At 40.1% G+C, this 144,179-nt stretch overlaps 1 protein-coding gene across 1 annotated transcript; it reads left to right on the top strand.

Annotated features, from left to right (window-relative positions):
* The first annotated feature begins 60,119 nt into the window (after window positions 1–60,119).
* On the top strand, window positions 60,120–141,652 carry LOC137273963 (heat shock protein 75 kDa, mitochondrial-like). The gene is made up of 18 exons (XM_067806890.1): window positions 60,120–60,686; window positions 64,992–65,144; window positions 90,475–90,557; window positions 96,021–96,170; window positions 96,734–96,805; window positions 102,765–102,925; window positions 103,446–103,555; window positions 104,141–104,214; window positions 104,411–104,573; window positions 104,847–104,960; window positions 105,468–105,537; window positions 106,214–106,361; window positions 106,883–107,010; window positions 107,536–107,726; window positions 108,187–108,272; window positions 108,877–109,022; window positions 110,027–110,099; window positions 140,094–141,652. The coding sequence occupies exons 1-18, from the start codon at window positions 60,551–60,553 to the stop codon at window positions 140,193–140,195; spliced, it is 2,160 nt and encodes a 719-aa protein (XP_067662991.1). The 5' UTR covers window positions 60,120–60,550; the 3' UTR covers window positions 140,196–141,652.
* The last annotated feature ends 2,527 nt before the right edge of the window (window positions 141,653–144,179 follow it).

The raw sequence follows: 144,179 nt of genomic DNA, 5'->3' as shown, positions 1-144,179 counted from the left end.
CATACTGGTATCACAGATATAGCTTTTTCGAAGTTCTGACATTTAGTGCATACATACACGTGCGGAAAAAAAACAGCTAAATAACCGACCTTCCATATTTCCGATTTACTTCAGTATCTCTTATAAACATCTGCGATATTGGTATTGTTTTCCAAAATGTCTAACGAACTTCCGATATCTGATGAAAAGTTTATGAACAGGTTGTGTGGTGGAGCTCATATTTCGTGCGTCCCTGCGTTGATATTAAGTGCTTCCTGGAGCCTCCGGTTGATCGTTAGGTCCGACAAGAATCAGATCAGACAAAGATCTTTGATGTTTGACGCCGATCACAGTGATATTCCAGCTATATGACACGTGTCTGTAGATTACTGACTGTGGACCAGACAATCAAGCGGTTAACATTAGGTGCATCGATGTGCGCATATACGACACGGTGAAAACAAAACAGCCAGCCTGACCATCCGATCCCGACAGTCGCCTCTCAAGACAAGCACGTGTAGGTTGTAAACGATCAGTTCTCGTGTGGATCTGCACTGCCCCACGTGTATACCATCACCATCCCGAGTGGCACCTCATCCTATAGCCAACCCCCGTGACCCTACTGAAATTTCAAACCCCCAAAAGGAAAGGGAGTGAAAGGAAAACAAGAATGAACTGACTGAATTGATAGTGAGTGAGTGAGTTTAGTTTTACGCCGCACTAAGCAAAATTCCAGCGTTCAGTAAATAGTCGAGTCTGGAACAGACAACCCAGCGATCAACAGCATGCTCATCGATCTAGGCAGTTGGGATACACTGACGTGTTCCAACCAAGTGAGCGAGTCTGACCATCCGATCCCATTAGTCGCCTTCATCAACAAGCATGGGTTGGGGAAGATCAGTTCTAATCCTGATCTTCAAGGGGCCACTGAATTCATAACCAATCTGTTGTAACACCACTAAATCCATAGCAACATCAAAACCGTTTCTACCCAGCACTACCCCGAAAGTGTAAATGTAATATATTTTTTACCCCTACTTATTACCCCTCTCTAGCCTCTTCAAGCCACCCGTACCTCAATCTAAATCCACCTCTCCCCTCTTCCATCAAGTGACCGGTAGACGCACCTCCACGGTGTTTACGAAACATGCTGAATCGGGCTTAGCAGTGGGGTTTAAATCCTTAAGAACAGCCCAATTTGCGTGGATGGGGCGACAACAATACACCTCGTGAGCTGATACCTCGGCTACACACCCGGATGTACAAATAGCTGTGTGGGGTATCATTTTCTCTCTTGACCTGTTTGTCACGAAAGTGCAATATTGACATTGAAAAGAACATCACTATAGATAGCAGAGACAATTGACGCAATACTGTGAAAAACTTGTTTTCCGCCTACCGATGTCTCGAACCCCGAGTGTTGGCATAAGGAGGAATGTTTTACTGCAAAGCTCCGTGCACTGATTTGTGAGCTCCATATATCCTTGAAATGCTGTATTTTACTCACGTGAAGTGATTAACGTTTAAATCTCTTTGATGCGGGGAGTGAGTTTACGTTAACGTCACTTTTAAGCAATATTTCAGGGTTATCATGGGCTGCACACATTGTATCCATGTGGGGAATCGAATCCGGGTGTTTGGTGTGACGAGTGAACGCTTTAACCACTAGCCTACTCCACCGCCCCTAAAACTCTTTAAACAGTATTTCATCTGTATAACAGTTAGATATTGGATAAATGATAAAAATAAACGTGTGTTAGCTTCTGTACGCCACAATCGACAGTCATGATCCACACCAGGAAAGACTAAAACCATGGATTGAATTCGGATCCTGTCACTACAAAGGGACGCAACTGTGTATGTTAGATTGTGTCACTGCAATGAAAGGCTCAGTCAAAGACAGTCACCCAATGGACACATGAAGATATTCAGCCAATCAGAATGGCTGCATTATAGATGTCCTTGTGTTTTGGAATGAAGGATCGTGGTGCATTTCAATCTGAAGTTGGTACTTAAATAAGACTATTATGTCTCCAATTATAAACTGAGAATGACAGGACAAGTTATGATTGTCCCAGTTTGAAAAACGCATTGGTCTTGGTTCCATTCAGATGTTCGGGTTTTGTATTTATAAATATTTGTGTTTACATTTCATGAATAGTACGGGACTCAATGCAGTGTTATTCGGGGCCATCATCCATCTGAAGTGATTCAGCTGCAAAAAAATATTGGAATATAAACATCACGCATCGCCGTCCATTACGAGGAGGACGGTTAATGTTTTCACTTATTTTTTCCATGGGGACATCGAAACTAAATTAAGCTGTATCGTTCACCCTACTGCAAAGAGTCACGGACAGCCGCGTAGAGGAGTGACGTCATTCAACTAGTTCCTGCTGTTAAGAGCGCAGGTCAGGTTTCAGGCCTTCTCTGTTTCCGGTGTACATCGAATCCCGTTCAGATCGAATGTTTCCGCCGACGCTGTGATCGATTTAAGACCAACATTCCGCCTTTCGGTGGTTTTTTTGTTCTTCACAGTCGTAGAATGTCTTCTGGATATTCCGTGAGATGCCGTCTTGTCTTCCGCCCGAAGCATGTCGGACGCCAGAAACGGATGTGAAATGCGGCAGGTTGCCATTTAGCTAAAGTGTAACACTACCCTCCGGATCCACACGTAAAGTCGAACTTTTATTACGCTCACTTCAACAGTGGTCGTCACAGGCTGAAATCAGAGGTATTCTTTCAAAACTAAACGCAAACATTTTCATAAATATGAATAGTTCATGAATGTTGCGCTTGGTGCGGGCAGTAAATCTTTGTCCAAACATATGTAAAGTGCAATTCATCAATCTGTTTGTGTCATGTAGTCATGTAGAATGTATGTCCCATGCAACCTGCACGTACTCTATAAGTTGTATGTACCATGTACTCATTCTGTATATATTGTGCAGTTTGTATGGTCCATGTAAATTGTACGTACTCTACAAGTTATATGTCCCATGTACTCATTCTATATGTTTTGTGCAGTCTGTATGTTCCATGAAAATTGTACGCACTCTACAACTTGTATGTACCATGTAATCATTCTATATGTTTTGTGCAGTCTGTATGTTCCATGCAATCTGTACGCACTCTACAAGTTGCATGTACCATGTAGTCATTCTGTATGTATCGTGCCGTCTGTGTTTACCGCGCAAGTTGTGCCATGCGGTCTGTAGTCATTCTGTATGTATTGTGCCGTCTGTATTTACCGTGCAAGTTGTGCCATGCGGTCTGTATCTACCATGTAGTCATTCTGTATGTATCGTGCCGTCTGTATTTACCGTGCAAGTTGTGCCATGCGGTCTGTATCTACCATGTAGTCACTCTGTATGTATTGTGCAGTCTGTATGTTCCAAGAAAATTGTACGTACTCTACAAGTTGTATGTACCATGTAATCATTCTGTATGTATTGTGCAATCTGTATGTACCATGCAGTCTGTATGTACGCTCTGCAATGTGTATGAACAATGTTACATACTTTCTGTATATATCGTGTGGAAAGTGAGTGAGTGTAATTTTACGCCACTTTCGCAATATCACAGCGGGGACTCCAAAAATTGAGCTTCTCACAATCGAACCGGGTCCTCGGCGTGACGAGCGAACGCTTGGAGCACTAGGCTAACCCATTGCCCCTAATCTGGGACGAGAAGGCGAAGGTAAGCAGATCTCAGACGTCGACATTTTGGTTAAACCCACGAGCAGGGGTGTGTTGCCATGCAGCCTAGAAACCAAATTTGATTGAACAAGGGATTCTAACTCCAAAGGCTTCATATATTATACCCATGTGGTGAATCGAACCCAGGTCTTCGGCATCACGAGCGAACGCTTTAACCGCAGGGCTACCCAACTGCCGCCGCCACAAGACGAAAGCGTCATAATACTTCCACATAAAAAGGCTGACTCACTTTTACTGTTGAACCTTCATTAACTAGAGGCGCGTTCAGCGTGAAACGGAGATTACGTTATATGAGCAGGTCGTCCAATGTTGGACTCGCTGCATGCAACAATCGTGCCAGGGAACAACGCCACGTGTAAAGGCTTCTTTCAACACTTCATAAAGAATTCAATTTATTTCGAGGATTTTATTTGTGATGTGTAATATTTCATCTCATAATTCCCGAGCTTTGACAAGATCCCAGCTCGTTTTTCACACATCCAATTTGTAACCACCCATATTGATTGATATCATGTAGTGCTCTCTGCTCCCCCTCCCCTCATCCCTCGCACGACGGCCTCTCCTCGCAGGGAGTTACCGTCAGAACCGCCTCTCTCTGTATAACCGGTAGTTTTCCACCCAGTCAATGGCATACCAGGTCAATGAGCTACACTGTCAACGCACTACCCTGTTAACGCGCTAACTTGCCAATGGCATACCAGGTCAGTGAGCTACCCTGTCAACGCACACCCTGTTAACGAGCTAACTTGCCAATGGCTTACCAGGTCAATGAGTTACCCAGTCAGTACGCTAACCTGCCACTGAGATACATTGTCAATGAGCTACCCTGTCACTGAACTATCCTGTCAATGTACTACTCTGCGAATGAACTACCTTGTCAATGCACCACTCTGTCAATGAGCTACCCTGTCAATGTACTACTCTTTCAACGAGCTACCCTGTCAATGCACCACTCTGCCAATGAGCTACCCTGTCAATGTACTACTCTGCCAATGAGCTACCCTGTCAATGCACCACTCTGCCAATGAGCTACCCTGTCAATGCACCACTCTGCCAATGAGCTACCCTGTCAATGCACCACTCTGCCAATGAACTACCTTGTCAATGCACCACTCTGTCAATGAGCTACCCTGTCAATGCACCACTCTGCCAATGAGCTACCCTGTCAATGTACTACTCTGCCAATGAGCTACCCTGTCAATGCACTACTCTGCGAATGAACTACCTTGTCAATGCACCACTCTGCCAATGAAATACCCTGTCAATGCACTACTCTGCGAATGAACTACCTTGTCAATGCACCACTCTGCCAATGAAATACCCTGTCAATGCACTACTCTGCGAATGAACTACCTTGTCAATGCACTACTCTGCGAATGAACTACCTTGTCAATGCACCACTCTGCCAATGAGCTATCCTGTCAATGTACTACTCTTTCAACGAGCTACCCAGTCAACGAGCTACTTTAGCAATGAGCTACCCCGTCAGTGAACCTCAATGATTTCTTATAAATGTGGGGAGGGTTTTGTCTCTTCTGTTTCTACCATGTCAGTGATCACACCCAACGCAGAGTACAACCAGGGTACTTCTCTCGCATATCCCCCTTCCCCTACCCTCGAGGGCACTTCTGTCTTTACTCGAACGCCACACTTCAGTTTTACCCCTTCTTCCAGCGTGTGCCCCTCTCCTCCTCCCCAGTGAGTACATGCATCACCTGAACACCCACCCCCACTCGGTACAGCACAACGCCACCCCCCACTATCTCCCCTCCACACCACCACTGCCTTCCTTCAGTTTGACAGACGAGTTTTATTGTCCCTAGTTTAACGTCTCCCATCCATTCACGCTGATTGATGACGTTTCATTCTCGATATTTTCACATCCCATTTTTTAAACGTATGAATTTAAGCCCCAAACCGAACATTTTCCATTCCTAATTTTCAAGAATCATCCTTCACTTGATAAATGCCCTTATACCCAAATCTTTCAAATGTTTCTTTACAAATCTAAATTCAATATTTGAAATGGTTAGCTTTTCGTCACAGACCTTCACGGTCTTGGGTCTTGTATCTCTCATAATTGACTGATGCATTAGATTGATCTGACCGAAGAAAAAACTTCCTGTGAGTTATGTTTAAATCGTTACCTCTTCATCAAGTAGTATGGCACTCATAGCTCAACGCCGGATGACGTTGACAGATGACCACACGTCGACATCGACGATGGCAGGAGGCAATTAACAACTAGATTGATATGTTATGGTAGTTCTTTCTCTAAATCAAATATGAAATCGACACGTTGCTACTGGCTGAGGATTACGCCACTGAAATTGATAAGTGTCAATGAAGAATCACCGGATTGTTCCATTAGGAGGAGCCATTAATTTCAGATTAACGACGACACGGATTTGTTTGAGTGTATGTGTCCTGATGACAATGGGAATATGGTGACAGTAATCGGAGAAGAGGTGTGAGCTCGACCGTGAAGGTTTGCAATTAAGCTGTCTACTGGCTATCTCGTGAAGCAGGTTTCATTGAACGAGAAATGCCGGTATTTGTTTACGATACACGTTCCAGACAAACAAAAGGTATGGTTGAGTCTGATTTTACGCCGTTTTCAGTGAAAACCCAGCACTATCACGACAAGGGACGTCGGAAATGGACCCTATTGTATGGTGGCCTAGTGGTTAAAGTGTTCGATGGTCATGCCGACGGCATGGTTTGGATTCCACATATGTAGGAACGTTGCGCTAAACCAATTTCTGTTATCCCCGGCTCATGCTTCTATTATATGTGTGTGTCTGTGTGTGTGTGTGTGTGTGTGTTACACCAATATATATTGGTCTCACGCAGCGTTCCTATATTTTTTCACTAGAGTACAGAAGCGACGAAGCCCTTTCCACATCTGTTAGGTTAGTGTATCATTGTTCCAGCAATATTACATCTGTACGTGGTAGTTTGTAAAGTTTGGACCAGACAATGCAGTGATTGTCACCATGCGATGTGATGACACGGCATGTGTTCATGGATCACTATGAAATAGTGATGTTCCCGAAAAGGAACCAGGTGTTCCCGAAAAGGTGAATGTATCCTGCCCCATCGGTGCCACCGGTCAAAACATGTGCTAAGTTCAAGTAGGTATGGTATAAGTTAAAATAGCTAATTGCATCGGCCATCATTTTTGTCACAGATGCATGAAATTTGCAAATTTCCTCCACATGTATGCCATAAAAGTTTCGAACAAAGTATTTAAATACGGAATTCTTTACCCGTCGAAGGCGACACACAACCCGAGGGGACTAATTATGAACAACAATTGATGTCCTTTATTGGCATTTAGAAGCTGGCACAAGATGAAGAGATGACACTCTCATGACACTTTGTGTTTATGACACGTCGCTGCCACTTCTTAAAAGCCTCTTCACAAGACGTGGAAGTAAGGGCTAGGTTTAAAACGGCTGGCTGGGTTAAGAAACAGAAGCTAGAGGGGACGAGACGAGATGTTGGGAACGGCTTGCTTTAAAACAACCAGATGAATCAAGAGTTAGATGGAGACGGGAAGTGGAGAAGGGCTATGTTTAAAACGGCTAGGTGAAAAAGCTGGAGGGGAACGAGACTAGAGATGTGGGAAAGGGCTAGCTTTAAAACGACTAGATGAAACAAGAGTTAGATGGAGTAGGGAAGTGGAGAGGGCAAGGTTTACAGCGGCTATGTGAGGATCGAAGCTAGAGGGAAAGAGATCAGAGATGCGGGAAAGGGCTAGCTTTAAAACGACTAGAAGAAGGAAGGGTGAGTGAGTGAGTGAGTTTAGTTTTACGCCGCACTCAGCAGTATTCCAGCTATATGGCGGCGGTCTGTAAATAATCGAGTCAGTGACCAACAGCATGAGCATCGATCTGCGCAATTGGGAACCGGTGACATGTGTCAACCAAGTCAGCGAGCCTGACCACACGATCCCGTTAGTCGCCTCTTACGACAAGCATAGTCACCTTTCATGGCAAGCATGGGTTGCTGAAGGCCTTTTCTAGCCCGGGACCTTCATGGGTCAAACAGGGGAAGAACAACTTGAGGGAGAAGGGGTCGGAGGAAGATAAGCGAAGAGCGATAGTATATAGTGGAGGAAGTTGGGGAGGAATAAATCATTCCATGACCCGACTAGATCGTTAGAAGAGAATGGGTCCACAAGGGACGAGTGGAAGCTTTAGAGGGAGAATGTGAGGAGATCTGAAGGGGAAGGACAAAAATAAGAAGCACTGGAACTGGATCACGAATACCTTCAGCATTTGTTTGACATATATTGACATGTTGGGGTTTTTTTTATTTTGAAACAATTCCTAAAACTAGTAAATGATAAATTTAACATCAATTTCTGCTTGAAGGACGGATTAATAAATAGGTTATTTAACACGCTTCTGTATTTCATTAAAAGTTTCATTTTTAGTGAAATCTGCAAGATCTGTAGATCCATGTTTGAACATATTGTCCCGTCTTGCAGTGAAATTGTTTGGTTCGTTATAACGACCGTAGTTTAAAAAAATATATACCGTCAATGCAAATGAATACTTAGTCAAGTTTCATGTGTTGTAAAGGACACTGAAAAATACATGACAGTTAAATTAGTGGTGAGACCAGGTGTTCACGAAATGGGAAAGTATGCCCTGCCTTAGAGGTAGCACCCACTATTCAAAAACATTTACTTACAAACCAGACATCCAGGTGAAACACAGACCTTAAAATACAATGGGTATTTGTAATTACCAGCAGTATCTTTCATTCCAGAAATGTATTAAAGGAAATATACTTGAAAAATGTGATTAACTTCACAATATGACCCAATCATTCAACATTCATAATCAAAATAGGTCCAGAAGTCCTAAGTTGCACATTAACAATAAATTTGATGTTGTGAAAAATGCAGGTATTGCTCTCTTTAAATACATAAATGAGTATTAGTATTTTGCAACACCCGTCTTTAAAGTTTCCGCACTGACTTCGGAAGCATAGAACGAACAAGAAAAACGCTTTTCTCCTGTGTTATTTTGATGTACGTAATGTTTATATTCATGCTGGAGCTTTACCTCCTGAACCAAATTGAGTTTCTGTCCCATGTTTTAGATACTTTGATCGCCAGCATTGTTGGGAACTAACAACACAGATAGGACGAAATGTTTCCATCACTCAACCTACTCACACGCGTATTGATTTGTGAAAGTAGTCCCTTGTCTTACGGCGGAGAGGAAGCGGTATTGAAAGGTGATGATGCGGAATTACTGTAGAAGTGATCGAGAGACGCTCGGGATATCTATAGATTAGAAATGAATTTATTACAGTCAGTGTACAGCTAACAAAAGCCACTAACATGTTTTTGAGGATATAAATCCCATTTATCTGTCTAGCGTTTGGGATATGGGCGATCATACGAACATGATTTAATCATAAAGCACTGTTCGGAGTATGACATGACGTTGCGCTGAATGTAATGGTACTTACTCGTCGATAACATCGGTTACTCTAAGCCGCTGAGATCCAAACTTATTGCATTGTTCCCGCTGTACTTTACATTTTCTACTTTTATCATCACATGCGTGCCACTGAAGAGAAAATAAAATACATAATTCATGTGTAGAATTACTTTTTAATCAAACTACGGACATTAAGTCTGGAGATGAGATTTCCATTTTTCATAACTCTAGGTATGTAGGTTTTATTACTAATAAAAATATTTATAGTTTTTGAAGCAGACTGTTGAGGATAGGTTAATGTTGGTTCACTACCATGTAAACAGTTCATTAGATATACGCGTATATTTCACTCAACCCTAACGTTCATTACATCGATGGTGACAGAGGTAGTTTTGTTGCATCTCGTTTGAAATGTGTGAGTCTTTATTAAACCGGTTTGTATGCAGGCCCCCGAAAAAGCAGCAAATGTTTTGAGACATAGTACTCCTAGGGGAATCAAACCCCAACCATGACTTTAATCCCTTAAACATCTCGATAGCTGCAACTCTCCGAAAACCATAATCTGCTGGCCCGGGGTTCGAATCTATGTTTGTCTGGGGTTATCATCTACAAGCAGCAACACAGTGTTCGCATATGTCTCTGAAATGTGTTACATCAGGGACATGAGACAAGGTGAAATATATTCAAAAACGGCATTAAATCCAATCATTCATTCACTTCTGTAGCAAGCGCTCAGCAGGCCCACGACATCAAATCTTGGCCTGAAGGGCGATTTTATCATGGCGGCCAAGTCAGCCACCCTGGAAAGGGATTGACTGAACCAGAGTGAATGTTTTCCTTGACTTTCTGCGTGACCCAGAACACGCTGTGTTTGAGCCTCATGATCGAGGACTGGCGAGTTTGTGGTATCAGAGATGCCCTGATGCTCCAGACAATCTCAAAATCAATTTGAAATTAAGTTTAAAACTATCAAAATGCTACGGCTTACTCAACTTACACTTTGAGACGAATTGGGGTTCTCTACTATCCGGGGTTAACGGCAAAACATGGAACTTAAGCCCATATTGCAGCGATGGTGATGAATTTGGATGAACCTTGTGAAACGCAACGCCGTTCTTAAGTCTTTTTCTATTCGTGTAGATCGATTACTTTAAAGCGTCAAACAATATTCACACACTAAGGCGTCCTGGTACATCGACTGTTGATGATGATGACGCCTTCAAAATGTCGACGACTTGACACATCTGTGTCACTGTGACCTCGCATCAACCCTCTCAATAAGGAGTGATATTTAACACGTGCAGAAGGAAGCTTTTTTCACCCATGGAACCTGGCATCTGGGTGGGGATTACGTTGAAACTATTCAGATCAGTCGGTACATCACTCGTGTGACAGATACTCTCAGAGGGTCTTGCCAAAACAGAATTTCTTGGGGAAAAAACTTATATATACGCGAATATTAGGAATTGCCGACGCAGGACATCTCAATATAAAGCGACAGCACATTGGAAGAAATTGCAACATGAAGCAACATCACCACAGACGAAACTGCAACATGTAGCAACATCACAGCAGACGAAACTGCAACATGTAGCAACACCACAGCAGACGAAACTGCAACATGTAGCAACATCACAGCAGACGAAAGGGCAACAGTAGTAACGTCATAACACGCGAAACTGCAACATGTAGCAACATCACAGCAGACGAAAGGGCAACAGTAGTAACGCCAAACACGCGAAACTGCAACATGTAGCAACATCACAGCAGACGAAAGGGCAACAGTAGTAACGTCATAACACGCGAAACTGTGGTATGTAGCAACATCACAGCAGACGAAAGGGCAACAGTAGTAACGCCATAACACGCGAAACTGCAACATGTAGCAACATCACAGCAGACGAAAGGGCAACAGTAGTAACGTCATAACACGCGAAACTGTGGTATGTAGCAACATGAAGAATACTACAGCATGGAGAAAACGTCCGCAAAAACGGATATTTACTTGTGGGTTTTTTTTGTGGCCTGGCTACTCTAAAGTCAGTTATTGTCTTCAACGTAGTTTTTCTTCTCATCAGGCACCTTTGTGTTACTAATGCTTACCATGTATGTCACGACCACGTTGCTGATCGAGTTAGCCGTCCCAGATGGGAACCGTCGAGAATTAACCGTCTGTCAATCACATGTCAGGATGAGGGTCTAGCAGCAAATGTGATTAACAAGAAGATCTGTCGGCCAGTTGGCATGTTTGCCTAATTACACTGTCATCTGCATTATATATTGTCCCGACCTTGTTGTGTAGGGAACACAGTATTACTGCTGCATTATCAACGTTATCAGTTTAATATCGACTCAGTACAACACTGGTGTCACATTTGTAACATGTAACAGCATGAAGTATTTCAACGTCAGACTAATCATGCTGCACGTGCTGCCAGCGGAAACGCTGCTCGTGCAACCACCTGCATGACCCATATAACGTTTTTTATCAAAAGCAACAATCTGCTTAGACGTATTAGCGTTGATTTCTGACATTTCGACATAATAATATATCCCTGTGTTTGTGTGTGTGCTTGCGTGTGGAGGAATGTGGCTGTGAGTAGATGGTGGTGGCTAAAAATGCTTCTCGTAAGTCTCCTCATTGACCCTTCTCTTTTTGACGCATTTGAATGAGAACTTGCTTTTTGTTGGAGGCAGCACGATCGGACTACAATCAACAAGATACACAGCAATATTTCTGCAGTATGACGGCCTGTAAACAATAGTGCCTGGGTCAGATAATCCTGTGATTGACGTCCAGTCTGCGAGACTGGAATATCGAGAGATGACCAATAACTTCACTCTTGCCTCTGGTGAGAGGTGAATTTACAAAATGTTGGTAATCCATATATGAAATAACAAGGGAGGAAAGACAGTCTAGAACAGGCAATCGACGTGTCTACAGGTGTGACTTACCGCTGATTTCCTACGTAACTAAGAGGTATCTCCACCATTTTGCAGTGCCGTAGCTCGGTTGAGGCAAAACATACCTTGCCACGTATGAAAGCCCTTCCTGATGTCCCCCGTCGTGATATTGTAGTAATATTGCTACAAGCGGCGCAAAGCCATATTTACTCACTCATTCACAGACCAATTCGTAAGGCTAAATGAAAAAATGAAACGTTTCTCACTTGTATGCCATAGTTGCCATGCGTTAACATTAATTTACGACAACCTTAGCGCTAAGAGAGCTTCGAAAATCTAGGCCAGATTATGCCCAGGGAAGGATGGGTGAAATTTATTCATGGTAAGTCTTAAGCTACAACAATACATTATAATTCTAAATAAAAAGGTGAAATGTTTCCCTGGCATTGGTGAGTCACTTTGTTGTGCCCGCCACAATGTTTTATTGCAATTATTTTAAAAAAATAATTTTAACTTTGTCGCGTCCCAATCATCCATCTTCCCTCCTCATTTTTTTCTATGAAAAAAGCCCTACCTGAAAAAAATCGCTTCTTAGCGTGTCCCACAAGAAGACTCTTACCTGGGTGGAGCGCCATTATTGCTAAGAATCGTGGCAAACCAGTCAGATGGTGTGTCGTTCGAAGCATGAAAATGGCGGCTCTGTCGAATTTGAAACTTCGCTAAACTATGCAAAGCACAATCCAACACTGAAAAATCTTTACGAAGGGAATGACTATGGTTTGCCAAAAGGATATGATATGTTCTAGGAGTTCCTTGGAAATAGTTCGAGACTATTTTTAGATCATCGCATTTCTTTACTGTCCTTGTTTTTTTTCTTTGAATCAATCCATTTCAGAGGCAGTATGTAAGTCTGTGAAGAAAACAATTGACTTGGAAACTGGACCCCTCCTTTCGTGGTTGGATTAAGGTAGTAACAGAGATTATCAAGAAACCGACACAATAGTGTTATTGTTTTCATTTCTTTTGCTTTTTATAATAACATGCATGTTTGTTGTGTCTGGGATAACACTTTTCCAATACAGATTCTAATACTTTTGTTGGGTTGAGTCCGATTCGGGATTCGAGCCAACACACTCAGAGTCAGGCATCTGTATCGCCAGCACACCAGATCAACCGTCTAACCCGCTTAGCCATGGCGACTTACTGAGAAAGTGTAATCCCAATTATACCCAATATAACATTTGACCTCTTTCTAAATCGGATTGAGTAATCTATCTGCCTCTTAAATGTTTACGATATCTGATTCAGTAATCTCAGTTCTGATGAGAAAATAGCTAATTTAGCGACACTGTACTAACAGTTAAACGCATTCGAAGACTGGCCAACCTTGCTGTTACAAAAACATGTCAAATCTCAACCTGAAACCATCTCAATGAGAAAAAACGGGACTCGTGATTGTTTCATTTGATTTGCAAAGACTGACAGAATGCTGATGCGCGCACGAGATTTACGTGTCGCCGTGACGCTTAATCAAGATCAATTATGCAAGTTAATTGAACTTTTTCCCCAAATCTCGTTCGACTTCTCGCGCAGAGCTCACTGTCCGTTCCCAATAACGGCGCTTTTTGTGTTCTTTCGCCGTTTTGTGGTGGACAGCGGGAGGCTGAATGGCCGTGACACGAAGTGCCCGGATGTTATTCCCATCTTGACAAACGCTATCAAGCCTGGAGGAATACATGAATACAAATATTCCTGTAATCTGGTTTCACTCGGTGTTAGTCCGGTTTATGACGCCATGGATGTTAGCACGCGCCTTTTCCCGCCGCCAGGCGGCTGGGGGATTTGGTGTACAACACTAATATGTATTCATGTGGCCTGTAGTTATATTAAATCTTCTCCATTTAAAGGGGCGTAAAAAAACAAACGTCAGATTTTGTGACATGTGTGTCAAACATTTACTGGTGTGTAAAACTGCCGAAGGGAATATGAATATTTGTCTCATTGTTCATGTATGTACCGGGACTCTTATGTCCCAGTGCTCGAAGTCGCTGTATGTATCTCTTTTGGAAGGATTTCGTCCCTTTGTCGAACCGGGATCTGCTGAACTTTCATCATCATCATAAACATCATCAAATTATGTTTTAACGAAGCTTTCGGGTTCATGAATAGCAACCAACTGTTCACCTCTTATAGCGAAGTTTAGCTTGATAATGGCGTAAGAATCCGCTCTGTTCAATAAATAAAATTGGTGTCCAGGAAGTCGAATGTTTCGGTATTGATTCACCAAGTTCTTGAAAGCCGACCAAACAGTTATATCACTGGCTGCGGTTATCATATCTCCTCCTCCGTCCATCACTGTCATTTATCCTAGTTCCTAGTTACGTAGTCTCGTTGTAGCGTTGTGTCATGGCCGCCGCCACCCAGCTGGACAAAGCTGCAGCGTTAAACAACAATCAAACAGGTAGGAACAGAAAGGATTTACATCTTAGAAAAAGTTGTTATGTATGATGGTTAAGCTGTTTGCTTAACGTCGAATTAAGCAAATGTTCCAACTATATGTCTTTGACTTAAAAATCAAATCTGGGCTAGACACTCCAACGACTGACATCCTGAGCACCGTTCTGCGTGACTGGGATCGTCAGCGAGTCTGACCCCCCGACCCCACTTGTCGCATTATACAGCTCCGGACAGGATCTTCGCCTGCCGATCTTTTGTGTGCCGGCCATTGTCCTTACATACTACATCAAACAAATTCCCATTTCCCAGTTTCGATGGAAGATCATTTGCTGTAATACGTCAACGAATCTTTGTCAGATTGTTGACGTTCAGCCTCGGCAACAGAACATCCGTGATTGTTCTTACGCAGAGGGACAAAGAAATCCTTATTCCGGAACACGGATATCCTGCTCACCAGCAGGTTCGTTGAAAGCCGCCGATTGTATAGGGTAAGCAAATTAATCGGTCAGCTGGGATCTGCAACAGCTCGAAGCGCTTGCGCTACCAAAATGGAGACACGACCGTCACTTGCCTGGCATAAGAACCAAACAGAAGAGATTCGAGGAATCGATGGTTTGTTTTTCTGAGTCACAGACTAAGGGTGCCGTAATATTAGCTACCTTTGTCCAGTTTTCAGCAGATTAAGTCCAGAGTGTCTTGCTCCGCTGTCAAGGTCAAACCTCCGTCAGTCTCACATTTTGGTGTGAGAGACAACGAACGTACCTGAGACAATAATTGTCGTGATTGTAAGCTAGGGTAGTTACACTGTTTCCGATGCACACAAGGTCCACCACGGTTTAACCGTTTTAATTGCATAACGCACACTGACCAATAATCCCACGGACAGTTATAGTCCTCCATGTAAAGTATACTCACCAAGTGTAAAGTGTACTCATCTACGTATGTGCCCCCAATTAAACTGTACTTATCTAAGTGTCGGACACCCCTTAAAGTGTACTCATCTACGTATGTGCCCCCAATTAAACTGTACTTATCTAAGTGTCGGACACCCCTTAAAGGGTACTCATCTACGTATGTGCCCCCAATTAAACTGTACTTATCTATGTATCAGTTACCACTTAGGGTGCATTCATCTACGTATCGGACACCCCTTACAGGGTACTCATCTACGTGTCGGACACCCCTTACAGGGTACTCATCTACGTGTCGGACACCCCTTACAGGGTACTCATCTACGTGTCGGACACCACTTAAAGGGCACTCATCTACGTGTCGGACACCCCTTAAAGGGTACTCATCGGAGTTCAGCATGGCAGTGTGACAGTTTTCGTGAACAGTTCGCCTTGACAGGGTGCCGCCATTTTGTTGAAAGTAAAAAGAAAGGCTGGGTCTGATTGGTCAATAGGCTGTACATAGACGTAGATCGACCAGGTGTTCACACTAACATATAATCTCTGAAATCAGTATATTTCACAAAGAAAAAAGCGGTCCTAAATTACACACATTAAGTGTACAGCGACATTCATTTTCAGACAAAACAAAGCTGCAGGAACTCAGTTGCTTGGAATCTCGCATCAAAAGTAAAATTTCTTATCATCCATCACAGCCATACACAAATATGCACACACATGCACAGACATGCACAGATATACTTTTCTGTGTGACAGGACCAACCAAGTCTCCCCAAACACACACCCATTAAGGGCTCATCAAGGTTGCTGTTCATTTTCACCTTCAAACTTAAGAAATCCCACTCTCTTCTTATCGGAGTAACGGTGAAACAACTCCAGAAAAGTGTTTGCCCTTAAACCTGAAAAGCTGCAAGCCCTAAGGAATCAGAACCATATAACGTTAAAGGTCCTAATCAGAATGAGTAGGTCCTATATTTTAATATGGAAATATTTCTCTTAGTTTCAGGGGCTGAAAAATGCTGTCGGCAATAAGGACCTGCAGAAAACACAAGTTGTGGGTCCGAATGGTTCTCAGTCCTAGTCACTAGGTATTCCGTGCAATCAAAAATCACGAAGACCGTCGAATCATTTCAAAGCTTTTGCTGCTAATTAAACACAACTTTATCATATTTGTAGACACAAACAAGTGTGATTTCAGATGTAAGGTCTACCATTGTTAAGGAATAATCTAGAAGTGTAAGACTTTTAACGGATGTAACACGTACATGCGTACTAAGTGAGCTTCGTCAAGTATTCAGTGCATGTAAAAGAACAATAATAGAGTTTTCTGTTGTCAGTAAGGCAGCACGGTATTACCGGTATACCGGTATATCGCAATACTCCTTTTATACGATACGTATTGCAATATTCTTTCTGAGAACCGGTATGAGTAACCTGTATATTAGGTAAAGAATATATAAGACGTTTGTGTGATAATTTTCAGTTATAGTCTACACATATTTTTATTCACAACAAATGGTTCCCTTCGTTATTCAATGACAAAACTACATACTGTGTGTACTCTACAGTGTTGGCGATGGCAGTAAGTGCTCGTACTTTCGGGAAACGACTGAAAATGTGTATAAATGCTAGCTGCTGTGTTTTGAGGACACACATTCGGATATTGCCTGGAGTTACATTGCCAACGCTTTATCTGTCAACGCCTGATCTACTGCTGTCAGAACGCTCACTGTTTTCATTGTACATAACTGTTTCTTTCTCGTACTAAGAATTTGGTGAGTTTGCTATACTATATATTTTGTGATCCATTGCCTTAGATTTTGCCGCATTTGTATTGTATTTGAAATCGATATTGTGACTTTTGAACTGTGACTTTGTATACCTTGCTCTCGTTGCTAAATAATAATATCTGAATATTTTAAACTTGTCTTTGTTCTGTTTTGCTGGTTCACAGGGGATTTCTTGCATAGTTTGTCACCGTAAATTCTTAACCGTAACAGCTGTAATACTATAAATTGTACAGAAAGGAAAATAGTATCCTTGACCATGAAACCTAATTTTGAGATTACTGATACCAGAACAATAATATAAATGTTTAGGGACTTATAATGTAGAAAATAGGACTGACAAGCACAATTAGTGCCACTCACTGTCAAAAACTTGCGGTATCAATATATCGCAATACGCATCACAATATGGGTACCTATATCGCAATATATTGCGATTTTGTTGCTAATACACAGCCCTTGTTGTCAGCGACTCACTCTCCTTTCTTAAATGGTTACGTCAGGTGTGCACCATAACTGCAAACCTTGGAACAATGGGTCTCGCGAGATTCCACGTGATATTGCGAGATTGACAGACTTAGGCGTCCCAGGAGCCAAGCACGCACATAATTGGAATTGTACGATCATTTTGTTCGAGTCCGATTTCAAATTTTGCAGGAAATAACTCGACAGTCCCTTAGTGCCGGCCTAAGTGGGGTTTCATAGCGCCAATCTGATTTATGACATCAAAGAGACATGCGGTAAGCCCCGGCATCAAATTGCTGCTCTCAGAGACAGGTGTCGACAATGTTTACCTAGAGCGGAAGTGCAGTGCGCGCGTGGAATCCCTCCGGGGGCAGATGTCCGCCATTACCTTATTATCTCTGCTATTAAATGTCTAAATTGCCAAAATTTCACTGAAATTATCACTCTCGTGATGTTATAATTGGATTGATTCGTGCGAAAATGAAGTCGCATAGTCGGTGGAAGTTGCGTGATCGGTGGAGCTGGTATCCATGGCCAGCGTAGTGATCGCCGCGCGATCATACTTGACATTTCAATCTGGGGCGGAAAAAGCCGACCCCTGGTTCAATCAATGGACTCGTCTTTTGTCTATTTGTGATGGCTGATTAGAAACAAAAGTGGCCGAGTTGCACGGAATCGCTGCAACTATCACAGGATTTACAAACACCAGTGGTGGCAGATGACCTCCATGAAGAGAAATGTGGATGCTAGACCAGACAATGCTCATTCCGGTGTCGAAATGTGTTTAGATGTGTTCGATTGACGTCTGCGACTTGTTAATGATGTTGTTTAACCATGGCCAGATGGTCTCTGATCGAAGACGTCAGGTACATCATCTGGACAATATGTAACTAATGTGCTTACTCCGAGTCATGTAACACATTACGCATGGATTACCCAGTAGTGCTCAAGGCGAACAGACACGCCCATTACTTACCATGCTTTCATACTTACAGTCAAAAGTGACTGTCCTTGTATTCTTGTTTTAATAAGTGTTTTACAGACTCCTAGAACTCAGACTTACTTATTGTCCTTTCAGATGACTAAATGAGTGGGTTTAATGTTTTTGTCACTTTGTCAGTATTTCGGCCACATCGTGGCAAGCTCAAGCTCGTCATTAATTACAAATAAAACCTTCATGGTTGACAGTATTATAACTAGATTATGAACAATTTGCATTTAAAATTATCATTATGGGAACATTAACAAGTCATTCTATTTCAGTGAACTGGTTTTCTTAAGTATATTTTTATCAAATACAAATTTAAACCTAAATCAATATCCTTGCTGTATTTTAATAAATATCATCTGGATGGGTTGTATTCCGTCAGCAACATTACCCCTATTTCACTCTGTCAAACTAGTGGTCGATAAAGTGAACATTCGGGCGCTATCCTCCTCGCTTTCAGGCTAGTTCACGTGTACCCAGACACGATATGAATGAGTCTGCCTGTGATTTATATGCCCCCTCAAAGCCGAGGACTGGGCAGGGAAACAAAAGTAGCATATATTAAACTATTTTGATATGGCTCAGCGGGATCAAACCGCGACCTTCCGCTCCCCTTGCAGACGCTCTATCCACAACACCGTGGAGTCGGTCCTGTGTGGAAACAATCATACGAACAAGACTTTGGTACTCTCAGCGTAATCTGTAAAAGTCATTTCGTCTAGTACGTCGCAAACGTCCATTCATCGGAGCGCAATTACCACGGTTGTCGTGAATCGAAATATATAATTGTAGAGAACTACGTTGTATATCATTGTCCAACGATGCCAGCTTCCTGGAATAGTCCATGGGTGGTAAGTCCATGGGTTAGCATGCAAGTCGTCTTGTAGTTGCTTTGTGAAACCGGTTAGGTTTACAACTACTTTGTGAAACCGACGATGTTTACGAGAACTGATTTGTGAAACCGATGATCTTTACAACTGCTTTGTGAAAACGACGATCATTGTAGCTGTTTTGTGAAACCAACGATGTTTACGATACTGTTTTATGAAACGACAACTGTAAAGTAACGCCTTCGTTGACTTAAGATCATTTTGTGAAAATGGTCCCCAGCGCACGCTGCACACAGATAATCGTTAATCTGTGGTACAAGACTGGAAGTTCCGTCCATAAGGTTCGCGTTGCTTTGTGAAACGAGATCGCTAAAGAGCCTTCACTGATCAATGCTTTCATCCAATATCTCTTGCAGGAATGGACACAGGCCCGTCAATCACGGGGTCATTTAGTACATGCACATGAGAGTGTTGTATTTCCAATACATCATACAGCCAGGGACACTGCAGCAGTGTTGTGTTACAACATAACAAGCGGGATAAGTCGTACATCATTTACAAGAGCCAGAAAGACTACAGATATCCTCGTTGTCGTTTAGCGTCGTAATTCGTGTCCTCTCGTGTCATTCCGACACAAGCCTGCTTCTGGTTACGGAATATGCGAGTGGGGAACTCATAGAAATAGTACCTCGCAGATAGAAGATCCTCTTGTCAAATTAGGGCCTTGTTTCACGGAATGTGAATTTATCTGACGATGGCACGAAAACTAGAGTGAGTCGATTAATTTCAAAGATTTCCTCAAACAGCATTTATATATTCACCGGAAGACGTACATTGTATTCCACCATTAAAATCTGTTGTTTCCTTACATGAGGGTGACTTCGAGTGAGTACTGAAAACATGCTTTTCGACCTTGTACAAGTGAGTGAGTATGGTTTTTAGACCTCTTTTACAAATATTGCAGCAACATCACGGCGGAAGACAGCTAAAATGGGCTTCACATATTGAAACCATGATGGGAATCGAACCCAGGTCCACGATGTGCGAGCGCCCCTACCTTTGTACCAAAGTAGGTCTATGTTAATACGCCCCCAGGTCAGGAAAGTGGGCTTTACTGTACAAATAACGCATTTTGCTCAGCAAATAGGTTTTCCCCAAACCTAGCAAAAACTACTTTCTCACGACCATTCCCCAATTGTGACTGAATATCAATCAAAGCCCCCGACAACCCCCATTCCCCCACCTTCTCCCTTCCCCCCCTACCATTGTTGTAGGCCTGCTTTGTCTATGTGACGAACGCTCCCTTCACCGAAACAATGTGACCAGTGATTGTTCTCTTGAGAGCAATAATATGAAAACAATCAAATTGACGGTGTTGAACTATGAGCCCGTTTGTCAGCAAACGCCGTGACCCACTGCCCCAGATCAAGCGGATCTCCTAACGCGCTCGTGCAAATACGTCACATGATGTATAAATGCTGCGATCCCTATAGCTGCCCGGCTAACGACGGGGTCAGCTGGCTGGAGAGGGGGGCATCATGCGCAGCGATACATCGATATGTTTTAAAATCGATGTGGACTCTCACGGAGATGGAATTGGATTTAGTCTGACGCCTCACTAGATTTCTCAAAGATGAAGAAGTAATGTGTTTGTTTCAGTTGTTTTGTGTGTTTTTGTTTTGGGGTTTTTTATTATTAGTTTTTCATTTCGTGTGTGTGTGTGCGTATGTATATGTAGGGTGCGACCTGTTGGGTAGTGTGTTTCTTCAGTGTGACATATAGACTGTGTATAATTATTCATACAGTGGCTTAGATATGACATGTGGTGACTTTGGTCCGTATGATATTGATATATGATATAGGAAACACCTACCGTCTCCTCCGTACAAGGCAAAGCCACTTGTGGATACAGGCACATAAATAGGTCACACCCAGGTATTCAACTCATTGTAGTGTTATATGTGAGACGCATGCCGACAGAGGTGCATTCCTCTTCAAATAAGCCAAAGCCCTTAAAAATAGTAAATGGTAATTACTTGCTTATTTGCTAAATACTCAGTGACAACTTAATCATGAAACTCCAGATGACCAATGCTTTGATGTTGTACATGTCGTCCATTTTACCGGAAGCATATTTAACAGTTGATCAAACCTAAGGGTCTAGGATTTTACCGAAAAAATAATTTTGTCCCAGAATACGCTTTGCACAAAAAGATGTGCTTCAGAAAACTGGAAAAAATAGAGTGTGTGCCAGAAAGCCTACCCTGCATCAAAATGTTTCTGACTGAATTGTCTTTTCGTTAGATTTGTTTGTTTGTTTTAAAATATTAAGGTTGATAGTGTGTGTGTGTTTTTAAACCTTGTTTTCCTGCCGTATACGCACCTGAAGAATGTCTCCACACAAAATCCGAGAGCCCTACCAATGGTACAATCTGGCCACCGGCACAGACCATGATTACACCGTTAGACAAATGTCGTATCTTTGGCGTCAGTCTGCCTCGTCCAAGGGCCCTGGCCACTTACTCCGTGCGTTTACTATCTCCTTATGCAAAACACCTTCTCTTCGATAATCGCTGTGTCAGATATCTGATCACCCACCATTGTACCAACACAAGTAACCATTCACCATCAAGCGGATGTTAGCAAACTGTTGGCAAGCATTATGGGTAATTAATTAACACAATCAAAGCTACAGCAAGTGAACATCGCCAATGCCGCCTCGCTTCATTAATTTAAAGGCATAGCTGTCTCCTGGTGTGAAATTGTAATTGTATAATAACTTCTATCACTGGATTTTGACTGATTTTCGTCTTAGTTTACATGCAGGATTAGGACCTCATCCTTTGCGCTAAATATTTTTAAATGTTCATCCACCCTTGGGGTAAGTACGTGCCTTTAATGATGTTGTTGTTACGAAGGTATTCAGGTGCATCGAGGTCAACGTCATCCATTGCAGTAAAGACAGACCACATATGGCCATCAATGATGTCAACAAAGAACTAATACTCTCCATATTCCAGTCTACACCTAGATCACCTTGTCAGAGAGTGCATTTATTCTTATTTGTGAAGTAGTACTACTCATCATTTTGCAATATTACAGATTTCCCAGTAGGTGACAACGAGCCTGACCATCAAGCGTGTGGGATTCGAACCGGACCACGAACGTAACGAGCCCACTTACAATCCGACCCCGTCCAAGTGATAATAATATAACATCCTCGCCGACAATGGTCCACTTAGGTTTCGCTACCAGGGATGGGAGCAGATTACAGTGGATGACAGCAGGTGCTCGTTACAAGGATGACAGTATCGTACGATTCTGACAACAGCGTTGGTTACGTCTCTGAATGAAACCATTACTATGTATGTATAGATGGCCATTGTGAAGTCTCGGATCCGTCGAAACAATTTGGTTGCGACTCTCCCAGAGAATGGTAACATGACAGCTGTATCCTTGATTCGAGGTTTGCGAGTCTACGCGTCTCCACATACCCGGATGTTTATCATCGATTGCGTCCCTTATTTATGCACGCGAAACAAACGACTTGGGTTATTCATTGCTCTTTCACAATGAACGTATCTGTCTTTTCGTTTGATATGCAGCGTCGCAAGCACCAATATTCCAGCTGTATATCGGCGGTGTGTAAATAATTCAGTCTGGATCTGACCATCTAGTGCTAGTATAGTGATCAATAGCATGAACATCGATTTGCGCTGTTGGAATATCACGACATGCGTGAACTAAGACAGCGAGTCTGATCTCTTAAGTCGCCTCTTACCACAAGGAAGGGTTGTTGAAGACCAATCCAGACTTGTGACGATCCGAACAAGAGTCAGCAACGCATGGTCAGGTTCACTGACTTGGATGGTGTCAACGTACTCCAATACGGACGATACTTACCGGATCTTGATCACTGGATTGTCCGGTCCAGACACGATTATTTAGAGACCGACGTCATATAAGTGGAATATTGCTCAGTGCGGACGAAAATAAGAAACGGTCAAACGTAGGGCCATTGTTAAGACTGGACTTTCCTCCGTTACGGTTACAACAAAAGGAATGTCACAGATTCTGATGTTGAAGATCCAGACGTTCCTCTAGAGCAGCACTGCATGACGATGAATGATGGTTTCTGCTTGACAGAAAGGAATGAAGGGAACGAATCAGCGAGTTTGGTTTAACGGAGCTTTCAGGAATAGTCTATGGCAACATCACGACAGGGGACGCCAGAAATAGGCATTACACACTGTACCCATGTACCCCGTCGAACTCGAATTTTCAGCGTGACGAGCCAGCGACTAAGAGAAAAATTACATTCAAGTTTCTGTAAGGCCATGTATTTGATACGAATATCATTGTCGATATTACATGCAGGATATAGCTCACTACAGGTCAATCCAGCAACGTTTTGAAACCGATCGTAATTTCTTTGTGCAGTTTACTGTTCAACCGTATACATGTACTCTTTCGCTCGGTAGTTTACTTCGAGAATGGTGCCCACAACAATTCGGATAATGTTCCGTCTTGACTCAACACATCAATCCATGCATGCCGAACTTGGCTGGAATGTTGGCAGTACCATTGCCTATATATTGTTGTTTATGTCCGTACTATTTACATCCTTTTGTACAATCAGATTCCACCTTTCACATCAGCTGCATTTGCAACAATCTTTACATCTTTGGTCATGTGGACAGTGAACCCCAGTGAAGGTCTGTGGTTCGAATTCCATAACGAGGCATTTTTGTGGAAACTACGCTGTCGTCTGTGCTTTGTTTTTACTTTAAGCTGTTTGTTAGAAGAAAGTACGTGTTTGGTGGTGACTGAAATTGACTCAACTGTTATTCGATGAAATTAATGCGGCTGTCATACTTGGTAATATCACATGTATCATATGAACATCCTATGTAATAAGTGGCGTTATAACCACGTCTAAAGGAGAACTGAGATCACAGCTTGACAGTAGGCAATAATGAGTGTCAGGTGTAAAATGTGTATACCTTCTTTTGTCCGATAGTGTACATTTGCACAGCTATAGTTTCCCTACACGCGTGACGCTGCCTATCTAGGAGATGCTGACGGAGATGCATATCAGTTGAGGATGACATAAACAAGTCTTGAATGGTTGTTTGGGGTTTGATGGTACGGACATTATCTAAATAGCATTCTTATTCTGCCGACCGTCCCCATGGCGTCTGAAGACCTGAGCTTGGCGCGCTTGCAGACTTAAAATTCACGTGTTCCGCCCTCTTTATGCAGAACAGAATTCCTAAGACAGTTATTCGCGTCAGCTGTCACATTTTACGAAATTTCACCTGAAATTAAATTCACGTTCTGGAAACTATCTAATTATTGACATTTTCTTTCCATGGAATGTTCCAGTCATGTTCGCGATATTTGACGAGATTAACGGAACCGAGTTGTAAACTTCCTCCAAAGGCCAAAGGCCAGCTTGGAATTAGATTCCTCCACAGGGATAGGATGTTTTAGCAGTACTAACATGAATAATTGATGTCGTACTTACGCCACTTATTAAAGAAATAAAGTAGTTAACAAACGTCCAGTAGTATGTGATGGTAACTTACTTGACCCAGCTACTGCATCCTCCTTTCGGGTGTGTACGTCTAATCACACCCATCCGGGGAGACACAGGTGCCCTACCGATATATACGACGGGTGCATGGGTGTCTTACTCATGGGTGCAAGGTTGTGATGTAACTCATGAGAGGGAAGCGGTCAGAAGGTACGGATGTGTGTGTGTGTGTGTGTGTGTGTGTGTGTGTGTGTGTGTGTGTGAGTGAGTGTGTGTGTGTGAGAGAGAGAGACAGGTAGGGTGAGCGCCAGTATTTCGTCTGCCTCACCTCTCCTCCTAACCACCCACCCCCACCCCCACCCCCAACTCCCTACCCCCGAAGGTAATTACCCATTTGACAGTTACCGAACGATACAAGTTCATCGATAAACTTAGGGTAGAATCTTGGCTAAATCATTTAGTCTTCACTTTGACTTCAAGTGGAAGGGATTAATTTCATAAATATATGAAGAAATAACCTATTTCCAAATGCCTGCATACCCAGATCGATATCAGCAATCCCATAATTCTTTTTTAAATGTAACTATCTATTCCTCTTATACATACACAGAGACAAAAGTATTGTGACAAAGATTTTTTCCTTGGATATGTCGTGAATGATTTTTTATTATTTATACCAGTGAAAGAGTGTCTTAACATGTTCGAATAGCAAGGAATTAACCAGGAGGAAGGCAACAGTGTTCACGCCAGACAACCCTGCGTCTTCCCTTTGTACCATTGGTGCCATAAGAAGTGCAGAAACCAGAACACACTTCTATTCATCGTTCCGGAACAAGTTCAACACCCCTCGAAGAAAATGACAGATGGAAAGCTTTCGGTTTGATTACTCTGGTACTTTGCAACATGCCGTTGCTCGTCCATAAATCCAACGAAACACCATATCGGACTTTTGGCGACGTCTTCAACAAAACATTGAAGTTCCAGACCGCCCCAGTAGTGGTTGCTCACTAGTAATGTCAAGACCAATGGGTTCGAACCTAGCAATTCCAACATTGATTCCAACCAGCTATTTTTAGTATCTCCAGTAACCCATTATTGTCGCAAGAGGCGACTAACCTGATTGTGTTGTCTTGGTTGATCCATTGTATCCCAATTGCGTAGATCAATGCTCATGCTGTTGGTCAGTGGAGTGTCTGGTCCAGAATCGATTATTACAGATCTCCGACTTATGCCTGGAACATTGCTGAGTGCAGCGTAAAACAAACTCGCTCACTCTAAATTTTAGAGGGTCGATTTGGAACTCCTTTTCAGTTTAAAAGGAATTGTTTGCTACTGTCAAAATAATATATATATTTAGAAACTAAACCTTATTCTAAGGTATCCATGAAAGACATAATCCAGCTGTTTAGTTCCGCACACTTATAAATATGTTAAATTCGTCAAACTATAAATACCCTGTCGCTGGAAACCAAGGATTCCATGGAACGTATTTGTACTTAACAAGACGCAGTGAAGCTTCAGTCTCCACCGTCCCTATAGCGACATCTCTGACGGCTGGAGCCAGTGCTCTATGACTATTCACACTGCTAACCTTTTCACTGTAGACAAGGTGTGACAGGTGCTCGCTGACCGCGGAAGTGGCAGTGACGGGGCTCCGTATCTCTGTCCTTGGCCTGGTAATGAGAAATCTCAGCATTAGATGTTGGAACACCACGGACGTATATGCGCTTGATCATCTCCGACATTGCACACGCTTGTTATCTTTGTCAGTGTCCATGCACGTATATCATTATCATACCTCACTTCCTGATCCGTATGTAATAGTGTGGGGTATCTACGATTCCGGGTTTGAATTGGTCCACAGCAACCTGTCCTAACAGTTGACTGTGGATCGGGTGACTTACTTGCATGTCATCGTAACCTGACAGATGTAGGGTAGTCCTGTGGTAAAGGCGTTCGATTTTTTGGTGTTCCCCGTCGTGATAATGCTGGAATGTTGTTAAAAGCGGCGCAAAGCTAAACTCACTCACTCACACACTGTCTTCTAACGAACGGTACGGTGTGGATTACGTACAGTGTATCCCTCGGCAGTCGAGTCTATGATACTTATAGACCATAGTCATATATTTGAAAAATTGCTGCATGTGGATTTACACATCAACAACAAATATAGGCAGTGCGGTATGTCCTTATCAAATTGTTCCATTTCGAGAGGGGACTGGATGGTCAGCTCCTTGATTCCGTGGGTAACTGTTCGTGCTTTCTTCCTCTGGTTTGCCTGAGCCAGAATCGAACATTTTCAGGATATTTGCTTCTACCTGCAGTTTTATAAAGGTCCTTAGTATGCCCATGGTATTTTTAAAAGTATTGTGTGCCACCCTTTAAGGCTATTTACATGTTCAGGAGATAAATCACTGCCACAGATGAGGTGAGGTGACATGAGATTTAATTTAATTACCCCATTCAGACACATCACACAGACTCCGCTCGCACCGGTCCTTCTAGAACCCATTAATGCTGAACCCTAGTCAGGGACCAACAAGTATCATATTCATACTCTAAAGTGAAAGGAGAATCTCACAACAGACCGGTGAAACCAAGAGTGTGAAACTTGATTTTCAAGATTCAGGTGGTGGGAAATGGAGTTGCACGTGGAGAACGTTTTCCTTGTCATATCTTGACAATCTTAGGTTCAAGAATCTATGGAAGGCTAATTCAGTCATAAACATTTATAGTTTGTATTTCTGATCTTCAGTGGTGAAATCAAGACACTATGAAAATAGTGGCGCTTAACTTTTGTGCAAGTGTATACATTGACGTTTTCTTGATGCAGTCGTTGTGGAATAACAGTCAGCATATCCCTTTGGAAGACGAATTTCCACCAAGTTCAAGGTGGCATCCAAATTAGATTACTATCATTGGTGTTTCCAGCCAATATAAGCTGAGAGGCGTTTAGCTTACACGATGACGTATTTAAAGCTATTGCTGGTGAGTGGGTTGGTTTAGTTTTACGCCGCTTTTAGCAATATTCCAGCAATATCACGGCGGGGGACGCCAGAAAATGGGCTTCACACACTGTACCCATGTGGGGAATCGAACCCGGATCTTCGGCGTGACGAGCTAACGTTTTAACCACTAGGCTACCCCACCACCCCTGCTATTGCTGGAATATTGCTAAAAGCAGCAAAAAGCGACACTAGTACATGAAGTGTGGCTTTTTTCGTTTTGTTCACTAAGATTAGTCGTGGTGAGAATATCCGTTGACGAGAATGCAGGTAAACTCTCTGACTATAGCCAGTGCAACAAAAATTGAACATTCATGTGTCTAAACTAAAATATCGCTTCTGTTCGTGTCATTTAAGAATCCAATCTCTTGACAAGCCTAAATATGTCTGACCGTATACAACACAATCCCGTTAGTCGCAGTCATGTGACCTGCCTACATTTTAATGAACCCACTTCCGTTGGTCTGTTGGATGTTGTGATTATCACGTATGGCGTGTGTTTTAAACTCAAATACTCACTCCCTATTACAAGTAAGAGAAACAAAGGTTTCAGTCAGTACAGTCATAATCTCACGTATCCGGTCTTCTCCACTTTGAGTGAGTGAGGTTAGTTTTACGCCGCACCCAGCACTATTCCAGCTATATGGCAGCGAGCTGTAAATAAACGAGTCCGGACCAGACATTCCAGTGATCAGCGGCATGAGCATCGATCTGCGCAATTGGGAACCGACGACAAGCATAGTCGCCTTTTATGGCAAGCATGGGTTGCTGAAGGCCTGTTCTACCCCGGACTTTCACGGGTATGACCACAAAAACGTCTCGTCAACGATTCTGTCATTCTCAGACAACAAGGGTCAGGTAAAATATATCAAGGGAAGGTGTGAGTGAGTTTAACTTTACGCCAGACTCAACAACACTCACGCTGTATGGTGGTGGTCTGCAAACAATCGAGTCTGGGCCAGACAGTCAAGTGATCAAGAGCATGAGCATTGATCTACCCAACTGGGAACCGTTGCCGTGTCAACCAGGTCAGCGAGACTGGCCACCCGATCCCTTTAGTCACCTCTGTCGACCGGCATGGGCTACTGGAAACCAATTCCTACCCCGATCTTCACGGGTTTTAGTCCATGGAAATCTAGTGCGGGAGTGAGTGGGTGAATATTTCTTGCGTCACTTTTTGCGATATTCCAGCAATAACACGGCAAGGGACGGAATTCGGTTCTTACGACAAACATAATCGCCGTTTGGGGACATGCATAGGTTGCTGAAGACTCATTCTACCCCGGATCTCCACGGGTCCTGTACTTTAAAAAATCGGGATATTTTGATATCCCGAATACGAGATAGCTCAGTGACTACATCTTTGACTTCGCAGTGGTTGACTCACGCAAAACTCAGGTTCAATTCTCCACATTGGTAAAACATCAGCAGTGGATACACTCTTCAAAAAAAGAAACGCATAGGCATAAAATATGAATGTAATGAACGTATTTAAGTGTTCTTAAGTCGATTGATCTTGTACATAGGTGAAAGAAATTCCTAACACAGATCAACGTATGTATTCTTGTCATTGTCAGCATTAATTTACTTCACTCAAGGGGGCGTTCAGGTCAGTACCTGTGACATTACCCCCTGCAGCCGTCATTGCTCGACACCGTCTGGTAGGGTTTTTGCAAGTTCTATCAGGACAGTTCCAATGTTTGGGTGAGACGCTCGAATTGCCACTTCTCAGACAATTTCTGATGATTTGGTCGGACATCCATCGAAGACAAAGCTGTAACAAATCAGTGACGTAGGTGAAACTTGTCCAACGCATGAGTAGTCACTCTTGGTTACTCACTTTTGTGACGATCTTGGGTCGAATTAAAGCGGGTATAGCGATATCATAATCGAGATATCGTTGAAGTGTCTTGGAACAGCAGACTGGGGCTCCCCTGCTTCCAAACATACAATGGCGATATTTCGGCCAGGAGCATTTAGACCTTCGTATGTTAAATGTGATCTTCGTTTACGTGTTAAATTTGATTAACAGGACGGGAATTGTCTTAACGACGATTGCTGTCAAAATATATCGAAATCAGCTGCTGAAAACGCACGTGCATTTCTTTCTTTTTTAAAGAGTGTATTCTATGCTCCTCGCCGTAGCTGAGATGTTTCAGTATGGCCGATAACTTCCTCTGCACATGAATGGACGTTTGCGAACTCTTGTGAACACCGTTATTAAATAGCAAATTTGCATCGTTACATCGATTCTGCTACGAGTACAGCATCAAACGATTTTGTTGCAGGCTGCAATATATGTACTTCTTCGGGCACTGGGCCTACAGGGATTTGGTGCAATCACCTCTACATCCCGCTACCACCAAGTTAGTTTACGAAAACCTGGTCCCGCAGTTTGACAGGACCACTCCAGTTGTTTGTAATGAAGATACAATAGCTGCTCCCCTTGGGGTATATAATTGGTTACCTTGGAAACATCAAACAGTTGTCAGTGCTCGGATGAAACCCTGGGGATAGCCGACAACCCTGAAAAGATTTAATTTGCTCATCACGCATGTTATCAAATATTTAGAAGGTACATTCCCAACTAGTCTTGTCCGAAACTACAAATGTCAATGTATTATACACGTACTGCCCTTTAGCTATGGATGTAGACCGGTTTAGTCTGTAGTCATATATATTTTAGACTTTCCACAAATACACTGATGTAGATGCGTCACATCACCAGGCGTTGTAACCCAGATAATGTTGGGATTCTAGAATGTTCTCGGTGGGGATCTAAGACGTTCTCAGAAATGGTGTCAATCTGGAGATAGAGAGTACGGTCAAAGACTGCAGTCGATACTACAGTGCAGAAACAGGTGTTCGTAGTAAACATGCCAGTAATGTTCCTCCAATGCACACACCCCTCAGACCACCCTCGTGACAATACATCTATTTGTTTCTTTTACGGGAGAGTATGCATAGGTTTATATCGTCTCACATTCGGTGGAACTATCATTATCAGCCAATTCATAAGACGTACAAAAATGAAATGTTTCATTTTAAATCATTATTAGACGTTATTAGGTTGATATTAAGAACCCCACCTGACAACCGAACTATTACGAATCTATGTAAAAAATACAGCTTTTATATCCATATGATATACACCATCATCGGACAACGTAATGTAGGATGTTCATTTTTAGCCAATATTAAACATGGGTATGTATTTTCGTTTAACAATCGTTTGAGTTCGCAGGGATCAAGAAGAAGACAGTGTTCAGTGCTATCGTCTCACTCCACCATTGTTACGCTGTGCTGTAACGAAATATACCGAGTGGATCTGAATGCTCGTTGGCAGCCGAAGACTGTGAGGATCTACGATCTAGGGTCAGTGTCCAGTGTGGACGTAGACCAATCAACGACGGCGTGAAGAGATCATCTCCATTGGTAACACCTTCTTCGGTTTACGCCCTCATTGTCAATTATCTTATAACAATACATTGACCTCTTCCTTCACCGGTAATAGACAAAACATTCTGGGGTGAAGTGAAGGGAGATTAGCGAATGCATTTTCAATGATATCAATACAAAAATGTACTGAGTGACCGTTACGGTTGAATAGCAAAAAGGGAAAAGGCGAGAGTCTATGAATGCCAACTTCTTCATCAAGACATGCTCCGAAACATTGTGGTCCTCAAAATTTTATCCTGACATAAATTTTCGCCTTTATGTGTACAAGTTGTAAATTGCGTTCAAAGACTTTAAAAACCTCCAGGTAAAATGGCAATGCCCAGAGCATGTTGGTGCTGTATTAGAAGCGCCCAGACAACCAATGAAGAATACAATGGAGGTTTGTCCAATCATATTTTGGTGCTGGCACATTTCGGCTGACATGGCGGATGACCTTTGACATCGTCGGACACGTCTCCCGGCCATGTCCGAGGCGTGCTGAGCGTAAAAGGTCAGAACTAATAGCCGATTCTAGTGATGGTTTGCTGCTGGAGGTGGTCAGTTCCGATGAAGGGACCACGGTCAGTGTAGTATGTAGAGGCGACCCTCCCATTGACCTGCTCTGGCATCTTTACAGTCATCGCGATACTGGTCTTTATCACTACGGACCAACCCCAAATCTGTCATGTTCTCTTCTGCATGACAACCGTTCGGACGTTTCAAGACACATCTGTATGGGAAATGTCTAGTTTCACCATAGAACTGGCATAGTACTAGTATAGCTCACGCACTGACTCACTCACGCACACACACCTGAGAGTACCATGTTATTGAAACGTGATGTCAAACCATCATCCAGTAATATAAGTTAAGCACTGAACGCTCACGCACACACGAACACACGCACACACGCGCACACTAATCTCAGAGTACCTACTTCCAGTAATAACACTTGCAAGCTGGAATGACAAAAATGATTACTTCTCATCACATCTCAATTCATGTTTCCCTAGTAACGATGTCCCTTTACCTGTTATAAATAAGAATGTGAAGATGCGCTCAAGATTAAACATTGCTTTGTCAGAATTGATCGTTGTGCTATTAGCTGCTGAAAATCCCGTCATGGCGTACCGTTTCTCGAGTGTTCATTATTTCCAGTTTTACTTAACAGAAAGTGGATATACCCAGGAGATGTTTCTGGACACAACACGGATACATTGCGTTACTGCGAGCTGTAATTGCTTGATTAGATTAGAATATAAAATCAGAGATAGGACAGAAGTAATATCATGTTTCAATTATCTCATTCGAAATTGCTGATATTGCACTTTTGGCTGTGCGTAACGTCAGTAAAAACTACATTCTTAGTTCGACATATCCGAAGTTGTCAATGAACCTGTAGTCTTTCTCACAGTCCCTGAATCACATTATTTTACCAACTGCCAAGCCTTCTCTGCGGTGCTAAAGCCTTAAATGAAGCAAGTCGAGATTTCCTCATGTTTTTAATCTCTGGGACTCCTATTCAAAACGTATATGGGGCGGTGGGTATCCTAAAGGTTAAAGCGCCCGCTCGTCAAAACGAAGACCCGGTTCCATTCCCCACTTGGGTACAATGTGTGTAGCCGATTTCCTCCTTAGAATTTCTTCCTAAAGGTGGCTTAAAACTAAACTCCCTGACACAAATTGTTTATAACTGCAAGCTGTGCTGCGTGAATACATAAATGCTGAACTGAATAACCGGCAGGTCCAAGTCAAAGGATTTTATTTACCTTCGAACGTTTCTGAGCTGAATTTCAGATGTTAAAGGGTTTGAGCTGACCATACACCCTTAACACACGCTGATATATTGTTACTTGTCTTCCATCACTCTTAACTGTCACATATCGTCATATTATAACCAGTATTGTACCACGGGCTTCACAATTTCCCGACAAATATTAAAAAACTGTCTGGTGTCAGACTAGTTCAGAATGTACTAACGCCAAACGTGCCGAATCGCGAGACGACCAGTCTACCGCTGATATTGCTCAACAAACCTATGACATAATCTGTCGCCTTTTAATACCTCCACCCGGACGCCGACCTGAAAATTATTGTCAAAATCATTTTGTACCGCCAGAGGTTGAACGTTCGGTATATTGAAGGTTACTTGTAGGGAACCGTCACACTTCCAGTGTCGTGAAACTAAGATAATCTAATCTGGATCCTGTTTTGGTAAAGTTTCAGACCATATCTTGTCTAAATTTGCTTTCGTAATTGAATAATTTCATTGGCAGGCACGAAACGAGCAGACGGATTATGCAAGCATGCGCAATCACGTCTGACCCCTCCTCGCCAGGTCTGGCAACTCCCAGGTTTCATAAAATATATAAAAAATGCACTAGATTGTGCAGAACGAGTATGTATTGTTTAGAAACACAAATAAGTTTTAGAAGACCACTTCCCGTATCGTTTTTTAGCCACTGGAAAATTAGTTCTCTTGCCCATCACACTCAGTCAACTGATGTGTTGAAGAGAATTTATAATTAAAAGGAAAGCATAATTATATATACAACAAGCTAAGCACCACCCTCAGATTGTGTACTTTCTTATATCCTGTGCTACCTTTTGGAAACAGCTCCCCTCCGACTTCCGCTGACAAGCTGATTCCACACCACAACGGTTCCCGCTAATGGTATAGTGGTGTAATGTGGCGTTAGGTGCTCATTACGTCAAAGACCGATTTCGATTCCCAAATTGTGAAAGCCATTTCCGGTCACTGCCGCCGTGATATGGGTGAAATATTGCTGAATGTGGCATTAAACAGTACGCAGTCATTAGTTCACCCTCGTGGTCGCAAGTTCTGAATCGTACCACGTGATACACGGTGTGAGTAATTATGTTTGATGGCGCTTTTACCAATGTTCAAGCAATGCTCGTGTGGGGATCGAACCCGGGTCTTCCGCGTGACGAACCTACCCGAAATGAACAAACGCAGAGATAGCATTTGAAAGAGCAGTCGAACAGCTCTTGAGGTTGACCATGCGCAAGTAAGTAGGCCATTTATTCCTTGACTAGAATCTGTCACTTTCTTAGAAAGGCAAGCGTGTCTCGTCACAAACTTAAGACAAACTATAGCTTAAGTGAATAGCTAATTATGAGGAAGTACAAACAGAACATGACCTAAACTGTTGTGACGTATACAGATGTATCATGGGACGTAGAGGTGGCGCTCTATCAACAATGTCAGTGATTTAATCGTCATTACATCATATATTCTATTGGCATCTGCTTGTTTGCTTAAATCATGATATTGTGCAATAAGAATGTTATCCTGAATAAAGCATGTCAGCTGGACTGACGATTTACTGCCCCGACTCTTCAGTTTATTTAGCAGAAACATCACCAGTTATGCATTTTCTGTCTGTATAAAACGTCCATCGTTCTAGTGTAGGGAAGATCAGATCTTACATTAAATTATGCTTCCGAATGCCTTTCTAGAACTTGAAAGATCGTCTGTTTCTTCTCTCTATATATATAATCTTACATCAGCGACTAAAACTCGCCATCGCGTGATATGATGATCAACTACAGTTTCGAAACCCTTTCCTGGCAACAGGAAATATTTTTAATTCTGATGAATCCCATGTAGTGGCAACGGGCGTGTCACAGACACGCCTCTGTGTCGGACCATGTGACCACCATGCATATACTCGCCAAACACACGCGTCTACTACCTTTATAAATGTTTTATTGTTTCAAAAAGCATTATGAATGCTCATTATCAAATGTGTATGGTATTCTCCAGACGGACTCGCGGCAGGACATGAGTCTGTACAGGAATTGTCAGAGGAGCAGAACTCTGATCAATCTCCATCCAGCTTGGACAGAACTCGACGTCTTCTACATACGGGGATTACAATTATTTAAATGATGAACTTTGACAGATGTCACCATCTGAACTTCCGGTGTCATGGGAGGGGTACCAACGACCAAAAAACTATTATACTAACAGATCCGTGACGAGGTCACGTGGTGACGAATGTCTTTTTGTCATTGGTCAATAGTTCTCCATTTGTTACGTTTCAATGAATGCCAATGAGGTGTTTTTGATAACGTTGTAGGTATCACCTTGACCACAGTAAGAAGCGGCCTGTCCAGCACATTGTTTCAGATGACATTCAGTGGCTCTAAGTTGCTATAAAACGACTGATATATATTTCTTCTCATTTGATGGTCGTGTGTACTGGTTGAATGGCGTAAGGAATTAAGCATTAGCTTCTTGGAAGTACCATTACATCCTCAGTGAGATTTCAAGCATCAATGAACATAGCAGTGTTTGCATATTTTAAACATAATACCATGGTCTAAAGGGGACAGTTTAACAGAGTACAAATTAATGAAGCCACAGAGAGAGGAAGTTTTGTCGAACTTTTTGTATATAAAAATGGAACAAAATGAAACTTTCCATGGACTTAAAGCTGCTTTAGTTGTTTTTGCTCCGTAATAGATTGATTGTCCTTATATGATTGACGTTTTACGCGACTACTCTTTGTTTCTTTCCCATGGGGATCGAAATTCCCACAAATAATATTTCACAATCTATGCTTTTATGTTTTTACAAGTAAATTGCTAAAGTAATAAGTGTATCTTGTTTTTGTAATTGAAGGTTGAACGAGGGGATCTCCATCACTTTCATGTTGTCTATAATCAAGCCTATAATCAAGAGATTTCATGAAATCAGAACGCCATGTTCCAATCGAGCGTCGACATCTTGGATGAGTACAACCAGATAGTTGAGCTATACGTCCTCATCTTAAATATATGCTGATTGCAACTGTTCGCTTATTGACAGAAACTAATCGGAGACTTCCAGTAGCCGTTATTAATTACCTACAAGTTATGGCAATTTCAAGGGGAGCGCGTTATTGTCACGGTAAAGCGAGGATGGCAGAGGTTGACACGGGGACTGGCGTAGTCGTCGCACCGACGTCAGCTGCTGTTGACGCTCCATTAATCATCGAACACCCCGGTGCTCTGTCTACAGCAGTTGTCTCCCCTTTGTAGACTTAACTGATTTAGCCGTGGGCTGCACTTACAGAACTGATTCCTGTTTACTCAATTGTGTATTTACTCCTTGTTGAAACGTTTCAACAATTTCACCTTGACCTAATTCACGGTTAAAAAAAATATTCCAAGAAAATAAATTGGAGGAAAGAATACTGAAAGGTCGAGAACTTCGAACACTGGCATTTATAGCGGCAAAGTTTAATCATAAGCTGTGTCAAATATATATACCGCTTAGGGACTGTATGAAACTATATTTTTTACGTATTTAACCATTTGCCCAGGAAGAAGTTTGAAATCATTCCTTAATGCTTCTGAAAGGTAAAACGAAGCCAGAGAATATCTTTAAAAAACACGTATTTCAGTAGTGTTTCCCAACACGACTCCCAAAGAAGGAAATGGGGAAAGACGCTGTAGTTAATTAAGAATCGATTCCATTAGCCATAAACTATAATCCGTTCAGCTATCCCTGATGCAGAAATCAAGCCGTTCGGAGGCCTTCCTTTGAAAGTAGTCCCTCTTGAAACACTGATCGTGTGATCATCCATGTACATCCACCTTCCGCTTCAGACGCACGTCGCCATTGGTATCATTCCGCAGCCTGCTAAATAAATAAGAGTCTTATTTCATGGCTTTTAATGTTCTAAGTTATGAAATATTGGACAGAATACCTCTTTAATATCTCTTCTCCGTGTAAACGGAAGCTATTGTGAGCACCAAGGTCACGCCCAAACGGCGTGGGGGAGAGACGGGGGAGGTTGGAAGGGTACTAACTTTAGATGAGCACTGTTTAATTCTGATTTATCGAACATTATATTCAGCGCATTCTATGTATTAATGATAATGTTGCGATAGTATCAAATCACAACAAATATTCATGCTGTGATTTACGTGAAATGTTTATTGACCAGTAGCCGTTATAACGTGCCCACTGTCTATTCTAACACTGCGTGTCCAGCGTCCAAGAGGTAGTGTTTAACAGCGGAATTTGTCATTGGGTGAATTAATATATAATTAAATAAAGTAAATCATATCTGCACTCGATCGAGTGAATCTATAGCCACAAAACTTTCGTTAAAGGCATTTATTAACCCATCGCAGCTGATAAAGTATATCCCAATAGTATTAACGATATTATTTTTACGGAAATAACTAGAATATTATGGCAATGGGCTTCAGGTAAATTACGGCATGCTGAGTGCCACGTCTCGGCTGCCGTACACGTGATAGGTTCTGCACCGACTTCATCCTCTGTTACACACATCGCATCGCATCTCCATGAGGACTACCACGGGCCCTCTCGTCGCCATAGCTGTATCCAGGAAGTAACGTCACAGTCTTATCAGTGACCTTGCACTCATAGGGCTTCTTGGAATGAACTGCACTAGCGCTTTAATCAAGAATGTTCCCCAATGCATAACTTGTTTTTGTTTTCTTTTTTTTTAGTCCTCTTTTCAACTGGAATTATTCCCATATTTTTCTCTTTATTAACGTTCAAGATCATTCATGCTCCATCATTTTGCGATATCTTTCATAGGCATTCTAGAAGTTGAGTAGATGAAGAATGAGGACTATGATTTATGGATATACAACTTCATTTGCTTGACAACGACATTGGTATCTATGTCGAAACGTCGCACTCACTGAATAAAAGAAGTTGTATATCCATAAATCCTGGTCCTCATTCTTCATGTTACGATAGTTTGTGGTTTCACTTCCTAGCATTTGAAGGCTTTGCGCATGGGCATGTAAACACCAGTCTTTAACATAAAAACTGCTCTCTGCGCCATAGCCTTCACTAACTGATTTTGCAGAAACAATACGAAACTGTGTACAGTGTGGTTTATTTTGTTTTTATTGGTTTGACTTTAACAACATGTGCCTGGAAAATTTATTCATTACAGACACTGGCTACCTCATCGTCCATGTCTCGCCATGGATGCAAGAACATGTAGTCTCGTGTCTCATTATCGTTCGGCTATACTGAATGATTGTTTCTTATTTAAAGCTGAAATATTTCAGCTATATGGCGACGGTCTGGAAAATCGAGGCTGAACCAGACAATCCAATGATGAACATCTCTCTACCCAATTGGCATACGATAACAAGTGCCAACCAAGTCAGCGAGTCTTACCACCCGATCCCGTAGTCACCTCTTACATTGTTTATTGAAGTCCAATTATTTGCTGAATCTCTTATGGCGCTATGTGGCTTGTGAGTTCACATTTAGTGATATTTTAGAATATCTACAAAATTTCACATACGGCGTGAAGCAAGAGGCACTCGCTAATTTTGCTGTGTAGATGCAATCCTTACATTTAAATTGTAGAAACGTAATTGTTACCGTGATGTCATCAATTTTGAGTTATTTAGAAAATAATGGGTTCAGAAATCAGCCCGCAGTTTCGGCCTTGAATCAGCGAGATAGTGGAGGCCAAGCCTACCATACACTGTAAAATTTACTTATTAATGATTTCTACCCTCTCAGTTTGTGATTATACTATACCGTCAGAACGCACCTGTTACCATGTTTCAAAACCACGCGAATGTCAAGGTCACGTGACAGATGCCGGCAGAACCGTCAGTCCCACGTCACTTTGACGGTGAGTTTTAATCGCTGGTTGAGCCTTGATTAATTAGCATCTGGTGACCCGGGGTTGCACTGGAGCTCATAGTTGTTGATGCAATCAAACATAGTTATTGCAATTATATTCAGCTGGAAATAATGAAAGGCAGTGGTAATTTAATATTGTCTGCACAATCAGAACAAATCATGGAGTCTGGTTTGCGTGTTGTGAAGGACGTTGTCGTGCAGGTTTCTATGTACACAGCTGCCAGAAACTAGGAATAGCAGGCTCGAACACTTGGAATGCGTTCTCACGGTGCGACTTTTAGTAGCAACTTATACTATTCGACGTGTGGTGACTGTACGCACTGGCAAACTGTAGCGCAAATGCGGCTGTGCAGCGTAAAGAATATGACCAGTCTTCATACATGCGAGCGAAGCGAGCAAACGTTGGCAACGAACTTCCCTCGCTTCGGTTCAAAAAGCATTTTTCATGTCAAAATAAAATATCGCCACCAAGGTACACTCCTATTTCCTCACTAAGTTGTACTCTCAGATTTCCAACCCCATATTTAATAATTACTCACGTGAATTATGTTTCTTCAACATTTTCAGATCGTTCTTCGCCTCCATTACCCCTGTCAGCTTCCGGTTCAACGGAGTGAAGGAACAAGAATAAGCAAAAATCAAAAAGAAATACCACATTGCCTAATTTTAACACGAACCTGTTGGAGTTTATTTGTCTGAAGTATCGTCGTTATTATTAGATCTTTTGTAACATTTATTCTACAATAAAAACACGTATGTCGTAGTGGGCGTGTGAAGCAGGGCAGGTAACTCTTTATGTGTTCCAGACGGAATAATAACTTGTTTTCAAGGTTTTTTCCTTGAACTGTATCATTTAAAGTCATTTCCCGAATGAATATATAGTTTATATATAAGATAAAGTTTGTTACAGGCGCGGATATCTCTAAATGAAAGTGAACGAATGTGGTACTTTCTGTATTTTACAATGCGGATTTATGAAGGGAAGTCAATTACTAAACAATCGACATTGACGCATACCATTAATGCTTCAATGTTCTTGTTGTTTTTTTCTCACCATTAATTGCTATCAAATACTCAACAATTGCAAGCCGTCGATAGTTCGGCATCGTTACAGGTCAAATATGTCTGATGAAGTTCCTACAGTCGTAGTTCTGCTAATATGTCACAGAAAGGGACGTCACTCTTAGGTGTCATAGATATAAGATATTTGATTGGTCGAGAGCCTGCAACTTCGACCCGGTAACATCCGGGTTAGTAACCCATGCTGGTCGTTAGAGGCGCCTAACGAGATCGGGTGGTCAGGCTCGCTGACTTTGTTGATGTGTTATCGTATCCCATTTGCGCAGATCGATGTCGATAGTGTTGATCACTGGATTGTCTGGTCCAGACTCGATTATTTGCAGACCGCCGCCTTTTAGCGCAGAAAAACTCACTCACTCACCCACTGCAGTTAGGCTTCAACAAGTATTATTGGATTTACAATAGTGACGATGAGGGTGTTCTGGCGTTGCGTTGGGGTTGGGACGTAGTAGTAGTAGTAGTAGTAGTAGTAGTAGTAGTAGTAGTAGTAGTAGACGTAGTACACGTAGTAGTAGTAGACGTCGTAGTAGACGTAGTAGACGTAGTAGTAGTAGTAGTAGTAGTAGTAGTAGTAGTAGTAAACACCACAAGAAATATAGGCACAGGATGAATAGGAGAATTTGTAGTGGAGGCAGCAGCTCGTTTTCGGTTAGTGCTGCGTTGGAGATTAATGCAATGATGCACTTGAATTATTTAGTTTTCTAAGATGCTTCGGTAAAAGATCAAAGGCGACGACAGTATTTTATCAGACGATAATATGCTCTTATTGCATAGCGTCACAATGCCTTGGCGTCATTGCGCTATTCTAGTCTCCCCCCCCCCCTTGTACTCTTTCATTACGTCACAATGGAATCGATGTCACGGTGCATGTCAGTTGTTATCGCCTCGTGCAGCCTGCCTCTGTAAACTACTCCGTTACATCATGTTTTCCGACTGTGAAAACGTCTCATACTTCTACTCACAATTCTACAGCGACACGGTATCGTTCGCAAAGTTTACATTCCCACAATGCAATCGTGGAATGTCGCTTTACTGGTCAGCTTCATCTGTGTGTACTGACGTTGGTGCTAGAAATGCCACGTTCATATTGTCCCACATGGTTTATATTAATCTCAACTGTAAAGACATTTCACCCGAACGTAAACCGTCATCAAACTGTTTATCAGTTGTTTTGTTTGGTAACGTTCGTCTTACCGCAGGGCGAGAGCCACGACAAAGGAACAGCGCGTCAGTTAGCCCTGTGCGTGGATTCTGAATTAAGGTAACTCACACCGTCGGGGAAGAGTGAACTCTATTTCCTATACACTTAATGGTGTGTGCGTGCGTGCGTGCGCGCGTGCATGCGCTCGAGTGCGCAAACTTTTATGTGCTGGCGCATATGTTAGTCCTGACTAAACAACGTTTTGCACACCATACCGCAGCACGATATGTAGACACTAGATCTACTCAGTGGCGGATATAGCTTTTTGAGAGAGGAGGATGGGTGCACTCTATTGAGCACACTTCATTTTCACCTTTGTTTCAGTGTTCATTTAACACCCATGTACCCTTGCACACACAGACACAGACACACACACACACACACACACACACACACACACACACACACACACACACACACACACACACACAGACAGACACACACACACACACACACACACACACACACACACACACACACACACACCTCAGAGCATCAGAGCTGAGGTGTCAGTGTGCCGTCCCCCTCATGACAGGCAGGGCAAAAACAACTCCCATTGTTTGCACTTTTTTCATATGAGTCATATGACACGACCTCGGGATCGGAGTCAAACGTACCCTAGAGACCGCCTGTAGTAGTCGACACAGTAGAAATAGTATTATCCTTTCCAACTCTCTCACGCGTTCACTGATCCTTTCTATTTACCAGAACAATTTCCATGTCATCCATCACACAACGTCACTCTCTCCACCGCCTGCACATATGTTTTCCCACCAAGAGCAGTTCGGAATTATGGGGCTTTAGCGTGACGGTCACTATCAGTGATATCCCGCCTCATCTCGGCAAATCACAGAAGAGGAGACATTCGTCACGGAATAGCGCTTTAATGTTTCTTTAATTGCGACTAAACACAGCCTCAGTTCTACAGGAAGCCACCTAGCTCCAAGATGGCAGTTCCAGCACGAACCCAGAGCCAAAGAACCTATTTTGGCAATCGCAACGAGTGGGAATATCTTCACGGCCTGTTAAACGCCATGACACCTCGTGTTCAATATGGCGCCGAATATTTTCGCCATATACCGGCGTTATCAAACCAGTGTGTCAAACCTGTATCAACAATGCTGGCCACCTAAGCCGCTGACTTTAGTTATTTCTGTGATATATTGTGATCAGATCACATGCCAACTTGGGGCTGATTATTGTCAGTCGGCCGTCATAAATGAATGGCAAATTAATCTAGGAATGATTGGATGTCATACCATAACGCAAGCCACTGACAATTGCATCATGGGAAATCCGACTGTATAATTTTCTCGCTAATGATGGGAAGGTTAAATCACCAGAAGGTAGACGGACAGAAAACAAACCAATTCCTGGAAGCTGGTGCTTCCTGGAGAGATCAACGCGTAACCACTGAAGATATGCTATATTCCTCACAACCAAACACAACTGTCGCCATATGTGTATGAAAAGTATGAGGGTTTTGTTGTTTGTTTGTTTGCTTGTTTTGTGTGTGTGTGTTGTTTGTTTGTTTTGTTTTGTTCGACGTGATAGTAAATTGTGTTCGAATTCCTTTAAGAAAATGAAAATTAATATTCCGATATATTGCGTGTTAAATTTCAACCCAAATGGTGTAGGGGCACTCCAACTTCTTGTCTCTGTACTTGGGGCCTCTCGTCAGCAGGATAAAATTCATGATATTACCTTATCTTAGTGCTAACCAACCGATACTTCCACAGGCTATCCACATAACATGAATGCTGGTTTAAATACTTGTCTATACTGTCTAAAATGATTAGTTATTATTTGAGAGTGAGTGAGTGTGGTTTTGCGGCGTTTGACACCATTGCTCCACACACTGTATCCATAACGGGAATCGAACCCAGTCTAGGACACGATGTGCGAACGTTTGAACTACTGTCTGTTTAATTCAGGAGTCGACGTTTACCGTTGGCTGTGTTATATAAAGTGTTAGTGAAACTAGACATGCAATTCCTGGATCTGTCTATGGATATAAACATGGAACCACCATATGCAACATACTCCTGTCGGTAGCACTGAATACTAGATACATAACTCAGTGCCAGTGATTCGTTAATCCACAAATATGTTAATCCCACGTACACTCTGTGATCCGTACAGTTCAGTTTAAAGGGGTCTAACTGTAATCAGTTGTTTGAAAGTAGCATACTGAGTAGTTTACCAGTTTGGTGCATAACCTTTTAAGAACGGCACGTTTTAGACCTGTCTTCCTGCAGGGAGGATCAGTAATGTTCGGATCTAAATTCACCCTTAAGGGAGGTGAAGTGACATTTGGCCTCTTTGGCCCTTACGTGTCCCCTAGCAATAGTGACTGGTTGTGTATCTCACTGGTTCCGCGGACCAGTATTCATTATAGGAACAGGTCTTCAGTCGGCTAAGATAGGAGGCGACAAGACATCGGTCTTGCCACAGCTTATACCAGTTCTGTCCCTGTGGACACCAACGCCAGACAGCGCTCTGAAAGAACCGGCAGCGCTTGTCTTCACAGGACACATGTACGGGACAATCTTCTGTCAAGACTTTAGTTCTAACATGTCCAGATCTGTTAAATTCAGTCTGGGTCTTGTTGATGTATTGGTTTAGAAATGGCGCCCAATTTTAGTAGAGTCGAGAACGCACGAGCAGCATTCAAATATGGAAGTCGATCTGCTGTTCAGGTCCACGAAATAGCAAGTTTGAAGTAGCTAGCCTTACAGAGTGCATACTTCAAAAGAAGGTAGTAATGTATGCTTTATACCTAGTATCACATATAGCATGGTGTTATAACAGTTAAGATATATAAGATTACCATGGAGACAATGCTTCGAAATGACCTCCGAGTGTGTTATATGTTTCATACTTCCGTAATGATACTCAGATGGTACAGGCCTTGGGCTTTCCCCAAGAAAATAATATTGACTGATTGATTGTTGTTTAAAGTAAAACTCAGCAATATCCCAGATACATCAACCTGTGTTTAGGAAAAGCTCGTTTATAATGAAGTTTTTGTTTGTGTTTTGACCATTGGTATATTTTAGTCGAAATGCTCACAACAAAACATAGTTATAACGAACTAATATTACTTGTCGCTTGGAGTTCGAAATAGCCGTAGTTCATTGTATATCTTGGTGGCCTGTAGGTGCTCAAGTCTGGGTCATACGATGTAGTGATCAATATTATGAGCGTTCGGTGGAGCGTCAATATCAAACTTGGTTATAGGGTGCAGCAAAGAGATAGGGTTGCAGCAGCTTGGTGGAGCTTGCGCCATGACTAATCTTTTCATCCAGACATTTTGTAAGATATTTAGTACTAATTCATACAAATAAAGAATAAATTAATGTTTTTTTCACGGCTGTGGTCCATGTTCACCAAGACATTGGGAATTTACAAAGCCCATATAAATTCAAATCTTTGTCCACTACTTACAGCTCATACCCTTAGAACGGTTGCTAAAAGCAAGTCAAAACATTTTGTACAGAACAGTCTCGTTTCCTGTTTACTGGGTTCCGTCCTACTGGGCAACTTAGTGCGATAACCAGTCCAGAAATTGTAACTGGATACGGGGATATACATCACAATGATTTGATGCGCCTAAGTACTTGTATATTGCAACACTATGCACCTTCTAATCCATGTAAATTGCAAACACGTCATACAGCGTGCTCTGTCGTACAACGAGCACTGACAAACGTAAAACCTGGAAATTGTGAAAATCTGAAAACGAGGCTCTGCCGCTAGAAAAGTTTGGCGGTCTGCTGCTGAACTGATATTACAATATTCTCATTGTGCCTTAAAGAACTACACTGAATAAGCGCAAAAAATACATAACAGGTGTAACAAGTGAGCCAGGTGCATTTTGAATCATTTTACGGTCTCATCAAACAGGGACATTCTGTGATTTCTTAGTGAAGGCATACTTCCTAAACCTCGACATAAAATGCGGAAATACGATGTTATTAAAGTTTAAAATTTCATTTCATTTGTAAATACTATTTTCTTTTGAAACAAGGAATTGGAATTCTGTGTAACTAAAGTTGTTTGTGATGGCCACTTCACTTTCACACGAGAAAATTTGGATCGGCTCAAAAGTAGGTCATAGTCTGAATAGATTCAAGAGACTTATGTTTCGGTACGTGGCTTCCCGTCAAAGAAATACAAACTTCTACCTCGGTTACGATATGTCTTTTTTGTGCTGGACCTTACGCTGGAGATCTGACGTCGATGCACACATATACGGGGTAGTTCTGTGAGTAAACCTACTGTCAATACCCTGTGTTCACGTTCTGACGTCTCAGTCCAAGAACTCTCCATGTTCTACTACAGTTTCTTCGGTCACTATTGACAAAGAAGGAAATGAGGGATGATGTCGACTGTGAAACGTTGTGGGTTTTGCTAGCTCAACAAGAGTTACGACGGTCAAGTTCGGCTTCTGAGTAAAAAAAATATTATTGCCTTGTAGATATAAACTGTAATTTACTTCCGGTTATTGGATGGACACAACTCGTGCGTAATCTCAAACGCTTGCTCTGGAGGCATAGTTAGAAATACAGTCTTGAAATGGATTAAGAGTCAAACTATGTTCAAATCGAATGTCACAAAACATTCAACAGATCGTACAGCATGTTTTGCTTGTTCAAATTCACATGGGTATCATATGTTTCTTACACTTGCCCTTCAGCAATCCACGCTTGCCATAAAAGGCGACTACAGTCAGTGTCGAACCCGTGAAGGTCCCGGGGTAGAATAGGCCTTCAGCAACCCATGCTTGCCATAAAGGGCGACAATGCTTGTCGTAAGAGGCGACTAACGGGATCGGGTGGTCAAACTCGCTGACTTGGTTGACACGAGTCAACGGTTCCCAATTGCGCAGATCGATGCTCATGTTGTTGATGACTGGATTGTCTCGTCCAGACATGATTATTTACAAACCGCCATATAGCAGGAATATTGCTGAGTGCGGCGTAAAACTAAACCCATTCACTCACTCTTTCATTTGCGCAGCAGTATTGATAAAGTCAGCTTACTCACGCACTGTCCAGATCATAACGTTATATCTGGCTGGAACCGACATTAATACGAGTTAATGCGTTCGAGTTGGCGAGCTTCTAAATTCAGATATATCAATCCTCAATATAACGTGCCAACATACTGGAGCGTCCTCTGATACCGACGTCAATAAACAACATCGTATGGAATTGTCTGGCATATGCATGAACACTCGTGTTAGCATTAACAGGTAGAAGTGATTTATACCTCCAGAGAATTATAACCCTTTTAGCGTTTATCAAACCAATATCGTCCCCACAACTCAAGAACACAAGAGAGCCAATTATCTAGCTTGGGTGACGTAACTTTTTATCATCAGTATAATTGATATGGATTACTAAAATAACACAAATGCATTTCTGTACATCTCATATCGATAAATTTATTGATTTATTTACGTGCGTTCGGGCATCCGGCGTCCGCTCACCTGGGTCTGCCGGGAAAGTTATGAAGCGCCATGAACTTAATGCTCGGGAACTTGGAATTGACAATGGTACATCGAATTGCGCATATTTGACCTCGAACGTCGAGTTGGGTCACAGTGACATTGCCAGTAAAGGTTGGTGGGTACATAACTTCAGATTTGCATAAAAGTTCTGAGGTTACATATTCAGCTACGTTTCAGATATTTCAGTTTAATTGATTGGCTAAATGTCCAATCAATCCAGTTGTCGTGAGACACGCGTGGGGGTCCTGTATGACTCTCTCCTCGTCTAAATTGACTGAAGTAAGATGGGAGCATCTTCTTTTTCACTAAACCTCAAATCTCCAGGGGTAAGACGTTAATTTCGTATTCAAGTCGTTACATTTTTCAAAAATGTAACCGAACAATGGTATTTAATGAGCCGCGCGTTCCACAAAGCAAGGACAGAGGGAATCCCACAGTCCCTGGCTATCAAGAATTCACATTAATACCAAAAACTTCAAGATCAAATGATTTAACCAATAAAATGACATTTGTTATTTTTAAGGGATGTGCGGCGGTTAACAGCTGTGGCTTGTGGTAAGGGGCCGGGCAGTGCGTGAACGCCCAAGGGGGGGTCAGAGAGCCGGACTTCGATCTCGTCGCTTGCGTTGTTCCTCGATTCAGCTGTCCCTTCGTCGTAATTAGTGGTCTTGGCTTCACAGATGAAAGACGCGATCTCCACAAGTAACGCTCTTCTCAGCGACTCTGTTTCATTTTCTGTGCGCGGTCCGAGGATTTGACTTCTTTAATTATTGGAATGATAAATTGGCCGAGTGACTCACAAGATCGAGGAAGGGAGCGCCTTGGAATTCAATCCGGGCTCTTCGCGTGGTGCAGTATGGGAGACAATCAGACGTTATTCCCAGGCGATACCTCTCTCCGATCCTCCGTATCGATTGAGCCGAGGAAATTAACGCTATCTGCCTCTTCCCTCTCCCGGACTCACCCCGACCAGAAGCTCCAAGCTCCAAACACTGTGTTTGTAATCTGTGCATACTATCGGTAGTCAGTGGAGCATTTTCCATTTATTCAGCATATTTCTCGCTGTCGGTCCTCACTCAATCATATTTCCCGCGCTGCGAGGAGCCGTGGGTTCCTTTGTTCTGAAGGGTTCGACGATGTTCCGTATCCCCTGAAAGTGCAGACGTCCGTGTTTTTACTGACTGGCATTTGTCCTCCTGTCCTGCTAATGTCCTCCTGTCTAACATCCATCGCTCCAGCCTAACTCATTCCGCTAATATACAGTATCGGACCACGCACGTCGGTCATGGCGCAGATGACGTTACGTTGGAGGCTCTTTTCGACTGAGCTGCCTTCAACACTGGCGTTATAAATGTCCGAATAAACATCCAAGCAATGTCACATTGGGGGGAGGGCTAAATGATGGGCTTTATTGGTGTGCTGTCACTGAAGTTTGTGCGTCAAGAGCTGTCAGACATCCCATCGCTCCTCGCATCTCGACACGCATCATTAAAGCTCCTGGACATCCTCAAATCTCACAGCCAAGAGACCAATGTTACGCACTTATACCCAGAGAAATGTGTAATTGGTTTCAGATTTTCACTTTAGCAAAGAGTAAGTGGCTGCCATAACATAAAGTAGACAATCACCAACGCCGCATCCCGCCTACCAAGAAGGGTTGTCATTAAGATGTTTCGGTTGTAACGCAGGTCACGCAGAAACAAATATCAGCAAAACAGTGTTGTCTTTCACACCAGACTAAACCACTCCTCTACCTTAGAATGGAACCTTGTAGTACAACCACAACCTAGGAGCTATACATAATATTAATAACATTGAATAATCTATTAATATAAATAAAAATCTATTTCCTCCCGTTCGTTATAATGACCGTGGCGATTCATATTGTTAGTTATATGTATGGAGTGAGTTTAGTTTTACGCCGCACTCAGCAATATTCCAGCTATATGACGGCGGTCTGTAAATAATCGAGGCTGGACCACACAATCCAGTGATCGACAACATGAGCATCGATATGCGGAGTTGGGAACCGATGACATGTGCCAACCAAGTCAGCGATCCTGACCACCTGATAGATAGATAGATAGATAGATAGATAGATAGATAGATAGATAGATGTGCTAGAGAGGCTATGCGAGTAAACATCGGAGGTTAAGGGGATTGCGTTTATGTTCACCACCTAGGCCGTCCAGACTTACTTATCTACAGATGTGAAATGTGAATCTGTGCACGAGAACTACAGACAAATTCTGATAATGTGCAGGTGGTGAATACACGTCGAGTCATTGCCTCACCTCCCAAGATGTGTCAAACATCTTGTTTGGCCACGAAGTGACTTGGGCATGTATTCATGAACACATTTTAAGTATGGTGTTACGCCGCTTATAAGAGTATTCCAGCAATGTTCCTCTTCACACATTGCACCCACATAGGGAATCGAACCCGGGTCTTCCTCTCGCAAATCATTAAGATGACCGTTAGCCACTACGATAACCCTTGCGCAGTGTTTAAGAATGGGAGTTAAGCTGATCTTCAGTTATGGTTGCCTCGTGAAAGGAGACCCAAATATATACAAGACTTAAAGCACCACATCTTGACTGGGCGCTGGGAAAGGTAGCGTCCTCAGCTCCAGCGCGCCACTAGATTCCTGAATGGAGATTTATTTTAAGTAAATATTGCTGACAGCTGAGCGTGTGACGACGGCCTGCTGCCTGAGATTGAACGTCAGTATTTTCATGAATGCCCGTAATACGACAAATATCGACTGGAACTATTTCAAGTCATTTCAAGAGCAGGAAATAAGCCTGAAATCGTAGCATCATTATCGATAAATAATAAGTATTTAAATAGTCTCTATAAATATATATGATCAGGGTTTAGAGATAGGAGCTGTTATTGCTGCCATTGCGAAATGCGTTAGTGGCATTTGAAGGATTGTTTTCACAGTCCCGATCAGGAGAGGCCGTTGGGTGGGTAAGTGTTTGCAGCGTTCTGTCGCCACGCCAAAGGGTCGAGTTCGACATCCACACACAGGATGAGGGGGAGCGGGGTGCAATGTCTGAAACCCATTTCTTGTGTCCGCGCCGTCATATTGCTGTAATATAAAGCAGCATTAGACCCGTGAATGGGGTCCCGGGGTAGAAGAGGCCTTCAGCAACCCATGCTTGCCAAAATAGGCGACTATGCTTGTCGTAAGAGGCGACTAATGGGATCGGGTGGTCAGGCTCGCTGACTTGGTTGACACGAGTCATCGGTTCCCATTTGCGCAGATCGATGTTCATATTGTTGATCACTGGCTTGTCTGGTCCAGACTCGATTATTTACAGACCGCCGCCATATTGCTGAGCGCGGCGTAAAACTAAACTCACTCACTAAAGCAGCATTAACGCACTCACTTTCGGTAGTAACCAACCATTTGAATCAAACCTGTCCTTCGAATACAATAATATCCTTTACCCCTCAATATCTAATGCTCTGTGTAGAATGGCATTTCATGACCGTGATAAACGGAAATACCTCAAGTACCTTTTTAAATGCTATTGTGCTGTGCGGTCGTTTGTCTACTCCTAATGACACGTTGTTGATCCATATATTTCAGTGGTTTTCCAATCGACGTTGAAATCAAGGAGAAGGATATGTGGGCACTTTCATTTTTTGTCTATCCCTACAAAATCGTCGATTTGTAACCACGTTTATTTTTTTGTGAATAAATGAATATTTATTGTACCATCACGTGTAAATGGCGTGCTTGTTATTATTCATGACCAATAAAAGCGGTGTCAGGTTTCATTTGGAGCACTAACGAATGTGTCCACTACATTACTAAACAGATACACACGACATACAGTGCCCATGGTTACTGTCTTTGTTTAAGACACTATAGCAATATTCACCTATATGACGTCACTGTGTAAACAATCGCTTAGAGACTAGAATCCAGTGTTTGAGATGATCAGGATCAACGTAATTCGGATACGATTACACGTATCAACCAAATTCTGAGAGTCTGAAAACATGATTTTGTTTGTCCCCTCTTTCGGTAGTCTGTGAATATAATTTTACGCCGCTTTTAACAATATTCCGGCAATATCCGGGCAGTGGACACGATAAATGGGTTTCACACATTGTACTTATGTACGGAATGGAATCCGGAACTTCGGCGTGACGAGCAAACGCTTAACCGCTAGGCTATCCCATTTTTTCAACAATGACGGGTTACTTGCTACTAGACTAGTTATTATCAGATTATTATTCCACGGATCTGAGATGACTGCTACATGTACAAGTATCTGGTGTAAGTGTAATTCTCATATCGTTAGTCGAATGTTTGGTCGGTTGGCATCCAGTGTGTGGTACCCTGTCAAAATATTGATTACAGAGCAGTCTCGTTTACAGTGAACTTTTTCATTGTCCAGTGATGTTGTGCGTGTTTTTAAGAGACGCAATAATCTGGATGAAAACTGTATCAAATTCGCACTGCATGTGAGTGAGTGAGTGAGTTTAGTTTTACGCTCCTGTTAGCAATATATTCCAGCGCTGTCATGGTGAGGGACACCAGAATAGGATTCACACATTGTGCTTATATGTGGGGAACCGAACACGGGTCTCCGGCGTGACAAGCGAACGCTTGAACAACAAGGCTACGGACGTCGCCCCTCGACCTGTGAGAATCCAGCTCTTGCGTGTGGAAATTTTATTCTGATTCTTCCCTCGTGGGATTTTCCAAAATTCGGATCGTCTTTTCTCCCACATGCTAGTGCGCAAGAAAGTAACCGAACTACTTTGCAAGCATTAAACGCCATTTTTTTTAACTCGCTTATGTAACTGTATGAACGGAACTAGTTGTATTCGATCACATGACCAAAGTAACGTGATCAAAACAAACATTCGTGACCAACTCGTCTAATTCCGAGACAAGCTGAAAAGCGGAGGTTACGGAGAAGGGCGAGTATTGACGAATGCAAAGCAAAATGTCGGCTATCATTCACAATACATCTCGAAGTCGCGATATTTCAGATGTTGGATTTAAAGTATTTTTTTACATATCTACATTTTTTGTATCCATTTTCATATGATAAAACAATGTCTGTGAAAAAATAAATAGAGTGACTAATAACAATCATAAATGAAATGCATTCACGCGCGTTGCTTGATGGGAGAGTGAGTGAGTAGGCCTCTGTGAGTTTGGTTTGAGCATGGAGCCTATATAGAGTATCCCTGGTTTGAGGTTGTCTCGGACAGTTCATCAATGGGCAATAAACCCATGCGAAAGTCAGAATGGAAAGTTGAAACTGCGTTTTCAAGTCAGAAAAGTATACGATATTTAAGATACAGTACACCCAGATTTTAGTATTACTGCTTACACCACCAAACCGGTTGCAACGCCATAGCGTTTCAGAACATATTTTCACCCATTCAAATGCCCTGGATATAGCACCAACCTGGCTTTAACCACCCTCTTTTGATTATAATGCCAATTCGTATGCAAAAGCGTTGACTTGACAAATCAGCTGAATTAATTACAAGTGTAAAATGTGTATTTAGGAGATATTCTATTTGGGGGGGGGGGGGGGGGGGTTATTATTTGCGAACGTTGTATCTATAGAGATTTAGAAAATGATTATTACATTCAAAATGTGAAGTATGAATTTTGTGCAACAAAGCCAGTTTCGCAGAATTGTTTCTCAAGATGTGAACGTGAACATGGTCGGGATAAAATTCGAAATTTACAACGAAACATGTTTTTTCAGTGGGATGGCGGGGGTGGGCAAGCGGCGTCTATCACGTCAGGAACGGCTTCCTTCCAGCAAGTGACATGTTCGAGGTTGGAACAAGACAGGGAATTGCGGATCTTCACTGTCAATAATTAAGAGATTATAGTCACGATATTGTTTTGTGACACAAAGGGTGTGTAAAATTTAACAGAAGTACATTACCATTACTTCAGAAGCCAGCACTGAGCCCTGGCTTGTCATCTAAGGACGGCTGGTACGTAACCGTCAACAATCACTGACCACTCTCAGCGACTTTGGTAGTGCCCAGCTGTGCCCAGCAGGCAGCATGGATGGAACATACCATGGTGACGTTGGACGTTTGATTAGGAGTATGCCTAGTCGAATCTTGTGAAGGTCTTGATAATAGAGGCTGATTCGCGCGATACTAATGACTTTTCATGGTAAATAGCGTGATAGGCAGTAGGGCGCTCTGGCCAATCACCTAGCACGTCATGTGACCATGTGACGAATGCAATCTCAATTAGTTGTAACTGTTACACAGTAAACTATTTATCTCATATATTGATAATAGTTGTTACACCTATTTATTAAATATACCCTACTTTTTAATACTATGAATAATCTCATCAACAATTAATCACATTTTACGGTTTTAAGAAATATACATTGCAAACTGAGAAACTGAAATCACTGTTGAATTTGAAGATGGTGGTTTTCGTCCCGTTGCCATAATAATATGACAGGATAGTCAATCTTGGACACGACTGTCAAGTATTGATCATTTTGTTTAGTTTGGTGTTAGTGAGAAAACTATTCTATATTCTTCAAAAAAAACAATAGGGGATCATGAATTTTCAATTTGGATAGGAAGTGTAAACGTTAACAACCGTTTCATGGACAGACATCTTATGAACGCACCACCATTTCCCTCTATTACCACCCCTAAACACAAAGCATGATATGCACGTGCACAATGCAGTAGCCCCATACACGTGCATAGGGTCCCATTCTTGATTCTGACGGGTTTTTTTCAAGAAGGTCGAGAAATCACAATTTTGACACTCTTCTTGCTTCACGCATTTGTTAGTGTTTGTTTTCTAGTCGTTTGTTTTGAAATGCAAATTACATGCCATACACCAATCATCTTTCAAAAGTGACTACATTCCAAATAACTATGGTTGTAAGGAAGTGGTGATGCACTCTCAAAACATTCAATATTATCATATCAACATTGATTGACTCCGATAAATCTCCTAAATATTTTTAATCGTAAATAAAAAAATGAAGATCCCCTACTTTTTCTAAGAGTGCGTATTATGAATTATTTGTTTTGTCAACTAATTTTGCAGTAATACTAAAAACTGTTATTGCTGTCAGTTAATAGATAGCACTATTTTCTTACTTTAAACGTAAGAACAATACCCAAATAAGCCTGTTCACGTGTACACAGAATGTTCATAGAAACAAGAACTCGAAGAATTCAGTTTTAAATGTAAAGAAGCCCAAGTGCAGTGGAAGGAGAAATCTGTTCTTGCTCCATCTTCAGCTTTTGCATGACACTGTAGCAGAGACATTATATTTCTCATATAATCTCTGTACAAGATTATTTGGGTTCGGGTTTGTGACACAGATTAGTTCTTGTGATACTTTGAAGGGTTTTAAAAACGTCAAATCCCGATGTAATAAAGGTACTATCATGATAAACAAGATAGTTTAAAAAATAATAAAAATTGAAATATCAAAAGCAATACCAAAATAAAACGCAATCCATAAGACAGGAACAAATGCATAAGCTAAGATTAACCCAGGTGTCAAGCGATATAGAGATAATGCTCCAACAGGGAAAATATTTTAAATGATTAAATGTCAATAAGATGATGTGACAATAAGAGTAAAACGTCAGAAGAATATCACGTTCATTTTTTAGTCCTGTTTCATTTGAGGGAAATATCATTGGTTCAACCAAGAGTCTCCGGATCGATGGTTTGGAATGGTCTTCCGTTGTAGTTACAACAGCAGCACGTGGCGAGATCCCTTCCGTTTCAAAACTTCGTTCACATAATAAAAGTTGTTAGTTTAAAAATTTAAGAGTAAGAATCAAAGTTTAAACAAGATTGCTACTAAGAGTTCCCTTGGTTTCGTGTGTGTAGTGGCGCCACCTGGCGACATCTTGCTTCGTTTCTTCCGTAGATTCAATTATCTAACTTTTTCTACATCGAATCCCTATCTGTTGAAAATTAGATGTGAAGATTAAAAGAAGTGTCACATATCATCTCGTGTTCGACTCACGTCGTCTCAACGGCAATTTCTGCACATCTGACGACGAATACTACGGTATACAGAATTGCGGGTAATTAGAAAAGAGAAACCCTGGAGCACAAAAGATACGGAAGCGGAGTTTCACTAGGTGGGAAGATCTGATAGGCCAATTTGCAAAAGTCGCCTTAAAGTCTCTTCACCCAGTCATCTGATGAATCGAGTAGGACAGACCTGAAGCCTTCTTGAGTAGTAATACATAGGCACAGGTGGGTTTTGTCGTTTCCAATATCCGTAAGCCTGAAAACAGGTGTCAGCAGCTGAGAGAAGCAGTGCTACGTTATGTCAGATTCCTAGCATCTAATTTGAAAATATCCTGATAGCCCTGCAGCAGATCTGGGTTTCGTGCTTTCTAACGCTGTGATACTGTTTATGTGAGCACTGCGTCCGTTCAGCCTCCAGATCATGGCGTGGACTGACGATACGGACTTACTTTTGTGATGAAAAGGATAAAAAATAAATTGGCCTGGTTGTACGGGGTTAACATGCCGTTGAGTTTGACGTTTCGGATTTTTGCTTCTTGTTCCCTTTCATCCCCAACGCTGCACTGGGCATGGTAAGTCAAAATTAAAGTGAGGTTCGGGATTGGCGAACGGACAACTATGACTTTGACGAGGTTTTCTTTTGTCCAAGGGGCGTGTTTGGTTTTAAAGGGGTCTCTTTATCCAGGGAGTGTCTTACGGACACTGGATCTGTTGGTCTAGTGATTAGCTCATACATGGAATGGGCCATCTTGTCAGATGATCGTAGTGTAAAGCGGGTCCCTTGAAAATCAATGAAGGTCCACAGCGTAGAATGGGTTCTGTTGTCCAAGAACATCTTGTGGAGTGACTGGGTTTCATGGTCAGAGAATAGCTGCATGCATGAAGTCAGGGTCATTGTGTCCAAGGAACATGGTTTCAAATGGGTCTTTTCGTCCCGAAATCGTTGTGAAAAAATGGGTTCTTACATCCAGTGGCCGTGGTTTCAGACGGGTCCATTTTTTCCAAAAGCTTTACGAGGAACATCGTATGGAACTGCAGGGTGATTTTCTCCTGGGATTGAGTTGTTCATGGAAAAGACCATCTTGTCCTACGATCGTAGCGGATTTTTAAGCTGTTCTCTCTGAGATGTTATGTCCCTTTGTCGTCACATGAACCACTGAACCTGGCTTTGAATCCTAGATGATTTATGTTGATTATGAGTTGCTATGGTTGACTGCACAAGGGTCGTATTAAACGAAACTGTCATCAGTATGATTTTTACTGCAACAAAGTGAGGGGGTGAGTGAGTGAATGACTGGTTTCATGCAGCCTTTAACAATATTCCAGGGGCCGGCGGACAACAGAAATGGGCGGCACTATGAAGAATAGAACACAGGTCTTCAGCGTGACGAGTGACAGCTTTAACAACAAGACTGCTCCACCTCCACTTTGTAACGTTACACAAGAACTGATATACATGTAATTGTATTATAAGCGTCATCTTTATCAACGTTGCACAGGGCAATATTCCAGTTACACGGACTCACTCTGCAACTAACTGAGTCTGTATCATAATATCCAGTGATTAACATCATGAGCATCGACATTTTGGTTTACGCTTTGTTGCATTTTACGACAAGCATTTGATTCAGAACCTTGTAGTCCTGCTTTTCCAGACGGACAAGCATGTTTTGCGGAAGACCAATTGTTAGCCAAATGTTTTGTGGGACATTTGGATTTGGCGTGTAACTAATTAAGGATTCGAGTGATGTGATGTCACATCCAAGTTATTGACATCATGATATCATGATTTTGTATATATATTTTGTGTGCTAACAGCGCCAGGATAATCAGTTAAGTAGCTTCTTTAAGCAGCAATACTAGTATTTCCTTCTCTCAAATTCTTCATCCAACCTTCTTCTCATATATTAAGTTGAAACGTGCTGTTCCAAACGGCGTTGACCAAAGCTCTGATCATCCACCTGGACTGGTGCAACCCAGAAGTTTATGTATTCGTTCTACAGAAATCAGGCTCTGGTTTTAATTGTTCAATGAGTAATATTTACTTCAAGTTCTTGGATGGAACTGGCGGTTGCTACCATGTTACTATGAGACGCTTTGTATACTTACATCAACTATGGCGAGGGTGTCCGCAGATGTCGCCATTAGGAAATCAATCCCCCCCTCTCAAGAAAAAAAAAATATGAAGACCAAGCACCATATTGTCTCTACCAAACCAGCAGGGTTACTGAGAATGGCGCGTTGAAGCCCATAATGTTCTTGTAACAACACAGACTAACGGTATTAGTGGCAGAACCATTGCATGGTACCATAAAAGAATAACAGGAATTGACTTGACATGTGTTAAGGTGATGGCCCAGAGGTTCCTTCTCTTAACGGTGCCGTATGGACCAATCTTTACCAATCAGACAGGCACCGTCTGGTCGACTTCTCTGCAGCCATCGTTTATTGCATGTAATTCAAGTTGGACAATCTATTTTAATCTCGCAATAACTGGTTACCGCCATCAATGGTTCCCAACCCATACAGATCTCTAATCAGACAGTCTGGATCTAGATCGGTCCTAGCATTGTGTGTACTGTGAAACTCTCGTCTCCACCCCCCTCCCCCTTACTAGCCACTACAAGACACCCCATGACGACTAATATCACGATTATTAAAGGAGCACTGCAAGATATACAATACGTGCATTCACTTTATAATCATTTGAAGGCTGAGTGTCTCATAAGTAGTATTTGATTCCGTATGTTCTTTTTTCGCAGGGGAGGTGAAGTAGTCTAGTGGTCGTCACGCCGAAGACCCATGTTCGATTCAGCACATTATTACAATATGTGAAATCCATTTCTGGTGTCCCCCGCCGCGATGTTGCTGGACTGTTGCTAATAGCGGCGTAAAACTAAACTCTCTCACTATTTATTTCAGAGGACCGCTTCCATGCACGAGCGAATAGTTTGTCTGTTAAAGGTCGTAACCCGTTCCGCGCCATACCACAAAACCGTGGCATTAAAACATCAGTAACATGGCAGCACAATTGGTCAAAGCCAGTACTTTTATTTTGAATGTCAGTGTGCTTACACTGTAAAACCAGCTTTAGATCCACCAAGTAGAGGCAAACGTATATGAACGTACACACGTACGTGTGCACACGCATTGGCATGCTGGTGCATAAGCGCAATAATCCTGGGTTCAACGTCAGCCGCCACTTCCCCCATTGCAGTGCCATTTGTACATTTCAGTTATGTTTCTGAATGGGTTTAATTAAGGTCGCCGTACACAAACGCGTAAGACGTGCGGCACACGATATGATGACGTAAATGGGGATCGTGTATCAACAATGGCTGATTAGAATAGGTTACATTCGTGGTATGAACTTCGGCAACGCTAATTTTCATGAAATGTTATCTTTATTACATCAATATTTTTTTCTGTATTACGTGAACAGCGAAGAAATGATTTACGCCATGACTGATGAATGTAACAATGACCCTTGTATCACGTCAACAATATTTTCTTTGTTACGTCAATAATATTTTCTTCATTACGTGAACAATATTTTCTTTGTTACGTCAACAGTGTTTTCTTCATTACGTCAACAATATTTTCTTCATTACGTCAACAATATTTTCTTCATTACGTCAAGAATATTTTCTTCATTACGTGAACAATATTTTCTTTGTTACGTCAACGGTGTTTTCTTCATTACGTCAACAGTATTTTCTGGATAACATCAACGATATTTTTGTTCTGTATTGTGATCCTAATAATGCCTGTTTAAAGTTAACAATTAATGTTACCTGCATTACGTGCAAAACGAAGATTGATTTAAGTATGACTGATGAATGTAACAATGATCCTTGTATCACGTCAACAATATTTTCTTCATTACGTCAACAGTTTTTTTCTTCATTACGTCAACGGTGTTTTCTTCATTACGTCAACAGTGTTTTCTTCATTACGTCAACAATATTTTCTTCATTATGTCAACAGTGTTTTCTTCATTAAGTCAACAGTGTTTTCTTCATTACGTCAACAGTGTTTTCTTCGTTTCGTCAACAGTGTTTTCTGGATAACATCAACGATATTTCTTTTCTGTATTGCGTGGCCAATAATGCCTTTTTAGTGTTAACAATTAATGTTACCTGTATTGCGTCCAAACAATACCTGTATTACGCTGACAATGGTACATATATTGCCACAACAATAGTGCATGTGCTACTCATACGTTACCAAAGTTACACGTAGTATCTCAATATTCATACGTGTGTTTCGTCAACAATGGCTTCTGTGTTACATCACCAAAGATCCCTGTATTGTGTTAACAATAACGCTTGTATTGCGTCAAAACAGTAAACATATGATGTCTGTATTACGTCAAAAAGATGTCTGTATTACGTCAAAAAGATGTCTGTATTACGTGAAAACGGTAGTAAGTATCTTTTTTTACGTCAGCAGTGATGTGTGTTACTTCAACATTTATTTCTATATTACATTTGATGTTTGTTAGGTGTCAATAAGTAAATATAAACTTTGTTGGATACTGTTGGGAAGCATTGTTTCCACAAGAAAGTGAAGATTTACGGATGTCAGCCCCACCATACTCCCACCATTCACCTGATAACGGAGCATGCATACGCTCCGAAACATCGTGTTATTCACAATAAAGAGGTTGACATCCATAAACCTTGCAGATGAAGATTTGATTGTGGTTTTTTTATTACAGAAGGCCGCTTGATTCAGTGGAACGTTATATACATATATCTCTACATAAAATACATGATGCGTTTTTTTTGTTTTTTTTTTAATGTAATGAAGGTTTCTGTCACAACCTTTACTGTTTAAGAGAAAGTTTGGTAAATCACATACATCGCTATCTTCAGCAGTAGTCTGTCGTACCAGGGAGCCTATATATAGAGAGTTGTACAGATAGTTGTAGTTTATCCCAGGTCGTACAGACCCCGAAGCTAATATATCCAAGAAAGCCCACTCAAGTCTAGAAAATTTGGCAAGTCTAGATTTCCTTAGCTTCTAAAAATGAAGAAAGGCTCAGGGCTTATTATATTATATTATTTTACTTTTTACTATGAACTTTTGTTTCAGTAAAATATCTTCATTTCAGAGACTAGTTGTTAGTCTATCCTCAGCAGCAGAATCACCGCTTCACGTCGAATCGTCTATATACACGACATCGTGTGTATTGTGGTACAATATACTGTGATTGGTAGATTGCTTGTACACCGGTTGATAAAAGCCCCTAAAATATATCTACACAGCATTTGTACATAACTTCAATTTTTAGACAGACATTTGAGTCGACACTGGTAGTGACGCAAAAAACTTCTTCATTATCAATTATTATGCTACCATATAATAAATTAGTTAATTGCAGTGTGAATGGCAGGATTATATAAAAGGACCGTCGTGCATATAACAGACTTATATACACGACATTGTCTTGTCGTGTATATAAGACCATTATATACACTATGTCGTGTGTATAGCCACAGCCGCTTCACGTTGTTAAGACAAACCGTGATGTGTCGCCGCCAGTGATTGGCCATAAGCGTTTGAACTTTCCAACATGGCAGCCTCCATAAGATCATGTGTGTGTCGGCAGACCCGGTCGATCTTGGCGTTGAGACACTGTCGCCACATCACCACAAGGCTGTTTAGTCAGCACTTGAGACAAACAACACAGGCAAAACGTATTTGCACAGGTATGACAGTCTCAACATTTTAAAAGACACATGATTATACGTGTATCAAGCAAAACATGACGAAACACATTAAAACTGCGATTGTTTTGTGTTTGATCTTGGATGTTGTGGTGTTGTAGTGCACGGGCTTTAGATTCCACAGTGCATACCTGTCAACGACTCTGCGGCAAGAGTTCCACCCGTAACCCCCGCTTGAAATTTAATCGGTTTATTATGATTATTTCTAGGGGATAGGGTTTAGGGTTTAGAATTAAAGGGGCACTGATGCGGAGCAATTTCCGTGGACTGGTGTAAACTTTTGTTATTGTTTTTCTCCCGTGAGTACCCGGATAATATCCCAGAATTCGTGACTGGTTAGTGACCTCTACTGCGCAGTCCGTAAGCGCAATTGATAGTTTAATTATAGACAGATCAACTGAGGTGAAGTCATTTGTACTTCATCACAAATGTATTAGGAAAACAAATGAAACACTTTGAAGGTTAATCATCTGCCAGTGGTAGAAATGGTAAAAAACTATTAGGACGGAAAAATAACGAAGCCAATGTACGTCTCTATTTTTTGTGTCATAACCCTAATTAGTTTATTGTCATATTTGTATGATTCTGAAAATTAATAAAAGAACATACGATTTGCTTATACTCATAGTAAATTTCTAACATAACAGCAACATTTATACATTGTATAGACTGCCAATGTGGATCCTATTTCACACACATACGCGATCTAGTGTGTGTTTTCTGTCATACAGATTCTGCTGAATGCTACAACAAATAAATTAAAACAAAATACAAATAATGAATGTAAAACAGACTAATTTGATAGCAACAATGTCAGGCTACTACCTTGTTCAGGAATGTATCCATCAATATCCACGTAAAAGAAATCGTATTCCATTCATCTGCAGCTGGTAAATAATCCTGCTCTGTGTCGCGTGTCTTACAACTGTCTCATTTGCGAAAAAGTAACACATCGTTTCACGTCTTTCGTTGGTGAAAACTAGATAAACCTCTCATTGGTCTCCCAAGATAGCACACCTGGCAACTAACTGTATGATGTCCACTATTCTAAGTAATTTAGTTAACCAATAATGAGCAATCAGTCAATCAACGCAAGGGTGGTTAATTCTTTGAAGGGAGGATGTTGTTTTTGCACTCACACTTTACGACAGGGTGTAGTCATCTACACACACTGCCTTTTGACAAATCCGCTAGAAGATAAAAGTAATTAATCAATCAGTGTGTTATCGGTTAATCCTTTCATCGATGTTTGTTTTTGTAACTCAGCTGATAAACCCTCTTGCATCACTTACTTGCACATATTACATAACATACAATACATTTGCCATTACAGACCTTAATTTATAATGTTGAGTATTTACTCCAGACAGGAGAAATGCCAAATGGGAACCTTTGTTGAGTAACTGAAGTGGTGTTGCTACTAATTATACCTGTTATAAATTCATGAATTGACCATCAAGAGAATGATGACAAATAACACGTGTAGGTTTACACCATCAAACGTGAGTTACAGCAAGGAAGATGTAATCTCTGTGTCGCATGCAGCCTGAAAACACTTATGGGCCGAAACTGTTTTGAGGATACCAACGGAATTTCGTTACATAAGGAATACACACAGGCATTTGCTGTGTAATTGGGTAAATAGGTGAAATAAGTTTTTTTTTACGTAAGACAATTTTCAGATTTCTCTACCAAAGGCAAAGTCATCGGGTTTTTTTGTTTACGAATTCAAATAAATCAACTGTGTGTTTTATTATCATAAATAATAAACCATTGTAGCTACCATAGCTACCAAAATTTACGTATGCTATTTGCTATCACAGCTCAACCAACACTCAAAACTATCTAAACATAAAGCTTTGCAATCTTCCGTACTGAAACAAATGGCTTGCTACGTGCCTGTAGACATCATATTTTCATGTAACATGATTAAATATCGAGGTTAAAAACACAGAAATAGGATCAAATTGGATCAGTAAGTATACCATCCAATCATCCAAAAAGAACTACACTGCTGGGATATATGGTTACAATCAGACAAGGAATATCATGGATATTTTAAACAAATGGCATGTGATGGGCATCCGGCCTCCTGACTGTTTAGGTGAAGAAATTCTGCTAATATGGACAGGAGCCCAGTTCCTTTGTCCGTCACGGTCGAAGGAGTGGGCGCTGACCAATTTGCAGTCTGTTTTCGTAATTAGACCGTTGGCGAGAAGCATTATTCGCTCCGCATCAGTGCCCCTTTAACATTATGTTAGGTTCAATGTTAGGATTAGGGTTAGGTTTGGGATAAGCCTTCTATAAAACCATCTATTTCAAGACATAGAATGACTTTAAAAAAAGAAAACGGGGGTTACACTCGGAAATCTTTCCCACGTGTCATCGTATCCCAGTTGCCGAGATCAACAGCCATGATGTTGATCACTGAATTGTCTGGTCCATGACTGGTTATTCACAGGCCGCCGCCATTCTGCCGGAATATTGCTGAGTGTGGCATAAACTAAACTCACTCACTCACTCACTCATCCACTCAATGTATAACTGACACAGGCATTGAAACAAAGTCTTGACAATATATACATATATAGTTGTTGAAAGTTTATTACTTACAGGCCTCAAAGTGTGAGTTTGAACAACAAACAACTAGTATTATGACTACTAACCAGGGACCTGTTTCACAAAGCTCTCAAGAGTCAAGATCTCATAACTTTACTTGTAGCATCCGTAGGTCCTGTTACAGCATAGGAGGTACAATGGCTAAGAGAAAACTTATATGATATTAGGCTTATGAGAATTCTGTGAAACGGGGCCCAGATCAAAACTTCAAGTAAACTGGAAACAATTTAATCTACCAACAGCTTCAGAAATGTTGTACAACTGTAAAAGTATACTGTACCAACAGCTTCAGTAAATAGTTGCAATTTTTTATCAAAATTTACAGGTGCTTTATATTCACGTATGTGTATGCTGTATCATTCAGCTCATGGTCATCTTACTAGACTAATGGTCCATACCACCAATTCCACCAGCAGAAGACCCAGATAGCACTCATAGTTGGCCCAACTTTGGCCCAACATTTGCCAATGTTGGGCCAACATCTGGTCAACTATGAGTGCTACCTGGGGAGTTTCTTGGTGCAGAAAATCAGTTGCATCATGTACATGGTCCTGTGTGTTTAAGTTCCAACATGACAGTTCTGTTATTGTAAGATTAAGTGACTATGTAATAAATGAATCCGTGTGTATATAAGAAACAAACAAACAAACAGTAAAATACATGTCCAGGCACAGAGTGAGTTAATATACTCATGCACATAAGAAAGGCAAGTTTTTCTAACCAACAGGAACTAACTCTCAACCCTTGTGTTTTTGGCATAGAGCAAAGGCTGACGGTGTTATTAAAAATCTTTTTGAAAGCTCAAGTAAAAAACATCAGTACCATGAATCACCAAAACGGGCCACACAAATGAACAAGTGGGTATCATGCACACATTTCTGCTGAAATACAGCATTCACCAATTGTCACCACCATTAGTGTGCTCACAAATTTGGCCTATCCCTCCTTGTATATCAATGCCACGCTTAACACAAAGGAGAGAAACGGAGCTATTGGACATTTGAAAGCCAAAGTGTCAGTCCAAGATGTTTTTGCGTCATTTCAATGTAAACATGACAACCATTTACCATGTCCAGCACTAATACCATGCAACACAGACCACAGATGACCTTCCTGGGAGCATTCTTCCTAAAGTCTCCACTCCCCGACAAGATCGGCACATTTCCCGTCAACACCAGCAAAATCTGTTCTGGCCATCCCCTTTAACTGTCCAAAACTAAAAGATGCCATCAGTCTTTGCAACCAATGAAATGCCTTGACTTAAATCATTGTTTATCTGACCCTGTTGGTATTTCTTGTAATTAATGTTGAAACTTACTTATATGTATGCCTTAACCTTGAGTTGCTTTATTTTTCCATTCAGTGTGTGGAGCCGATTTCTGGAGTCCACCACCATGACACGCTCACTCTCACTCTAGGATAGGAGGTGGTGGGTGACCTAGAGGTTAAAGCATTCTCTCATCCCACTGAAGGGTTCTTCTTCACATGTGTGAAGCATATTTCGTTTTGGCTTCTGCCATGATAGTGCTGGAATATTACTAAAAGTGGTGTAAGAGCCAACACGTAAACTCTTGTGGGAGAGGTGGGGGATGGGCACAAAAGGTTAGTGGGTATCACCAAAGTTTTGTTGGCTTCGAGATTAGTAATGATATTCATTTTCTGTTTCAGTGAACCATTCAGCATCGCTTTTGAAAAAAACACCAAACTGGTTGTCATGGCGACCAATAGCAACATCAAGCTGTCTGTGGAGTGCTGAGGAGGCCAGCAATGAGTCTGAGGAAGACTATCACACCATCATCAAGGACACAGAGAGGGGTCGAGGTGAGTGATGAGGAATCAGCCATCCATCATCCCCGGCCCTGTCCCTGACATCCCAGTAGGGATGTTTAGCATTTATCATCAAAAACTCTGTTCCACAGGAGATATTGTTTGTATGAGATCAAACCTTATCTCCTAGGATATACAATCTTGACAGCAGATTTTGTGCTTTACCATGACAATGCTATGACATCATTAACTTGATGACATCACAGTGCGGAGACGCTGCTGCACTTCAAGTCCAATTCAGAGATGAACATTTTTCATTGAAAACTAATGGAGAGTGATTTTTTTGTTATGAATACCTGATGCTTTAGAACTCCCCAGTGGAAAACTGTTACATCGGAAACATAGGTTTGTTGGTAAAGTCAACAATCTTTAGCTATGACATCATCATCATCCGATGTCACAATAAAAATGAAGTGAGTGAGTATATCTTACGCTGCTTTTAACAATATTCCAGCAGCAGATATGTCACAGCAGGGGACACCAGAAATGGGCTTCATACATTCTACCCATGTGTGGAATCGAACCCAGGTCCTCAAGTGAATGCCTTAACCACTAGGCTACCCCAATACCCTAATAACCTATGGATAATACATGGTATTAATGAATGAAATGATGTGCAAATGTTATCAGTGACTGGTTTATTGTTGGTTAGTTGTTATGTAACGCCACACTCAGCAATATTCAAGACATATGGCATCAGTCTGTAAAAAATCAACTCTGAACCAGACAATCCAGTGATCACAGTTGTGATTTTTGATAATAAATAGAATCTACCCCGCTTTTCTTCTAAATACCCTTGGCAAGACTCAGATAGTTGTAACTTTATCATCTTGTGGTGATATATTAAATATCAGAATACACCAAGTTTGATTCCCCATGTACAGTCTCAGTATACCATACTAAAGATCACCATGCAGAGTTTTATATTGATATCACAACATGTTGATACATGTGAGAAGAAAACCCAAAGTGATATCGCTGACCACCCTAGTGAAACTCCTATGGTGAGGTCTTTCAATCAGTGTCTATTCTAGAACTGAAAACCTAGAGGGAATTTGTTGCCCCTGTACAAGAAAAGGAGGGGGGATTTGGAAAATGTAGGGGGAATACCTGTATTACCGTCTTTCAAAATAGAGTGGATGTACGAAACTTATTGCAACCACCACCAGTGAAACTATTGCTCATTTTATTTTGGCTACAATGGCCACATATCATAGCACCAAGTTCATTTTGAGAGAGCCATTGCCATTCTTGGAACCATTTTTTTCTGAAAAACACTTGGTTTGTTTTTTTTAAGAATCGGAGGGACCAGTGTCAGTCTCAGGGTTTTGCTCGCCTTTCGATTCACATGTCTCCTTAACAGACGTATCGGTCTGGGGAAACATGGCGGACACTGTTGCTTTCTCAGTAGTATTTTGTGCAAAAAAGTTAGTTATTTTCATTCTTTTGCGTGGCATTATTCATGCCAAATTACCACAAACCGTTGTAAATAAGAATTTCGTATTCATTGGTCGTCTTCAACTTCAAGTGATAATATTGTCTGATTTCGAAAACGAAGCTAAAACTGATGTTCTAAAAAAGATTGACGAAACTGTGTTTAGCAAGTGCTATACACAAGCACTTATGTTTAGAGTGCATAGTCTAATGTTGTCAATTAGTTAATTAATCAAATCATAACTTCATCGAAAAATGTTATCTATTCTCATACTGATATGAATGGAATTTCGTTTCCCCATTGCCGATAGTGGTTTTAAACAAGGGTCGATGCTCTGTTATGTTTACATGTCACCACTCGAACTTGACTCTGTGGCGAACTCCGATTTAAAAAGTCATTCCTTGTCAACATAAAGCTTTTTTCATATGTTTTTTGAAAGGTAGTTAGGGAGCAAATTGCTATGTGCACCTTTTTGCGCTCTGTTTTTATGAGGCACAATTTGATCATTATTAGCGCGAATCGCTCGTCCTAGAATAGACGCTGTTCAATATCTTTAGAGTGAGTGAGTTAGTTTTACGCCTCACTCAGCAATATTCCAGCTACATGGCGGCGGTCTGTAAATAATCGGGTCTGGACCAGACAATCCAGTGATCAACAACATGATCATTGATCTGCACAATTGGGAACCGATGACGTGTCAACCAAGTCACTGAGCCTGACCACCCAATCCCGTCAGTCACTTTTTACAACAAGTATAGAATGGTAGTCATGAATAATGTATTAACAGATTTACGTTTTTATCCCCCACAACACGTTTGCAGGTAGTATTGAAATGAACTCTGCATGTTTGGTGTATGTCCATGTACATTTGTCTTTCCTAGAGCAGAACTTAAAATGTTTCTTCACCAAACTTATAGATAGATCTAGTGGTGTACTTTTTTTTTGTAGTTTTGGAATTCTGAATAAAATATTTTTGTGTTCCCATGGCAACAAGTTTGACTTAGACATTAATTGATTTTGGAGCAGAAGTTTTAAAGCGTTTCAGTACTCTCCTTCTACTTTTGTACAGTATACTCTATCAATACCTGCATCACTCGAGACCAAATAAAAATACCGCTTTTGACAGAGTGCTGGAATGGGCAGTTTGCTTATTATGCCAAAACACACCGGAAGCTCACTATCGTACTGTCACTTAAACCTTAACAATATGATTGAATAAGTAACAAGGTAGTGTCTGAATGCACATTCATGTTTATTCATTGAAAAGAAAAGAATATCAGACACATCTATCTGCCAATTCCGTATGTTGATGCTAGTGCTTTGTGTGTGGGTCGAGGTGTTGTTATCTAAGTCTATCAGCTGCACTTTTTGTTGTTAACAAGAAACTGATTGACACTTCCTGTTTTTGAATAATCTTGTGAATTCTGTTGTTACAATATTTTATTTTACCTTAAATACCCACAAATCAACAACGTGTATACGCTTGCACATTTTTCCAATCAAACTGCCCACTATTTGTCACTCTGTGTAAGTAGCATGTACCACTCACTAATTAACAAGAGACTGATTGACACAACAGGTTTGTAAATAATCTCGAGAGTAACCACGAATTGTGTTGTTACATCATTTGGACCCGACTGCATCAAACGGTTGCGGTGTCTGTCATGTGCTGATTTTATGGATTCGTTTTCGTAACAATTTGTTCTTTGGAACTGAAAAAACAATGCCGATATCCTGAGTAGACAGAAACTGATGTTTACAGATGTTTCTAAATGATAAATAAGTGCATTTCGGCCGGATTGAAACTTTATGCTGATGTTGACAGAGTGCCGGTGTTTACAGAGGCCGATATTGCCAGAGTCCACTGCATATACAAACCAAATCATTGGACATAATCATAACTTGTAGATCATTAGGAGAATTTTGCCATTGCGAGGGATATTGATGACTTTGTCTTCTCTCTTCTGTTCAGTCATGTCACAAATATACTGATGGAAACACACAAATATCACAAGTGTTCTGTTCTTTTTCAGGTTTCTTCACCTGTAGTAGGGTAGCCTAGTGTTTAATGCATTTGCTTGTCACTCGGAAGACCTGGGTTAGATTCCTCACATGGGTAGAATTTGTGAAACCTATTTCTGGTATCCCCAGCCATGATATTGCTGGTATATTGCTAAAAGCAGTGTAAAACCAAACTCACTCACTAAATCTGCAAATAAATAAAGGAATGCTTGTATGTAATGTGTTCCCTTGGTTTTTTTTTCAATCAGTATATTTTAAGAAATGCTGTTATTTGAAGAGACTCAGAGACTTGAAGATAGTGTTTTGGTGTGGCAAATAATACGATGTGTTACAACGTTAATGTCAGTTTTTGTATTGCAGTGATTGTGTCACTGAGTGAAGATTTTGGTACAAAATTGGTCTCCACTGATCTTTTCTAGGCATTAGAAGCGACTTAATGGGTCAGGGGTTTGGATTTAGTCTTAGTTGATATCTGACAGCATGAATCATTGCTGATAATAACTGCATCATCAGGTCCAGATTGGCTGTAACTATTTAAATGGTCCATTGACAGCTGCAGTGTTAACAAGAAATACACAACATCATGTGACATTAAAACTTGAAAGTGTGATTGGTGGTGTCTGTCTTCAACAGCCATTTCTTTATTTCTTAACATTTTCACAAGTCCTGTAAGTTTATCAGAGATACATGTTCTATAATATAATTACATTTTTGACCTTTCGGTAATTGTGAATAGCAGCAGACGTCACCTGATCATGGTTTGTTATTGAATATCTTCCTTGCTATGGGATTAAAGTCACTTGTTTCCATAACACAAAGAGATGATTATTTACCACTGATTTTGCAAATGGGGTATCAGAATTCTTTTCGAAGTGAGATTTATGTTGATTGAGAGTAGTTTTACACTGTTTGTTACAATATTCAAGTAATAAAATGGTGTTTGATCCCAGAAAATGGGCTTCATACATTGTCCCCAAGTGAGGAATCGAACTTTGGTTTTCGGCATGATGAGTGAATGCTTCAGGCAGTAGGCTACAGAGAGAGTTAAACATGAAATGTGTATAATACATACAACAATGAAATAATTTCAACAAACCCAAACTGTGAAGAGCTACACTAGAATTTGTCATCAGCAACCCATGCTTGTTGTAAGACGCAATACGGGTTCCACGGGCCAGACTCTCTGGCTTGGTTGATATGCGTGAAGCCTCTTGTCCGACTTGTGTCGATGCTGCTCATGAGGTCAATCACGGGATTGTCTGGGACAATCGACTATTACTGACTACCATCATACGGATGGAACATTGCGGAGTCGTGCATTAAGCAACAAACATAATTACCCTTTCATACCAAATCCTTTTGAACTACGTTCAGGAATCATCCACAACCCATCATGTTATGATAACTGATGCAGAGGTTTCGCTTCCTGATATTTCAGTGCTGTGGAGTAGGATTGTCAACACCAACCTGACAAATAAAAACTCCTCTGTGTGCCATAGGCTTCACTTGATCTTGTAGGAACAGAGTAAAACTGTGTACAGTGTAGTCAATTTTGCTTTTATTGGGCCTGCAGATTTCAGTCAGGGCTTGTAGATTTTAAAACCAACAGGTAGCAGCAGGCCCTGGTGGCCAGCTGGTAAACTAAAGTATTGCAAACACTGGTTATACCCATGTGGGGAATCAAACTCAGGTCTTCGGTGTGATGAGCAAAAGCTTTAACCACTAGACTGCCCCCCACCGCTTCCCAAAACCTATGAATAATACATGGTATTTATGAACCATGGTTATCATGGATGATGAGCCACTGAGTGCAAATGTTATAACTGACTGGTTTGTTGGTTGGTTGGTTGTTCAACACCACCCTCAGCAATACTCCAGCTATATGGCAACAGTCTGTATATAATTAACTCTGGATCCAGTGATCAACAGTATGAGTATCGATCTATGCAACTGGAGACCATTGCCATAAAAGGCGACTGTGCTTGTCGTAAGAGGCGACTAACAGGATCAGGTGGTCAGGCTTGCTGACTTGGTAGACACATGTCATCGGTTCCCAATTGTGCAGATCTATGCTCATGTTGTTGATCACTGGATTGTCTGGTCCAGACTTGATTATTTACAGACCGCTGCCATATAGCTGGAATAATGCTGAGTGCGGCGTAAAACTAAACTTGCTCACTCACTCACTCAGTTGGAGACCAATGACATATGTCAACCCAGTCAGCAAGCTTGATCACCCGATCCCGTTATTTACCTTGTTATAACAAGCAAGGGTTACTGATGATCAGTTATAACCCAGCACTTTATGGTAATCTAACTGACTGATCACAACAGTATTAGTATTGATCTATTGACACATCATGACATCATTGCATCAATGGAAAAGGTTAAGTATTTTGCAAGTGTATGGATAAAAAGTTGCTTCTGTAGATTCATATGTAATACTAAAGTTAAATCAAGGTGACTAACTGAATTTTAATAATTGAACTTTCTGCCTTGTCTTGTTCAATCTTAACTTAAGGTGATCTGAATGAATGTGAACCTTCTTGGAAGTGAATTAATATGATATTAATATTTCTTTTGTTCATAAATTTGTATAGATACAATGTTACAGTGAAGGTGCAATACATATCTGTATAATGTGGGTGTTATACAACATGTATCCTGAAACAGTAAGTTCATGCTCTTTATTTTCATAGGGATGTCACAACCCTGAATCATATGCTTTTAAATTTCAGCAAACTAAGGTAGGATATTGGAGGGAGAAAAACATATCTTGGGACACTCTGAAGATTGTGCTAACCAGGCAGTCCTAGAGAGCCAGTATGCACAAACTGGTTCTTGAACAGACTGGTTCTGGAGCAGTTTGTTGTTACTGACATACATTCACTTCAACATAAATTATAATGTGGTTTAGCATATGTATTGCAATACAGGGGTTGTAAATGTATGTCATATCATGAGCTTCATATTGTGATTTATTGCTGCATTGTTACAGCTCTCACTAGATATTACAGTACTGACATTTTACCATCGCATCAATATTTTCATGTCCAATGACATCAGTACCAAAACAGCATGAAAACTTTGTTTCTATGGAACAAAATACATCATCATATTTTTCCTGTATTGAAATTTATTCTCTGATATTAAAAGCCCAAATTGATATTTCTTTTCTAATGTTGAAATTCTAACTCTAAAATTAGTAACAAGAGAACAATTTATTTTTTGAATTATCATTTATTATCATATTTTAACACTTCCTAAAATATGATCTGATTCTGCTAATTATCCATCATTAACCAGACATAAATTTACTTTGTAACACATTTTTGCACCACCAATTTGACAGTCGTCAATCTCCTGAGTCTCAGGTTCTGTATCATATTTCACAAATTTAATTGATTAAAGAGACCGTTAAGATACGGAAGAGACGGAAACACGATACACAATTATCATCGTCATGAAAATCTATTACGTGTCGTTATTTTTGGCAATCACTTGACCTTCGACTTTAATAGAACAGCTGTGTAATAATTACCTTGTATTCACAGACTTTTGAATTTTAAAGACATGGATGAAAACGTCTGAGGGTGACTAAAAGAGATAAAACGTAATATCCCCCAAGGGAATTGCTCTTTTGGAACACAACGTATTGTTTGCTGTGTATCGAACCAAGTAATTGAAAACAATTAGCTGCAGCCCCAGGATGCAGAAAACAGTTCAACATCATCCCCATCGCTAAATCAAATTTGGAATATTTGCAGATGTGTCTGACTTGATACATACTGCATGCTGGGTAATAACAGTTTTTCACTGTTTGAATTGGAAGGGTAATGTTTGGGACAATTAGAATTATGAGTGTGTTTTTCTCAGTTCGTGTATGGGACTGTTTTTGCTGATTTTTAAGTGCTTATTTAGTCTCCGATACTGGATAGAAAAAAATTATGGAGGCAAAAATGGAGGATGAGACTTGGATGTAACTAAAAACCTTTATCGACAAATTGTACGAGTCGAAAATAAATGCAATCAATACGTCTTCTGCCCTAGAGGTTTAAATGTGATTGCACACGACTTTTTCCATCACTTGGTGGTTATAGGGATTGTGCTGTGCCTGTATTGTAGTGGGGAACCTGGCTGGTTTTCTTACATGTTGACTCTGTGTTCCAGACTATTGGGAAAAAAATGTTTCAGTTTTTTTTAGCAGGTTCCCAGAAGACTTCAAATGAAATCATCCACGTTACCACATCTACATCAGTCAGAAATTCGACAGCAAATGGAACTATTTTATTTGTGATTTGAATTTAAATGTCTTTTGCCAACAGTTCCTCGCTTATTTGTGTATTAAGCCTTGTCCCATTATTCAGAAGCTGATGGTGCCAATTTATCAGTGTAGGCAGAACTCACTATGATTTCCCTGTAGTTTTGCTAGCAGCAGAGGGAGTATCAAGACAGCTTTATGAGAGTTGGAAAGTGCATATGCTTACTGAATCAATCAGTTTGATGGAATTTTATAGGCCCCTGTCTGGCATGCCAGCTTTTGTCTTAAATGTAGAACTATCGTGTATTGAAGAGGATACTAGCTTGGGGATGTCAGGCGATGGTGACCAGTGTGTGGTCTCACTGTTGTATAACACTGTTATCTCTTATAAATATAGCTGCGGTCGGTGTCGAGATATGTGTGTAGGCTTGTCTGACCAGTGTGAAGTCTACACTGTCATATAACACAGACATGTTCTGTTTATTTATATAACCATAGTCAGTATCGAGATATGTGTGTAGGCTTGTCTGACCAGTGTGAAGTCTACACTGTGGTATGACACAGACTAGTACTGCTTGTTATCCCCTGCCACATGTTTAGCGTGAAGCGGGGGATATAGTATTAGGCTCCGTCTGTCTGAACATACATACATACAAATTAGAATATCTGAAGAACAGTTGACTAGATTCATTTCATATTTGGTGTCTAGGTTTATCACAGTAAAAGAAAGGTCTCAGTCAGGTTTGGTGACCTTGACCTTCATCTCAAGGTCACAAGGGGACTTCAGCATTTTACCTTGTCATCAAGATATCTCAAGAACCGTTCACTGGATTTTCCTTATATTCAACACCAAGTTTTATCTAGGGAAGGCACAGGGCGCAGTTGATTTTGGTGACCTTCAGTTGATTTTCAAGGTCATGGTGACACTTTAAAGATTTCACCATGTGAAACTGCATTCATTGAGATATCTCAAGAACTGTTCACTGGATTTTCTTCCAAGTTTCCCAAGCTTTATCTAGGGAAGGCGCAGGGCCCAATTGATTTTGGTGACCTACAATTGACACTTTGAAGATTCCAGTATGTTAAACTGCATGTTAAGCTTGTTACATACAGTTTTCATCACCTGACTCCAATGAAGAATACTTTTAAGTGTATTCTTGTCTGAAAAGACATTGTGTAATCATATCTTTTTGTTGTAGAAGCTGGGGCAGCCTGCACTTCTCCGCGGGCACAAAATCCGCTCGCTCTCACGCTCACTCACTCACTCACTCACTCACTCACTCACTCACTCTTGAAAGACATAAGTGTTCCCACATGGGACATACGAGTGTCAACATGGGCAAGTGACTTACTGGTAACAGGTGCCTATGTTCACTAAGAAGTTAATGTTCAATATATGGATGTTAGAATGCATTATGTTCCTCAGGGAGTAGAGAATAACAGCTGGCAGCCATACAGATCCACTGATCAGGAAACAAATGAACCATATTTCATTGTGAGATATTATATGATGCTGATATATTAGTTAAATACAGAACATGAGTTCAAAAATAAGCAGTTGATCTAGTATAGGGTGTTAAAATATAAAATATCATGTGCTTCAGGTCCATGCAGCTATACATTAAAGATGTTGTTGCCTTATGTACAACAATAATTGGAACTTGATGTCAAATTTTAAAATTGAATTGCATTACAAAAAATTTGTAAACGTTCAGGAGCTCATCAAGTTCCACACTGCAAAAGACATTTAATATTCTCTATCAGTCCAAATATATAAATTGCCAAAAACTTGAAGAGAACTATATGCTTTATCAATCTAATATGCACAGGTGGATATAGGTGGTTCAAGAGTACCTACACAAGCACGCATGCATGCATACATGCATACACACACACACGCTATTAGAACTCGCATGAAAACGTGTGAAAACTGTCCATGGCCCTTTTTCAAAAACCTCTGTTAAGATTGGTTGTATATCCACACAGCTGACTGTTTGTCTCATGGTAATTGTATTGGAACTAGGTCCCTCAAATCATGTTTATATGATATGCCACTATTTTGATTGCTCCAGGCCGATTAATGTCGCAGGTGCTCTAGGCCCGACCCACTTGTTGGCACAGGTAAGCAGTGATTAGCTCTGATGGGATCAGTCAGGTAACAAACGAGGTATCTGTTATTCCCTTGTTCGCAGGCCATCACTCAGTAGTGCCATGGCAAGATTAATCAGATTATATCCTGACTTTGTGTGGATCACCGTGCTGCTGAATTGTACGTGGCTGAAATTCCAAGGCATTTGGTTTCAAGGAGCTGTGTGGTAGAGCCACCAGGTAAATCTCATTAACCTACCTCAGTCAGGTGAGACACAATCAGAAGGTCAGTTGGTGCAGATTATAAGGGAATGAAACTCTGGCGTGTTTGTTATGTCACAATGTTGATAGAGTTACTTTCTATACAGCTAGAATGTTGTGATGAAAAGGGTTTTAAAAGATTTCTTTGTTAGTAAATGCCCCACCTAGCAATTTTCCAGCTACTTGACAGTAAACTGTAAATGATCAAATGTGAACCAGACAAACCTGTGATTGATGTCTCTGACCACCCGATCCTGTTACTTGCCTCCAATGAGAATCATGGGTTGATGAAAACAAATCTTAACCCAGATCTTCTAAGGTAGGTTTTTGAAAAACTTGCTAACACCTTTTCGTTTCACCAAACATCCACATGCACCAATTACTGTCCATATCGATCACATCAGAGATCTCTGAAGAAAAACTCATCAGGATTAGTGAGTGAGTGATGTTTAACACACTTTATTGCATTATTACTGCAATATCACGGTCGTCAGGTATTGTACCAGTGTGTGGAATCTTCCTTTACAACATCTTGAACGTTTAGCCACTCAGCTACCCACCCACCCCTTTGCCACCAGAATCCAATAGAGGAATGTAATAATTGATCTTTGCTCCCTATGAGTGAATGAGTGTTTAACACAAGTGGCAGCAACAATAATGTCCAAGAAGTCCATCGTGTGAAGATCTCGATTTGTACATATGTTACTAGTTTTACCCACTCAGGTATTTCATACTGATTTTATTGTCAGAATCCTTGTGCTTCCAGAGCCAGAACTAGGGCAATGCATGAATTCTGACAAAGAGTCTTCATGCATGAATCTTACACTTATTATTCCTTAGTTCTTTCTAGCATCCAGTTAGAAAATGCACTGACAGCATCTTAGAAAACTGCTCTTGTCAAATACCATCAAAATCTTCAGCAATGACATTGTTTTATTCCGACCATACATCACAATATATTTTGGGTCCAAGTGACAACAACAGTGCTGGCTGTCTGGATGATGCATACAATACAGTAGTGAACTCATATTTGCCTTTATGCACATACAATATTATGATTTGTGCAACCCTGTGGGTAATAAATGTGAGGCTTCCTGTGACGTGATTTATGACTGAAGCTGCTTGTCAGTAGTTGTCATGGATGTACAGTGGAAGCTGTCAAAACCGGCATCTGTCCAATCTGGCAGTTTGTCAACACTGGTATAAAATCTCGATCCTGTTCATGGCTTGTACATTTATCACCACCTCTACATTCTGGCACATTGTCTTAAACGGAGAATTTCTTCAGTCCCCATGAGTGCCGGTTTAGAGAGCTTCTGCTGTAGTAGCATGTATAACAAGGACTGACTATTGGCACACTGTGCCTTGGTAACCATATCCATATTTAGCTGGGAAAAAGAAATCAGAATTTTATGGATTTACAACGTTGGTTACAGTCTTCCTTGTGGTAGGTGTGTTACTGAAGTTGGACTACACAGTAGGGGGTCCTGTGTGACGTGAAGGTTTCTGTAGATGTTAGGGAAAATCTCTCTTTTGGATTGAGATATTTACTTTAATCTCCAGAAAGTCTTCCTTCAATCTTGCCAAAAGTATAACTTTCACAGAAAGGAAAATATTCCTTCAATACAAAGGAGAAGTCATGGTGTCTTTTGTTTTGAAGTAATATTTCTTGTGGATTAGAGTAATACTTACTTGTGGATTGAAGTAAAAGTTTCTTATGGATTGAAGTAATTGTTTCTTGCAGGTTGGTGTAATAGTTTCTTATGGATTGAAGTAATAGTTTCTTGTGGATTGAAGTAATAGTTTCTTGTGGATTGAAGTAAAACTTTCTCGTGGGTTGGTGTAATAGTTTCTTGTGGATTGAAGTAATAGTTTCTTATGGATTGAAGTAATTGTTTCTTGCAGGTTGGTGTAATAGTTTCTTGTGGGTTGGTGTAATAGTTTCTTGTGGATTTAAGTAATAGTTTCTTATGGATTGAAGTAATTGTTTCTTGCAGGTTGGTGTAATAGTTTCTTGTGGATTGAAGTAAACGTTTCATGTGGATTGAAGTAATAGTTTCTTGGAATTAATCTTTCTTGTTTAAGAAGGTCATCCCAGTATGGGAAAACTAATCAAGATGGGATTAATTAGGTCCTGATAATCTAAAGAGATACACATGTCTTGATTATGAAAGACTTTATTAAGTTAGTGTTCTCAGACTCCTATTATAGGGTGTCCTTACATGTCTAGTATAAGGGCTAGTTAGTGAAGTTAAATGTTGCCAAAGTCTGAAGAGAGGCATTAATGAGAGTAGAGGGTTGGTCGGGGAGTTGCTCTCGCAGTAGACATTTCCCTCAGACCATTGTTGCTGATCATTGTTACAGTGGAAGAAAAATACATGATAGTCCACCCGACCTGGTGAAATGCAACAGAGAACCTTAGCTCACTGATAACATCAGCCATGTTCCCTCAGTACGTGTGATTGTGTGTGCGACAATTTACAGACAATTTGTCATACAAAAGGCCTATTAGTTCTGCTAGACGCAACGGCAGTGATTTCTTACGCCATGTGATTGGTTTCAGCCTCCACCCAGAACAATGGTGTCCATTGTGCGGATGTTAAGCATGACTTCATGTTTTGATACCCAGACAAGATAAGTTAAAGATGTTATCAGTACTTCATCGTGGCTGAGTTTCTGAGTTACGCAGCTGATTAGGGTTTCATGGCCGGCATCCATTCTTGCTCCATCTATCAAGGGGAGTGCTCTAACCACCCGTTTGTCTTTACATCATGTCACTGCAGCTTGAGTTATGTCCCCTTGCCAGCATCTAGTATATCTTAATTCAGTGTAACTTAGATGTCCACCAGGTGTTAAAGTGTTTGTGAAGCACACATTTCAAAGAAGTGTCTATCACGCGAAAATAGTTACAGGGAGGATATTGCCAGAGCATGGCCCAATCAGAAGACAGTGATACACTTGGCATAGTGTATAATTTGTGTTAGTCTTATCGGGGAGTGTACACTGGTGACACTCGAAACTTGTGATAACATCTTAAGGATTTTTAACTGTCGCAGAATTTGTGTAGAGGGGATTAATATTGCCTCTTTTCTTTGTATGGTGTGTAACTTTGTCTCTTAGCCATTGTGTGGCAAATACCTTACATTTAAGGTTCTACAATGTACTATATATATATATATATATATATATATATTATTGTATTAGGCTCACTGTAAAGTTTAAGACAACACCTAATACACACAATATACATGTGTCTTCAACATTAGTTTCATTTCACTTTTGAAAGAATAAATCTGACCATGATTGACCAGGTTTGAAGTCCCTAACATTTAGAAGGCTTACAACTCTTCAGCCTTTGTAATGTTACAATCTTTCTTCCTGAGTGATGTTAGTCTTACTGATGTTACAATCCTCCCTCCCTTATGTTGCAAACCTTATTCCTCTCTAGTGTTACGATCCCTTTAGTCTCTGATGTGACAATGTTTCTGCGTCTCTAATGTTGCAAACCTTATTCCTCTGGTGTTACGATCCCTTTAGTCTATGATGTGACAATCTTTCTGCCTCTCTAATGTTGCAAACCTTATTCCTCTCTGGTGTTACGATCCCTTTAGTCTATGATGTGACAATCTTTCTGCTTCTCTAATGTTGCAAACCTTATTCCTCTCTGGTGTTACGATCCCTTTTAGTCTCTGATGTGACAATCTTTCTGCCTCTCTAATGTTGGAAACCTTATTCCTCTCTGGTGTTACGATCCCTTTAGTCTCTGATGTGACAATCTTTCTGCGTCTCTAATGTTGCAAACCTTATTCCTCTGGTGTTACGATCCCTTTAGTCTATAATGTGACAATCTTTCTGCCTCTCTAATGTTGCAAACCTTATTCCTCTCTGGTGTTACGATCCCTTTTAGTCTATGATGTGACAATCTTTCTGCCTCTCTAATGTTGCAAACCTTATTCCTCTCTGGTGTTACGATCCCTTTTAGTCTATGATGTGACAATCTTTCTGCCTCTCTAATGTTGCAAACCTTATTCCTCTCTGGTGTTATGATCCCTTTTAGCCTATGATGTGACAATCTTTCTGCCTCTCTAATGTTGGAAACCTTATTCCTCTCTGGTGTTACGACCCCTTTTAGTCTATGATGTGACAATCCTTCTGATGCAAACCTTATTCCTCTCTGGTGTTACGATCCCTTTTAGTCTCTGATGTGACAATCCTTCTGACTTTCTAATGTTGCAAACCTTATTCCTCTCTGGTGTTACGATCCCTTTTAGTCTATGATGTGACAATCATTCTGATGCAAACCTTATTCCTCTCTGGTGTTACGATCCCTTTTAGTCTCTGATGTGACAATCCTTCTGACTTTCTAATGTTGCAAACCTTATTCCTCTCTGGTGTTATGATCCCTTTTAGTCTCTGTTGTTGCAATCCTTCTGCATCTGAAATGTTACAATCCTTCTTCTGTTTTAACATTACAATCCTTCTGACTCCCTAACATTATAATCCTTTTTATCTAAAGTTACAATTTTCAGCCTTTAATGTTACAATCCTTCTTTATCTCTAATGTAACAAAGCTTCTGTTTCTATATTGATACAACCCTTTTGCAAAGCTCACAGAAAGGCATATTTCGTGGTAGTGTTCTGTTGAGTCTAGGCCTGGCCTGTTCCAATTGTTGTTTACAGGGACTGTCATGCAAGGGGTGAAAAAGGCCATGTTGAGATGATGTTAGGATAATTGTAAAATAAACAATAGTTTCATTTAGTACCTGAAATATGAGCATATCTTTTTCACAGAAGAGGAACCTCATAATCGGTATGGAGCCTGTCAGATACTATACGTACTATACTAAGTGTTGTTAGCCAATCAATTACAAGAATACAGTCTGAGAGAGCCCAATCAAACTGTCTCCTATTCCAGGAACTGTGGTGCCTATAGCAGAAAATCTTCAAAAAACTCAGCTTTGAGGATATAGATATGATGATGAATTGATCATACCACAAAATTCAGATTTCTGTTTTCCCAAAGGAGACCTTTGTTTTGTAAAGAATTGTCACAGCTTAATGGGGTAATATTGTCATTATCTGTCTACTGAAACAGTGCTTTGTAATGATGTATATATCGAAAAGGGTTTTTTAACACTTTTTTGTGAAACAGGACCTTATAATGACATATATATTGAACAGGGTTTTATACCATTTCTTGCTGAAACATGACCATTTATTGATGTGCGTACTGAACAGGATTTTTAAACGTTTTTTTTCTGAAACCGAACCTTTTAATGATGTGTATTTTAAACATGTTTTTCTTTTAGAATTTTTTAGGGGGAAACAGAGCCTTTAATGATGTGTATATTGAGCAGATTTTTTTAACATATTTACTCTGAAAAAGGGCTTTTAATGATGTGAATACTCAACAGGGCCTTTCATGGTATATATATTTAAAAGGGTGATTTAACGTCTTTGCCGAACCAGTGCCTCTTAATGGTGTGAATACTAAAACAGGGCCCCTGAAACATATGTATGCTGAAATAGCATTTTAATTATGTGTATACATAACAGGGCCTCTTAATGCAATATGCCCGGTTCATGTATTTTGGATTCTTCACAAACTTTGTGTTGCATAGCTTGTAAAAAAACTGGGAAAAAATAAGGGAACACTTGAGCTTTCATGTGATCCCTTGATTTTTTCCCTCAGCATATATGCTGAAACAGGGCCTTTTGATGATGTGTTTAGGGCCTCAATATCCAAAGACTGATCATGCCATTAAGATCAAAAAAGGTTGGTGGTTTTACTTATGTACGGAACATGGTGGTTTGATGATGATTCTAAGGGTCAAGATAGAACCTCAACTTACAGATGATATCTACAGTCATATATGCAGAAACAGGGTCAAGATAGAACCTCAGCTTACAGATGATATCTACAGTCATATATGCAGAAACAGGGTCAAGAAGAAAGTGAAACTACCTTTAATGAACACTAGCACTTTTAAATGTTCAATTTCTACAGTAAATGTCATTAGGTTGTTTGACTCTCCGACTATATAGGTCGCCTACGTGATGGTGCTAAATTTCAAAGGGCACATGTTTGAGTTCATTAGAAAATAATTAGAAATCTGACTGACTCTGATAAAGGACTTCTCTGGTTGTATAGGATCTATCTGTCATGCGATTCCTTCTAATTATCAGTGCCGTTAAAGCTGGATATATAAATATTTTCTTAAAACATCAAGTACCCTGTGGTGTTGTTGTGGTCAGTTTTCAAACAACGTGTGATATGTTATTATTAAGAGAACCACCTCTGTGATGTAGTGGTTAGAATATCCGCCCGGGGAGTGGAAGGTGGTGAGTTCCATCCCTGGATTGTGTCATACCAAAAGACATGTTGGTCCCTGTCTGGCACTCGGTATTAATAGGTACAAGAAGGACTGGTTGGTCAGTTTACTGTCTTTGAATGTGGTATCTCAGTGGGCTAGTGCTATAAAAATGCAAGCAGCCACACATGCTCAAGCATACACCTATGAACAAAATATTCTTATGTGTGACGTTGAAACCCTAATCGCCTCACCTCATTATTAAGAGAAATACTGTTCTCCACTATCCTTTGTTTCTGTTTCTCATATCACTATCCTTGCACTACCCAAGAACATCTGGGTTAGAGCTGAAATTCATCAATGCTTGTTTGTGGTCAAAGGTAACTAGAAGATCAGGTGGTCACGCTCACTGACTTCGATCATGCATGTAATCGGGTCCCAGTCCAGGTTGATGCTTATGATGTCAGTCACTGGATTGTCTGGACCAGACTTGATTACTTACAGACAATGATCATGAAGTCAGATTCTGTTTTACGGACTGGATCGTTAAGGTAACCAATAAACAAACAAACCCTACACTTAATCCTGTCTGATGAGATTGACATCATGGGGGCGGTAGAGGAGACACCGATTGGCTCGGATAAAGGACTTCTCCAGGGGTTTGTATAAAATGTAGGGTAGCCTTGTGGTGTTCTCTCGTCATGCCAAAGGTTCAATTCCCTGCATGGGTACCATGTCTGAAGCCCGGTTCTGTGTCCCTTGACGTGATATTGCTGGAGTACTTCTAAAATCAATGTGAAACCATACTCATTTGAGATCATGGTCAGACAAAATGCTGAAAAATGATGTCCTGATGAAACTATGTAAGTAACTGGACAGCTGTTGTTTAAACAGATTTGATACCTTGAAGAAAATGTACAGGATGATAAGCTACACATTTGCAGTCCAGAGTTACCTCTCTTTTGTGTGTAAGGATGTTCTGATGGTGTATTATCTCAGAATTGTTTCTGTTATCCATCATTTCAAGGTTTCAGCACCACTCACTCACTCATTCTGTCCATCACTACACACTCACTCCACCATTTATCTCTCAATGTTTTACAGCTGAAATGTAAAGAAATATCTTTCACTTAGTCACCCAGATCAATATCATTATACCACTCATACTATAGTGAAAAGAATATTTAATCACTCATTCACTCGGTCACTCACTCACTCTTGCTCATTCAGTGAAGGACTGAGATATGAGCACATGGCTATTCCTTCTCTCTATCTGCTGTCATTTGGTTGCAATGAAAAAAACACATTTATTCAATCACTTGCTCACTCACATAATGGAAGATGGGCATTCGAGCAGACGGCTTTTCCATCTCTCTCTACAGCCATTTAGTGGCAGTGAAAAGAGTAGATTTACTTTAAGTCAATCACTTTCACTCACTCCTTCTTCCACTCACTCCTTCCATCTTTCCCTCCTTCACTCACTCACTTGCTCACTCACTCTGCATGGCTGAACGTATGGTCACATGGCAGACCGCTGCACAAACCAAGAGCCATCTCCCTGTAGAACCTAGCTGTCAATAGTCTCAGCGGTTCTGTGTTATTCCACAGTAAGGCAACAAATGGGTACCACAGTTGTTGATTTTCTCCAGCACACTACACTCGTCCTGCACCCCCAAATTTATCGCCGCAAATAATAATGAGCTAATTCTTCTGATCGTTCCCCAAACACTCCACAATAGGGAACAAGCGAGGGATACTAATTTAGCAGATAAATAGACCATCTCACTTTGCGAGACAGGAATCAATCCTTATGAATCCAAGATTGGATTAAATTTCCCACTTCCATAGCCACCATTTGCAATTACCCTGATTACTGCGATGGCTGTGAAAACGTTGCACCAATTACTGATTTCTCTTTCTCTTGTTCTACGACCACAAATCGTAGCCAATTTCATTTCGTAAATGTCCGACACGAAAAGCAAAATACATGTCCAATTTTTGCACACAGCTCTAATGACATACAATGTAATTGTTTATGCAATCAAATCTTGGTGATGGAATCTTTTTTGGACTGGGAATATAATTTTCTCGAGTAATTGGATCAGAGGAGATAATCACATTTTGCAAGTGGTTTTATTCGGATCGGGATTTGCTCAAAACATTTCCTCCTTGCTTTGATTGTCATGTTAAGCTCTCTTTTTTTCGGTAGTTTTATCGGAATATTGGCAGCCATTACAAACATTGCATTACAGGATACCCCTTCATATGAACCTGATTTTGAGGCAAATTGAAGTTATTTTTTTATAATATATTTTTATTGTGAATATTAAAAAAATCCCTTCATTCATGAAAAGAGCTCTTCCACATGAAGCTATACGATTTTGACGTTGATGTGTGTTTTTTATATAGATGGAAATGCAACTACTCTCTCTATATTAAGGAGGTCATTTATTTTGCTAGTAATGTGATAACAGTCTTTTTAAGGAAAATGTAGTTAAGATTGTTAAGAAAACATTAATATCAGTTATTTTAATGATAATGTAAAGGTTTGTTTTAGATTCATTTCACATTTTATTAAGTAGTAAATCGGGCAAAAAATCCAATGCATTTGTAAATGAACTGAAGAGAGCTAAATGATTTAGAGAAGGAATTACATAAATGACAAAATTGTTGAAAATCAATTATTGTTTCCACATAAATGTGATGTTTTCAACTGACACGTGCCATTTCCTTCTATGAAATAACAAAAGAATTCTTGAATAAACATCATTTCAACCTTTTAAACTTTATGAAAAGTACTATTTCCTGCCTATTTTTAGTCAGTATTAATAAATCTTCTATGACTGAACTTTTAGAATTAAGATTACGTTTTCTCAGTTTCAACAGTTTCATTTTGGTCTTGATACTGTTGAAAATTTCCACAGTCATATTATGCAGAGTTGCTTTATTAATTACCTGATATATGAGTACGTTTGTGTAGGGATAGTTAGTTTCTAAATACTTAACTGATATCTTATACATCTTTACGGCTTATGGTAGATGTCATGACTGTTTGTGGCAGGAGAAGACTGTTGGAATAGAATAGTGTTTCTCTTCCATCTTAATGACAGCATGCGTTAGCAGATTATCCCTCAGTGGATTAATGTACACATGAGCAATATGTGTGATTTAATTCTCCAAGCTGATTTTCTAAGTAGGGATCTTGAACTCAAATAAAGGACAACTTTCACAATTAGTGGAATTTGTTGTTGGAAAAGGTTTAAGCTTTCTGTCTAATAAGATGTTTATTTCATTACTCATTCACAGATCCCTAAATTGCTAATTTATTTTACTGAAGTGTTCTCTGAGCCTCTCCTGAGATGGAGATAAAGAAGAATGTCGATAAAATCTCCATATGTAATTGAATATTGAGCCTCATTTGACGGGGAAACATTTGACGATTTATATTTTGCATGATGGCAATTTACTATCTCGAACCGTCACTGAGCAAGTAAACTGGATTATTTCCGATGTTATTTCTTCTCGCCTGAGGTGAGCACAGACCTGTCGTTGTGAGAAGACGTAGCGCTCATTGTGCAGTCCATCACAGGTCCGGAGGGATAGCATGGGAGAAGAGCCGCCAGTCGGTGACCAATAACTTATTGGATTTCGAAGCATGCTGATGGATTTGAGAAATGTATCTAATTCTTCCTGTCTCCTGCCCAGCCCGATGATGATAAGAAGACTTTCCTCCTCACACAATAGCTTGTGTCCCCCTCTTACAAACCATCAGAGGGTTCTTCAATAATGAGAAATTATGATTAAGTTTTCTCGCAGAATTTGATTAAGGGTCTCAATCCTGAGTAATATTGTACGTTTTTCCCTTAATTCACCTCCGCCTCAAGCAATCATTTGATTGTGGCGTCCTACGGGACCGCTGGCTGTTATAATCGCAATCCGATGGGTATCTATACTCACACGGAAATGTAATTCTGGCAAGAATGCTATAACCATGCTGGCTACGTCCGGCTACGAGATATTGAAAGCAATCTCAATGGATGTGCACCTAACCCATGCCCTATCCATAATCGTGCACTCGCAAAGATGATACTAGCTCGAAACCAACGGCTTTCGACTATAATTTAGCTAGAAGAACATAATGCATAAAATCAAAATATCTCATACGGATATTGTTTTATCCTTCAGCCCATCATGGGTGCTTGTAATTTATGGCGTTATTTGATCACGACTGTATGTTACGTTTTAGCACGAACGTCACAGGGGCATAGTATCGAGATTACAAGTGATAAGAGAGGAGGGGTATAATATCGACATGCATATAAGATATTTTGACACTGTTAAAGATCAGGATTTGAATCTTCCTGATCGGTTCTACCGTCATTTCGTTCACAGGAGTAATGGGACATCATAATGCAGATGTAAATATTCAGTCAGTTTTGTGTTTTATGAGATGCTTTTGAGAGAGAGGCTGATAAATATTTAAATTGCTTTTGATCTTCAAAGACTCACAACAGATACTTAAGAGGAAGAGAAAGAAGCTATTAAATCAGTTTGTTAGCCGTGGTTCAATATTGCTACTATAAACATGTTAAGCGAGGTTTCCATGGCTTTTTGTCATTTTTCCCCTCTCTGATCATCCGAATTTCTGCCCTGAGCAAACAATTCAGAAAATCAGCGAAAATGGAAATAAGAATTCTATCAGTCTCCCGTGATTCCTGGATTTCTTGAATTATGCCATTAGGAGGAATTGGTTTGATATTTCCTGTTATTACTCGGCTGCCGTTACCTTCGTCAAAACAGTCATTCATTCCGCCATGGGGTGAGTGATGGAAGGTGAGAGACTCATCACTGAAGGAAATCCTTCACATTTACCACTCTCTTTGTATCCTGATCATATTAATTAAAGAGGTGAAGGAAGACTAATTAAATTGATTATGATAACATTGGAAATATGAATGTATGTTTGTATAGATAAAGATTTTGAATATGTCCTCTTAACAGCCTACAGAACCATATTTATGACTGATTACATTGATAGGTGGAAATACAGGTGTAAAATTTAGTTTTGTCCACCTGGTTAGGTCAAACACATTCTTTATTTGTTCATCATAACCACTGTCTCCATTTTAAATATTTCTTAAGTGTATTTTTGTGATCATTGATCATCTGAACTAAGGGTTCTCTTCCTACTCCCCATCATGACTTTAAAACAGCGAGTGAAGTGTAAAACTGGCCTAAATCCAGAATCATTTCCAGCAGTTTAGGTGACAGACAACATCTGACAAGAGAAAACTGAACAATATGAAAGGAGCAAGTCATAAATTCTGAGCATATTGTGGCATTGATTATATTGACATGAGGACTTTGTTTACCATATGAACAATGGAATATCAGTGTTTCCATTGGGCTTGGACAAGGAACAAACTAAAAGTGCTTTATGGTTCAACTTCTTTATTATACAAGGTCACAACATTTCGAGACAGATTCTAGTCTCTTCTTCAGGTGAGGTGAGGATAAAAATGCCTTTGAAACAACTTGAACAAGGAAGCAGCCTTGAATATTTTTTTAACCGTTTGTGCACCATGGTCTATTCTTGCAATGGTAGACCATGGTAGGCCATGGTCATATTTTTAAATTTCAAACTATGGTGCCTTTCACCACATGTGGTAAGCCATGACATACCATGTTTATTTCAGCTGGGTGGGAACAATGTTATTTGTGTGTGTGTTTGTGTGTTTTGTAGAACTACATGCTGTTTCTAGCGTACCTATAAATTGTTTCTGGTCTATAGTTGACCCAAAAATCTGCCACTACAAGACAACTATGCAAAACCAACAAACTTGACAAAGAAATGTTATGCAATAAATAATGTATTCTGAGATTAAACAAGTTTACAAAACAATACAAAAACAGACTAACTTCTTAGCTTCTTTGTGAGGAATCACTTACTTGATAACGGTGTTAGAACCTACACTGAAATGTCATTCTCATAGCAATAAAGAAGTCGTTCATCCATATATTGTCATCCCTCCAAAAATAGACTGGCAGTCAAATTTAGTAGCAGTAGGAATACGATGGCAGTATGTATATATAAGCAGTTATTGTGGCAGTAAAGACAATTTACTATCTCAAGACAGTGATGATGATATTCAACTAGTTGAAACAGTGGTCAAGCATGCAAAAGAGGCTTATACTGGGAATTAAGGGAAGAAATTATCTTCACAATAGTCTTGATATACTGTGAGATGATACAGGCATGTGTTATACCAGTATGTATTATGTAAATCTTCTTTGGAATATGTTTGCTTAGACTTTGGTCAAAATATAGCTTTTAGCAGACAACTGCCTTCTACTGAACCTTAACAGACACATTGCTATTTCAACCATTCTCTACAATCAATAACATGCCACATACCAAAAATAAGCAGAAAGTCACATCATGTAGTATTTTCTTTATTCCCATTTTATATTGGTCCACTCTTAAAAGTCTGATCAAACATTTTTATTTATTTTGTTTTCTTTTCATACTGATGCAAGTATGATGAAAATGTGTGAAATAACTTGACAAGCTGGTGCCTTGGTGGCAGTGTGATGTGTTCCCCAGAATGCACCACTGTTGCACCACAAAACCCAGGTCTCTGAAGTTATCATTACTGCATCACAAGTATTCACCAACAACATTGAGAGAGGGAGTGAGTGAGTGTTGTTTTAATCCACTTTTACCAATATCACACCAGGGGACACCAGAAACGGGCTTCACACATTGTACCCAGGTGAGGAATCAAACCCAGGTCTTCAGCATGATGGGGCAGTTTAGTAGTCTAGTAGTCAAAGCATTTGCTCAGCACGACCAAGACCCGGGTTTGATTCCCCACATGGGTACAATATGTGCAGCTCATTTCTGGTGTCCCCCCGCCATGATATTGCTGGAATATTGCTAAAAGCAGTGTAAAACCAAACTCACTCACTCTCTTCACAGTATAAAGAGTGGATGCTTTAACCACTAGGCTACCTCACTACCCCTCCAAAAACCATTGACTCTTATGCACATCATGTGTGCATCTCATCAGTGGGAGATATTATTAATCTTGACATGCAGGATTTTACTGATCAATATTTTTATTCATGTGTCCGTCCTCCATCCAGATGTATAGTTTCTAGAGCATAACTGTATGTTTCTTGTACAGCAGATTTAGTATATTTCTTCTTGAAACTTGCTGTACAGGTCAGTGAACTGTAGTGAACTCTTGAGATATTTTAGGAAGCGGAAGAACGGAAACTTAAGTTATTTTTCCTGAGTCATTGTAAAGGTGGGTAGTGGGTGTCTCTGGACCAGAACTCTTGAATATATCATGGAACTTGCTACATAGTCAGGTTTTGAACTGCTGCCTTTTCATTAATTGGGGTATTTATGATTTTGTTTTCATGACAAGCAGAGCGTAATTTTCAAAAAGCACCAGAACTGATGACGTGGAATTTGTTTGGTATGCTTGCTGACTCCATGACATCACACCAGAGGCGATGGGGTAGCCCAGTGGTTAAACTGTTCACTTGTCTCGCCGAAGACTCAGGTTCATTTTCCCCTCTTGGTTACAACGTATGAAGCCCATTTCTGGTGTCCCATGCAGCAATAATATTTTTGGATTGCTAAAAGCAGTATAAAAAAACGAAGTCACTCCCTCACTCACACACCATATTGGTTTGTCTGCTCCTAACATTCAACTGTTAGAAATGTATGATTTTGTTGACTGCAGTTAGGCCAGGCTAAAACATCAGTTATTGGAAATTAATGGGAAGAATTAGTGACTTTTATGAATATGTCCATTATTGTTCACGATATCTTACATACACAATTTAGTTGAATGAAAGTTTTAATTAACGCATACAATGCACAAAGTTCAATTTTTATTTGTTGGTAGCCTCTCATTTATGTTGAAAACCCTGTCATCATTTGTTTTCCAAGCATAATTGTATCACAGCTCACCAATAAACATGCAGTATTTTGTTTCTTTGTGACTTTTTTATTTTTGTTCAAGGTTACTTTTACAATGCTTTTTGATATGATAATCAGTCAATATTTGGTTAATGATTATCAATCTAGTTTAGATTACTTATCTATGTTGATAACCTATCTGCAGTGTTGAACAATGTTCTTCACCACTGAAATCTCCACACTATGTGGTTGTAAATGCTATCAACAAGTACAAACATCCTGTGATTGTATGTAAGATTATGGTCCTGATGTTGTAGGTGGACACAGTGATAAAGAGCTGTTGGCAACAGCTTTGTTCATGACAGACAGCATCTGTTGGTGATTTATGGCAATCAATGTCATGTTCGTTTATGATGGAGAAATGTTGATGCAAGGGAGGAAACTCTTGTAAGGGTTGTCAACACTGTAACTGTAGAAAGTAATTTTTTTGTTCTTGTTCAAATCAAGGTGAGAAATATAATTTTTACTTAGGTGTATGTTTTACATTTGTTTTATATTACAGATTAATCAGAGTGCATGGTTTATGGACCACCAATAAACCTGAAACAAAATCAATATTTCATAATGAAATTGTAATGTATGCCTAATTAGCCATATGAGTTACATTTGTGTCTTTCAGTATTGTGTAGTTCCCTGTTATCACTTATTAAAAATAAGTTGATTATTGTTAATGTTATGTATATGTGGTTGAAATATTGCTGATATGATGTTATTGTTCATACAACATTTTTTAATTTGTTTGTGACCTGAGTTCATTGGTTCTTTTCGGTCCGCTTTTGAAACTGATCGACAAAGTCACATAAGGAATAGCAACAGCAAGATGGAGCCCCAGCTTCTAGAGCTACCTCATGTATGTCCTGGACTGATTCTGACAATCCCTTTGATAGATTAAGTTTGTTGAAGGAAAGAGAAAGATTTTCAGGAGGTAACAAGATGTTGAACTTGAACTTCAGGTCCTTCTGACCAGCATGAGTTCCAAGCTGAGACCCGTCAACTGCTGGACATTGTGGCCAAGTCACTGTACTCGGAGAAGGAGGTAAGTGGCCCTGTACTCATAGAAGCATGTATATGGTACATGACTGATGTTAAATTATTGTACTTGAAGAAGGTTTTTCGTCCAACAGTGTGAAGTCACTGTACTCAGAGAAGCATGTATATGGTACATGACTGATGTTAAATTATTGTACTTGAAGAAGGTTTTTCGTCCAACAGTGTGAAGTCACTGTACTCAGAGAAGCATGTATATGGTACATGACTGATGTTAAATTATTGTACTGGAAGAAGGTTTTTCGTCCAACAGTGTGAAGTCACTGTACTCATAGAAGCATGTATATGGTACATGACTGATGTTAAATTATTGTACTTGAAGAAGGTTTTTCCTCCAACAGTGTGAAGTCACTGTACTCATAGAAGCATGTATATGGTACATGACTGATGTTAAATTATTGTACTTGAAGAAGGTTTTTCGTCCAACAGTGTGAAGTCACTGTACTCATAGAAGCATGTATATGGTACATGACTGATGTTAAATTATTGTACTTGAAGAAGGTTTTTCGTCCAACAGTGTGAAGTCACTGTACTCATAGAAGCATGTATATGGTACATGACTGATGTTAAATTATTGTACTTGAAGAAGGTTTTTCGTCCAACAGTGTGAAGTCACTGTACTCATAGAAGCATGTATATGGTACATGACTGATGTTAAATTATTGTACTTGAAGAAGGTTTTTCGTCCAACAGTGTGAAGTCACTGTACTCAGAGAAGCATGTATATGGTACATGACTGATGTTAAATTATTGTACTTGAAGAAGGTTTTTCGTCCAACAGTGTGAAGTCACTGTACTCAGAGAAGCATGTATATGGTACATGACTGATGTTAAATTATTGTACTGGAAGAAGGTTTTTCGTCCAACAGTGTGAAGTCACTGTACTCAGAGAAGCATGTATATGGTACATGACTGATGTTAAATTATTGTACTTGAAGAAGGTTTTTCGTCCAACAGTGTGAAGTCACTGTACTCATAGAAGCATGTATATGGTACATAACTGATGTTAAATTATTGTACTGGAAGAAGGTTTTTCGTCCAACAGTGTGAAGTCACTGTACTCAGAGAAGCATGTATATGGTACATGACTGATGTTAAATTATTGTACTGGAAGAAGGTTTTTCGTCCAACAGTGTGAAGTCACTGTACTCAGAGAAGCATGTATATGGTACATGACTGATGTTAAATTATTGTACTGGAAGAAGGTTTTTCGTCCAACAGTGTGAAGTCACTGTACTCATAGAAGCATGTATATTTTTACATGACTGATGTTAAATTATTGTACTTGAAGAAGGTTTTTCGTCCAACAGTGTGAAGTCACTGTACTCAGAGAAGCATGTATATGGTACATGACTGATGTTAAATTATTGTACTTGAAGAAGGTTTTTCGTCCAACAGTGTGAAGTCACTGTACTCATAGAAGCATGTATATGGTACATGACTGATGTTAAATTATTGTACTTGAAGAAGGTTTTTCGTCCAACAGTGTGAAGTCACTGTACTCATAGAAGCATGTATATGGTACATGACTGATGTTAAATTATTGTACTGGAAGAAGGTTTTTCGTCCAACAGTGTAAAGTCACTGTACTCATAGAAGCATGTATATGGTACATGACTGATGTTAAATTATTGTACTGGAAGAAGGTTTTTCGTCCAACAGTGTGAAGTCACTGTACTCATAGAAGCATGTATATGGTACATGACTGATGTTAAATTATTGTACTTGAAGAAGGTTTTTCGTCCAACAGTGTGAAGTCACTGTACTCAGAGAAGCATGTATATGGTACATGACTGATGTTAAATTATTGTACTTGAAGAAGGTTTTTCGTCCAACAGTGTGAAGTCACTGTACTCAGAGAAGCATGTATATGGTACATGACTGATGTTAAATTATTGTACTTGAAGAAGGTTTTTCGTCCAACAGTGTGAAGTCACTGTACTCATAGAAGCATGTATATGGTACATGACTGATGTTAAATTATTGTACTGGAAGAAGGTTTTTCGTCCAACAGTGTGAAGTCACTGTACTCATAGTGAGTGAGTGAGTTTTAGTTTTACGCCACACTCAGCAATATTACAGCTATATGGCGGCGGTCTGTAAATAATCGAGTCTGGACCAGACAATCCAGTGATCAACAACATGAGCATCGATCTGCGCAATTGGGAACCGATGACATGTGTCAACCAAGTCAGCTAGCCTGACCACCCGATCCCGTTAGTCGCCTCTTACGACAAGCTGAGTCGCCTTTTATGGCAAGCATGGGTTGCTGAAGGCCTATTCTACCCCGGGACCTCCACGGGTCGTACTCATAGAAGCATGTATGTGGTACATGACTGATGTTAAATTATTGTACTTGAAGAAGGTTTTTCGTCCAACAGTGTGAAGTCACTGAACTCAGAGAAGCATGTATATGGTACATGACTGATGTTAAATTATTGTACTTGAAGAAGGTTTTTCGTCCAACAGTGTGAAGTCACTGTACTCAGAGAAGCATGTATATGGTACATGACTGATGTTAAATTATTGTACTGGAAGAAGGTTTTTCGTCCAACAGTGTGAAGTCACTGTACTCATAGAAGCATGTATATGGTACATGACTGATGTTAAATTATTGTACTTGAAGAAGGTTTTTCGTCCAACAGTGTGAAGTCACTGTACTCATAGAAGCATGTATATGGTACATAACTGATGTTAAATTATTGTACTGGAAGAAGGTTTTTCGTCCAACAGTGTGAAGTCACTGTACTCAGAGAAGCATGTATATGGTACATGACTGATGTTAAATTATTGTACTGGAAGAAGGTTTTTCGTCCAACAGTGTGAAGTCACTGTACTCAGAGAAGCATGTATATGGTACATGACTGATGTTAAATTATTGTACTGGAAGAAGGTTTTTCGTCCAACAGTGTGAAGTCACTGTACTCATAGAAGCATGTATATTTTTACATGACTGATGTTAAATTATTGTACTTGAAGAAGGTTTTTCGTCCAACAGTGTGAAGTCACTGTACTCAGAGAAGCATGTATATGGTACATGACTGATGTTAAATTATTGTACTTGAAGAAGGTTTTTCGTCCAACAGTGTGAAGTCACTGTACTCATAGAAGCATGTATATGGTACATGACTGATGTTAAATTATTGTACTTGAAGAAGGTTTTTCGTCCAACAGTGTGAAGTCACTGTACTCATAGAAGCATGTATATGGTACATGACTGATGTTAAATTATTGTACTGGAAGAAGGTTTTTCGTCCAACAGTGTAAAGTCACTGTACTCATAGAAGCATGTATATGGTACATGACTGATGTTAAATTATTGTACTGGAAGAAGGTTTTTCGTCCAACAGTGTGAAGTCACTGTACTCATAGAAGCATGTATATGGTACATGACTGATGTTAAATTATTGTACTTGAAGAAGGTTTTTCGTCCAACAGTGTGAAGTCACTGTACTCAGAGAAGCATGTATATGGTACATGACTGATGTTAAATTATTGTACTTGAAGAAGGTTTTTCGTCCAACAGTGTGAAGTCACTGTACTCAGAGAAGCATGTATATGGTACATGACTGATGTTAAATTATTGTACTTGAAGAAGGTTTTTCGTCCAACAGTGTGAAGTCACTGTACTCATAGAAGCATGTATATGGTACATGACTGATGTTAAATTATTGTACTGGAAGAAGGTTTTTCGTCCAACAGTGTGAAGTCACTGTACTCATAGTGAGTGAGTGAGTTTTAGTTTTACGCCACACTCAGCAATATTACAGCTATATGGCGGCGGTCTGTAAATAATCGAGTCTGGACCAGACAATCCAGTGATCAACAACATGAGCATCGATCTGCGCAATTGGGAACCGATGACATGTGTCAACCAAGTCAGCTAGCCTGACCACCCGATCCCGTTAGTCGCCTCTTACGACAAGCTGAGTCGCCTTTTATGGCAAGCATGGGTTGCTGAAGGCCTATTCTACCCCGGGACCTCCACGGGTCGTACTCATAGAAGCATGTATGTGGTACATGACTGATGTTAAATTATTGTACTTGAAGAAGGTTTTTCGTCCAACAGTGTGAAGTCACTGAACTCATAGAAGCATGTATATGGTTACATGACTGATGTTAAATTATTGTACTTGAGGAAGGTTTTTCGTCCAACAGTGTGAAGTCACTGTACTCATAGAAGCATGTATGTGGTACATGACTGATGTTAAATTATTGTACTGGAAGAAGGTTTTTCGTCCAACAGTGTGAAGCCACTGTACTCAGAGAAGCATGTATATGGTACATGACTGATGTTAAATTATTGTACTGGAAGAAGGTTTTTCGTCCAACAGTGTGAAGTCACTGAACTCATAGAAGCATGTATATGGTTACATGACTGATGTTAAATTATTGTACTTGAAGAAGGTTTTTCGTCCAACAGTGTGAAGTCACTGTACTCAGAGAAGCATGTATATGGTACATGACTGATGTTAAATTATTGTACTTGAAGAAGGTTTTTCGTCCAACAGTGTGAAGTCACTGTACTCATAGAAGCATGTATATGGTACATGACTGATGTTAAATTATTGTACTTGAAGAAGGTTTTTCGTCCAACAGTGTGAAGTCACTGTACTCATAGAAGCATGTATATGGTACATGACTGATGTTAAATTATTGTACTGGAAGAAGGTTTTTCGTCCAACAGTGTGAAGTCACTGTACTCAGAGAAGCATGTATATGGTACATGACTGATGTTAAATTATTGTACTTGAAGAAGGTTTTTCGTCCAACAGTGTGAAGTCACTGTACTCAGAGAAGCATGTATATGGTACATGACTGATGTTAAATTATTGTACTTGAAGAAGGTTTTTCGTCCAACAGTGTGAAGTCACTGTACTCAGAGAAGCATGTATATGGTACATGACTGATGTTAAATTATTGTACTTGAAGAAGGTTTTTCGTCCAACAGTGTGAAGTCACTGTACTCATAGAAGCATGTATATGGTACATGACTGATGTTAAATTATTGTACTTGAAGAAGGTTTTTCGTCCAACAGTGTGAAGTCACTGTACTCATAGAAGCATGTATATGGTACATGACTGATGTTAAATTATTGTACTGGAAGAAGGTTTTTCGTCCAACAGTGTGAAGTCACTGTACTCATAGAAGCATGTATATGGTACATGACTGATGTTAAATTATTGTACTTGAGGAAGGTTTTTCGTCCAACAGTGTGAAGTCACTGAACTCATAGAAGCATGTATATGGTACATGACTGATGTTAAATTATTGTACTGGAAGAAGGTTTTTCGTCCAACAGTGTGAAGTCACTGTACTCAGAGAAGCTTTTAGTCTAACATTGTTGAGTCATGGTACTCAGAGAAGGTTTTAGTCCAACAGTTTGAAGTCACTTTACTCAGAGAAGCTTTTAGTCCAACATTGAGCTTCATCTTCTGTTTCCAATTGTAGGTGTTCATCCGTGAGCTCATCTCAAATGCCAGCGACGCCCTGGAGAAACTGCGCTATGTGCAGCTGAGTGGATCAGAGGTCAGCGACGGAGGCAGCCCTCTGGAGATCCACATTGCCACTGACGACACCAAGAAAACTTTCACAATTCAGGTGCGGACTTCGTGGTCTGAGAATATTGAGGAGAAATAGTCTAGTCATGTTTTCTAATTCTGACTTACCTCACAATCAGATGTCCTGATGAACTTCAACTAATTTGACAGCAATATAGAAAACTGTTCAAATGATATTTCATATCATCCTAACAAATTCCTAACATAATCTGACATGGACAACACCACAGCAACACTTTTGTAATAGATGATATTTGAAGTGATGTGTTTTGGTGGACATTGTGGCATTGCACTCCAGGCTGCTGGATTAGTGGTCATGATTGTCGAGACCAAAATGAAGATATTCGGTTTAACTGTCATGCAGCAGAAATATATCTGAAAGCAACATCAAGCAGTGCTCAACACTTTGGCCTGGGTGCCATTCTTAGTGCTGAAGTGACTATAACTCCCACACCATAGACTTAAGGTGGTCTTAGCGCTAAGGTTGTTTTGAACAACAGCACCTTTTGCTTCCATGTCCTCAGTTTTTGTGGGTTTCATCTGAGACATGGAGCATGATCAAGTATTGGTGTTAATGTAGGTTATGTTTAATTTGGTTTTCAGGACACTGGCATCGGTATGAGGAAGGAGGAGCTGATTGACAATCTCGGAACCATTGCCAAATCTGGGTCTAAGGTGAAGTAGAACCATTGCTAAATCTGGGTCTAAGGTGAAGTAGAACCATTACCAAGCCTGGGTCTAAGGTGAAGTAGAACCATTACCAAGTCTGGGTCTAAGGTGAAGTAGAACCATTACCAAATCTGGGTCTAAGGTGAAGTAGAACCATTACCAAGTCTGGGTCTAAGGTGAAGTAGAACCATTACCAAATCTGGGTCTAAGGTGAAGTAGAACCATTGCCGAATCTGGGTCTAAGGTGAAGTAGAACCATTACCAAATCTGGGTCTAAGGTGAAGTAGAACCATTACCAAGCCTGGGTCTAAGGTGAAGTAGAACCATTACCAAGCCTGGGTCTAAGGTGAAGTAGAACCTTTTCCAAATCTGGGTCTCAGGTGAAGTAGAACCATTACCAAGTCTGGGTCTAAGGTGAAGTAGAACCATTACCAAGTCTGGGTCTAAGGTGAAGTAGAACCATTACCAAATCTGGGTCTAAGGTGAAGTAGAACCATTGCCAAATCTGGGTCTATGGTGAAGTAGAACCATTACCAAATCTGGGTCTAAGGTGAAGTAGAACCATTACCAAATCTGGGTCTAAGGTGAAGTAGAACCGTTACCAAATCTGGGTCTAAGGTGAAGTAGAACCATTACCAAGCCTGGGTCTAAGGTGAAGTAGAACCTTTTCCAAATCTGGGTCAAAGGTGAAGTAGAACCATTACCAAGCCTGGGTCTAAGGTGAAGTAGAACCATTACCAAGTCTGGGTCTAAGGTGAAGTAGAACCATTGCCAAATCTGGGTCTAAGGTGAAGTAGAACCATTGCCAAATCTGGGTCTAAGGTGAAGTAGAACCATTGCCAAATCTGGGTCTAAGGTGAAGTAGAACCATTACCAAATCTGCGTCTAAGGTGAAGTAGAACCATTGCCAAATCTGGGTCTAAGGTAAAGTAGAACCTTTTCCAAATCTGGGTCTAAGTTGAAGTAGAACCATTACCAAGCCTGGGTCTAAGGTGAAGTAGAACCATTACCAAGTCTGGTTCTAAGGTGAAGTAGAACCATTACCAAGTCTGGGTCTAAGGTGAAGTAGAACCATTACCAAATCTGGGTCTAAGGTGAAGTAGAACCATTGCCAAATCTGGGTCTATGGTGAAGTAGAACCATTACCAAATCTGGGTCTAAGGTGAAGTAGAACCATTACCAAGTCTGGGTCTAAGGTGAAGTAGAACCATTACCAAGCCTGGGTCTAAGGTGAAGTAGAACCATTACCAAGCCTGGGTCTAAGGTGAAGTAGAACCTTTTCCAAATCTGGGTCTAAGGTGAAGTAGAACCATTACCAAGCCTGGGTCTAAGGTGAACTAGAACCATTACCAAGCCTGGGTCTAAGGTGAAGTAGAACCATTACCAAGTCTGGGTCTAAGGTGAAGTAGAACCATTACCAAATCTGGGTCTAAGGTGAAGTAGAACCATTGCCAAATCTGGGTCTATGGTGAAGTAGAACCATTACCAAATCTGGGTCTAAGGTGAAGTAGAACCATTACCAAATCTGGGTCTATGGTGAAGTAGAACCATTACCAAATCTGGGTCTAAGGTGAAGTAGAACCATTACCAAGCCTGGGTCTAAGGTGAAGTAGAACCATTACCAAGCCTGGGTCTAAGGTGAAGTAGAACCTTTTCCAAATCTGGGTCTAAGGTGAAGTAGAACCATTACCAAGCCTGGGTCTAAGGTGAAGTAGAACCATTACCAAGCCTGGGTCTAAGGTGAAGTAGAACCATTGCCAAATCTGGGTCTAAGGTGAAGTAGAACCATTACCAAATCTGGGTCTAAGGTGAAGTAGAACCATTACCAAATCTGGGTCTATGGTGAAGTAGAACCATTACCAAATCTGGGTCTAAGGTGAAGTAGAACCATTACCAAGCCTGGGTCTAAGGTGAAGTAGAACCTTTTCCAAATCTGGGTCAAAGGTGAAGTAGAACCATTACCAAGCCTGGGTCTAAGGTGAAGTAGAACCATTACCAAGTCTGGGTCTAAGGTGAAGTAGAACCATTGCCAAATCTGGGTCTAAGGTGAAGTAGAACCATTGCCAAATCTGGGTCTAAGGTGAAGTAGAACCATTGCCAAATCTGGGTCTAAGGTGAAGTAGAACCATTACCAAATCTGCGTCTAAGGTGAAGTAGAACCATTGCCAAATCTGGGTCTAAGGTAAAGTAGAACCTTTTCCAAATCTGGGTCTAAGTTGAAGTAGAACCATTACCAAGCCTGGGTCTAAGGTGAAGTAGAACCATTACCAAGTCTGGTTCTAAGGTGAAGTAGAACCATTACCAAGTCTGGGTCTAAGGTGAAGTAGAACCATTACCAAATCTGGGTCTAAGGTGAAGTAGAACCATTGCCAAATCTGGGTCTATGGTGAAGTAGAACCATTACCAAATCTGGGTCTAAGGTGAAGTAGAACCATTACCAAGTCTGGGTCTAAGGTGAAGTAGAACCATTACCAAGCCTGGGTCTAAGGTGAAGTAGAACCATTACCAAGCCTGGGTCTAAGGTGAAGTAGAACCTTTTCCAAATCTGGGTCTAAGGTGAAGTAGAACCATTACCAAGCCTGGGTCTAAGGTGAACTAGAACCATTACCAAGCCTGGGTCTAAGGTGAAGTAGAACCATTACCAAGTCTGGGTCTAAGGTGAAGTAGAACCATTACCAAATCTGGGTCTAAGGTGAAGTAGAACCATTGCCAAATCTGGGTCTATGGTGAAGTAGAACCATTACCAAATCTGGGTCTAAGGTGAAGTAGAACCATTACCAAATCTGGGTCTATGGTGAAGTAGAACCATTACCAAATCTGGGTCTAAGGTGAAGTAGAACCATTACCAAGCCTGGGTCTAAGGTGAAGTAGAACCATTACCAAGCCTGGGTCTAAGGTGAAGTAGAACCTTTTCCAAATCTGGGTCTAAGGTGAAGTAGAACCATTACCAAGCCTGGGTCTAAGGTGAAGTAGAACCATTACCAAGCCTGGGTCTAAGGTGAAGTAGAACCATTGCCAAGCCTGGGTCTAAGGTGAAGTAGAACCATTACCAAATCTGGGTCTAAGGTGAAGTAGAACCATTACCAAATCTGGGTCTATGGTGAAGTAGAACCATTACCAAATCTGGGTCTAAGGTGAAGTAGAACCATTACCAATCCTGGGTCTAAGGTGAAGTAGAACCATTACCAAGCCTTGGTCTAAGGTGAAGTAGAACCATTGCCAAGTCTGGGTCTAAGGTGAAGTAGAACCATTGCCAAATCTGGGTCTAAGGTGAAGTAGAACCATTACCAAATCTGGGTCTATGGTGAAGTAGAACCATTGCCAAATCTGGGTCTAAGGTGAAGTAGAACCATTACCAAATCTGGGTCTAAGGTGAAGTAGAACCATTACCAAATCTGGGTCTAAGGTGAAGTAGAACCATTGCCAAATCTGGGTCTAAGGTGAAGTAGAACCATTACCAAATCTGGGTCTAAGGTGAAGTAGAACCATTACCAAGCCTGGGTCTAAGGTGAAGTAGAACCATTACCAAATCTTGGTCTATGGTGAAGTAGAACCATTACCAAATCTGGGTCTAAGGTGAAGTAGAACCATTACCAAGCCTGGGTCTAAGGTGAAGTAGAACTTTTACCAAGCCTTGGTCTAAGGTGAAGTAGAACCTTTTCCAAATCTGGGTCTAAGGTGAAGTAGAACCATTGCCGAATCTGGGTCTAAGGTGAAGTAGAACCATTGCCAAATCTGGGTCTAAGGTGAAGTAGAACCATTACCAAGCCTGGGTCTAAGGTGAAGTAGAACCATTACCAAGCCTGGGTCTAAGGTGAAGTAGAACCTTTTCCAAATCTGGGTCTCAGGTGAAGTAGAACCATTACCAAGTCTGGGTCTAAGGTGAAGTAGACCCATTACCAAGTCTGGGTCTAAGGTGAAGTAGAACCATTACCAAATCTGGGTCTAAGGTGAAGTAGAACCATTGCCAAATCTGGGTCTATGGTGAAGTAGAACCATTACCAAATCTGGGTCTAAGGTGAAGTAGAACCATTACCAAATCTGGGTCTAAGGTGAAGTAGAACCATTACCAAATCTGGGTCTAAGGTGAAGTAGAACCATTACCAAGCCTGGGTCTAAGGTGAAGTAGAACCTTTTCCAAATCTGGGTCTAAGGTGAAGTAGAACCATTACCAAGCCTGGGTCTAAGGTGAAGTAGAACCATTACCAAGTCTGGGTCTAAGGTGAAGTAGAACCATTACCAAGCCTGGGTCTAAGGTGAAGTAGAACCTTTTCCAAATCTGGGTCTAAGGTGAAGTAGAACCATTACCAAGCCTGGGTCTAAGGTGAAGTAGAACCATTGCCAAGTCTGGGTCTAAGGTGAAGTAGAACCATTGCCAAATCTGGGTCTAAGGTGAAGTAGAACCATTACCAAATCTGGGTCTAAGGTGAAGTAGAACCATTACCAAGCCTGGGTCTATGGTGAAGTAGAACCATTACCAAATCTGGGTCTAAGGTGAAGTAGAACCATTGCCAATCCTGGGTCTAAGGTGAAGTAGAACCATTACCAAGCCTTGGTCTAAGGTGAAGTAGAACCATTGCCAAGTCTGGGTCTAAGGTGAAGTAGAACCATTGCCAAATTTGGGTCTAAGGTGAAGTAGAACCATTACCAAATCTGGGTCTATGGTGAAGTAGAACCATTGCCAAATCTGGGTCTAAGGTGAAGTAGAACCATTACCAAATCTGGGTCTAAGGTGAAGTAGAACCATTACCAAATCTGGGTCTAAGGTGAAGTAGAACCATTGCCAAATCTGGGTCTAAGGTAAAGTAGAACCTTTTCCAAATCTGGGTCTAAGGTGAAGTAGAACCATTACCAAGCCTGGGTCTAAGGTGAAGTAGAACCATTACCAAATCTGGGTCTAAGGTGAAGTAGAACCATTGCCAAGTCTGGGTCTAAGGTGAAGTAGAACCATTACCAAATCTGGGTCTAAGGTGAAGTAGAACCATTGCCAAATCTGGGTCTAAGGTGAAGTAGAACCATTACCAAATCTGGGTCTAAGGTGAAGGAGAACCATTACCAAGCCTGGGTCTAAGGTGAAGTAGAACCATTACCAAGCCTGGGTCTAAGGTGAAGTAGACCCATTACCAAGTCTGGGTCTAAGGTGAAGTAGAACCTTTTCCAAATCTGGGTCCAAAGTGAAGTAGAACCTTTTCCAAGTATGGGTCCAACGTGAAGTAGAACCTTTTCCAAATTTGGGTCCAACGTGAAGTTGAACCTTTGCCATTCTTGGGTCTAATGTGATGTAGAACTTTGAAAATCTTGGTCTGAGGTCTGCATTTAAATGAGGTAAAGCCTTTGTTGCTATCCAAGTATTTTAAGCATTCGCTCACTGAGAAACTTGTGTTTGCTTCCACTCATGGCTGCAACTTGTTAATCCACTTTATGGTGTCATGGCACTGCTGCTCTGAAGATCAATACTCAATATACATCCACACATTAAAGTCTCAATGGACCAATTTCTTCTGCCCTGTTCACAGTTTTCCTGATTTCAACATGTAAAGCATATTGACATACTATGTCATAAAATATTATGCAGTCAGTCAGTATGGCTGCAGTGGAAGGTTTAGTGGTCTAGTGCACTGTGGCTGTGTGCATTAGATGTGGTAGGTATGATAGTGGCTTACCTACTGTGTTAGCAGAATGTAGAACGTAATTGCTTCCGACTGGTCAGTAAGAATTATCAGTGTGGTTGAAACTGCCAGTTGGATGGCCAGATCAGAGCACAAGCTATTAATTATGCAAATTAACTATCTAAACCAAACAAACAGTTAAGTCAATCTGACCTGATGATGCATTGATTTGTGTTGCTTATTTATTGATGTGATTTGTGGTTTTGTGGGATCTTTAATGTTTACATCTTTCACCACTCAATCACTGACAATGTTCGGTGTACTTTGTATGAATGTTTTCCTTTTGTTGTTTCTAGGCCTTCATCGAGCAGCTTAAGGACAAGGCTGATGCATCAGCCAATCTGATTGGTCAGTTTGGTGTTGGGTTCTATTCTTCTTTCATGGTGGCAGACCGAGTAGACGTGTACACGCAGTCAAACAAACCGGATTCACAAGCCTTGAAGTGGTCTTCTGATGGGTAAGAGGGAACAGTTGGGTTGGGTAAACAGTTGACGTTTATGTTATGTAGGGTCATGAAGTTTAGTTTGTGTTCAGAAACATGGCCCAACTAGTATTGGATATTGCTACCAGTTATACAGAGTTGTTTCCCCCTGCTGTTTATGCTGATTATGGGGTGGTGTGGTAGCCTAGTGGTTAAGGTGTTCGCCTGTCACTGGGAAGACCTGGATTTGATTCCCCACATGAGTACAATGGGTGAAGCCCATTTCTGGTGTTCCTTGACGTGATATTGGAGGAATATTGATAAAAGGCATTTCAATCTAATTCTAGTTTATATGTGACGGCTCAAAACTGACTCTGAAGTTTTGTTTAAAAAGTAAGCCTCCATGAGAGGAAAATTGGGGATGGTCTGTTGGCAAGGGGAAGACGTGGGTTCAAAGTATAAAACTATATGATCACACCCACAGACACTTAACCGCTGTACATGAACATATGTGATGAAACACTGATCTGTTCATCTTCCACAATGTCTGGTACAGGTCCGGGTCGTATGAGATATCGGAGGCGGAAGGCGTGCAGCGCGGCACCAAGATCGTCATCCACCTGAAGGGAGACTGCTATGACTATGCAAGGGAAGAGATCATCAATGGTATGACAATGGCTTTTCCTCAGGGAAAATACAACCCAACTGGCCTGTGAGGCAGTAGGTTAACAATCACTTTGCACTCACTGACTGCTGTTTCAAACTGTTGTGTTTCACAGTCACATGCCAGAAGATACTCCACATGTATGATATGCCTCTGTATGTTGCAGGAACATGGTCATTCATCCATCTTCTCTTGAATATTGCAGAAACTATTCATAAAAACATTGTCAGACTGTCACCCAGTGAATAATGTCAATGGATTGACCTGTTTGTCTTTGCACACTTCAGCAAGTCAGTTAGAACTTGCAGACTTTTTAATTTTGTTTGTTTGATAGACATTGATGGTTTTCTGAATAAGATTCTGTGCAATTCAGATATTAGAAGGGATGGTGTAGTCAGTCATTTGACAGACACTAACATGAAACCTTTTTGGCTTATTCTCAAAATTGATGGGACACATATGTAAACAGTGGGTCTGTGTTATAAATAAACATCTTAGTATTTCATGTCATTTTATGTAGGAATGCTGTTTGGTGAGTTAAGGCCATCAAATCCAAAGCTGTATTTATAGTGCTGTCTCTTCTGCAGATGTTATTAAGAAGTACAGCAACTTTGTGGGTGTCCCCATCTTCCTCAATGGCAAAAGGGCAAACATCATCCAGGTAAGTTGTCCAGTAATACACAGGACATACGGAATAAATCAATCATTTGTTGAAGTTTATTTAGAGATCATGAGTTATCCTTACACAGGTTTCATTGCAATTGTGTCAGTTTGAACTCATGCTTTTTTTTAAATACACAGTCCATTTTTTAAAAGTTTGGAAAAGTTTGTAGTATAACCATGGTTACTCTTCACAGGCCCTCTGGATGATGGACCCCAAGGAAATCACAGAGGACATGCATGAGTCGTTCTTCCGCTTCATTGCCAATGCCAATGACAAGCCTCGGTATCACTTTCAGTACAAGACAGATGCTCCACTCAACATACGCGCTTTGTTCTATATCCCAGAATACAAGCCAAGTGAGTAGGAAAGTATTATCGGAATCACTCTGGAATACAGGCCTAGCAAGTAGTGGAGTAGCATCAGATACTGTTTTAAATACAAGCGTAGTAAACCGAGAAGTAGCGTACTATACTGAATATTTTGTAGGTACAGTACTGAATATTGTGTTAGGATAGTACTGAATACTGGTATTGTGTCAGTACAGTACCGAATGCTGTGTTAGTACAGTTCTGAATACTGTGTATTGCTGTGATACTAAGTTTGATTTTCTCCTGACCTTCACCTTCCAGCCATGTTTGACATGAGTCGGGAGACGGACGTGAGTGTCACGCTGTACAGCAGGAAGGTGATGATCCTACAGAAGGCTAACAGCATCCTTCCTAAGTGGCTCCGCTTCATGAGAGGTAGGACAGACAGGATCCAGTAACCAGATTAATATCTAAACTCTATTTTGATGGTGTCAAGAATTAAATAAAACATTGCATTATATGGGAGTTGTTATATGCCTGAATCGTTGTGACGTAATGCAGGTGTCTTGCATTACAGGTATGTATTAGATACAGGTGATTAAATGCAGGTGTTGTGCAGGTGTGTATTAGATACAGGTGATGTGTTGCAGGTGTGTGTGTCAGATACAGGTGATGTAATGCAGGTGTCTTGTGTTAGCGGTGTGTATTAGATACAGGTGATGTAATGCAGGTGTTGCAGAGGTGTGTATTAGACACAGGTGATATAATGCAGTTGTTACGGGTGTGTACTAGATACAGTTGATGTAATGCAGGTGTCTTGTGTTAGCGGTGTGTATTAGACACAGGTGATATAATGCAGTTGTTACGGGTGTGTACTAGATACAGTTGATGTAATGCAGGTGTGTATTAGATGTTGTGTGATGGAGGTGTCCTACATTGCAGGTGTGGTGGACAGCGAGGACATCCCACTTAACCTGAGTCGTGAGCTGCTGCAAGACAGTAACCTTATCAGGTTAGTAACTACAGGCTCCATGCTGAAAAAGCCCTTGCTTGCTTCACTGTTGCTCTGGGTTGTGCGGTGGGCAAGCTGGCTAATGCACCTGTCTTGTAATCCAGTTAGGTTGACTTGGCCAGATCAATCCCACCTGTGACTAGGTGTAGAAACCTTGGAGACAACTGTGTGACAACTCTTTCCATGTTGTGACAACCCTTAGTGTATAGCTACACAACAATGCGCACCTAAAAGAACCTATGAATCCATTCGTATATGACCTCATGGTGGCCTCATGAATACATGGAAACTGCTAGATGCGAGTGCAGCAATGTGCAGTGAACTTGAACAAAGTACTGTGACTACCGGTATGTGTCCCAATCCACCCAGCTGTGAATGGGTACCTCATTAGGATGAGAAAGCGACAATAAACTCTGTGGGCCTAGTGTCAGAAAGAGGTGTATACTCCCAAGGGAGTTTAGATTGACATTCCAATGATCCGGGGGGAAAAATACCAGCTCCTTCAGCAAGCACTAGTTGCATGGATATGCACACTATATAAATGTCCTATAATAGTAATGGTCAGCAAAGCAAATACATAAAACGTACCTCCTCCTAGTATCACAAGCCATGACTGAAGAGTAATGATGGTTCACTAATAAGGTTGGAAATAATACTATTTCTGGTATGTGTACAGGAAGCTGCGTCAGGTATTGACAGCACGTGTCCTCAAATTCCTTCTGGAACAGTCCCGTAAGGATGAGGACAAGTACCTCAAGTTCTACGAGGATTATGGCATGTTCTTCCGTGAAGGCATCATCACCACCATGGAACAGGACCAGCGGGTGAGTGGAGCTCTGTAACACTGGGTAGTGGTGTAGCAGGACCTGGAAATGGAGCATGCTGTAACCCTGGTGTCAAGGGATGTGCTGTAAACCAGAACCTGGCTGAAGTGGGTGCTATAGTTAGCAGACAAATGTTAAGAGGGCCCATGTTGAGGAAGGGATGCCGGAGTGAAGCCTGAAGTCAGACAGTATAGCTATAGTAAAGCCCCCAGGAGTTAATGCACTGTGGTCATGTGTCGAATAAGTGTAGTGGGTATCTGTGCTTAGTATGATGTTGACTCACCTCTTGTTTTAGAGGCCATGGCCCCATTTCACAAAGCAATTGTAACGCTATAATTGTTGTAAGCAAGTTTTGTGGTAAATGAGTTACACTTTGTGAAATTGGACCCTGTATTCAGGCATAATTCTCTTTTGGTTTGGTTTCGGACTCGGAAATTGTATTATGTGAAACACCTCAAGTTTCTCTCTAAGTGTTCCAAAACTGAATTCTTATTTCACATGTTGCCATGGTTACCATATAGGAGGAGATTGCAAAGCTGATGAGGTTTGAGTCGTCCAAGTGTGCCCCGGGAGAGAAGGTCAGCCTACAGGACTACTCCACGCGTATGAAGGCAGGTGCTCGGGACATCTACTTCCTGTCTGCTCCCAGGTATGTCGCAGAGCCAGTCTTCCTATTCCATCGTTCTTGTTTAACAAGGCTCATCATCACTGTAGCTGACACACAGGTCAAAAATCTGACCACCCCTTGTTATAGCTACCAGCACATCATCTGTGAAGATCCTGGTCAGAAATGATCTTCAGTAGCCCATGCTTATCATAAGAGGCCACTGACAGGATCAAGTGGTCAAACTCACTGACTTTTCTGACACATGTCATCATATCCAATTATTGATTGATAAAGATTGATGCTCGAGCTGTTGATTATTTGATGGTCTGGCCCACATTCAGTAATTTACAGACTGCCTCCCTGTAGCAGAATATTGCTGAGTGTGGTGTTAACAACAAGCAAATATGCACAGGTGAAAAGGAAGCAAATTCTTTGGGTTTAAGTGTCACCATAATCCAATAAGTCATTGCTCACAACATTGACCTCTAGTTTTGTTCACGATTCTTCAGACCATTGTTTAGTGCTGCATAACCAACAAACTTACGAATAATCTCTTTTTGCCTGCAGTCGCGAGTTGGCAGAGTCCTCCCCCTACTTTGAAGCCATGAAGAAGCAGGACAATGAGGTCCTGTTCCTGTACGAGCCATACGATGAGCTGGTCCTCATGAACCTGGGACAATACGACCGGAAGAACCTCAAGTCCATCGAAAACGAGATCTCCGCTGACAAGGAAGAGGCTTACAAGGTGGATGATCAAGGTCAGGAGAGTCATGATTTGACATGTTGCAGCTGAACCAATAAAATTGAATTCTTCAAGGATGTTTTTGAATAAATAACAACTTCCACACACAGTGAGGTTCACAATTGTCATGTTGATGTATACAACTCAGGATGTTACAAAACATTTGATTCTTTCAAACTACTGTACATATCTATTTAGGCATGATAGATAAACATTAGTAGTGCAAATGAATCGGGTCCTTAATGTTCTTTTTTGAAGGGGGAACCAGTAGGGTAGCCCAAAGGTGTAAGATTAGCTCATCATATTGAAGACCCAGGTTCAATTCCCCACATGAGAAAAATGTGTGAAGCACATTTCTGGTGTTCCCTGTCATCATATTGCTGGAATAGTGCTAAAAGCGACATCAAGACAAACTCACTCACTCACTCTTTTGAGAAACGTATATTTACCAGTAACTATGGTAACTCTGATTCCAGATGACAACAGCCTGAAGCAGGATGAAGCTACAACACTGATGGACTGGTTGAAGTCTGTACTGACCAACAAAGTCCAGCAGATCAAGGTATGTTTTAGCTCAAGTGTTAGGACACTTACAGTAAGAAGATCAGGAGAGTGTTTTCATTCCTTAGTTTCATGGTTCAGCCTCTTTAACATTAAGCAGAGAAGATATCATAAGGGCAGGCTAGTAATGGATCATGTGCCTACCTTTTATCAGCTGATTGTATGTGCTGCTGATGCTGGGAGTTTGTGCAATAGTACAGGGTTGTTTTCATGGTGAATGCTGTACTTTTTGATGTATCAACACTTGAATGTTTGTTATACTTATTAGCATAAGGGCACTTATTTGTGCTGAAGTTTGTTTGTGTGTTGTGTAATGGTGCACTCAACAATATCACAGTTTTATGGCGACGGTGTGTAAATAGTCAGGTCTGGATCAGACAAACCAGTGATCAAATGCATGAGCATCAATCTACGCAATTGGGATATGACGACATGTGTGAACCATGTCAGCAAGCCTGACTACCCAATCCCTTTACTTAGCTCTTGCGACAAGCATGAGAATGAGAACGAGCAACATAATGTTTCCACTAATATGAAGATGTATTCAGATTTCTAAAACTGAATTAATAGACTGGAAAAGATTCTGTAAGTTAAATGTATTGTAGGTTACCAAGAGGTTGGAGACCCACCCATGTATTGTAACTGTCCTGGAGATGGGATCAGCTCGTCACTTCCTGCGGACGTCTCTGGCAGACAAGAGCCAGGAAGAAAGGTTCCGTCTCCTACAGCCCACACTGGAGATCAACCCAAGGTAATGCCTCTTGTTTCTGTCATGCATTAACCCGGTGATATTTGAAGAAATAAGGATTCAGTCATATAGGTGAATATCTGCCCAATTACTTCTGAAAGTGTTAATCTATAAATGTGAGTCCTACTCAGTCTTTTCCTTACTTTTCTAATTCCTCATAATTTGCTCAATTCCGTAATATTACTCATTTGGAATCAGATATTTGATATTATACATGCAATGTTGAAATATGACTAGTCAGCTAGTGCAACACCTGTATCGTTTCCTCGTGAAGGATTCTGCTTCTGTTACTGCGGTAATGCTTGTGATAATGTATGTCATTCCTGTCAGAATGTAAACTGTATAACTTTCAAAGAGAGACATGATTGTTAGATATGAAGAGGGTTGTAATAGAGACTCTACAATCATATTGTCATTAATTTTATTTGGAAATCCAGTTTTGACAATTCAACAGAATGAATATGTTTTCAAATGTGTACAAACTTTTATGTATCAATCGAAATGTTTTTGAGCAATCACATAAATTGTGTCCCTTCCTCGCATTTCTCTTCCTTTCCTATACCTTCTCTCTGTTTCTTCCTAAGATGTAAAAAGTTTAAAATGCATGTATTTAATTGTCAAGGAGCAGGCAGTTTAAGTTAGATAATTTGGCGATCAGAAAGAGACATAACCTCAGTTAGTCTGATGTTTAAAATGTTAATTGCCAACACATACCACTTAACCAGGTTAGCCACCGTGACTTCCACAAAAAAAAGTTAAAAAGTTATCTTTGCAGTAGATCTGAATAGAAAAGAATAGCCCGAGATTGATTTTCTGTATAGGAATGTTTGCGACAAGGATGATGTTTGATAGTATTTTGATGTTGATGTCTGTGTTAGCATTGGTGCCTTGTAACATCTTTGATTCAGTGAATTATCTTTGTATGGCTGAGTGTGGCACTCAAAAACTAACATGCTCACACACATGATGGATCTGACGTCTGCTCATATCTCCGTCCTCCATTACAGCCACTCCCTGATCAAGAAGCTTTACGCTCTGTCTTCTTCTGACCCCAAGCTCGCCACTCTACTTGCAGAACAGGTAAACAGCTCTACTTAAGATTATTCATCTTAAAGATCAAAATCCAAGGTCTAACAGTACCCAGTGGTCCTCTTTTTCAGACTGGGACTAAATATCTGATTCCACATACTAAACCTGTTCAAATTCAGACACCAACTACTGGCAAAGAAGGATAAGTACCAGTGCAGAGAACGCATCTTTGAGAAGTAGGCGGTACAAGGCAATTAGCAAACCGATTTGGTTTGTGAAAGAGAAAGCTGATGTAGGCTAGTGGATGTGAAGTGAATGACAGTGAAGTTGATTCCACATGTAGTTGCACACACCTTTTCTGAGACAGGCCACGTACTTCATCCATCGTACTACACCTGACTGAGGGCAACCTGGCACCCCTTCAGTCACAGTGGCAAGCACCAGTGGGCTGCATGCATACATGCTAATATAGGTCAGTTTTTAGGTCAGTGCTCAACTTATCCTTGTTTGCCAGTAGGTTCTCATGAGAACATGACAAAAAATGGCCTCAATGCTGAGTTTTAAACCCACATACATTGGTAACTACCTCTGCTGCCATCTGAGGTCATGTGACCTGGCTAATGCTTCAGACATGGTAACTGACAGATATTGCGGTGGCATGTGGTTTTTGATGGATGACTGTGTTTGGCAGTTTGACTCCTAAGAGTTTCTAGGACAATGAAGCGCATGTGACACATGGTCTCACCTTATTCTCAAGTGAATTTGTTCATGAATTTGCCTCTTTTGACCCAGTTGTGAATGGAAACCCGGTGGGACAACTTGGGTTGTCCATGATATTAGTATGTTTGAGCATGTGCAGGTGCATGTAAACAGGTTCTTTTTAAAAAGTTTTTTTTTTTTTTTTTTTTTGTGTGTGTGTGTGTGTGTGTGTGAGAGAGAGAGAGAGAAAGAGAAAGACAGACAGAGAGAGAGAGAGAGTGAACCTGATTTTTGCCAATTTTGGTGGTCATCTCAGCTGTCTGAACCTTCTATTTGATTTGGAGACCATCTGGACTGTCTTAACTTGACACTGCCCCAATATGTCCTATTATGTCTACATATCTATTATTTTGGGGGTTACCTTCATTTACTTCAACCCATAATGTGAGACTGCTTCCTTTGAAAAATTCATTTTTGTTACTATGACAACTTTATCATGATTATGTTCTGGCAGAGCCAGACATGTTGCCAAGGGAAGCAACTCTGTATATCTAATTGGTATTCAAATTACCTCCCCTTGTCCATACAACCATCAGACGTCAAGGCCTCTCATCATGAGTAGATTATGATATTGATCAATGCTGTCATTGATTACTGATGTTTACCACAATTGATTAACTAGACATCTATGCATATCCTGACTGGATTGTCTCCCTTGCATGTGCCAGCTGGCAGTTCCCATCTGGCGCTGACACGATTTGCTCCATGTAATGGTTAAACTTATATCAGTCAATACCATAGTAGACTTGCTAATGCATTTATCAGTGTCATCTGATATCTTACATGCACAATTCAACTGCATATCAGTACAGATATCTACAGATGTCACAGGAACTTACAGGTTGCATCAAGAATCGATGCAAGAATTTTGGCTTGCTTCTTTTAATGCGCACAGTAAACTACAGTTATACTGATTGCAAAAGAAAAGAGCACTAATTTTTATTTAATGTAACAGTTGTTTGTGTGAGACTTTTCGATTGAATTGTAAACAAAATGTAATGGATGAAAGGAAACAATTTGTTATATCTATTTGTTGGCATAAAGGTTTGTTATTAATGTAGCTTCCTGTATATGTCCATTTGGGGCTGGATAATAGATAAAAATGTAGAATTTGGCACTTGTATTTCTGGAGTCACCAGTTCAGAATTCAGGATAAATGTTAAAAGGTCATTCTCACAGGTCAAATTATTTAGTATGTTTCTATATTTAAAAAATCTATAGCAGGAAAGCCTGAAGCGAAATCACCTCTCTTATCTCACATCTCGAACCCTTTTATTTTAAATTCCTTACCTTGTTTTTATCGCTACATGGCAGTAATATTGCCGATGTGATGTAAAATTTTAACTCACTCACTCATGCCCTCAACCCTAAACATATAACTCTTAGCCTCACACCTCAATTGTCAACCCCTCACCATTCAACCCCCAACCCCTTCCCTGATTCTATTACAGGTTTTCATGTCACAAACATCTGTAATAAATCAAATGGAGTGTGGTAGAGTGTGCTACAAGCACTTTATTATGATTACAGGATTTGCTTACTTTACTTCTTTTATTTATATATTTTTTCAGAAGAAAAATCTAACTTCAGTCTGTTTTTGTATGACTGGAAAAAACAAAATTAACATGGAAATGCACAGAAATGAGTTGAGCGTGTTAGAGAAGCTATGTTGATATTTGGGCTCAGTGCTTTGTTAGGCCCGCCATTACAGTATGGGGACTGGTATGCCTCAGTATAAGGGGCCTGACCATCTTAGTTAAAGGTACCTGATAGCAGATGTGTTATTGTCTTAATGATTTAAGTTGGCAAGACGTGATGTATAGAATTTCAATTTCCCATAGCAGTCTAATGGGGATTCCTTGGTCGGCAATACATTTAGAAGCAGATGTCACTGACATTACATAGTTGCTGACTCAGCAGTTCACAACATCAAACAATTCACATTTCTAGTGCCACTAGATAAGGGCTGCTTTTTGAGTTGCCGATTAGATATTCATTTAGTAAGAAGGGATACTTTTTGCACATATTCAGTAAGTAGAACACCATTAAATACTCAAATATTTACATTGCCATATTTTTAAAAGTAAATATGCCACTAAGTTTTTAGAAAATGGTCAGTATAATCTTTATTAGATACTATTGTCACTAAGCATACTTGTGCTTTACATCCAAGATGTCTTGTGGTCTGAGTTGGTAGCGGCCTATCGTAGAGGGTCGGCTTATGTAGAAAACAAAACTGATTTTAAGGTCAAGTTAGGGGGTTGACTTGTCTATGGGATTGCTTTATCTACAGTAATGTAGAGTGGTTTACCTGAAAAAAGGCTGTCATGGTACTTAATTAATTGCCATCAAAGCATACAGCATGATTCCACTGTATGATAGCCCTATTTGAAATATGACAACATTTCTTTTTCTCTTTTATGGCAGTGAATTTTTTGCTCCTGCTGTCCTGTTTTTGTATAACCATTTATTTTTATTTTCCACATTACGAATGAATATTTGTTGTTATATACTTCATGATACTAAACCATAGGTTTGCTCTTCGCTAATTTCCCCATGCTGAGTTCAGCTGTAAATTCCACCATCCACCTGTGATGATATGCAGCTTAACCCCATGATTACCTCCCCTGATGTACCAGCTGTGAGGACTTCACAGGTGACTCTCTGTGACCTTCATATGCTGTGTCACAGATGGAGTCATGGGTTGGTGGTTGTTCTTGGTCAAATATTTCTCATACTGACCTGTATCCCGTCACAGCAGTGATCTGTATATTGGTGTCGTATCTATCATTTGTTCTCATTACTGTGACCATATGTCACTTAGCTTCATGTCAGAATAGATTCACTCTCATTAAATAGGAATTGATGGTAAGGTTAAGCCAATATTTTCTTTATGGAACATATGTTTGAAAAATTCAAATGTGAATGATTTTTTTAATATAAAATAAATTGTTGAGTACTTTGTAACAGGTCGCAGCTATATGAAGAGACACTTCATACAAAATAATGTGAGTTGATATTAATGTGTTTGTGACAGTCATATGGTGATGTGCAAAGATGTTTTGGGTTTTTTTTCATTCTATGATGTCACCACCAACTGACCTGCTATTGTGCCCACTTCTTGTGGTCTGAAACTTTGCAGTTTGTAGTTTTGAGTTGTGTCCCTTACTTGTGCCTGGATGTACTGACTGAGTTTAAGTGTGATGATGGTCCTTGGTTTGTCAACACATACCCTTGGATACTGTACATAGTTATGCCCTTTAGTTGTGCTAGGATCTGCTGATTGTGATTTCAGTGTGATGATAATCCTAGGTTTGTCTACACATAACTATGGTGAACATAGTTGCTCCCCCAAGTTGTACCAGACTCATCTTCAGCCTGACGACCATCATCAGAGAAACATAAGTTGTAAATACAGTCCAAGATGGAATTAGATCCAACTCACTTGATCACCTTTATGGTTTCTTTTGGACGCTCAGTATTTCATTGATAAACTAACCTGTGTGGATTCAACGATCCTTATTGTTTGTTGAGCCTTCCTGTCCTATGTTATATCACAGTGTGTCAGCTTCATGTAGGAGCAGTCTAAGTAAACTTAGCCTCAGTACTTTTCGTTACATTCCACTACTGAATCTTACAAAACCTTATAGGAGGTCGTGTCAGGTAACCTTTGAGATTGACCAATCAGAACACAGCTTACCAAATCGTGAAAAAGTGCACATTCACACATACCTTTTGAACTTTTTATCTACCCGAATGATTCCGAATGCTATTTAGCATACGCTCAGGTGATGCACACAGCGTACTTACAACCATGACAACAGTGAGTAAACAGTCGCTGAAAATAGTGTTTTAGCAATATTCAAGGATGTTATCTTGCGGAAATATTAGCTAATGATAACCATGTCAACAGAAACCTCAAAGCGTATATACTGCAGGTCAAATAACTGTGTTCTATGTGGATTTTTGTTTGTGGAGAGATCTGTGTCAGTGACCTGAATATTTTAAAAGTCCCTCCGATCCCTAAATAGTAGCGGTTGTCTGATTGGTTAAATCTATTTAACCGCCTCACGTTTGATTCGACGGTCATTGGTCGCGCAAAGGTTACCTGACGCGACCTCCCACTGGTTTTGTTAGACTCAGTGGTGGAGTGTAACGAAATACACTGAGACTAAGTTTACTTAGACTGATATAGGAGGAGACGCTAGGGTGATGCATGCTGTATTTGCATGCTAACAATGGCTGGAAGTATGTACTGTAAAAGCTGCAAGTAAAAAAATATTTGAAGTTTTTAATTCTTGTTCAGCTTTGGTTTTGTATAATTTCCAGTGCATTAAATTCTTAAAAGTTATACTTGATACTAATAAAAACCCCAATATAAAATTTTTTAGATGTGTGGATAGTTTGTGATTCCAAAACAGATTTCATTGATGTGTTGAATAAATATTTGTCCATATTGTCTACACAAGCCTTTCAAGCCATGTCTGAGCTACAGAAGTGTATGCCTACATGACATCTGTTGTATGGAATATACTACCTCTCGGAGCAATGCTGAAACTAGTTACATACATGGATCATAAGACCTGATGATTCAGGCACAAAGGTTGATGTTGCAATAGTATTTCAGGCATTATGTTTGCTCTACCCTCAGTGTAGTGTTGTATAATTTAGTTTTTCCCTGAACTATTGCAGTTTAAGTCGGCTGTAGCATTTGAGATTGTTGATATCACCTTGTCATATTTCTTCATAGGGAATAATATTCAATTATCTGACAAGGTATTCTTCCCCTAAAGCAGCTATACCAGCAGTGAATAATTAATGTGAATGCACAACTTGATTGACATGAGTGATAAGGCTATGTTACCAAGGATACGTCAAATGTTAAGGTGTCACTCAAAAAGTACATTTCATCACAGGATTTAGTACCGCTAGATCTGTGATCTTTTAGTAACGGCTTCTGAGAATCAGACATAACAAGTCAGAAATAATTTGTGCATAAATGGAAAGAAATGAATGCAAAAGACATATCGATTGACTTGTTATGCTACCATTCTATTTTTATCAAATAGATCGATTGTACACAGGTACCAACCCATGAAGATCAAGGTTAGAACTGATCTTCAGCGGTCCATACTTCTTGTAAGAGACAACAAACAGGATTGGGTGGTCCAACTTGTTGACTTTCATAACGCAGTTTCCCTCCATGATATCAATCACTGGATTAATCTAGTCCAGACTTGATTATTTTCAGATTGCTGCCATATTACTGTAATATTTCATGGAGATGGCCTTAGGCAACAAACAAACTCATCTAGACAAACCAATAGCCCAAGTAGGCAGTATGATTTAAGCTTGGACACACTTTGTAACAACTGGTTTCCACTGTATGTTGGTTATATGGACTACAGCCTATATCCTTTGACCACAATGATAAAGTTTAAGCTTGGACACATTTTGTTACCACTACTTTCCACTATGAAAGCATGCTTCAGGTAAACAAGAAGAGAATTTGGTGTCTATTTATCAATCTAATAAAGATTGTATCTGAAGTCATGTGTAAGGTCGTTACATTGTTTGATCTGTTGTACGATATTTTGGCATGATTGTATATTTCATTGCAAAAGAACCTTGTCCCACATCCAGTAAGAACAGTTTTAGTGGACATTGTCATGCTATTGTTATTGTGCTTACATCAAAGGGGAGGGAGAACATGCCATTTGTGCTGTTTCATGTTGTAAACATATTTCTGTCACTGTACTACAATGTTTCAGTTTTACAAAGAATTGCCTGAGATTTTCACTCATGCAGACGAAGTAAATGATCTGTGAACCTGCAGTTTGTAAAATCTATAAAATCAGTATTTGTTCTTTGACTTGAGTGGGAAGACTGTTTGTACCCTCTGTATTGAGAGAAAATACTTTTTGACTATGTGATTTACCGTCATCCATGAGCTCTTGTGTGGGGAGTTGAAGGTCAATAGCCAGTGTGTGACAGGGCTGTCTACCTGCAACTGCAGCGTCATTAATTAAGGAAAAAATATTTTACGCAACTTTAAATGCCAAAGGCATGTTCTTGTTCAGGGGGTTCGCAACAACTCCATCTTTTGAAAGTGACTTGAAACCACATTGAAGATGTTGATCACTGTATTGTCTGGTCTAGATTTGATAATTTACAGACCACTACTGTTTATCGGAATCATTGCTGTGTTCAGTGTTAAACAAAACATACAGCCCTCCTTGAGTGCCCACAATCCATTTCAGTTACTCACAATCCACTTTTATTAGTCACAGTCCATTTTAATTACAATCCACCTTGATTACTCTGTCCACTTTGATTACTTTCAAACCACCTTGATTACTCTCTAACACCTAACACTGTAATGGTGCTAGAGACAATTTATTGCTAAATACTATTGCTGCCAAGTTTGTTTAAGAGGTAACAGAGATGGACAAATTAAAGGGAACAAATCTGGTACTGCCTGTCCCCCTACTCAATTCTTGCCCTACACCCACACAATTAATCAAATGACCACCCTGACTAAGCTACTCACCAATAAACAAGTCATAAAAAGCCTTCATGCAAACTTTAATATTCATAATGAAATGTGTTCGATCGCTTCAGCAATGGACTTTTTTGTCCCACAACCCAGATGTTCTCAACATATATATACAGCGTGATCTGTGAGTTATTCAGTATCTCTGCCTTCACATCCCTCTGGAGACCCCTTTGGCTGCTCACGTCAAGCTGTACGTCACAGGATCAATTAGCGTATTGATTATTTGTTGACATTTGTGTATAAGACGCTCCATGATTGATCACCACAGGAATGAGAGTGGCAAGGTTGCCACACCTCACCTGTAGGCCACACTCTAGACTGTACTCACTTACATCTGGTCCCACATGGCAATATCTTGTTTACTGCCCAGGTTGTCTCAAAGTGTTGTACATTGTTATACATGTGAGGCATTTGGTGGTCAATGTGGCTTTGCTATAGGAAGTAATGGCTTGTTCCACTGGATTTACAGACTACAGGGTATCTATTGACTGGATATGGTTGTGTACAGACTACACACATGCAGTGGTTTGTTCAGGGATGGTTTTCAGTGATTGTGTCAGTCAGTGTTAAAGATGGAAGCTTATGCACATAAAGCTGCCTAGTGGTTACAGAATTAACAGTCAGGCCAAAAACCTGGGTTCAGTTCCCATATGTAGCCCGTTTTGTGCCTCTTATTTGGAATAGTGGTCAAAATGGCAAAAACTTGTTTTCATGTTTCCATGCAAAGGACATTTGAAGAGCTATTAAATCAATTTCCAATGGAAACCAAATTTCTGCTTGAGGGTTTTTGTTCCAGATTTCCTCATATGACAGTTGAATTCATCTGGTAGGCTGTACTGTCAATGTACATATTCAAGACTGCCACATAGCTAGAATAATGCTGAGTATGGCGTTTAAAAACAACGTTCAAGATGTTTTGAAAAGAAAGTACATTATATTGTTATTGATTAGACAGCCATTTGTGAATGGTCAGTAGATTAAACAGGATTTATGCAATACTCTTTTTGCAAATAAAGATGTTGCAGTGCAAACAAATTAGGGACTCACCAAATTCATGATTAGTGGGTATGTTTACTACCCTCAGTGAAAATAGAAGCTGTGTAGGGATGGTGATAACTGCCTCCATAGTTACCTAACCTACTGCCATTACAAGAGATGCCTCTCAGCGTAAGTTTTCTGGAAAGAATTCTGAGTTCACATTGAATTATTTCACAACAAAGGAGCAATATTTTAAAAACATAAAATCAGAGTAGCTGTTTATGCAATATTGGTTCAGCAAAGGGGTATAGGTACTCATTGAAGCCATGTTTGCAAGAAGGTTGGTGAGGAATCAGTAGTGATGGGCAGAGAACAGACGACAACCAGTGTTTAAGAATGTGTACAGCAGAGTATAGTATATACACTGCAGAAATTCTGTCAATTTCTTTAGGTCTTTCCAATCCAAGCATATTGTGTTTTGGGTGTTTTTACGTTTAGTGTTAGTCGTATTTATACTGAACACTTCATGGAATGTTTGAAACACTTCAAAGCCTAACCCGTGGATTGTGAATAATTACCAGATATGCGTGGTCTCAGTGGACATAATAAAATATATAATGGATTTGTTTTGGGTTGTTGAAAACATGTACAGTTTGTTATGTTTGTTTTTGGACAATGTGTTGTGCTCACAAACACACAGTGCTTCATGAACAGGACATATGCATGTGAATTTCATGCATATTTCTGTTATGTAAACAAAACATATTTTGTGATCTTACACAAGGGTATTAGAGTATTGGTGTTGGTGTTTGATTCTTAGGTAATTAGTTGGTGTAGACTCAACCGAATGTATATGTGTTAGATGTTAGATATTTAGACACTTGTTATATGATTCCGTCATAATCAGACCTTTGTCAGATATTGCAGCTATTGTGCAGTGTCTTAACTTCATATGTGGATGTATAAATAATACATTTAGAGTTTGGTTTTCATTTCCTCTGCTAACTTGTTTCATCACAGGAAAGTTGAGTCTCTGTTTCCTGTGATTGTTGTTAGAAAGTTCACTGGACATTGTTTGGGTGGACATTGTTGGGTGCAACATTGTTTGGGTGGGACATTGTTGGATGGACAGATATTGTGCCATGGACGGACATTTTATGGGTGGACATTGTTGGGTGCACAGACATTGGTGGGTGGAGGGACATTGTTAGGTGGACCAACATTGTTGGGTGGACGGACATTCTTGGGTGAACATTTTGCGGTGGATGGACATTCTTAGGTGAACATTGATAGATTGACATTGTTGGGTGGAAATTGTTGGGTGGCTTGATGACCCATCTGACTGTCCCAGATATTTGCACCTTCACTCTTACATTCAGTGACTGTGTGTCTGGGCTCAGTCATATACAGACAGCTGCATGTCTGTTTTACAGTCCCTGAACCACATTGATTTCCCTTCCACCCAGTCCTCCGTGCAATGCTAGGGCCCTAAATGAGACAAGTCTAAATTTTTATAAGTTCAGTCCTCGCCAATTTCATTTCTTTTTTATGGATGTAATATGTTTTCAAGAATGAAAAAAAAACATAAAAAAGAATTTTTTTCCCCTCAAAAAAATAAAATCTTTATGAAATACTCTTGAAATTAGTGTGTAACCTAAGCACACTCAACTTATTTTTAGTTGATATAAACAAACCAAAAGAGTTAACATGGAAACTCATGTGGATTTTTGCTTTGAGTGGTAATTTTATATTTATTTTTTCCCTTCCTGCCTTTAGTTTTTCTGTGGAAAAAATCTGCAAAGCAGGATATATAACTGTTCTGGCCTCATTATCTGAATCCCCATCTCACTAGGGCTAGCTGCTTTTCAAATGGGGGTTTTGTTTCTATCAAAGTTGTATATCTCTTGAAACAAAGAGTTAGTCTAAGAAAGCTGTGTTCTAGCTATGATATATTTGCTAGTGTCATTAAGGTGTATACACTTCTATACAGCATTCAGTTTGTGTGAAGATGGACATTGTCAGACAGTGTCAGACCTAACTACATCTCCGAGAGGCATTTATAGTTGGCATTCTTGGCAAGATTTACACTCAGAAACGAATAAAGGAATATATGAAAGTACAAATGTTCCTTTATCTATTCCAGATATTCTCCAAAAGTGAAGTATATACCTTGTGAAGAAACCTTCCAAGGAATAAAGGAACACTGGTACTTTCATATGTTCCTTTATTTGTTTCAATGAGTGTATGTGGATAAGCATTTTCTTTATTACAATTAGCAGTGATATTTTGGGGTAGGATCTAACCCCACTATTACGCTATTGGTGTACAGAGATCTGGTTGTGTATACCATTTCAGTACTCAATGTTTTGTCATGAACAAAATCGTAACAATGTTGATCTCATACTGGCAAGCCCGAGTTGGTATGTAGGGTGTTATGACAAACATGACGATTACTGCTATGTAGAAGACCCACAGAGGCATAGATACAGACGTGTGGAGAGACACACAGTCACACGATGGGGTCAGCATTGGAACAAAACATAAATCACATTGGTTAACTAGCCAGAGGGCATATAAACATTATACCACATATTTGGATATCTGATGTTACCATTATAGCACTGAAAGCAATAAAGAGTCATGGGAATTATATGTCATATTTAATAACAGTGGTGGTACATTACACAACTCACTTATAAAGCATTCGGGGATGTATAAATACACACACACAAGACCACATCTTTAACTAGAAGTGGTGGATATAAACACTATACCACACACTGAACTTGTTTGGGAGAAAAAGCACATTATCAAATATTTTTTACTAGTTTTGGAGAACATATGCAGAGGACCAAAATTTTAACTATCAGACATGTATCCAACTTGTTTAATAGACAGTGGAGTATACAATGTATTAAGATTTATATAAGACAACATCTTTAACTAACAGTGGAAGATATCAATATTCAACCATATATGTTACCTTTAGTTGTTTACCTCGTGTTGTATCATATATTTAACTAACAATGTAGTACATGACCATTTTTACTTAATGAGCTAGCAGTGGCAAAATAGAGAAAGTACATAATATCAGTCCAGTATTATTTCCTTATGTTTGTATTTGATAGGCAGTATGTAGCCCACCTGTGACCGGGTGTAAAAAACCATGGCATCATCTTTGTGTGCAGACTCTGTCAGTGTTGTCACAACCCCTAGTCTACAGTACACAACCCTGTGCACTTAGAAGAACCCAAGAATCTGTTGGTATATGACCAGATGGTGGCCACATGAACACATGCATACACCTAGTTGCGGGTACAGCAATGTGTAGTAAACTTGGACAAAGTGCTGTGACTATGTGTCCCAGTCCACCCAGCTGTCAATTGCTTACCTCGTTAGGATGAGAGAGCCACAATAAACTCGGTGCGCCTAGTGGCAGCAAGAGTTGTATACTCCCCAGGGAGCTGAGATTGACATACGATGTGCTGTTGAGATTGACATCCAATGATCGAGGGAAAAATACCAGCGCCTTGAGCATGCACTAGTGCGTGGATATGTGCGCTATATGAATATCCTATATCTATATCTCTCTAGACAAAGGTATAGGATGACAGGATGTTCTATGTGCATGGTGGGGCAAGCCCAGCTGAAATATCATTACAAGTAAATAAGCCACTATATATGTTTTATGTCTTATAGTTCACAATAAGTGATACGTATCCATATGGAACTTGTGTGGTGAATAATTTCCTGTGCCCTCAGGCATTGTTGACATACCGTAATGCAGACTTGATTGTTGATGACATCACAGGTTAATGTGCGTCCTTGTTGAAGCCGGGATAAAAGTTATTGGCTCAGGTTTAAAATCTACATAGTACTACTACACTGATTATCTAGTATGTCAGGCATGTACACATTACTGTCGTCTCCTGCTGTTCAAATCTAAGGCCATTTCCTGCGAGACAAGAATGCCCTTGAGGTGGAATGATATATAGGGCTTAGACTGACAGGGTTATTGCACTTACATGCCCTTTATATGCACATGTACTCCTGGTGTGTTGGACTCAACAATTTGATAAAATTCTTGTCAAATATTTTAGTAAGAATCAAAGCTGCCACAATATTTCTTCAATTAAATCTACTTACTCAGGACAGAACAATGTTTCAAAATATATTTCTACAGACTTTATTTGTTAAGAATTGATGATGGAATTATTTTCCTGACAAAATATTTACCTGGCTCAAGCTTAGGAAGTGATGACCCAAACCATTGATTTAGACTAATGCTTAGTCTCTGAATACATATTATTATTTTAAGTAACAAACAAGCCCATTTAAACTGAAAAGGAGTGTCAGGGAGATCAGAGATTCTGGTGAAATCTAGACTTGCTTCATTTCATCTAGGGCTTTAGCATTGCAGAGAAGACTATGCTGTAGGGACTATGATGTGGTTCAGGGGCTATGAGACAGACGAACTGTAACTTTGAGTTACCCTGACTCCCATTTTTCAATGTGTATTTGGCACCCTGGATAAGACTCATTGTGAACCTATGGTTCCAGAAACTCTAAGTAATAGTTATACTTTTTTTCTTTTTTTTTCTGTTAAATTGGACAGAGTGTTGTAGCTTCCACTGCAACAGCAGCTGATGCCGCGTGGCTGAGTGATGTAATCAGCAGTGCGTTGGATAGATTTACCTAGAGGAATGATTTCACTATAAACATGAATAATTCATATCTCCAGCTATAAAAGCTGCAGCAGGTGCTTGTAGTGCCACCATGGTCCATAGCATAAACCAGCACACTAAAGGGCTATCTCATAATTCAGGGCTATCTCATAATTCACTCCATGTGAAAGTTACAAATGTGATGGTAGAGTTAAACATGAAACTTTGATCTACAGTGAATTTGAAATTAAATATATTGTTTGAGTATGCTCACATGTACTCGTCCTCCTTTTCGTCAAACATTTCTTTGCACATGTAGTTTCTGGAATACCCTAAAGAAGCATAGCTGCTCAGTAAATTCTTGTGCCTCATCTGTGCTCCAGTTTTCAAGAATTTGGTTTGATGTGAAGATGTCATTTAACTACACATGGTAAGGATAATGGAATAAAACATAAGCATTGTCAGACCAAAACCTTTATGTGTCTTTGTACCATAGTAGAAATGTCTGTCATGTAGTATGCTATCTACAATTTTGACTAGTTTAAATGATTCAAGCATTTTCTTCTGAATCCCCTCAAACTCGCAGTATAAGTTATTAGTGTCTGTCCACAATTGGTATGCATCCAAAATGCAGTATATTTTGTTTCTGAGTAAAGATCCACTAAAAGCCAGAGCTCCATATAAGGAGTGTATTTTACTCAATAAAAATCACATTTACTCAATTAATTACAAGTCTGGGAGTACGAAAATGCACAAGAATCACTCAAAACCCAATAGGTCTATAATACCTTGCTTACTTTACTCAGTTAACTAACATGGCTTGCGTATCATTAGTCATGGTGCCCAAACTCTATAACAGCATTAGCAAATAGTAGGCGATGCCTACATAAATTATAGATATACTGTTATAGCTGTAGCCTCTGTCCACAATTTACTGTAATAGTCACATGACTTTCAGTTGAATATTTGAAAATGACTGAAAACTATTTTGCAATATAACACAGGGCTCCAGATAATTTTTCAATATGAGGAGTATGTACACCCTATTTTTTTTTCAATATAAGAGTACTGGGAAAAGTTAAAGTACTGAATGGAATTTAATGGTGTGTAAGTAATCTTGTGTTTTTGTTTCACATATGCACCACAACATTGCTACTCTTGTGTAAACAGGACAATAAACAATAAAGCAATATTTTTTCAGATAAATATGTTCGTAAATGATTCCAAGGTGGAAAAATTGCTGTGGTGCTTGTCTGCTACGTTTTCTTATTTTTTTCCTATCGTATTGTGCATGTTTTTTTTTATCCGTACATACTCGGATATGGCCCTTATCTGGAGCCCTGATGACAATTAATAACGTCTTTTAGTCCACTGAGAAGCATTTATATTTATATATGTAGGAGAGTTAGGTACCCAATAAGGATAAGAAATTGTGTAAAAGTATTCAATTCTTTAAATTAATGAGAGTATACAAAATGCTAGTAAATCCTCAAAAAATGCAATTACGCATACATAAACAGACATGGGAGTAAATACCCAGTTGCTTGAAAAATTATCTTGAGCTCTGAAGAGCCATGAAAAAGGTCCATGTTTCTTTCTGCTTGAATTCTGCTTGAACTGTTTTGTGAGCTGTTAGTCTCCTTTTAGGACAGGCATTGGTTGTTGAAGACCAACTCTAACCCAGATAATCACAGTACAGATACAGAGATATAATGATATTTTGCCAGTGGAATGTAAATAACTTGGCTAGATGCAGTATTGTAGAGATGAGTAGACTCCAGTACACAGGTTTGTGGACACACCTGACAGATCTCATCTGCAAACATCCTTGTCTTTTCATCTACGTCTTATGCAATGTATTATGCTGAACTTGCACAGCAACTTGTAACAGCCTCCTAATTAACTTAAAAGTCGATAAAGTGTAGCCAGTGACCAGTCTAACGTTACATGAAAATGAAGGTTTTCAGGATTTATGGTTTCCATGATTCAAAAACATCAGGAAAGAAAGGATCCCAGAACCCATTTCACTTCAGTGCAGGTCAGCTGGTAGTCAGTGCTCTTGCCATCAGTCACTGGTTAGCTTGACCCATTTTGTATAGCCCCTTCTTGTATAGACCCCTGTTGTAGAGACCCCTCTTGTATAGACCCCTCGTTTATAGACCGCTTTTGTAGAGACACCTTGTGGATAGACCCCTCATGTATAGACCCATTTTGTATAGACCCATCTTGTATAGACCCTTTTTGTATAGACCCCCCCTTGTATAGACCCATCTTGTATAGACCCCTCATGTATAGTCTCCTCGTGTATAGACCCCTCATGTATAGACCATACGACTTGGAACAACCTGGCCAGGGTGGACATAAAACATCATTATGTGGACTGGGAGCAAGTCAGTTTGTGGTGAAGGTCAGCAAAGTTGTGGTGATTGTCAGCAAGTCTATGTTTGTGGTGATTGTCAACAAGTCTGTGTTTTTTTTGGTGAATGTCAGCATGGCTGTAGTGACTGTCAGCATGGTTCTGGTGACTGTCAGCAAGTCTGTGGTTGTGGTGATTCAGGAAGTCTGTACTATTCATCATGACGTCATGATTCCGCCTCAGTCACGGATGTGTAAACATGCCCTCACCTGAGAGATCCTGGAGAGAAGGCTTTAAAGAAGAAACAATGAATGAATTTAGTTTCAGCCTGAGGTATGAATTGGGCAATATTGTTGTTTTTTCTCCTTTAGTCGTGCTTTTATCACAACCTACATACAACCACTGCAAAGTCAATGGTTAGAAATCCCTCACTGTGCTGGTCTAAATTACATCCTCCATCAAAAACTGTATTCATTGCTAGCCAGTTGTAAACTGCTCACTGATATGTATTTAAGTTACCAGGATGTGTTTGAAGAACAAACATGCTGGAAAATACATTGCCCCACAAGTCCCCAAAATAAACAGAATTCAGAATACATAGAAACAGCAAAAAAACCCAACATTTCATCCAAATGACAGTCCCCTATATTTACTCTGCTTAGAAATTATTTACTCTGCTTAGAAATTCCTTTCATGTAATCAAGGTTGAATTCAGTGAAACAGCTGAGTCTCACAAGGTAGTGTCTACAGGTCACGTTACCTGGTTTTGTGTACAGCCATATGATATGGTCACATGACACACATACTTATCAACCCCTCCTTAGTATGAGTCGTAAACAGAGCTGACAGCAGGATGGCCAGTGTTGGCGGATTGTCATAGGAGTATTTGTCAGAGAAATACGACAGTACATATCACAAACAACTTTATGGTGATCCTTGTTTTTATTGTTGTTGGTGTAATTCAAATTCAGTTTTATAATTATTATAATAATTATTATTATTGTCATTACAATTCAGGTGTTTAATTATGATAATAATGTGGTTGGAAAATGAATTTGGAAGTATATTTTTTGTAATAGTTATATGGGGTGGTGGGGTAGCTGAATGATTAAGCATTATCGTTATGCTGGAGATTTAGGTTGGATTCCCTTACAATGCATGGAACCAGTGCATGGTGTCCCCTGTTGTGATATTGCTGGAATATTGCTAAAAACAGCGTAAAGCCATACTCTAAATCAATCAATCAATCAATCAATCAGTCACTATTAATGATTATATTCCAATAACTTCCATCAGACACGAGGTAATCAGCAGACTTGTCTAAAAGCATGTGTGGGTGATGCTATCCTCACTACTCTCTTGTATCTCGTCGCTGTATCGGACATATTTACTGCCCTGTTACCAGAACATCCTTCCTGTTCTTTAAGTATAACCTCTATACGATTGTGCTCATGACCTTTCTGTTTGTCAGACTAGAGGTCAAGAGGGTCAAAGGTACTACAGCGATGCAGACGTACAAAATATTTGATGTGCAATGGTCAGACATTTCAACTGAATCCTTTGATTGTATTTGTTCATTTTATGTTATTTGTTCATGTTGGTTTGGGAAAGATTTTTGTGGTTCATTTTGTGAGATTGTCAGTTTACTGATTAAATATCACCATAGGTTCAGGTCGTTATAGATAACTCATGTGGATATTGTCACTTATGATGTGGAAGTTTTGCCAGGCTTGTCACATGTTCATCTGAATTAAGACTGTTAAACTTAGAGACGATATTTGCACAGATATAAAAGTCAGCTTATGAATCTTGCCTTTTCTCTGAAGAAACATTCCCTCTTTGATGAATGTAGATACATAATTAGTAAAGTGTAAAACTGCTCATTATCTAAACAATGGTGATCAAACTCATGTCACAAGAACAAGGTGAATAAATTATTCGGTATGACTCATTTTTGCCAGCTTTATTTTATACCTGACCCATGCATGCATTTTGAGTCACTGTCTATGATCTGCATGTGTGTATGTGCATATATTCATAGACACAGCATTACATTGTAAGACAACTTTATACATGCTACAGACATATATTGATAACCATCATTATGCCATAAGTCACTTGTGAGCAATGAGTATCTGTATAACACTGATATATACAACGTAGCAGGGTCGGATCCAGGACCCCTATCCCAGCGGTATATCGAGGGATTGTTGAATTGATGTGGGGTTTCATATAATTTTTTGTCAGTATGACATTGTTGGGCTTTATCACGACTTATCAGATACCAGACTTATTGACAAAATGGAAAAAAATATTTCCCAGTTTACCTACCAAAGGCACTTAGTTTGAGAGTCGTAAATGAAATAGACGACCATACACTTTTTAAATGACATGTTTATAACTAGCTGGATATTTGTTTTGTCCTGCCCACCTGCTGCATGCTGTAGTTACAATGCAGGTAACAAACTATGGTTGTTACAAACTTAAAATGAGGGATCCCTTTGAGTTTGTTACAATTGTAGTTAACTGTAAATCCCTGGATTGAAGAAAGAGTTGGTCATTCACCCTTGAAACAAACTGAAGGTCAGTGACAGTACTGAAGTAAACCTGGCCCATCCCCATCACAGGTTACTGTGTTAACGACCCACCTGTATTCACAACAATCAAATGTCATTAAAGTAGGTTTAGTCAAATTACCAGTTATATATCTTGATCAATCTCGATTCTTATGGGAAAGAAACAGTAATCCCCAGGTTATGAAGGTACAGTAACCCATGCCGATGTTATGAAGCAACCGAAATCCCACCCACATGTTCTAAAGGGACAGTAACCCACCCTCATGTTCTGAAGGATTGGAAACCCCACCCACATGTTCTGAAGAGACAGTAACCCACCCCGATGTTGTCATTGAAAAAAACACCTCCATGTTCTGGAGGGAAGGAAACCCCACCCCCTTTGTACTCTTCACCCCCTTCCCTCTCATATGATGTCTGGCTCAGTGGGGGGTAACTTTCCAGCATGTGGGTCAGTAGTGACGGTGGTGGGGTGGGGTACCTACTATGTGTATGTGTACCAGGATGCAGAGGAATGGTCACATGTCCTGTCTCATTTTTAGCTGAATACTGTGTGTGCAAACAATGACTGGCGCTCCTCGCAGTGTTCACACCAGATAGCTTGTCTAGGCTATAGCCTTTTTGCAGTGAAAATGTGAAACACAACTTTTATCTTAAGTTGAATAAAATTCTGAGACTTAAATTTTTAATTGGAAAGGTAAAATTATGAGGATTCTCAGCCTTAATTGGTTTGTGGAAAGATCCTACCCCACACAAATCCCCATTCGTGATAAGAATGATGTCCTTCCTCGTATAGTCTGTCTCCAGTGAAAAAGTGGTGATGAATTTTGCTTCAAAGATCATATGCAATGTAAAACACAACTTTGCAGATTCCGATACCTTTCAGTGTGCATTTACCGAAACAAATCATCAAAATGTCAATTCAACGTATAAAAAAAACACGAAAAAAGCCTTCGAAATTGGAATTCAAACAATTCACCAATTTTCTCCCTGCGCTTGGGGAAAAACTGGTTTCAACAGCTATGCTGTGCTGCGCTCATAATGCATGCACAGCGAGTAGGTTTGCAGAGCTTGAGCTTGAAATATAGTATGTATGCCCAGAAGATAGGGTTGTGAGCAGTAGTGTAATCTTGGTTGTGTACATAAACAAGTAAATAATCTACTCGTCACATAAAAAAAACAAAACATATTGATTGTGATAAGCAGATCCTGTCACAGAGAAAACTTAATGTCTGGTTTTTTGACACCTACATGTCTGCCTGCCTGTCTGCACAACTTTAATTACTGACCATTTGCAATTAACGCCTATTGGACTTATAAGCCCTAAACAAAGAGCCGGCTAAGCGTATCAGCAAATGAATCAGTGGCCAATGACAAGGCATCGTTGCACATGAGTGTACACCCACCAGCTCTGACTGGGTTCAGCATCGCGACTGCCTCGTTTCGAGGGAGGTAAACCCAAGTACAAAATATTGCACTTTTGATTAGTAATTGTACGCTTATAATTTTTTTTATTTGTTTTTTTTTCACAATCACTAGTGCATTGTATGTATCATGAACAAGTGGTAACTGTGTTTTAATTAAGTTTGAGTTTTTGATTGCATGTGAACTTTAATATCCAACTAGGTAGAGTCGTACATGCATCGTAGATGTGCTTTTATCTTGTGTCAAATTCATCATGTTGATTTTCAAGCCAGAAAGCATTTTCAAAGCATTTCCATCATTACTTTAGGTTAGAATTTGTCTTCAGCAACTCATGCTTGTTGCTAGGGGCAACTAAATGAATCGTGTGCTCAGGATCACTAACTTTGTTGTGAATACCACTTTATTCCAATTTAGTGGAATGATATTCACAGGATTGTCCAATACGCAATTATTTATGAACCATACCTGCAATATTGCCAGCTAGTGTGTTAATCAATGACAAGTATCAAAAGAAGTAATCATGATATTTGAAAAGTGTAGTTAAGAATAAAAATGTAAACATGTGTACATCATCCCGCTCTAGTCATAAATGTCAGTATCGCTCTGGTAGCCTGCATGTCAGACGAGCCACCTCACCTATGCTATGCTCAGTGCCTCAAGCCAATGGCCACGTGAAGGTTTGCGTCACTACTAACCGTGATTGATGATGGCCCTGTGCTCCTTACGAGATAACAAAAACCTCCTCCTCTGCATCTGACATCATTTGATGCAGCTTGTCTAATAAACGCACACTCAGTGACTAATTAGAGCAGGGACTTCTGGGAACGGTATGCCAGTGATTGTCGTCTGTTTTTATCAGCGTGCTGAACAGTTGTGTACTAATAATAGGGTATATCACATTCCTGTATTGTACCAATTCATGGCTCAGCTGTGGACATGGTATGAGTGAATAGTTTTCATAACCAACAATATAAAAATTACATCACTTACAAGACTTGATCAATTGGCCTTCTTGCAAGGTATTTATCTCATATTTTTTCAATAGGCAGTAATAATGTGACAAAATAATTGTTTGATTTCTTTGACACTTGAAGGTGAAGCAGAGGTTTTCAAGGTCAAGCATTTCAAGGTCACAGGAATGATAAGAATAGCATGTTTCAGACAAAAATAGCCGATATTAAAGATGGTTGGATGAGAATCCATGTTTATCCTGGTTGTGACCTTCTTGTGATTACCAGTAGTCCAACCCAAATAGATTCACAGAGATATGGTTGAGTGTGTCTTTGAATATCGCCCACTGAGCTGATCTGCATTATTCAGATGAGACACGTAAATAGGTCCTCCTAAGATACGATCCTATCATCAGGGCAGCGTTTGATGATCCCAACTGTTGGTTAACATATTATGAACCATTACCATCGATCGCCAATTCTATATGACAAAACATCACTGTTAATTAAAGCGGCTAGTTCATGCATAGAGTTGCTTCTGTACCGAGTTAATCAGCACTGCTGTTTGAAAGTTGCTTGGCCCTGTGCTTGACAGAGCATTACCAAATGGTATTGTTCGTCTATTGTTAGCTCAGTCGGTTGTACTGTGGATAATGGGCAGTCTGAACCCGTCTGCAAGTCAGCCCACAATCTCCCACATAAAGATGGTTATTGTTAGAACTGCACTGCATGGTGGGAAATCAATATGATTCCTGTTTGTGAATGGTGTGTAGTATACGATATGTGATCAAATCTGCTTGTGAGCTGTGCGCACCAGCTGTGGATCAGTTTAGTGGAATGGCTTTGACAACCACAACTTCATTTCAGTCAGTGTTTGAGAGTATCTGCTACATGTAGGGTTTATTCTGGGAACCCCATGATCTTAAATGAACATGACGGTCAAGCAAACCGGTCACCATGCACTTTGACCTTTATCAAGGTTAACTGTTGAGCAAGGTGAGATTGCTGAGGCAGCACATTTGAAAGGCCAAATGTTCCTTGAGAGAAAATCCATGAATGATATAGATGTTTTTTCTAAGAAGAGGAACCAAAGCTGGAATAGGTCTCTTGACAAGGATGCTATGATGCAGAATAACAGCAGCATCACCATGGTGACTACTTGGCACTACCACCCACACACTGGCCTGTAATGGCTCAGCTACTGGTCTTCTGTCTAATGAAGGAGTTGGGTAGAGAGTAGACGGTGATTACAAACTGGACAGTCGGTTCCTCCCACCGAGTAGCGAATAGAATCTCTTCCATTATCATCCTGCTCAAAGTATGCAGGAGGAGAAATATCACTGCTAATGGAACTATGGTGCCAATACATATTTAGTTACACTGTCCCTGGGTTGGCAGGTGGAGAAATAATTTGTTAGAAATGTGATTTCTGTGATCCCTTTTAAGTTACAGTGGAAGAACAAATAAATATTGTTTCTGTATTTAGATGGTGAGACACTTTCATGGGTGAGAACGTTGACATCAGTGTGGGGTTTCATTTATTTTTGGTTTTATAATCTGGTTTGTCCAGCACTAGCTGATTACAGAATTGATTTGAGATGCTGTCACATAACACAAAGATGGCTGAAGGTCATTCAGGACAGGTGCAAGTGTGATGGATGATTTTTTCACAATATTGTTGATTCAAAATTACATTCACAGTTTAAGATGACTGGCTGCAAAAACATCTCCAAACTATGTTACAAATCAACACTGTACTCATCATCAGGGTGTGATAAACATCTCAGGTGTAATGTTTATAGGGGTGGTGGTGTGGCCTAATGGTTAAGGCATTTGCTTGTCGTACAGAAGACCGGGTTTCAGTTCCCACATGGTCACAATGTTTGGTCATTTCTGACATCCTTGCCGTATATTCTTGGTATATTACTAACAGTGGTGTATAAACATAATACTCAACCATTCAATCACTGTAATGTTCAATATAGTAGCTCTGCAAATAGGATAATCATAGCTTCAGTACTGATGTACAAACAAATATAGCTAATAGTTCTGGGATCACATGAATTCAGTTTTAGGTGTATATGATTCGTAACGCAGATATTGGGTAAGAAATACATTAACAAGCCAACTCTTGATGTATTATTCATTTATTTCTTTGAAAATACTGTTTGGACCTGTTTTAACCATATAAGCAGTGTTAGTGACTAGTGATGAAGTTGAAGTACTGGTAGATACAGGCGTGTTGAGTATTGTTCTGCCTGTTTTGGATATATTCCCTTTATATCTCATTTTAATAAATAACGCTCCTTTTATGGATTTCATGAATATTTAATTCTAGTGACAATGAACAATCATTTGGCTCAATGAAGGGATACAGTTCAATTACACAGCTCCAAATACACAAGTGAATTGTAACAGCCTTATGTATCTGTAGTCACTTTCTCTCATTTTACATTTCATGCTATTTATAGCATTTTTTAAAACATTATCATGGCTTCCTTTTGTAAATATATCACTCTCTCCGACATGTTAAGTTATAACAAGCTTTAAAATCATTCAAAATTATGGCCTGATAAAATGTTCATCCTATTAGTAGCTTAATGATGAACCCACATCTGCGTAATAATGATTACTTGAGGAATACAGCATAATGTAGATGAATTGTTGATTAATACTCAGACTTAATAATTAACTCATTTAGTTATGTGTTGTCAGCAACAATTACACAACCATCATACACAAAGTGTTTTACATTCATACGATTGCTGTACCTGAACACATGAACACCTCATTCCATGCTGATGTAACAGAGTTAGCCTTTCTTGAAGGCTTGACTGAATACTGAACACTTCAACCACTAGACTACCTTGACTTCATTTATTCATTCATGTAAGTTCAGCTTATTTAGTTTATACTTCTGTCTTTTGCAGTAATGACGTCAATAATGGGTTATGTGTTTTTTCCACTGTATCAAGGTCAGTGGGGTAGCCTAGAGCGTGGAACATTCCCACGTCATGCTGAAGACCTGTCTTCGATTCCTCACATGGGTACAATGTCTGAAGTCCATTTATGGTGTCCCCCTACTGTGATATTTCAGGAACAAAACAAAATTGATCTCTCACTCACTCACTCACTCACTCACTCACTCACTCACTCACTCACTCATTTATCTATCTGTATCTGCATTTGATTTTTGACATTTATGAACATCAATGAGCAAGAACATTTTTAATTTGAAGTCAACGAACATTTTTGTCATGTTGCAGGATACTGGTTTTAGATAGATTCAGTTTCATAATTACAGGATACAGTTTCTAATTTCCTTGTTTCATAATTTCAGTTCAGCTATCGCTTTATTGAATGCATGTTGATAATTGCCCAAATGTATTTTGATAGTAACCATTAGTAATTCATAACACAATATAGGTAATACTGTTGCCTGTCAAACAGCCCCTGAAATAAATACATGTATTCCCAATACAAAACAAAACAAATACACCCCCTGAAACAAAAATACCCGATGCAGCCCATGTAAATCTAGAATATGTGAAAAGTGTAGATTACCGCAGTGTCAAGAAAATGAAGATAGTCTCTTGGCACCTTTATATTTTACTTTTGGTGGGCCACTTTTATTTCTTGTTTTATGGATTTTTGTCTTCAGAAAACCTAAAGGCAGGAGGGAAAACAAAAATCATCAATCAAAGTAATATTCCTATTAAATGCTCACAATATTTTACATTTGGCAGTTTATGAAGTGTATTTGGGACTAAAAGCAAGCCCCAAAAAAGTTTTCTTGTAAGTTTAGATTTTTGCCCAAGAAGAACATAAGGAGTTTATTTTTGAGCAGGCAAAATTAATTTGATGTTTTTTCTTATGCCTGAAAAACTTTCACCATCATAAAACAAGAAATAAGATTGACCTGGCCGTATGAAAATACTATTAAGAAAATCTGATATTTCTGCACATAATTATGTTGATGCAAGATGCTGGATGTTAGACTGGTAATACCGTACATCATTATTAGTTCCGTCTAGCTTATGGCAACCACAGATACAAGCCTACCAGACAATGTTTTCCCACTGTGCAGCAAAATTCAGGATAGCCCACATGAATCATGGAAATAGCAACATAAACATAATACCTCGCAACTGAAACAGTAAAGAAGACAACAAAAACCTATGTAACTGCAACATTTTTACAACAGCGAACTTTGACCTCTACTGAGCATGCACATTATGATCCGCGTTTCTGTCAAATTTCCAAGCAGTCATGGATCGCCTCGCATCAAAAATGTATTAAATATGTCATAATAATTACAGTCAGTTATTTCCGATGAATTGAAAGTAAACTAACCAAGTGTGCACACAAGCATCATGGTGATAACTGCCAAATACCACCACAGAAATACTGTGAAAAGGGAATGTAACTTTTGTTCAGACTACAGCATGGTGCCATGCCATCAATACTTCCTCTTCCATGCATGCGTGCGCAAAGTCCTGGTTGCAGGATTTTCATCTTTTGCTACAGTTTTAGTGATTTAAAGTTGGCGTTTTTACTGTTCCAGTAGTGAGGTATTAAGTTTATGTTGCTATTTCCATGACTATTGTTGGCTTTTCTGCATTTTTCTGCACAGTGGGAAATTTTTTTTTGTTGGGACTGAGGGATATCTGTCTGTATAATCCCCTCTGTGCCCTTATGTTGATACTATTCTCCAGACCCTGTATACTGCAAACAGTGTTGTTCTATTAGCATGACCAGGGTGGGTAATTGACTGTATGTGGACCTCCTTTAATTCCCATTGAGAATTAAGTGGCGGCATTCCGACAGCTTTCAGTCTAATCACCTCCAGTCAACATTTGGTAAGCATTGATTTCTGGGAATGTCTGGTAGTCAGGGAGAGTTAGGCAGGTACGGCCAATCACAGTATAGATCATAGGCAGTGATGCTATTGAGGCTTACTGAAGGTCCACATCACTTGGGGAGGGAGGGGACAGGTAGAGTTGATCACAGGCGGTGATGGCAGAGAGACTTATAGGCGGATTACATGACTTGGGGAGGGGTGCAGGGTATAGAAGCTTGTCAAGGCGTCTTATGATTGAATATGTCCCACTGTGACATGGTTGAAATATCTTACATGCATTGATTATTTAACAATAAATTATTTTGTGGGACAGGTGATGGCTTCAACAGGTTATAAATATGAACTTTTCATCTTAAATTCAATATGCTAATCTATAAAAGAAAAATGACCCCAGATAACTGTGAATCAGTGTATGGATTCAGCTCCTGTAGGGTTAAACCAGGAAGTGGTCTGGTTGTTCGTATAAGTTTTCAACTAGTGGTGATGAAAGGGATTATTGCTCAGGGACATCCTTGGGCGTGCAACGGAAGTGAGACCTACCCTGTGGCTAAAAATGTAACTAAATCCAACACTTGGGGATAGCAAAGCTGACTAATTTCACAAATATATTTCAATGCTTCAGTCATTAGCATTGTTTATGATGACAGATCTGACTGATTACATATGATGATATTCATTGTATTTTATGAATGCTGTAACAAGGAAGATGTGTGTAAAGTTATGACTTCAGGTTGGATAGTATGAATTGATTACTGTTAGTCCCCGAAACAACCATCTGTCATAAATTATTGTAATCAGGCATGTGTTATGGTTAAGAATTTGCCGTGTCAAACGATGTAAGAAATCCCTCCTGAACTAGCAAAACAGAACAAAGACTAGTTAAAAAACATTCCAATATTGTATTATTTAGCAAATAGAGAGCAAGTTAAACAAAGTCACAAGTCAATTTCACAATACCAATTTCAAATACAATGCAAATGAGACAAAATCTAAGGCAATGGGTCACAAAGTATAATATAGCAAACTCACCAAAATCTGACCAGCTATTAAAACGAAATGTGATCCATCATAATTATTATTCAAAACACTCAAGGTTGTGACCCAATAATGATTATTACTTAATTAATAACAAAACATGCAGAAAATACACACTCGTAACACATGACACATTTCTTTGATTTGCTTTGATCATCTGAACTGATTTTGTGGTTTCATGAATCGCTGCCCTCTGAAACCATTGTTTGAAAGCATGCACCATATGATGGTATGTGTCTTCATGGTGGTGGACCGTGCTTGTTAGTGGTCTAGCAACTACTCTAAATGTCCAAATGTCAACGCCAGCTGATTAGTAATACATGTACCAGGTTGGTATGACCCATATTACTGACGTTTTCTGTACTCAGGCAGTAAAAGTTATGATTCAATAGAGTTGTGTAGGCTAGAAACTATGCTGCTCAAAACATGTAAAGGAACAGCCATTTCTTTCACATCATTGCTTTTAATCTGACAGATGAGTAAGTGAGTGAGTTTGGTTTTACACTGCTTGTAGCAATATTAGAGCAATATCATGGTGGAGGACATAAAAAATGGGCATCACACATTGTTCCCATGTCAGGAATCGAACCTGAGTCTCCAGTGTGATGTGCGAACACTTTAACCTCAAGGCTACCCCACTGCACCAGTAACAAGAAAACTATAGACATATTGACTGCAGTATTGTGTAGTAATCAGGTTGTCCTTAATTTCATATGAGTTGTACATGATCATGGCTTCAAAGTCTGGATTCGCCCCAATTAGTCTGCTAGTTTGTCATTAGCATACCAGTGTTCAGTTGTTCAGACATTTAAGTGCACAATTCTTCATATTCAACCTTTTGTTACTCTTTCATGAAGTCATAAAGAGCCTCAGAAATGTATAGAAAGACATGTGTTTGAGAATATTCTTAAAATTATATTTTGATTTTTGACAGCTCAGTAAAAAATGAATTGTGAGCCAGATAAAATATATTGTTGAAGCTTTTTTTGAAATGGAGGTATTTAAAGTCATTGATATGATAAAAAGAAATACTCACCCATCAGCAGTCACAAGTGACCAGCAGCCATCAGAAAACATACCGGTAGTCTTTTGTATTTACTGCTTTACCATACATACTAAATCCTCACTTTGTTACAATACATGGAGTGATTCTCCCATAAAACAGTCCGAATGTGTATATTTGCAATATAAGGATGAATCTGCTGACATTGGTGGAATTAATGACGTATCAATCTTGGCTGCTTGTACACAAGCATGTGAGTTAATGTCAATAAAGGCATGATGTACTTGTGTCTGTGAGCTATTATCTAGATCAGTTGTGTCAACATTGTTCTGTGTCATCACGTAGAAAGGGTCAATCAGTGAGTTTACTATGATCTCACTGTAATGTGACCACACTGTACTACCAGTATTACCAACACCTCCAACCCATGTCTGAAGTACCAGTATTACCTACATCACCCACCCATGTCAACGCCAGTATTACCAACATCACCCACTCATGTAATACCAGTATTACCAACACCTCCAACCCTTGTCTGAAGTACCAGTATCACCTACATCACCCACCCATGTCAATGCCAGTATTACCAACATTGCCCACTCATGTAATACCAGTATTACCAACACCTCCAACCCTTGTCTGAAGTACCACTATTACCTACATCACCCACCCATGTCAACGCCAGTATTACCAACATCGCCCACTCATGTAATACCAGTATTACCAACACCTCCAACCCTTGTCTGAAGTACCAGTATCACCTACATCACCCACCCATGTCAATGACAGTATTACCAACATCGCCCACTCATGTAATACCAGTATTACCAACACCTCCAACCCTTGTCTGAAGTACCAGTATCACCTACATCACCCACCCATGTCAATGCCAGTATTACCAACATCGCCCACCCATGTAATACCAGTATTACCAACACCTCCAACCCTTGTCTGAAGTACCAGTATCACCTACATCACCCACCCATGTCAATGCCAGTATTACCAACATCGCCCACCCATGTAATACCAGTATTACCAACACCTCCAACCCTTGTCTGAAGTACCAGTATCACCTACATCACCCACCCATGTCAATGCCAGTATTACCAACATCGCCCACTCATGTAATACCAGTATTACCAACACCTCCAACCCTTGTCTGAAGTACCAGTATCACCTACATCACCCACCCATGTCAATGCCAGTATTACCAACATCGCCCACCCATGTAATACCAGTATTACCAACACCTCCAACCCTTGTCTGAAGTACCAGTATCACCTACATCACCCACTCATGTCAATGCCAGTATTACCAACATCGCCCACCCATGTAATACCAGTATTACCAACATTGCCCACCCATGTAATACCAGTATTACCAACACCTCCAACCCATGTCTGAAGTACCAGTATCACCAACATCACCCACCCATGTCAATGCCAGTTTTACCAACATCACCTCCAACCCATGTCTGAAGTACCAGTATCACCAACATCACCCACCCATGTCAATGCCAGTATTACCAACATCACCCACCCCTGTCATAACCAGTATTGCCAACACCACACATAGTAATACCAGTATACCATCAACATGTGAGAGTTACAGTACGAGCTGGACATCCACCTATCACCTCCATGCCTGTGTGAAGCTGCTGAAATAAGCACTGTATATACACCAGCGTCTCCAAGACCCCGTGTGATAACAGACCAACGTGTCATTTGGCTATTCCCTTGCAAATATTCCACCATTCTACATTCATAAATGCATTGATGCAGTCATCTGATGTCGGTTTGACAAAAATGTACAGCTCCAGAATGAGAATAGTCTTTGCCAGTAACATCCTGTGCCACAATTCTGAAAACTATCTCATGTGACACATTTGGCAGTCAGCCCAAGCTTGCTCAACTGTTGCAGTTTATATATGGTAAACATTATATTCAGTATTGATTTTTGAAGTTAAACACATTTAATGGAAGAGAAATATATTTGCGGTGAAGAGAAGCAATATGGAGATGAATAGGGTATAGCACAGGTTGTCGAGATCTGGGAGTCACAGACATGAGTGATGAAACCCTGGTCGGCACTATCTGCTGGGATACAGGCCTGTCAACATGGAATCTACACTGTATGCTACCCTTTCCCTATATATAACCATACCCCACCCTCCTCTCTTCGAGACACCTAGGTGTAGTCCCTATTCTGATACAAGTAAATCACGGATAGGTTGTGTATATTACAAAAATTGAAGATCTTTTCTCTTGGTCCCCATTTTCTTGCTATAATTTTGGTTCGTGTCTAGATGAAGTATTGACACAGGATGATACGAGTAGAAAGGGTTTTGGATACTTTTATTATATGTGTGTGCACAGTTAACGGCACCACTCAGTTTGACTTGAGTCTTGACTAAAATCGAGGATGGGGCTGCATCAGAAGTGGGAATGGTGCTCAGATGGTGGGATGGGGTGGGGTGGGTCAAATGGTGCCAGTGTTAGGATCAGATGGTATGTGTTGGAATCATATGGTGGGTATAGTGAGGTGCTGTTGTATTACAACTGTAGCCATTTCTTGGATCAACATCAGAAGTTACTTTCATGACTATGATTTGGATCGGAACCTCACTCAGAATATTTCACACCAGTCTGAATACAGGAACAGCCTGGCTTCTTCAGAGCCTCCAATCAAAATAGGTCTGTTCTTGATACCTCTTAGAGCCCATCTCTTTCTGATGCCATGTTGCCATCATTGCTGCATCTGTTGTTTCTGAAGCTCCATGAACCCACACCAGTTCACACTTCAAGGAGGATTAATCCTAGGGTAATCTCTTACAACATTAAAACATATTTATTTTGTTAATGTTAAACTCTATTTTTATTTTGCAGTTATATGAGAATGCAATGATTAATGCCGGGCTGATCGATGATCCCAGGACGATGGTGGGTAGGCTGAACCAGCTGCTGGAGAGGGCGCTGCAAGACAAGTGAAGCACCACCGCTAGGTGGCAGTGACAGGAAGTAGGTGGCAATGTAAACATCTGAACCGTGGAGGTGGCAGTGAACAAAAGTAGCATGAACTATTCTCATGATGTCGTTCACAGATATCAGGCTCTTGTTTGTAACGTTTATTTGTGACTTTATGTCCATCTCTTCAGGCACAATAAAGCCATTATGTTGACAAACTAAATTTTAATAGAATTCATCTGCATTTAATCTTGTCCTTTCATCTTGGACAAATGAGTTTGCAGCATTTCTTATCACCACAGTTAATACCAGACTAATTTAGAAGACTGATTTAGACTTAATGACATTTACAGATCATGACATTTGTGGAAATGTCATATTTCCATTACAGCTATGAAATGGTAATCAGAGATATTCAACACTATTGTTTGTCAGTATAGAATTCACTTTTCATCCAGGTAGTATTTTCTTAATATTTCAAAGAGTTGTGGAAATATTTTGTTTGTGTGAATGTAAGTTGTAGGGAATGTAGTACTATTTAGAGTGATTGTATGTAGTAGGAATACAGTACTACTGTGTGTGAGTGTGTATTGTAGATGATATGAGTGACTGACTATAGGAGAGTGTGTATATACATAGATCTGATAGTACAGTTCCCTGCATAGGTGTGGCTTGTAATGGCCTCTGCTACTCACACAGATGTGTTCAGTTGAAAAATCAAAGCTAACTTGTCCATCATGTTTAACATTTGAAATACTATTCACCAAGAACTACTTTTAATTGTGTCAGTATATGGACTTTTGTTTCTGAGTTGGAAATTAAGCATAAGGATGTGGCTATGAATAGATTCTATTTCATGGCAAGGGATTTTTTAAATAATTCATATGTTTATACAAGGGAATAAAGTTTATAAGATATTATGCTTAATTCTGATGTCGATCTAATGAATTCATGTATCTTCAGTTCCTTGTCTTCATAAAATTACAGTTTTGTCAAGCTGGTATTTAATTATGTTCAGCCATTGTCTTACAGACAGAGGTATTCTACTCAAAACAAGTTAAAGAATACTGGATATTCTTTCATGACTATATTCACATCAGAAATAAAGTAAAATGACGAAAGTCAGATTCTTGTGAGAAATATACATATGTTCTCTTCTGAAAGGTTCATGTATCTACAGTTGTATGTACTGGTGCTTTTGTTTGTCTAGGACAGATTTATCAAACGTCTTGAAATTGGAGTTTTGATGTCTTGTCTTTCTTTCATTTTGTTCAACGAAACCAAAAACAAACTGCATTTCACATTGTAATCGTTGCACATGATTTGTTACAAGTTTCTCACTACCCCATGCAAGGTCAAAAGTCTGCCTTACGGAGGGACATATGGCAACAAGGTAGTACCCTCCATGTTTCTCTGTACATCACTGTACATCTGAGTCAGTCTGTATTTAATATTCATGAAATAAACAGAATCAAATACCATATGTGTTGTTTTACCTGATCCAGTGGCATAAGGTCGATGTGATGGTGGAATATTGCTAGACGGGGATATGGCAGCACAGTGTAGTGCTACTGTATGCAGAGTTACCTCCCTTTGTTGTGGCAGGCTATGCCTGTAGATTTGATTCTGATGTATGCATTGATAATCAATGTTAATGTGTCAGACCCAAATTATGTGATGTGTAAATGTCAGTGACTTATGTTGTGACCTCTTCCCACACAGATGTACTGTGATAGAAATTAAATACTGTTTAAAACAGTGAGTGGATAGAAAGACTCATGAGAGAGTCGAAGATTGGTTGTTTGGTCTCTAGCCATGCCATACCAAAAGATTAAGATGACTTATCTTGCTACTCGGTCAGGTTCTTAGCATTCATGAGATTAAAAAAGGACTGGGCAGTTAAGTCAGAATACTGCGTTTCAGTAGAGTATCCATGTGGAACGGTGCAAGGCATCACTGCTAACAAATGATTGTCTGGTGCAGATGCAATTATTTCCAGGCGGCCGCTACAAAACTGTAATATTGCTGAGTGCAGCGTAAAACTTAACATTTGTCCACACTAGTACAAGCAGCAATGTACAAGTCTGCACATCTATATCTAATGTATGAAAGCATAAGAAAAGCCAGATTTATGGATATCCACTTCTTATTGTGGATAACAGAACATTTCAGAGCATAATGCTTGCTCCTTCATCAGGTTTATTCACCTGTGTAATCCATAATAAAGAAGTTAATATCCATAAATCTGGCTTTTCTTATGCTTTCCACTTCTAAATGCCCTTCAAAGATGTATAAAACCATACTCAATGAAATGAAATCTCTCAGAGAGGATCCTTAGATCAAGGGAAGTCCTGGGTCATAACCAGGTGACCAAACAGCCTCACTCTTGCAGCATTTGCTCGTTGCATCAATGTCCAATCCTGACAAGTAATTTGTAGATCCAGTATTGGTGTCTGCCATCAGTAAACTGTTTCAGTTTAGAAAAAAGGAATTAGAATGAAAGTGTGAAAATTACAAACTTCCAAACTCAAAGTTTAACCAAAAATGTGTCACTAAATATTTGGTGAAAACGTGACCTCCACCAGTGAAGTGACAGACAACAGATGTGGAATTTACCACAAACAATTATTTTGTATTCATGATTTCTGCCTCTTAAAAACAACGCATCTCATGATTATGCAGAGTGTAAAAACATGAACAGCTGCTGTGTATAGAGGGTCAAGGTCACTTCAAGGTCTCACAAGATGGTGGGCATATGCTGCTCCAGTGGGATAAAGTTGTTGGTCGTATGGGATGGATCTAGGTGTCTTGTATACACCCTGTATATCCACTGGTGGTCATCTCACCACAGCCTGAGAGAGCTTGGATCACAATGATGTGAGTCACAGACATTTCCTGTTCAATAAACTGGAGGTCGTCATCATCATCATGATCAGAGCTTACCATGGAAATGTCTATTCACAGGAGGGGGTCTGGGTGTTTTATGTAGATCAAAATCGTAGTTCTTTTTACAAAAACCTCCTGGCAACCGATATTTATTTGTGGCTGACAATTTGCTTTCCTTTCAACAATCTGGATGATGACTACTTTCAAGCTCCTTGTTAGACAATATTTTGGGAGGATAAAATCCCACTCCACTCCCCTCAAAGCATACCAAATGGTTAGTCCTTTACAGATGGCTGATTTTTTTTTGGCAGCCCACTGCTGTTATCTTGTATCCAGGTATGGCCCACTTACAAATTCAATTCGATCTCAGCAATATTTTTCAAACCTTGTTTATTGAAGTCAGTCAGTTGGAAATCCTCACCTGGTCAGGTAAATGATTATATTGATATGTTTACAAACTCCACTGGGTTCATGTCCATGAATATGTTTGATGTTTTCTGCAACGTGTCTACCTTCACTCATATGAATGTGTCACAGAGTCACCCAGTTCTGAGAGGACCTGCTTATGATCACCCTCAAGGGGCTTAGTAAAATTACAGCTATGGACAAACACTGCTTCAACTAATTAATCTTGCCAACATTAATCACACATTGCCCTCCATAGTTGTTAGTAACTAAAGTTTTCATGTCTATATGGCACTGTGTCTTCATAAAGTATTGATCATGTAAATATTTCAGTTCAAGCAGATATAAGACATTTACTGTTTGTTGAATGATGAAACCCCAGAACACAGGTGAGAAGCTGACAAGCCTGGTAACAGTCAGACCAATGCCACAATTCCAACACCTATCCCACATTTCAGGTACACCTGAAGGAACAAGTGCCTTGTGGGATAGCCCCAGGAAACAACACAAGACTTTATTGATCTTGTTTTACCCCAACACATACAATATTTCAAACAAATATAGTACATGTCTACCAGCTCCATTGTTTACAGCTAACAACATACAAACGTATAATTCACTCTTTACAAAATGAACACTGACAGCTGGCTGTAGGTTCCATTCAGATTGCTGCTGGAAGTTCCCAACTCATTAACCTGGCAATAGCACAATGAGTTT

Source organism: Haliotis asinina, chromosome 2, assembly GCF_037392515.1.
Source record: "Haliotis asinina isolate JCU_RB_2024 chromosome 2, JCU_Hal_asi_v2, whole genome shotgun sequence".
Taxonomy (NCBI): Eukaryota; Metazoa; Mollusca; class Gastropoda; order Lepetellida; family Haliotidae; genus Haliotis; species Haliotis asinina.
The sequence above is the reverse complement of the archived record's forward strand: the minus strand, read 5'-3'. Positions and strand labels throughout refer to the sequence as shown.

Coding starts and splice junctions, on each gene's coding strand:
- LOC137273963 (XM_067806890.1), top strand. CDS start 60,551: ATGGCAGCCTCCATAAGATCATGTGTGTGTCGGCAGACCCGGTCGATC. Junction 60,687..64,991: donor GGCAAAACGTATTTGCACAG/GTATGACAGTCT, acceptor TTTCTGTTTCAG/TGAACCATTCAGCATCGCTT. Junction 104,574..104,846: donor TATCCCAGAATACAAGCCAA/GTGAGTAGGAAA, acceptor TTCACCTTCCAG/CCATGTTTGACATGAGTCGG.